The sequence below is a fragment of the Chionomys nivalis genome, chromosome 8 (genome assembly GCF_950005125.1).
Source record: "Chionomys nivalis chromosome 8, mChiNiv1.1, whole genome shotgun sequence".
NCBI lineage: Eukaryota > Metazoa > Chordata > Mammalia > Rodentia > Cricetidae > Chionomys > Chionomys nivalis.
The window spans coordinates 4,537,715-4,665,003 of NC_080093.1; the positions used below are offsets into that span (position 1 = coordinate 4,537,715).

The following is a 127,289-nucleotide window of genomic DNA, read 5'->3' on the forward strand; positions in this document are numbered from 1 at the left end:
TTTATTTATTTTTATTTAATTTGGGGCTATGCCACAGTGTGTGTTTGGAGGTCAGAGGACAAATTTTGGAAGTCAATTATCTCCTTCCATTGTGGTTCCTGGGGATAGAACTCAGGGCTTGGCAGTAAATAGCTTACTCTTCTGCATCGTCTCACCGGAGCTAGGCTTGGAATTCTTTAAAAGCTTTGAGACAGGTGTTGTTTTTAAAACTCTGATGAGGTCTAGGAATTCTCTCTTAAGAAAAGTGTACACACTCACATATGAAAATTTTGCACAAAACTCCCAGAGACTCTCAGCATCTCCTCCTGAGACCTCTATGATCTACTTGCTGGTTCATCTTTGGAATCTGCAGTAGGGAATTTATTTTGGTCTTATTCCAGCTCTGTGTAATAGTCATATGCCCACTATTGTCCACACACTGCCTTTCACTCCTAGTGTCCTGTCTTCCTGTGTCCTTTGGTTCCACTATGTCCATTTGCCTTGAGATACTATTTGTAGGACTTTTTTGAAGCCTAGGACAGAAAAGCTGGGGTTTATACCCTGCCAAAGAGCAAGAAGTTGCACTGGTGTCTCTCAGGAACCTAGGGAGTCTGCTGGTCCAGGTCCATTCTCAACTGTCACAGTGGTTGAAGACTAACTGACTATTCATACTATCCAAATGAGGAACACTGCAGTGGACTAAGAGTCGAATCAAAAGATACACGGTTTCTAATCCCCGACTCTAGGAATGCTACCTTATTTGGGGAAAGGATTATGTCTATAAAATTAAGATGAAGGATCTTAGGACGAGGTCATCTTGAATAACATGGGTGAGTCCTGGGTCCTAAATCTCATGACAAGTGCCCTGGGAAGAGCTGCAGAGGAGATACACAAAGAGAAGGAAGCAGAGGTTGGAGTGATGCAGCCCCAGGTCAAGGAATGCTGACCTCCCTCAGAAGTCCGAGGAAGCGCAGAACAGACTCTCCCTGGAGCTCCCTGAGAGGCCACAGCTCCGCTAATACCTTGGTTTCAGATTTCTGGCTTCCAGAACTGTCAATAAGATATCTGCCATTTGATTCACGCAGTTTGGATGATTGTCTTAGCAACTGTAGGAGAATAATACACTACAGCCCATATAAAGGTTTGCCTGTTATTACAGTCTCTCAAGGACTTTTTCCCCTCCTGCCCTCCTCAGCACCAACACAACAGTCTGTACGGTTCTCTAGGGCAAAACTCCAGAATCCATTTGACTCCATCTAGTCAGCCCACAGGGCCACAGACACGGACAGGTTCCGAGGTCAAAAACCAAGGAGGGTTTATTACAATGAGAATAGTGGTCAGGATGTAGGAATCTGTGTGCTCCCAGTTCCCACTGAGTGACACAAAGAGACACATGATTACGTGCTAACCGGCGCTAGTGAGCTCCATCAAAGGGAAAAAAATGTAGGGGCAGGGGTGGGGGAGAGGGTGGGTGGGTTTATCACAATGGGACTGGCTTCACAGAGGAGTGTCTTCCGGGGTGTGGCCTATTTGGGCATCCACCCATAGCCAATGCTCTGTAATAGCTTTATATAAATTAATAGCTTTATATAAATTCAGTGATGAACAGTTCTACTAGACTTCCTAGTCTTTCCATGATACCTACTCCAAACAAGGAATGCTCATAATAGAAACAGCCAAATTTATATTAAAAGTTCCCCATTCAATTGCGTCTTCATTTGGGAGTGAGAAAGACAGAGTTGGTGCATGCGTGGCACGAGTGTGGAGGTTGGGGAGCTGGCGCTTCCCTCTCCCATCATGTGGGTGTACAGCTCAGCCTCAGGTCTTCAGACTCTGGCACCTTTCCCTGCAGAGCCATCTTTGCCAGCCCAAAACTTAATTTTTGTTTCCAGTTCTGAGTGTTGAACTCAGAGCCTGATTCATGTTAGACAAGGCCTCTACTGCTGCCCTGAATCTCTTGTCCTGGCCAGTGACCATGCATTTCTGTGGTTCCTTAAGGAGATACCACCTTAGTTGGCTAGTTAATAAGCTAACACTCCCTTTGATCTGAAGGGAGACACAGTTTCCGTTTTCCAAAGTAGCCCTTTGGTGGGGGAGCTGTGATCCTCCCCAAGTTTTACTCATTACACATTCGGCCTTGAAAGTAGTCAGGGGAGGCAGTCAGAGCACCTGCTTGCAAGGGGTACAGAGTATCAGCATCCCATGAGAGCCATTTCCCGGTGAGGAGGGAGGGGGCTGGGCTTGAGAACTAGCTCTTGCTCTGCAGCTACGTTACTTATTGCTGCCCACAGTAGTCCCCTGACTGGGACAGCTCACGAATAACTTAAGATACACCGACAATAACATGTGGACGATTCTGCACCTAGGGTGGCTACGGGAGAACTTCCGAGGCGGCAATAGCCCACCATCATAACTGTGGAGAGTTTTGGTGCAATTCCTTCCGGCCACTGCCCTGCCGTGTTTTTGGAGCAGCCTTCAAAGTGCTTCCAAAAGAGGCATTTGCCAATATCTGGAGCAGTTGGGCCTTGCTGGAAACAAAGCCCACCGCTTCCCAGGATGTCGCCTTTGAAGAAGGCCTACTTATTTGTTTCTGGGCTTCAGAAGTATTGTTAGACAGGTCCACTCTGGCTTCTAACTCTGTCCTCTTTACCAAAAGCTGGGTAGCACTGAACAGTGAGGGGGAACTCAGAAACTCAGACAAGGGGCCGACTGGGAGCCTGACAGCTGTGGTGTGACATCCTCCACCGGGCAGCACGGTCCCACCTCCAGGGCCACTCTGGTCAATGCCTAACTCGAGACGAAAGCTGAAGTAGGCGAGGAGTAGAGTTTGGAAAAACCCACGCCAGCTTCTATGCTCAGCTCTTCTCTGTTGTTTTTCTATCTGAAGTGCTGGGCTGGTCCAAATTCATAGCCTGCGTGGGCCGTGAAGTACTAAGCCAACAACTCAAGGAAAAGTCTGCTTTATGTAAATTCTGTTGATTCCTTCTTATTGTCGTGTGTGTGTGTGTGTGTGTGTGTGTGTGTGTGATGGGTGGGTGTGGATGCATGACCACAGGTGTGCACAGGTGCAGACCCCCACACATAAACCTTTTTACAAGGATGGTAGGGGGTTGAATTCACGCCCTTGTGCTTATGTGGCAAGCACCTTAGTGACAGAGCCATCTCTCCACCTCCAGTTTCACTGAATCTAGTAATAAAAGACCTTAAGCATCTGCTATAAAGAGGTGAGACCAATAAGATATACTGTAGCCAACTGATTTATTCAGAGAGAATAAATTTAACCTTAAACAAAACCAAGCACCGAGATTTGAGCCTTCTTTTCCTTCCCCTTTTTTTTTTCTCATTTTATTTTTGAGAGCAAAACATGCGTTTCTCCCTACGGCAGCAGTTGAGGGAAATGCTGAGTTTGAGGCAACCGAAGGGCATGAACTTGAACTAAATCTTGAAAATATAGACTGTCCTAGATCCCAGCGCGAGATTAGGAGACATTATGATGTGGAGCTTGGCGTGGGTCTTTTCTCTTCCAAAGGAAGCAGAGAGAAGCAGTTCACATTTCCCAGAGTGGGAAAAAAAATAAGTCTCCAACTGGGCAAAACCAAGTTTTCTCAAGACTTATTTTGGTTCTTTATCTTGGGTCAGGGAGGAATTCCGACCTCGGGTTGGAAGGTGAGTGACCTGGGTAAAGGCACTTCCGGGGATGAAACCTGCAGGCTTTGCTTAGTTTTCAAGAAATGTCCACTCACCCTTGGTGGCCCTGGGTGAACATGGCTCAGTGGCACTGAGAGCTGACATTCAGCGTGAAAGCCACAGAAAGAAAGAGCATCTGCGCACATTTTAGAGCCAACAGAAGAGCGTGTGAGTTTTCACTGCCAGAACTCAGGACTTTGAATCCTCAGGATGAGCATGAGGGGGTCCATTGACCAGAGCTCAATCTCACCTTGGAGGTCAGTGTGGGCAGCTTCTAGCCCAGCAAAACCAGAGCAGGATGCATCTACAGGATGCAGTTCAATGGGACCCTTGACAAGAGTGTGTCCCATTGGGAGACCACAACCTTCAATTGGGCACAGTCCCGAGTCTAGGGGCAGACAGCAGGGGTAGCCTACTCCCAACACATGGCCTGGAGCTCATGGGCCCTCTTTCTGGGAGATGCTACCCTGTGTGGAGTGACTTGCTAATGAATGCATCCCAGTTTTCCTTGGGGTTTCCTGTGAGCTGAGATCATGGCTCTGATGTTAGACAGTCCCAGTGCAGGTCACCACACCCCTACCCAAGCAGATCTAACTGAAGAACTAATCACACTGTAATGAAGAAGATGTAACGGCCGTCTTCTGCAGATTTCCCCAGTATTCAAGACCGAGCTGGCTCCAGTGAAGGGGTTGTATTGCCAGTAAACAGTTTACAACATGGGCTGGGGCGTGGCTCGGAGGGTAAAGCGGTTGCTATGCAGGCAAGAAGACCTAAGTTTGGTTCCTGCATTCGTGTGTTGTATAACAGCTTCCTCTCAGATTGAAACACGCCATTGAGAGTCAGTGACAGCTACATAGTGAGACCCTGTCCTAGAAAAAAAAATCAAAGACAGATTGTTTGACAACTTTAATTTTGTTTTGTGTAGTGCGGGTGTCAGGATTTGGCTCGAATGGATAGCTTCAGGGTAAGCGTTGCTCAGTTCTTTTCTTTCTCTGTTAGAAGCAGCCCATACTGAGCAAACAATTAAGGAATTAAGACCTTGGCTTGGATCAGCTCACAACACGGAGCAGCGCTCTCTTGGCTACCAGAAAGGAAGAGACTTCCCTTTCCAAACACTCAGTCTCCTGAAGATCAAAGAAAGGCCATGAGGTGAGCAGTGTCCTCTGCAGACAGATGCTGAACAAGCATCAGGGAAGGGGCCATAACGGGTGTCTGGGTCCATGTGTGATGCCTCTTTCCAGAGACTGGAGTATGACAACTCTGTTGCCATCTGTATACCCCGTTACCAACTGAGGTCATAAGTAGCATCAACATCGTGTTTCAATCTAAACTTACAAAATAAATTTCATTGCAGAAAACCTCAAGAATGCACACAGCTGGCATTCTGGAACCAGAGAACACAGTCCAAAGCCATCTGTAGGTTAAGTGTAACTGGAGCTCAACTTGCCTACCCTATGCGACTGCTGTGTGCAGCTGGCCTGTCCAGGGAGACCGTGCATAGCAAGCCGAAGTGTGGAATCCTGTCCATCCATCATCATGGATGCTGAGTACATGGGATCCACTGTTCATGAATCACACACATGCTGAGTGCATGGGATCCACTGTTCATGAATTACACACATGCTGAGTGCATGGGATCCACTGTTCATGAATTACACACATGCTGAGTACATGGGATCCACTGTTCATGAATCACATACATGCTGAGTACATGGGATCCACTATTCATAAATCACTATGCATGCTGAGTACATGGGATCCACTGTTCATCAGTCACCACACATGCTGAGTACATGGGATCCACTGTTCATGAATCACCACATATGCTGAGTACATGGGATCCACTGTTCATGAATTACACACATGCTGAGTACATGGGATCCACTGTTCATCAGTCACCATGCAAGCTGAGTACATGCCTCCTCCACTGCGTGAGCAGGTGGAGAACACACGCTTTCTTCCCTAGAGGGTTCCTGGAGTTCTTTGGGAGTCATGGCTGACACAGAAGAAGTAACACACTAGCATGGGAGCAGCTGCAATAACTGAGAGACACAAGGAGGGCAACTCCAGGGCGTGCTCTACCTGCTCTCTGCTGCTGTGATAAACACCACGACCAGAAGCAAAAGGGAGGCAGGAACTCAGACAGGGCAGGAAACCCAGGTCGGCAGTGACTTGAAGCAGAATCAATGAGGAAGAACACTTACACATTTGCTCCATCTGGCTTGCTCAGCTCGCATTTTTACACAGCCCAGGCCCACCTGTCTAGGCACAGAGCTGCCCACAGTGGATTAGTCCTTCCCACACCAATCATCAGTAAAGACAGTGCCCCACAGCCATGCCCTGAGAGTGGTCTGATAGAGGCAATTCCTCAGCTGGGGTTCCCTTTCCTAGGCGACTCCAGTTTGTGTCACGCTGACAGTCAAGACCCCAGTTGCACCAGCGTAGGGGTGATTTACCTCTGGGAAGGGTGGCTATAAATGGGGACAGGGCAGTGGAACTGCCGTGAGTTTCCGGCAAGACCGCTCCACAGGATGAGTTCCAGTCCAATGAGAGCAAACAACAGTGGCCCTGTCAAAGGACAGCGAGAAGGAAGCATGAGCCTGCCAGCTCCGTGCCGAAAACAGAGCTGGACGCCGCCGCGGTAAGCGTGTGCTCACTGATTGACACTGAAGCCTTTATTTAGTTATCAAAAGTGGGAGAGCCACGGGCACGAGCCTCGCTTCCTCTCAGGTACAGTGCTCACCGGTGCACGCGGTGCTACAAAGGGCTTTACTGATGTGCGTGCGTGTGCATGCTTGTGTGTTTGTGTCTGTGTGTGTGTCTGTGAACTGACCCTAAAGAATGCTAATGAGATGACTAAAGACCCGCCAAGGAGATAGGATGTAGACACAGGATCAATGGAAGGTCAGCTAATTACGATGGGATTACTCTGCTGCCGATCTGTCAGGAGTGATGAACGTCATGCAGGATCTCGGGAGCCGCAATCCCCCGCTTTCCCACGCACTTCCTCAGCTTCAGCCCTTCAATCAGCCAGAATGCAAGTGCCGTGCTAAAAATGGCTCTGAAAATCTCTCCACAGAGCTGTCTTTGTGGGGCCAGTGCCATGCTGCTATGCCAGAGGGATTAAATGTTCTCAGGGTTTCTCTTTGCAAATCGCCTCGGCTTCGCAAACGCCCCAAGGTCATGTTTAGCGTGGTGCAATCTATTGTAATGCAACTCCAGGGTGATAATTTGAGAGAGAGCTCCAGGAGCTAATTAAGAAGGGGATCACCAGGCTACCGCCCCCCCCCCCCCAAAGAAACCAGGACCTCTCCAAGTAAGGAGAATGGAGCCAAAGTTCCGGAAGCCTGGAAGGGACTGCCTCAAAAGCCAATTTGACTTTAATCTGAAGGAGAATGTCAGGGTACAGAGCCCTGATCTAGGGTAGACACCGCAAGAGCCTTAGGCTCAGAACCAACCGGAAAAGTCTAGATAGCAAATGCAGTCCATGATCTGACTAGTAATACAGACAAAGAATTTACTGTTATTTTAGCACCTGTGACTCGGTCAAACCTGCGACCTTGTGAACTGACCCGTGAAATGACATTGATTTAATACAGACATAAGAATGTAAAAATTAACTGTGAACAGAAATTCCACCTTCGGTTTACTTGAGCAGAGTGTTTCATGACCATCTGCTCTTTGAGAAAGAATATTTAAAACATACTATTTGCTAGTTTCATACATGTATACAATGTATCTTAACCATACCTACTTCCAAGCCCCCCCACACCTTCCAACATGTCCCCTCCCCCCTCCATGTCTGCTTTTTATTTTTTATAACCCGCTGAGTCCAATAGCTCTGCCCACGTGCACCTGGGCGTGAAGCCGCCCTCTGAACCATGAACAGCTGATCAGTGGCTGTACTTCTGAGGAAAAATGACTCCCCTTTCCCTGTCAACTGCCAGTCGCTCCTCAGACAAGGGTGGGACCCCATGAGCCCTCCCCACCTGTGCTGAAAGGTTGACCAGCTTGAGCTCCTGCAGGGCTTGTGTGCAGGTAACCACAGCTGCTGGGAGATCCTGTCACCACCCTCAGGTTCAGAAAACAGCAGTTCACAGCACCCCTCCTCTGGCTCCTGTATTTTTTCCACCCCTTAATCCAGCTGTTTCCTAGGTTTTGGTGCGGGGGTGGGGGGGGTCACATAAGTTCGCCAGCATTTGTCAGTCACCTATTCTCAGCCCTTTGGCAGTTAGCAGGTTCTGTACTGACTGCTGCCCTTGCAGAGAGAAGCCTCTCTGACCGAGAGACAACAGCACTAAACACAGGTTTAAACATATTTAGAAGGCAGTTTGACTTGTCCTTTTTGCAAGACAGTAGGACCAGGTTTCTCCCCAGGACTTAGGACTGCCACAGCCTTGATTTTTGAATAGATTTAGTTTACATTACAGATATGAGTTCCCCCCTATGGATTGGCCTCAAGTCCAAGCAGCAAGTGGTTGGTTACCCTCATACATGTCCACCAACTTATAAGGAAACGTTTTTTTCTTTTGCTTGGAATAGCATGGCTTTGTGCTCATTAGCATTGCGATTTCTCCTGGGAAGACCATTTCTCAGTTACCTAGAGCAAGGTTGCTATGAGCCTAGACGGGACTGGATGACGACTTCATACCAACGTCTTTTAAAAACCCAAACCCACAAAACTACCACCAACGAAACAAAACCCAACCAAAACAAGCCATATCTGATGGCATGGGGCTCCAGTCCCAGCTTCTTGGGAGCATGAGGCAGGAAGATCAACATTGTAAAACCTGCCTGGACAACTTCATCTCAAAATAAAAGGTAAATCAGGGCAAAGTCACTTCTGATTTCTGATCTCCCATCTCTAAGACGATGTGTGTTAAGCCACACAGTTGTTTGTAATTCGACAATGAACACACTAGACAGCCAATCCTGGGCCCTAGTCCAAGCTGAGATGCCCTCAAAAGCTATGAAATCAACCTCAGAGATGCTTGGAGCTTTTTTTGCAAATGCTGTGTGAGGAAGGCTGGGACTCTTGCAAAATATGGCTGAGGGTTTCCATGTGAATGAGAATTTGCCTATCTAAGGCTCAAAGCCCTGTTTAAAATTTTATGCAATTTTTAAGATGAATGTTTTTAGCTAAATATTAAAGCCTTTCTTAATTTTATAAATGATTTAACATAAATTTTATATAATATTTATGTGTATACAATAAATGCCCTCACATCTATGTCTTTATACACTCCTTAATCTTGACATATATAATAGAATATTTAAACTTGACTTAGCATCCTCCTGACATCTGGGAAAACTCCTGACTTTGAGTATTAGCCGTTACTCATCTCTGTGGCAATACTCTTGTGTTTGACCATCAGAAAACTACCATGTTCTGCACAGTTTTGGACAAGATCCCAGTTTTAGAAACTTTGTCCTTTTTCCTTATTTTTGTCAAACTGCCTTTCCTGGTTTTGGTTTTTTTTCCCCCCAGTTCAATTACTATGGTCAATGGTTGTAAAATCGGTTTTCCCAATAAACCTTCCCAACCTACTGACTCACGGAAAACTCTAAACCATGCATTTCCTTGCATATGTTAAAAAGAAATAAAATATTTCACAGCTTCCTGTTTGTTACATTTCAATCCTGACAAAGAACTTTCTGCACAGATTTTTTTCCCAGTCAGTAAATTGAGTTCTGGGTTCCTGGCAGGAGAGATAAGAAGCCAAGACCTCAAGGAGGTGACTGGTGTCAGGCAGCTGAACCATGGTGGAGACTCCATCCTGTAGCAATTGCACTTTGACCTGGCAGACCTGTCTTCCTGCTTTCAGCTTGAGTGGTAGACCCCGAATCTCACCCAAAGGCCCTTTAAACCAAAGAAGAAACCTCTAGTGTGGTTCCCATCTCCCCACTGTAAAATGCTGGTACTCTAAATCCAGTATAAGGAGACCTAAACCAGCAAGGGCCACCAAGCCATCGATACAACCGTCTCCAAAAGGCATTTGAGGAGTTCCATGTCTTAGCAGTCTGTTTGCAGCTGCTAAGATCACCACCTGCTCAAGAAACTCTCTCTCTCTCTCTCTCTCTCTCTGTGTGTGTGTGTGTGTGTGCATGTGTGCGTGGTGGCTGGAACCAGTTCAGTTCTGCAATGAGGCTTCCCAGTTTATTAACTAACCTATATGATCCATGGCCCCAAATGTAGCTCCATGTATGGTCTGCCAATCTCTCAAGGTAAAAGGTGTCATCAATCCCGTGGGTATAGAGCTCGTCTCTTCCGAGTTCACTTAGCTTAAATACAGTAAAAAAGGGGTGAAGTGTGTGTGTGTACATATGCGCCTGCATTCATGAGTGTGTGTGCATGTATGTGTGTCCGTGTATATATGAGTGCATGACTGTGCGATCTGTGCAGGACTGGAGGAGTTGCACATGGTTGTTGGTAGTCATGTCTGTGTGTATGTGTCTCGTGTATCCACATTTCTACTGTGGGGCTCTGTGGTTCTAGGACTGTGGTCTGGAATTGGGTTACACATGTACATGTGTGTTTAATACGTGTGCTTCACATGCGCAACTGAAGGAGAAAGGGGAAGAGGGGAGAGGCAGAAGACAGACTGAAGAGGTTCTACAGCCAACGCCAGTCAATAAAGGGCAGCTGTGAGCGGCAGAGGCCAAAGACGGACAGGGCAGGAAGATGACTCGGGCCAGGAGCTGCGGCCCCGGTTCCCGTGTTCGAAAAGCAGTGGATGCAGAAGCTTGCAAGGAGAACAGTGCCATCCTTTGCCACTTCTCTGTCTCGTTGTCTGCAGAGTCTGCGACAGCCACCATGGCTCTGGAAAGCGGTGCTGTCTGTTATCTCGAGCCTCCTGCCAAACTTGGGGTTTCGCTTCTCTTAGCAGCATAGCAACAGCCAACAAAGGAAGTCGCCCTTGTCCTCTGCCTCAACAAGACAAACAGTGCCCCCCTCCAGATTGCAGACAGGTTGGGTAAGGGCCTGGCTGGGGACTCGAGACAGTGGGGTTGAAGAGAACAGGGGTCTGAGAGCAAGGGACAGTCAGCTGCTTTAGTGGTGAACAGTGACAGAGGAGAGGAGGTGACTGCAGAGGGGACATGCCTCCAGCAAGACAGCAAGCGACCACTGTGTGGGTGACAGGAAGGGCTCAGGACTGCTGAGCCTCTTACAAGGGGGGCTTTCCCTGTTAGGTCTGGGTCTTTTGTAGCAGAAGGAGCTACACTAGGCCTGTGGTTTCTAAAATGCTCTAGAGATTCTAGAGGGACCCAGAGAGTCCTTTAGCGCCTGTGGATGAGGCTGGGTGAGGCAGCCTGGAGTCACAGTCTCCGCATGCACCAGCCTGTCCTGCCTTGGTGTGGAGATCATAAGCACAGACCCCTTGAGTCTCCCCACTGGCACTTACGATCCTACAGAAAGTGGGTGTTTATTCGTGTGACCAAGGGTGCTTACTGGCTGGCCCCTAGCACCTATTGTACCCATGGAGGCTGAGCGCTGGAGATGGAGAAACCGCTATCACAGAAGAGGGGGAGGAGTTTAAGCGGCACAGCTAACAGTAACGAGCCCCAGTCTTATTCTCCTGGAATGACTGGGTTGGTCGAACTGTCACTGACTTAGTATTCAGTAAGAAAGCAGAGAAATTATACCCAATCAATGTTACCCAAAGTTATTCGAAATCAATTCTACTTTGCTGGTAACAAGTCCTGAGAAGGTCAGGGAAACCCAGCCGTGCTGCCTTGCTGAGTTAGAAGGCTTGGGTCAAGTTCTCCAGTGCAACTGGCCACGCCTGCCTTCTTGCTGACTTCATGCTGTGAGCTACAGTTGCAGATGGCCCGGTCCTGTCCTAACACACCTCACTGTAGGCCACCCACTTTGCCAACAGGCAGCTACTGTCCCTCAGCTCTTCAAACATAAGTCATTGCTAAACTCTTGAGCTGCCTCTGATGTCACAGCAGACTGACCGCTGCGTATTCCAGAAGGATCATAAATCAGGCAACCTACAACAACAAAAACCCAGCCAATAGCAGTCGAGTTTTTCTGAGACCCTCTCTTAGATGTAGGGACTGCAGGGCAGAGTGAGGGGTACCTACCTCAGTGCTGAAGAGCTTAGTGGAGGCTTTCGCCACCAGAGGCCCCACCCCCATTCCTACCAGGGTTCAAACACCAGGTGGGCAGTTCTGAAATCAATAAAACTACATCCTGTTTCAGCATACGCTGAAGCAGACACAGATGCACACAGCAGAGCTGTAACACAACCAAGAAGACACTAAACATTCAAAGGCCTGCCTGCTGCTGCTCCTACTAGTTTTGTGGTGTGGGTTTTGCAGCCAGCCAGCTTGGATACAGAGTGGTTTCTCCCTAATTCTTTAAAACGGTGCTGTGTCCGTGTTTTCATAGGTACTATCGAGTTGCCTTTTGGTAAACCATTATTTACCTTAAACCTCAGACTCCTTTTTCACACTGGAAAGTTCCTTATCAGGATCGTCTCAAAGCCAGGAGAGCTCTTCCTAATTGGATCGTAGTTTACTTCTGTTTCTAGGAGCAACCACTTCAGATTGTTAGCGTGTGGGCGGCCTGCATACATGAGTCATGCAGATGTTGCATTCTCCCAGAAGAACTAGCCAGATGCTCTCACCAGGCAGGGCTCTCATCCCAAGATGCTGGGACCTAGGAAGTCAGCCCCACAAGCGAAAGTGGCAGCCGGCGAAGAGAAGGCGCAAAGGCCAGCCCCTCTTGCCCCAAAGGATGGCATGACAACCATTTGAGAATGCTCCAGGGGCTCCAGGTTGCAGCTCAGAGTTACCTGAGACAGCTGTCTTTGCTCAGCTCCTCAGTCCTTCACGGTATTGGAGGGCTGTCTCCCTCACAACTCACGTGTCCGGGGAGCCTGACTCAGTTACTGCTCTGGCTCTGGGACTGAACCGGTGCAGAGGTCTGAGGATCAGTGGTCCCCGAGAGCTCCCATCTGAAAGGCTTTACCTGGCATCATAGAGGGCCACAGATGCCCAACCCCAGTCTCCCTCTTCTTCGCTTCCCTTCAGAGGTTTGCCTTGTTGGTAGAAGCATCATGGAGTCTCCACGCAGGCACAGAGCAGGAAGACAAAGGTCTTCAGTAGATGTACCTTGACTTCAGTAAGTGGATTTTCCACAGGGTACATCCATTAGGCGAGGATATGGCCACTAGCCTGATGACCCGTGCTTAATCCCTGGAACCCGCAGTCGGAGGAGAGAACCGACTCCTTAATGTTGTCCTCTGACTTACACATACACACCATGACATGTCTGTGCCTCTACACACATACACACACGCATGCACACACACACACACAAACCAACCGTGCACACACACGCACACAAACCAACCATGTACACTAATCATAACAAATAAAAAAATGAATAAATAAAAGACTCCATCACCTCTAAAACAGAACCAAGAGCTGGTAACAGACTTCAGATACACGAATCTGTAAGAGACATTTCATATTTCACACTTCACCCGTAAGAACCCCCATCACTGACAGGCTTCATGCGGACTTGAGGCTGCAGGTTCCGGTAGGGCAGACATAGGAAGGGCTGTGCAAATGGGCTGTCCCTTACCAGGTCATGGCCACCATCCGAAATCCACTTTTAGAGATTCAGGGGATTGAATCATAAAGTTGAAACACAATGTGCCTTGTTATGTTGTCAGCTGTTAGCATTTTCAACGTGACAATTAGTCCAGGAAGCCTTGGATGGGGACAGGGAGGAAAGTTAGGACCAGAATAGAAATGTGGAGTAGGGCAGCTGTGCCCTGGGCTGGCTTCTCCCCAAACTGGCTAGTGAGGGGGGCTCTTACAGATGTGAAATGTCTCTCACAAGCTCGTGTATTTGAACTTTTTGTTCACACTTGATGGTGGTGTTTTAGGAGGTTATCGAGTCTTCTCTTAAAGCACTATTATCCCGTGTGGGTGGTGTTGAGGTAAAGTGCACACATGCCACTCTGGTGTGCACGCCAGGTCAGGGGATGGCATTCTGAAGCCTGATCTCCTGCTCTGGTTCCCAGACTTGTGCTATACACACATCTGCATTAGCACACCTACATGCCGAGCCACCTATTGGGCCTGAGGCTCGGAGCTTTTAGGAGATGGGGTCTACTTAGAGGAAGTGAGTCTTTGACGGGGGAGACTCGAAGGACCTTATTAGCCCTCCTGGCTTCTGGCCTGAGCTCTATGCAACAAGCTCCCACTTCCACGCCTTCCCCGTGGTGGCCTGTATCCCCTGAACTGTGAGCCAAAGCGAACTCTTTCTCCCTGAAGTAGCTGCTGTCAGGTAATCGGGAACGTTGGAAAGACACGTGACTACAGAGGAACTATGGTAGTGTGGACTGCCCCATGTTGCCTCAAAGGGTCCTGCAAGCCTAGGAGTCTCTTTTCTAACAGGCCCTTTCCTGCTTCTGCTTCCTTTGCCTCTAGGCCCTTCAGTCCCTGCTACTGTAAGATCCTCCAGCCTCACTTCTCGCTCAAAAACCATGTCACCAGCTGAGCCTGGTGGTGCAGACTTGCAATCCCGGTATCAGGGAAGGGGAGGCAAGAGAATGGTGAGTTCAAAGCCTGCTTGGGCTACGGAGTGACTGCAAGGGCTAGCCTGAGCAACTGGTGAGACATTGTCTCCAAACAGAGAGGAAAAAGGCGAGGGTGTCTGTGGGTGAAGTCCTTGCCTGTGTGCTCAGGCCCTGCCTGCCATCCTTGTTCAGACTGCACACATTTTGCCGCCAGAGCTGTTAGGTCTTCAAAGGACTAAGCCATGTGTGAATCTCACCTGAGCTTCGTCGAACATCACAACCCCAAGAGAAAAGGGAGTAAGGTGGTGTTTTCATTGCAATCCACACGTCACGCCGCTTTCCACAGGTTTCCACACAGATTAATTTCAGACTAATTATCCTAGCTTCACTGTACTATGTAAACCACTTTGGAGAAACGTGACGAGCTTGTAGAGTAGGCAGCCAAGATCCTGGCAATAGCAAGGGTTTTGGAATTACTCCTCCAAACTCCTGCGTCTCTCCCGTTCAGGCAGCGAGGTCTTATCCGTCTTCATTTAGATGAACAAGACAAGCTCTTGTAATTAACATATTGTCATCAACTTGGAATATCTGCCCAGCTACAGAGCAGGATTAAAATGGGGGAAGGAGTAAATGAGCCATAAATTTAGAGAGCTGGCGCACTGTGGTCGTTGCCAGAATCCACAGGCAGCCTAAAGGTCAGCTCCCAAGGGGCCACACAGGAGGAAAATGTACTTCCTGTGCAACTCCGTGATGCTGGGTGCAGGAGAATGTAGTGGGAGCCTAGGGTGCCGCGGCAGTGCAGCTAGGGCATGTGGTCTTTTTCAGGGATGGGGCAGACACAGTGGGATCCTTGGAGCGGACAGAGACCAGTAGCTGACGGAAGCCATCAAGGTTAGTCATCTCCAACCAGACTTGCCAGGGAGCTCAGAGGGACACGTGCTGGGAGAGCCGCTGAGTTAGGGGCCGGTGTGATCACATAGTCCTCACCAGTTGCGCCACACGGCCGCCATTGACTGTAGTTCTAGTGGATCATCCAGGTCAAGGTGCACGCAGACCCTGCTAGGGGTTCCGACCATCTTCCTAGGTTGTAGACGGCCATTTCCCTACTGTCTTCACGGGGCAGAGGACAGGACACTAATCCCATCCAGGGGACTCTGCTGTCATTATAAAACAAAACACAAGTCCCACCCCCTCCAAAAGGCCATTGATGTCCCTGTGCTTTGGCCCAGAGCACATGACCACTCTTGAGGGCATGGGTGACGGACCCTCTGCAGAAAGCTGCCTTTACCAACAGCTAGCTAAGTCTACAAATGGTTAAGACTGGGCAGCTTCCTTTCCCACAGTTCCGTCTTCTGGGGACAAAGTAGGAGAAAGAAGACAGACTCAGCTGTAGCGCAGCCAAGCTGGGGCTGCAGCACACAGTGGGGTGAGTGTGTCCTGTTGCCGAGAAGGACACGAGGTGCCTCGCTGTGACTAACAGGGAAACAACGGGAAGAACAAGATATGGACCAAGTCTAAAAATAGAAAGCAAATTCAATCCATTCAGTGTCGTAGGGAGCGGTGCCATGTTCTCTGCGAGGCCAGTGGCACGCTGTCCCATCTCCCTTTTAAATTAAGAGTTAAATAGTGTCCCTCTCCTTTTAGGGGCCTGCATTCTGATGAGTCTCTTCTGGCTTTGCAGGGTTTCTTTTTTTTCTTTTTGGCTCTCCGACCCCAAATCTCCATTACAATAAGAACATCAGACCCTGTCACAGCCTGTGGACAGCTTCCACGGAACTACCTTCCTCTGTGGGTCCTTTCCTAGGGCACTTGGCAAGCCGTGGGAGCATAGGACGGGTCAGAGGTCAAGAAAGAATCAGGCCAGTGCTTAACACAGGAACTCCACACTTGAGGAAAGAATATTCTGCACAGCCCATTTCTTTCATACTCTGCATTTAAATGGCTCTGGATTAATGGTTTTCTGGAAGGGAACAGGACTAGGCAGGCGCCCTTCCCGATAACAACTCCAAACCAAAGCTGAACTGTGTGCACAATGGACCCAGCTCCTGATCTGGCTCCGAGGGCACGGGAAACAGCGCTGTGTTTATTCAGCGCTGGGGATTTTTATTTAGAGAACAAAGGCTATCTTTTCTTTCAACTCCGAGACCTGTTTGCCAAGATTGTCTTTATTTCAATGCTCTGTGTTAACCAGCAACACCTCCGTCCTCTCAAGCACGATAGTCATTTTACCCTCCAGAGTCAAAACAGACAAAATACAGCAGCCCCAAGGACATAATGTTAAGACCATCTAGGGGTCCCCACAAATCAACAGGGGCTTTGGCAAAACAAAGGGTCTATTGCACTCTGACTCTTCTAACTTGACACCTTGGCTTTCCTCCCAAAGGTCCTTAGAGCTACCTCTTCCTTCCTTCTTTCTCTCTTAAAAAAAAAAAATTAAACAGGTCTTATGGGGGGTTGGAGAGATGGCTCAGTGGTTAAAGGCACTGACTGTTCTTCCAAAGGACCTGGGTTCAATTCCCAGGACCCACATGGCAGTTCACAGCTCTCTGTCAGACAACCTTGACCTTCTGGTCCTCCTGCCTCCAGTCCCAAGTGCTAGGATTACAGGGGTGCACTGCCATTCCCTGCTTATGTGTTGCCAAGGATCAAACCCAGGAAGGCTTCCTGTGTGCTGGCGAACACTTTACCAACTCAGCTTCATCCTCATTTCATGAACCCTCAGTAAGTTCCTCAGATATAGTTTGCCCAAATCTGCCACCCCTGGAGGGCAATTGGAGAGCAGCAGAGAATCTGTGCCCCTCCGCCAACCATCAGGTAACCGTTAGCCAAAGGTTGACTAAACACCAGCAGGGCTCCCTCACCATGGATGAGGGATCACTTAGACTCAGTGGGATTGGTGGGATTACAGGCTGCACTAGCTCCTCCCCCAATCTCCTTTCCCAATCCCCCTCCCCCACCACATTGCTGCTCTGACCCCTAGTAGACCACCATGTGACTGCTTTTGAGAAGGAAGTCCTAAGGAGCCTGAATTATGAGGATCCTGAAGGTGGTGCTAATCTCACCCACAGATGTCCTCATGAGAAGAAAGGCAAACGTGGCTGCTGGATGCTCAGCCCTAAACAGGACCCCACCCCACGACTCAGGGAACGCTGCAGAAGAGAGAGCAGAAGATCGTAAAACTGGAGGATGAGGAGGTTTGCTACGAAGCAGCGTCCTCTGGCCGTGGCAGAGCTGAAGTCATGCAGTAGCTGTAGGTACCTGCACACACAAACACACATGCACACACTTACACACACACAAGCACACACACACTCATGTACACATGCCCACAAATAAAATAAAAACAGGAGGTGACTAGTTGAGAAAAGAAGGGACCCAGTAGGCGTGGGAGAGAGTTAAGAGCGTAAGTGTGGGGTTGTGACTATGAGAGCAATATATCATATATGGACATAAAATCATTAAAAACAAGCAACAAATCCAAACATGGCAGCAAGTATAAAGAGAACGCCACAGAAACTCACAGCTAGAGGGACTAAGAGGGATTCCCGGCTAAGGAGAAAGCCAGGAGAAACCAGGACTTCAAGCCTCCAGCACTGTAAGAAACAAACGTGTGTGTCTTCTGTCACGACAGACGACAGGTCCTGGGGAAGATTTCCCTTCCAGCTGGCGCCCACACCTCTGTAAGTTCACCCCAACTATTCCCTGTATTATTAAGTTATTTCCTAGCTGTGTTTCAAGTCTTCATTTGGTTTATCTGGGGCCTCCTGGGGCACTAACTACTCTGCGAAGGATCTTTTCCTAAAGAGGGCTGCCAAGCTCTCCAGCTTGGCTACAGATTCACCAAAGAACCAAAAACTGCTCTAACCCCGTAAGACCTACAAAAGCACAGGGAGTTTCCTTCAAAAGTCATTTTCCTTTTTTCTACAGGAAAGAGTCTATTTATACAGAAATAAGTAGCTCTCCAGGAGCGGTGCATGTGAGCGCAGGTGCCTGCAGCGTCTGAAGGTGGACATCATGGTCCCTGGTTCAGTTTTAAGGACTTTTCTTCCATCTTGATTTTAAAACAGTATTAGAAGGATTTTCTCATGACAAACAGCTTTAAAAAACAAAAAACACTGTTAATGTGATAACATTATTTTGCGTCTTGTCTCTGCGTCTAACCACTTACCTGCGTGGAGCCCCTGACAGCTAGGATGAACTTGCTATGTGCTAGCAGTTGGGCTCATCAGTCGGCGGTGTAAACTTTGGTTCAGTTTGCGAATTTCCTCATTAAAGAAACTATATGACCGTGGGAGATGATCTTTACAGTTTTTCTTTCTTTTTTCTTTCCTTTTTATTTCAAGACAGGGTCCTACTATGTAGATTTGGCTGTCCTGAAACTCAGGGGTTTAACCTGGCCTCAGACTCACCTGCCTCTGCCTCCCAGGTGCTGGCATTAAAGATGTGCGCCACTGTTTCTGCCACCGTCTCCGTTCTTGAGAGACACTATTGGACAACCAAGCTGGGGTGATTGCGCAGACCAGATATGACTTTCACTATAAAATAATGAAGGGAAGGCCCTTTGCAGGTTAGATCTCATAATGCCAAACTGAGAAGAACAAAGTTTCTTTGGACAGAAAACTCCTGTACAGTATTGGAAGCTTATTATCATATTTTCAACTTTTTGTTAATGTTTCTTTATATTTAAATTGACGTATTTATGTGTGCCCCAAGATGTGCAGGTGGAAGTCAGAGGGCAACTTCCAAGAATTAGTTCTGTCCTTTCAACACATCAGGCACGGTGGCAACTGCCTGTGTAGTGGCATTTCATTTGTATTTTAACAAATAAAGCTTGCCTGAGGATCAGAGAATAAAACAGCCCCACTGGCCAACGTTACAGACCAGGTAGTGGTGACAAACACCTTTAATCCCAGTAACTACAGTAGTTGCCATAGAAACCGAGTGGTACATGTCTTTAACACCAGGCATAGAGAGGATTATAAAATGGGAGGAAACAGTTCTTAGTCTGAGTCTCATTCTGAGATTCTTGGAGGCAGGATCGCCATTTCAGACTGAGGTAGAGGTAAGAGCCAGTGGCTGGCTGTTTTCCTTTTCTGAACTTCAGTTTGAACCCCAATTTCTCTCTTTGAGTATTTATTAATCGTGCTTCATATCTGTTCCTCCTGAGTCATTGTTGTTTATCAATTATGAGATAAATCAGGGAACTTGCCTTTGTAATGTAGAAAGTGGAATTACTGAAGCCCACTACAAAAGACGGAAGGACTCTTAGCGGTCACCTGCCCAGTCTTATGGATGCTAAAACTTCTGCCGAGGGAAGTGGGTTTCTCAAGGTCCTGTAATTACCAGTGAGGGTTGATGCTGGTGTTCAAATATCCAGAGTTCTACTCCAAGAAATCTCTCTCGAGTATCAAGCTACAGCAGCAGATAGGAGTATGGTACGCCATTCCCAAGTTTGTCCCTCCAAGGCTACCCCTAATGGAACTGCCAATCAGGGCTTTCCAGGCACTTTGTTGGTTAACTGTCTTAGTTAGGGTTTCTGTTGCAGCAAAACACAAAATGCCATGTTGGGGAGCAGCTTATTTGGCTTGCACTTCCAGATCATAGTCCTTCTTTGGAGAACATCAGGAGAGGAACCCAAGCAGGCCTGGAACCTGGAAGCAGGAACTGATGATGCAGAGGCCATGGAAGGGTGTTGCTTAGTAGCTTGCTTTTCCTGCCTTGCTGATTCTGTTTTCTTATAGAACCCAGGACCACCAGCCCAGGGATGGCCCTACCCTCAGTGGGCTGGTCCCTCCCAGTCAATCACTAATTGAGAAATCACCCTACAGCTGGATCTCTTGGAGGCATTTCCTCATCTGAGGCTCCTCCCTCTCTCTCTCTCTGATGACTCTAACGTGTCAAATTGACACAAACCAGCACCAGCTGGTTAACACTTAACTATACTAGGACAGGTACCTGCTGGAGGAGCTCCTGCGTCTTGACTTAAAAGAAAAATAAGAATTCAATTCCTTTTGGAGCTGCTGACTGAGAAGGGCCCTAATTTCGACTCCCTTCACATGACTTTTGAAATGAATGAGAAAAGTGTAGAGTATTGAAGTTGCTTAGCTTGGAATCTGAGGAAAATATTCTGAGGTTTGCAAGGCGGGTGGGCAAGATGAAATGTTGGCCTTCCTGGTTTGACTCTCAAGACTCAGATTCTAAGACAACCGAGATCTGGACCAGCAGCGGTAGTCAACAGAACACAAAGGGAGCTGTATACATAATTTTAAAATTTCTCTTTATCATATTAAAAATTCCAAAATAGGTTTAGTAATATATTCTACTTGAACTATTCTATCCAAAGTATGATCATTTTAACACAGAATCAATGTAAAAATGATTACTGGATCTTCTACTTGCTAAGGGAAGTCACACAAAGTCTTCAAGTCCTGGGCATATTTTGCATTTCTGGCGCATCTTAATTGGGGTTGGCCACATCTCAGGGCACAGGAGCTACATGCGGCCTCTGTTGAGTGGAAGAACTCCCATAGCAGGATTCAGGCTCAGCTAGGTCTCCAACACCGAAGTCCCTTAGAATATAGAGGATGATCTGGGTGGCTGGGGAGATGGCAAAGTCCCTGTCACATAACCCTGAGGAGCTGAGCTCTGATTCTGGCACATACATGACAGGACAGAGAGGTGACTGGCACCTGCAGCCTCGGTGTTGGGAGAGTGGAGATCGCTGAGTTCACTAGCCAGCCAGCTAGCCAAGCAGACGAGCTTCCCTCGGTGAGAGAGTGCCTAAAAATGGAGTGGACAGTGTTGGGGAGAGACACCTTATGTCAGCCTTTGGCCTCCACATGATCACACACGTGTGCATATACACCCTCATGCACATGTGTATACACCACAGACAGACAAGTGGGGTGGGGATCATCGTAGGGTTTCTATTGCTGTGAGGAGACACCCTGACCAAAGCAACTCCAAAGGAAAACATTTCATTGGGGCTGGCTTACAGTTCAGAGGTCTAATCCATTATCTTCATGGCAGGAAACATGGCGGCATGCAGACAGACGCGGTGCTGGAAGAGCTGAGAGTTCTACGTCATGGTCCGCAGGTAACAGAAGGAAACTATGACACTGGCTGTGGCTTGTGCATATGTGAGACCTCAAAGCCACCTCCACAGTGACACACTTCTTCTATAAGGCTACACCCACTCCAACAAGTGACACCTCTAATAGTGCCACTCCCTATGGGCCAAGCATTCAAAGACATGAGTCTATGGAGGCCATACCTATTCAAACCACGAGAGAGAGAGAGAGAGAGAGAGAGAGAGAGAGAGAGAGAGAGAGAGAGAGAGAGAGAGAGAGAGAGAGGAGAGAAAGAGCACTTATCTGGCCTCTCTCTGTAGACCACGCTGGCCTCGAACTCAGAGATCTGTCTGCCTCTGCCTCCCAAGTACTAGAATTAGAGGTGTGTGCTACCACAATCCAGCTTTACTTTTTTCTCTCTTTTAAATGTCTACCAGTCTATGTGTCTAAGAAATGCCCAACCTTTAATTTCTTTTTTTTTACACTTTATTTATGTTTTGTTGGGGGACTTGTGCCAACCACACACCTGTGGAGGGCAGGAGAACACGAGTGGAAGTTGGATCTCCTTTCCCACCTGCGGCTCCTGGAGATCCAACTCAAGCTGCCCTCACAGCGGAGGCCTCTTTCACCTGTTGAGCTGGGCCCAGTGCACAGCTCTCCTGGGGTGCGTGCAGCCAGCCCCACAGGCTGGGCACGGTCTGGAAGCTGTTAATAAGAATTTAGTGCCTAAACAGAGTGGGGGTGGGTGGGCAGAGACGTAAATTAGTTTCAGCTGGGCACGTTTACATGCTTGGCTGGCAGATTGAATTCTTGTCCCGTTCCAAACTGTCACCTCCTGTTGACCTTGCAGCCACTACCTGAAGGCCATCCAGCCCTAGCACACACCACTCCACCCCCGTGGCCGCTCATTAATCACGGGCCTACGAGGCCTTGCCTGGCAGAGGAGCTGCAGGTCCTGCAACAGGATGCCACCATTGGCAGCTGGCTTCTCTTATCAGGGACTCACAGTCAGAGAAGAGGCCTCCGTGGGCAGAGAGGGTGGCTTTTGTTTGCTTTTTCTTTTCTCTTTTAGCCGAAGGGAATTCCTGGGGAAAAGGGATGCCAGAGGGGAGGAAATGCTTGCCAATAAGAAAAATTCTTCCCAGCCAGACTCCTGCCCCACCCAAAGGACCATCCCAGCTTCAAAGGGTTCAGTAAGTGTTCTTCATGCTCAGGGTCAGTCCCAGTCCACGGGAGCTCACAGGCCCTTTCTTGCAGAGAGGCCTGCTCCTGGCTTCCTCTGCTGCCAGGGCTACGTTTCAATCAAGGAAGACCAGGCACCCAGTCCTTCTTGGGTTTTCTAGGGTGGAGGCTAGAAGGATCAAGGAAACTTCTAGAAACCTAGTGATCTCCCTGTCCGAGAGGAGGATGCTGAAGGCAGAGAGCTGTGCCCCAAGCCTCACAGCTAGACTGGAAGACAAGCCAGGAACTGGCTACGTATCTGCCTGGCTGCTGGCCTCGCTTACACATCGCCTGTGTGGCTTCCTGCTGAGATGCTGAACGTCTCTGGCTGTTGCAAGAGAAGGCTTAGAGAGAGGGCTAGGCATTGGGATCACACCTAAGGTCGAGCATGGGGTGGTGGGGTGGGGGAGGTACTCAGAGCCACTGACGTGGCGCTGGTCAAGGGTTTGCCTCTTTCTCATTTGAACGATTGTTCCTGCATCCCTGCCATGTGCCAGGCACCAGAGGAAGTGATGGGAAGAACAAGTCTGGAATTCCTGCCCTTGCCCCTTACCCTCCTGGAGGAGGGCAGATAGAAAGGGGTGCAGGGAAGGTTAGAGGGTGACAAGCACAGAAGGAAATAAGATGGTCAGGAGACACCTTGCTCACAATAGACACCTATGTACAATCTTCTAGATGTGTGCTTTGAAGAAACCGCCTTAACCCTCTGCTTCTCGGAAAATAACACACACTAACAGCAATAGGGGAGTTGACTTAGCTCCCCTGCACCTTTTCCAGTCTTTGTGTATCAAAGTCATTTGTTCCTCAAGTACCTTGACACAGATGTCACATGGCTATGTGGGAAAGTGCTCTATGCCCTGGGGAGGCAACACAGCTAATGCCAGGCTGATTCCAGACCCGGCTCCTGTCTCCCACATCTGGAGTGGATAGACTTGAACACAGGGCATCCAGCTCAGACGGAAAAACTCCGTATGAAGGCTGACAAGACTTGCCCAATGGAGCATTTCTGCCAACTCAGAATCTTTGTGTTTCCACTTTTTCTCCTCTGACACTGCACAGTGAACTTTTTCATTCACTAATTCATTCATTCATTTAGACAGCTAGGGTCTCTGTGCTGGATGGTTTTATGGCAACTTGACACAAGTATAACATTTGACTATTTCGGGGCACTTTTTAATTTTTAGTGATTGGTGGAGGAGGGACCATTGTGGGTGGTTCCATCCCTGGGCTAGTGGTCCTGATTTCTGTAAATAAAATAAAATAAAATAAAAAAACAAGGCAAGCAAACAACAGGGAGCAAGCCAGTAAGCGGCATCCATCCATGGCCTCTGAATCAGCTCTACTTCCAGGTTCCTGCCCTGTTTGAATTCCTGCCCTGGTTTCCTTCAGTGATGGGTTACAATGTGGATGTGTAAGCCAAATAAACCCTTTCCTTCCCAGCTGGTGTTTTGTCATGGTTTTTCATTACAGCAATAGAAACCCTAAGACAACTTCACTGTATGGTTCAGACTGGCTTCAAACTGTTGGTCCTCCTACCTCTGCCACTCTAGGGCCACTGTATCCACCTCTTGAGTGCCAGGAGTGTTGAGTTCTGTTATGTTGAGCATGATGGAAGGTACATGGAACATGGCATCTGGTATGCATCCAGCCCTAAATACCAGGTCTTTGCATCAGACACATTGGGCACGATGGAAGATTAGTGAATGTGGCATTGATATGAATTCAGTCCTGAATATCAGGTCTTTGCATCAGACAGATACATCCAGGAATAATGTAGGCAGGTTGACGTATGACCTACAATGCTACACGACCAATTTCTAAGGAGGTCAGAGCCACTTGCTAAGTCCTGTCCAGATAACACCGTGGCAGGCTGCCCCTCAGAAGAGGAACATCAAACATCAAACATGGAAATGAGAAGTCACTTACCTAATATGGGGAACCCAGCACAGAACCTCTTAAATTCCTGCTGGCCTCTGCAGGTTGTGACAGAAATGAACCCTTCTGGAAGAGGTGGTTAGGTATTGACCAGATCAAAACCTTCTTAGCTTTGGGTCCAGCGGTTGCATTAATTGAAGCCCCAGGATTAAATGCCGAGAGTCCTTACTCTAATTCTGCCACCCGGTCAGCATGCCTCAGGGGAGCAGCAGTGTTTACCACGCGGGTCCTTTCTGGGGGTGACGAAATGGAAGAAACAGGAGGGGTGTTTATGAAGCATTTACGGAACTCTAGGAAAGTACGGAGCTCTCTTCCACGTGGCCAACCTGAGTCAATAGTCCGCCTTGATGGTGTGGAGAAATTCGTCTTTTTCCAGTCAAGCACGTGAAATCTCATGAATACAGATTCCAATGTCTCTAGGTTCTGCTGGAATTTTCTGATAGCAAATATTGATTGAAGTTGCTGAGCTGCTGGCAGGGTCTTGTCAATGTTTGAGTTCTCTGGAAACTGACAGGATGTAGGGGAGAGCATTGGAGTGGGTTCTGGCCTGGTCTCTGTTACCAGCCAACAGTGTGTCCTTCCATGACCTTCATGGACTCATAGCCCACGCAGCTACCACATTTTAGAATGATGGGGTTGAACTAGATCTTTTCCAGATCTACGAATGGGTGATTTTATGACATGAAGAGGGGGACACCATGGCTATAATCTGATGTTAATTTGGACTTCAACCCCATTTTGATAAATGTTTTCAGTCTCAGGAGGTGTCCTGAAGTGCACTTTCAAAAGCCAAACTGGTCTCCTCCAAAGGCCAAGTCAATGGAAGGCTTGTGGCCTTGGAGAGCCACTTGGAGTAGCCAGCTGCCCAGATGGTACAGTGTTTGGTGCCATTGACAACAAAGTTCGGTCCACATCTGGTTGGATCCTGCAATTAAACCAGTTTAAGGTTTTTGTGCTCCCATTTCTAGCTGGATAGGCACTGTTCAACTATGACTGGAAGTTCCCAATTAGAGCGATTGCCAGAATTTCAGTGATAATCTCTCAAGAATATTAAAGCCCTATTAAGGAATGTTCTCAGCCCCAAATCCCACTGACACAGACTGACTCCCACCAATCAGATGAGTCTGAAGTTGTAGACACCAGGCAGAAACAGGGCAGCTTCTCCTTGAGGAATCACAGGAACCCTGGCTGCCGGCAGGGTCTGCCCCATGTCAAACATCCATGGCTCACCTTTCTCAAGTAAGGGGCAAAGTGAAAAAAGGTTTTCATTGATACAGGGGATATCAAAGCAGCCAATGACAATGAGCAACTTTCTTAATGGTGCAGACTGATCACACCTATTTTGGGATTACAGACACAATTTTAGCTTCTAAAGCATTCTTAAGTTTGTTTGTGTAAGTGTTCCTTGAAGAGAAAGCCATCAATACGGACCTTGAAACAGCATATTTGTGGTGCACTGAGTAGTTAGGTACCCATGGCTGCTGGCCATCCGTGGGTGACGATCTGAGGAACTAGCTTTCTCCTGCAGTCCCTATACGACACATCCCTTCCCTGCGCCTACTGTTTGTGTACACATTTGTGACATAGGGGAAAACTCTTCAGGTCTGTAAGAAAAGACGATGCAGTGCACAGAATGTCCCAGCCCTACAAGCAGCCTCTTGAGACACCGCATTAATTGGAACTCCCGCTTATTTCCAGTGGTGGTGGTGTGGAGGTCAGATGTCTCCAGAGCACAGACTGCCCATGAATGTTTAGATTAGGCATGGAGATTATTGTCGTATACTGCATCTAGAGTCACATTATGAACCACATGGTTTTACAATTTGAAGATTAACCCATTTGCTCCTCTTCAAAAGTTGTGCTAACAAGATCTGCACAAGATTAAGCCAGTCAACATCCCAGAATGGAGGTGGGAGAGGGCCCTGAGACCCCACCCGTCATGAAGGTTTTATTGACAGTGGATGGCATTGAAGGAGGGACTCTCTTTTGGTCTTCTGGCTGTTGGTAGATTGCCCATATTCCAATGGATGACCCCATGCCCATGTGCATATGTGGGCAGAGCCAACCGGATGCAAAAACTCATCAACAGCAGATGGATATGATCAAAGTATACATACGCATACCATTTTCAAGGAATAAATTTTAAAATTTATTTATTTTTCTTAATGTACCCTATGGTATTTCTTTCTTGGAACTCTTTACATTCTTTGGAGTTCATTCTCACTTTTCCTTAGTTAATGTACAATCACGCTTTTAAATAAATAAACACATTCACTCTCATCAGGTATGTACCACTGCTGTGGGGCAATGCCCTTGTACCCTGTAAAGATTTGTCACTTGTATTAGTTTAATAAAACGCTGATTGACCAGTAGCCAGGCAGGAAGTATAGGTAGGATGACCAGACTAAAAGAATTCTGGGAAGAGGAAAGGCAGAGTGACAGTCACCACCCAGATGCAGAGGAAGCAGGATGAGAATTCTGCACTGAGAAAAGATACCAAGCCACGTGGCTAAACATAGACAAGAATTATGGGTTAATTTAAGTTGTAAGAACTAGTTAATAATAAGCCTGAGCTAATAGGTCAAAGAGTTTATAATTAATGTAAGCCTCTGTGTGTTTCTTTGGAACTGAACAGCTGCAGGACCAGGCAGGACAGAAACTGAACAGAAATTTCCATCTACAAATGGTGCCCAAACATTTGGCAAGAATTTCCACATGAAGCCCAAGAAACCTTTGAAAAAAAGAATTCTAGACAGACAAGGACAGAGTCAAGTGTGGCTTCTTGGTAACCATCTTTTCTCTGGAGGGCTCTGTTTTCTGGCAGTGAGCAGAGGTGTGGTTCCTTTAGGAGAGGCTTCCTGACTCAGCGTTAGTGGCAAACCTCATAGCACACCACAGCTCCACTGACAACGCACATACCCACATACCGTGGAACAAGACTTCCCTAGGACGTTTCCATCTCGTAAGCTAGAGCCCCTCCCCACAGCAGTTCCTCACATCCCTCTGCCCAGATACAGGTTACCGTGTTCCAAGGTCTGTTTCTGTCACCATTTAAGATGTGGCACAACTTTCAGCCTTCTCCACTCAAAGTCTCAGAGTAAGTGCAGGATTAAGTTATTATTTTTATCATTTCCATTTCATCTCTGGGCAAACTGAAGCGTTAAGAGCTTAATTGTCTAGCTCCACATAGCTAATAAGAGCTAGATCTTGAACCCAGACCTCTAGACTTCTAGAATATGGAGTTGGCCTTTTGTTATGTTGTACTGGGTTGAATAGCAATACACACACATGCACACACATGCACACACACACACACACACACAGACACGCACACATGCACCCAGAACCTCAAAATACAATGCTACTTGAGACTAGGACACTTGAAAATGTAGTGAGTTAACTAGCAATGCGGATGGACATACTGTGTTAAGATGGAGCCACATCTGAAGACTAGTTCTTGTTAGCAGGGGAATTAAAGCAACATGACCACAGTGGGATGCTGAAGACCTCCTGTTCCCACCAGAGGCTGGTGAGGGTCTTGGGGGAATTCTTTCTTTGCACCTTTTGAGGGAGAATGTTCCTGCTGACACAGATTTCAGACTTCTTATGTCTAGAAAATATCAGAGTAAGTGTGCACTGCTTAAGATACCTAGTTTGTAATTAGTGTGTGTCTGTGTTAGTAGAAGGAAGTTTCTGTCGCACCTGGTCCAGCAGTCCCAAAGAAACACACCGAGCTAATATTAATTATAAACTGTTTGACCTATTAGCTCAGGACTATTATTAACTAGCTCTCACAACTTAAATTAACCCAGAATTATTATCTATGTTTAGCCACGTGGCTTGGAACCTTTTCTCAGTAAGGCATTCTCATCTTGCTTCTTCTACGTCTGGCTGATGACTGTGTCTCTGCCTTTCCTCTTCCCAGAATTCTCCTAGTCTGGTTGCCCTGACTATACTTCCTACTAGTCAACCAGCATTTTATTAAGCCAATACAAGTGACAAATCTTTGCAGTATACAAGAACATTATCCCACAGCATCTCTCTGTGTCTGTGTATGAATGTATGTGTACTCGTGTGTGCGTATGTGTGTGTATACACAGGTACACACATGTGGGGTGTGTGTTATGTGGACAACAAAGGTCAACCTTGGGCGTTGTTTCTCAGGAGTCATTACCTTGATGTTGCTTTTGTTTGGCTCACCAAGTAGGCTGTGTTTCCTGGCCAACAAGGCCCAGGCATTTCTCCCCCCGCCCACTCACAACCCTTGCAGTAGATCTACCAATTGAAGGAGGATGGCTTTGTGAACCATCTCCTAGGAGTCTAGTTTGTGAGCACTTACTCCAGCACCTCTAGAAGGCACACACAGGTGGAATCTCTCATGTGACTAACCTCTCAATGGTTGCAGAGTCCTGGAGGAACCTCTAACCTCTAATAGAAGGCCCAGATGCCCACGATCACCCACCCACCTTGCCCCAGGCTCAGTCTCTACTCCCTGCTCCTCCAGAGGCTCCATATAGAACTCAGTTCTGTCCCTGACCAACCCGCATACACTATCTTTTCTAGGTCTGAAGCCAAAGCCCCACCCAAGGCTGGGGTAAGAGAAGGGACACAGTGGATCATTGCCTGTGATCCCAAATGATAAATATTACAGGACACAGGGTTGAGAACGTGAGATTTTTTTTTTCTTCTTCCATGTGACAGGCCAAAGATGAAAATCTCCCTGCCCTTCTCCCACTCATGTTCTTGAACTTGAATGCACTTGAGCAGCTTGCTAATAGCAGTTCTGTTAGTCCATGTCTCTGTCGCCTATAACTGTGCTAGCTTATAATAAGAAGCTGAGGTCAAGGTTCAGTTGGACGAGGGGGTGGATGTGGTGGGAACGTCTGTGGGACATGCTGTTCTGTGCATTCAAGTTGGCAAGTTCACACAGAGGAGGTCAACAATGCTGGGCAGAGAAAAGGGAAGCCAAGGGGACGCTCTTCAGATTCAATACCATGGCCAGAGATGCTCACATCTGCTGAGCACACGGAAAGCACGAATTTCCTCCTGTGGGAGGGCACATCCACCAGAGCCCAGTAACTGGGAATTCATAGTTTTGGTCAGATGGAAGGGACATGAGACATGCTCCCAATACCCTCCTTCAGCAGAGCGAGAAGCCTGGGCACAGCGATTCTCTCCAGTTCCTTCCCCAAACAAGTGAACAGAGGGCTCTGCTGTTTCTTTTTACTTCTGTCCTGCTGTCCTTCCCTTCAGGTTTCCCTCCATCTTAGACAGTTTGGCCTTACATTACCTGCAGTTTAAGTTGTGGGTTCCAATAACTATCCAACTACTCACACTCCTTCCCTCCACCCCCTTTATCCATCTTTCACATCTGTGGTGATTGACTTTAACCGTCAGTTTGAGACAACACACATGGGAAGAGAGCTAAAGATTAGGTTGGTCTGTGGCAGCATCTGTGGGGAGTTGTCTTGATTACATTAACTGATACAGGAAGACCTAGCCCACTGTGGGCGGCACCACTCCCTAGGCGGGGATCTTGGCCTGTGTAAGCGTAGAGAGGGGTCTGAGCACAAGTACGCGCACATGCACTCTTTCTCTTCCTGTGGATGTGACTAGCTACTTAAGTTTTTGCCTTGACTTCCCCATAATGATGGACCATTATCTGCAACTATAAACCAAATAAATTTTTTTGCCAAATTTCTTTTAGTTATAGTGTTTTATCATAGAAACAGACATGAAACCAGAATATCACCCACTCCATCCCATACTCATTGAGCAGACAGCTATGGATACACCACTATGTGTGCTGGAATCTCTAACGGATGCAGAGATTATTAGAGCGAGATCCAGAGAAACAAACGATAGTCTAATCAGAGAGATAAACCTTGTATGCAAATAGACAGTCTCAAACTCATCCCCTTCAAAGCAGTAGCTCCCCAGTGGGCAAAACTGGAGAGTTCTTCCCCATTGAAGGACCAGAGAAGTTGGTGGTGGTGGTGGGGAGCATAGGCAGGTCTATAAGTAGGACTATCTACTGACCTATATAATTTGAAAAGTTTGTGAACTATATATTTAGCAATGGACATCCTGAGATTTTAAATAACTTAAAATATTCTATTCTCTTTTTAGCTCATGTGTCCTGGATGTTACTCAGTTTCCTGCTACAATCATGGCTTTTGAACTCAAACTTTCTCCGTGGCTTTATTTAACATCTCAGATTTGGTTTCTTGGACTTCAATCCTAGAGTCCCCTGATCCAGTGTATCCATTCAGTATAGAACATCCCTATGGAGGCTATACCTTTATCAATCACAGCACAGAATTCCACGGGATGGCACAGGAAGCTACATGAACTGGAAGAGCACTATTGTGGGTGGGAGGCAAGGAATATCGAGGGATAGGCACCAAAACTGCTCAAGACCTCCTCCCACCAGAGCCGCAAGTGCTGGGACGAGGCAGGACAAGGTCGCGAGGAGATGGGGAGGGGTCGTAGTGTTCTTCCGCTTTGTCATTATTTGCCCTGGCGTGAACTCTGCAGGCAGGGGTCTTTAAAGTTGTCACGGTTCTGTTTTATTGATAAAAGAACCCCTGCCTTCTTTCCCCAACATTTTTGAAAGAAAAATAAGTGAACTCTTCCCTTTAGTGAAAATGCTTAATTTCTGTGTTTGGACATAGACAGCCCCCATGTAACCATGGACAAACTTAAGCAGAGTCGGGGAGCTTGCCAGGGATGGTCTGAAGACACCAGGCCTTCCTCCGCCTTGCTGGCCTCCCTGTGTGGCCTCTGTGGCAGCCCTACTGCTCTCACAGATACTCTCATCTTCTCAAAGACGTTGTCTTTCTGGGCTCTTAATTAGAACTGTCAAAATCATTTAATAAGTATGTTATATGCATACTCTAGGTATAATAGACAAGTTTAGATTAAATCTGTTATGAACAGAAATTTTCCTTCAAAAAAAAAAAAGGAACTTACTCTGTTCAATAAAACACATATTGAGCACCAACTATGAACCAAACCCTTCCAGAGCTGAAAGGTCAGGAGTCCTTGGAATGAGGTGAGGAGGTGAGGAGGAACTGTACTCCTGGAACAAAGCCAGAAGGGTGCCTCCTCCCTCCTGGGGGAGGTTTCCTCTTTCAAAATAAGTCACCTGGACCTGAAGTGTTCTACAAATCAAATCATCAATAGACACAAGGTGAATGCCCTAGATTTCTTCCCGAGAAACCCCAAGGCGCTGGTCCAAACGCTTGTCTTGATTAGTATTATCTAAAATGAAGTTCCGAAGAGCCATCTGAAGACAATTGCTCAGGGCTTGCCCTTGTTACCCTGCAAAAAAAACACTCTCCAGTCTGCCAAAGATCCTTCAGTGTCAGGCGTGCACTGGGTGGTAGTGGGTACCATCGTCGGGTGGGAAAGGTTGGGAACAACGTGTTATGTGACAAGGCCCTTGCTTTCCCTGTGAAGGAGCCGAGCTCCTCCGTGGGTTATTGACCCATGGAGTCTGCGAGCCGGACAGTGCTCCATTCTCTTCTGTAATGTCACAGCACCGACTCAAGGAAGACACATTTCCTGTGTTGGTGGTGCCAGGCGATGACTGGGCCTGGGCTTGCCCACGTCTGGGAAAAAATCTGACATGATTTGTTTGCTGTCCTTCCACTCACAGATGTGACTGAGTCCTGTCATGCTCCACTCTGTAAGCAGAGGAGATCCACTTCCCCATTGCACCCATGGATGCTATGGTGCACAGCTGCCCTAATAAAGTCCGTATCTTCCAGGTCCCTGGGGCCCCTAAACCTTCACCTCCATCCCATGTCATCCCTGGACTGCACCTGTGGCCCTCTCTTTGCTTCAGTTTCTCTGGGAAGCTAAATTTGTGTGGCTTTGCTTGGCGTGTGTGTGTGTATTTAATTTTCCTTTCTTTTTTCCTGAGAAACACCCCCCTCTACAGGTGTCAGCCCACTCCCACCCCTGCCGCCTTTTCCTCGGGTGTAGAAAGCTCTCGTTAGAACATCTGGGAGTTCAGGGCCCTCTTCAGAATCAAGGCAAAGAAGAAAGCTGAAGTGTGTGTCTCTTGACAAGACTGCTTAGCTATAATCATAGATCTGTCAGAAAATATGCAGGCTTATGAGGGGTTGTCACAGTTTTCCTTGAAGTGGCAAATGTCTGAGCGGGGAGGGGGATTAGCTGAAAGGAACAAAGAGGAAAACTCAAGAAGCAAGCGACTTTGTGATTTTTACAGAGCCACCATGCTGTAGACCCTGTCTTGGCTACAGAGACTGCAGAGGATTCCAGAGAAAGAGAAAGATGAAACTGCAAGCTGGGCGCACAGGAAAGGGTCTCCATGCTGCTGTTCCTGCAGGTTTTAGTTCTCTAAGCCTTAATTCTGAGACAGTGAGGCGGGGGAAGTGTCCATCCCTCATCATTCTAGTGGAGACATTGTTCTGATGGGCAATGCCGAAGGCCACTGCTTCGTAGATACCCAAGTTTCTCTGATGCTAACCTCCAGGGAGTCTATACCATAACTCCAGAGGATTTCTGGATTCTCTGGCATAAAAAGAAAATTCCTGGGGCTGGAGAGAAAGCCTAATCCATAAAGCACTTGCTCAGCAAGCAGAAGGACCTGAGTCCAAGCCCCAGTTCCCACCTACAAGAGTCAAGTGGGGCAGCCTGAGCTTGTAGTCCCGGGGCTGCAAAGGCAAGGACAGGCAGCCTCTGGGGCTCTTTGGTAAGCCAGCCAAGGTGGGTTTGGATTGTACTGGGCTAGTGTGGTGCCGACATGAACACACACACACTTCTTTTTAAAGCCATTTGCATTTATATTTCAATACAAAGGAGGGAGGAAATGCTCTGAGTTCTGTGGATGGGGTCCCTGGAGGTGTTCCAGTGTTTCCAGGCTGGTCTCTTCACTGCTCCTTGACCATCCACCTAGCCCTCTGAACCCAGGATACCTCCCTTCCTAGGGTGTATACCCAGGCTCTTCACTGCCCTGCATTTGGAGATAGGGTTAATGTGTGTGTGTGTGTGTGTGTGTGTGTGTTTCCCTTGGGCCATCTGGTAGACCTGGAGTCCTGGGCTATGGGTCTCAGAGTCCCTAGAACACATAATCCCCAGGAACTCCACCTCTTTGAATTAAATAAGGTTCAAGCTTACACTGAGCCTTCCTTTCCCTCCTACCCATTTCCCCCCCCCCCCCCCCCCCCCCCCCCCCCCCCCCCCCGCTAAGCCCTGGATGAAAAGTCTGTCAGCAGGCACATTTGCTGAGCCCCCAGCTGCCCAAATGATACGTTTCCTTCCTACGGTTCTCCACCAAACTTCTCATGCCCCGGCCAAAGGAGAGCTCTGCTTGGCGATGTAGCCTCCTCCAATCCAGAAAGCAGCCCCGCCCTTTCAACTCCCAAAAACTGTAACAAGATTGTCGCAGATGCCAATTTTCAAATACAATGTAACCACCCTTTCAAGTACCTAATCCTAATGTAGACTAAGGTAGTGTTGTTGGATCAGGCGGATGAGGGCTCAAATTAAGTTAGATTGTACGTGCACATGTGAAAGCAAGCAAGGAACATCAAAGAAAGGATCCATTTGGATGGCAAACAGAAATAAATGCTGGCTACAGACGTTGAAGACATCTGGCTTGTTTGGGAGTCTGATGTTTGTTTCTTAGGTGAGGACAGTTAGCGACTATACGGAGAGCTGGATGAGCCTTGTCTCTAACTCTGCTGGGGATTTGTTTCTGAAGGCCTATTTTAAAAGAAGGTTGTTTTCATTTTAATTCTGCCTATGTGCCTGTGTGTGGGTATGAGCACAAAAGTGCAGCTGTCTGAGGAGGCCGAAAGGGCCGATGGGTTACAGGTGGCTATGAACTGCTCCCACGTGAATGCCCAGAGTCGAACTGGGATGCTCTGGAAGAACTTCTGCTCAGAAGGGGTGAGTCATCCTTCTGTCTGCCCATAGACCAGCGCCTTGCTCAGCCATCATCAGAGAAGCTTCCTCTCGCAGCAGATGGGAACAAACACAGAGACAGGCATTATGCAAAGAGTTAGAGACCTTGGAACACTCAGCCCTAAATAGGATGCCTCCAGCAAACCTCTCCCCTCAGGGCTCAGGGAATCCTGCAGGAGAGGAGGCAGACAGTGAGTAAGAGTTGAGGGGATGGAGGACCCAAGAAGCTCCCTTTGGAGGCTTTGAAGGAAATATACTTTCATTCCTTGCAGCCTCTAGCAATCAAGAAAGACTTTGGGAGAGGGAGGTATTTAGAGCTTGCTTACATGGAAAAAATAACATTTGTAATTAATGTGTCTTTTTATGGACCCAAATATCTTGTGTTAGCCTCTTATGTAATTTTTACTCTGTCTCTTATGATCTTTTTATAGTCGATTTCTCTCTTTGCAAAGGCAGGCTCTATTGATAATACCTCACTAAAAGGGTTTGGTCGCCTACGAGGAAGCAATGTCCACCACAGCACTGGAGGGGTGACTCTGCTCATGCCCTCCCCTTCTCTGGGGTTCGGAAAGATGCTGGCCTTGGCTTCCTGGTTGCCCCTTACCACAGGGCGGGGCTGGAGAGGGCAGAACAGGAGCTGCTACCAGGGGATTTCTGCGAAAGGGCAAAGACTGACTCACCAGCGTTAGAGTCAGAAAAGGTCTCCGCGCTCCATGCCACCTTTCCTAGGAGGAACCCAGGTGACAGGACCCCTCCTGCTGCGCCAGTTTAAACCCTGAGTAAATGACAGGCTTCCTCTCACGGGAAGCAAGGCCATTTTGTCACAGGCGCAAACACATTCTCTCACTCTTCAGACGGTAAGCGTCAGCTGAAAGGACACCGCCCCCACAGTTCTTGGGCTGTGCAGAGTCAGAAAACTGCCCGAGAGTTTCTCATCAGCCTGGGGAGCAATGGTTGAGCCCGGCAGTACCGCTGCGGGGGAAGAGCCCGGGGACTTTCCGGGTGCCTGAGTGCTGAGCTTGATTTTGCCTAGTCTGTTCTCGGTGCTGAAACACCACACCCCAGACTGGGTTGTTTAGAAATGGCAGAAATGCGTTGCTCACAATTCTGAAGACTGGATAGTCCAAGATGCCTTGTGAGGTGCCTGGCACGACCCGGGGAGATGTGGCATCCCGAGAGGTGCCTGCAATCACTCGTGGTTTGGGGGGAGAGGATGGAGGGTAGAGGTAGCGTCAGAGCCTCTTTACACAGGCTCTAATTCCATTTGCAAAGAAATCCTCATGGTTTAATCTCTTCCCAAAGCCCCTGGTTCTTAACATGATTGCTCTGGGGACTTAATTAACATGTGGGTGTAGAGCCAGGTGACTCAAACCTGTAACCCCGCTGCAGGAGGCAGAGCTGAGGGTCACTGCACGTTTAGGGCTGGGCTGGTCTACACAGTGGATTCCAGATTACCGTCAGCAACAACAACAGCAGCAACAATAATAAATTTGGGTGCTCATTTATTCAGACCATAAATATGGCTTGTGGGTATCTTTTCCCCTAAGGTGTGATGTTTCTGAGTTGAACACCATGATTTCTTGAGCTCTTGGTGCCACTGACCAGCCCTCACAGGCTGTCATTTCCCACTTTGGAGTTAATGAAGGCTTCAGATGGTAGTATTGGGGTCATCTAAAAACACCTATCTTGCAAAGAGGCTCAAGGTAAGCTAGGATTCCCCCTAAGTGGTTATGTCCTTGGAAAGGGCACCTCCCAGTTGTGCTCTGGAGTGAGCGGCCACAGGCAGGCCAGCCACCACCTCATGCATCTTTGTCATGTGTCATTCAGTGAGGCTGCCCCATCTCTCTGATTGGCGCTGTGGCTAGCAGGGAATGGGGTCCCTGCCTGACAAAACTTACTATTGACTGGAACAATGGACGGTCTCTTAGGAGAAGTTCTGGAACTTTCCATACTTAGCTCCAACCAGCAGGTCCTCGAGTCCGTACTGCAAGCACGCCAGCTGCCCTTCAATGGCAGTGCATGCCACAGTGATTCCCCATCTGTGTTTCTCCAACACCGGCAGTTGCACTTGCTCCACCTGAAGGCCATGTTCACTCTGCCTGTCAAGAGGAGCTTGCGAACTGAGTCCATCTCTGCTCCTTGTTAGACACCAAAGCTGCCGTTTGCAGTCAGAGGGTGAGCAGCCACTGAGCAGTGAGTCTGGTCTAACAGTTTATTTGTTAAGATACAGACAATGCTTTTGAGTGTAAGCAGAGCGTAAGCGTGGTTGCAAACCGGCAGACTCAGTACAAAGACTGCAGTTGCCCTGCAAGTCACTCCTCTCACCTGCCCTCTTCCTGTCTTCTCCCCAGTGCTTGCAGCATCTGCCCCAAAGCCTCCTTGCTTCCCACAAATGAGCGATCCTCTTATTCTTCTCATCTTCTTAGGCAGAAAGGGCTGAGGGTTTTTTGTTTTTATTTTGTTGTTGTTGTTTCTGATTTTTTTTTTAGAAGGCTTTATCAGTCCTTCATTTCTTTCAAGCAAAGACTAGGACGATAGCTATTAGTGCCAGCCTACAGTCCACAACCCCAGAGAAACCAGACAACACAGAGGACCCTAAGAGAGTCATACATGGATCTACATAGGAAGGAGAAAAAGACAAGATCTCCTGAGTAAACTGGGAGTGTGGGGGTCATGGGAGAAGGTAGAAGGAAGAGGGGGGAGATAGGGAGGGGAGCAGAGAAATATGTATATCTCAATAAAAACAATAAAAAATAGTGGCAAAGGGTGATTTAAATGCTGGATTTAGGCAGCATTGACAAGCCATTGGTGACTTGAGGGCCACCTCTGCCCAGGTCCAGGGCTGGGTTATCGGGCACCGGCCTGGCATTCAGACTCACGCTGCCGGTCCACTCCGGGAGGGCAGCCTGTCAGAGTAGATTGGTGCTGTGGGTTATCGCACATCTTTGCTGGCTAGGGAAGCTGAGGCTGGAGGCCTGTTCTCTTTCCTGCCCTTTGTTAATGATGTGGATCAAGGGCACATGGGATTTCCTAGGGTCATGTACAAAGAATACAGGGACTTGTGGCCAGCGGTAGATATAGAGACAGTGTATTGAGAGGCCTGAGGCTGGACATGAGCAAGAGAGAGAGGCCTCTGGGTCACAGTCAGCATCCTTTATGGATCTTCTAGATAGCATCTACCTGCCTTTTCCAATATCTGTAAACTGCTTTTGTATTTCGGGGGTGGGGAATGTTTTTTTGCACATGGTATGTCCCTTACATGTAGCCTTAGTGGAGGAAGTCTTTCTGCCAACTGGCTTCTCTCTCTCTCTCCCTCCCTCCCTCTCTCTCTCCCTCTCTCCCTCCCTCCCTCCCTCTCTCCCTCCCTCCCTCTTTTCCTTCCCTCCCTCCCTCCCTCCTTACTCTCTTGCTCACTAGGAAGTTATTGTTGTTTCAGTCTCATTACATACTCCAGGCATGCCTCAAACCTGTGATCCTCCTGCCTCAGCCTCCCCAGGGAGGCTGCTCCACCACACCCAGACCTCCCTGTCTTTTCTATACCAGAACGACCCGTCTGTATTAGTCTTCCATGCTTATCCTGAACATGGCGATTCAGAACACCATGCATTTATTCTCAGTTATGGAGGCCACAAGTTCAAATGGTCCTGAGGGAACCAACATCAAGATATCATCAGTCATGTGCCCGCCACAGGCTTCCTGGCTGTTTCCAGCTTCTTGTCCCTTGGTCTGTGGCCCCTGCCAGCCTCTGCTTCTGTGGTCACAATTCTTACGAGAAATCTTGATATCTAGGGTTATCGCCCCACCTTGAGGTATTTAATCACACCTGCAAAACACTGCCCTACATAAGACAGTGTCACAGGTTCCAGGATATCAGGCTGTAGACATCCTGGCGGGGCCACTGATCTGCTTACCACGTGATCCAGCTCCCTGAGCTCTGGATGGGGTGGGAAGAGGCCAGTAGTGATGCAGGGGAGTGCCTGGATGAACAGGGAGTCCAGAGCCTCTGCAGGACTTGGAGCATCACTTACTCTTTTTTCATGCATAACTCTAGTTCATATCGTGTGTTGGGAGTTGTGAACTCCCAGATCCTGAATTTCTTGTAAACAACTTGTTTTCCCCTGATCTGAGTGCCTACAGCTAGCTGCTCTGAGCACGAGACCCTCAGGAGTTCCTGATGGCAGGAGAGTGGTTTCTGGTGCGTTTGGCTGGGGTGTGGCTATCCCTATATAAGCTTCCCTTGAACACAATAAAGGGGGCATTCTTGGGGCATTTTGGCATCAAAGATGACCCATGTCTCTGTCTCTGTCTATGTGTCTTTGTGTGTTTCAGTCTCCAGCCCCTTGCCCGGGGCACGAACGGTATGGTGGCGCATAAAGCGCAGAGGGGCGTGGTGTGCCACAATCGTGAGTCTTATCAACTGACATTAGAGTGCCATGTGAGGGTGACTACATACAAACTCACATTTCCAAACTCCCACGTTGAAGTTAGCTCCGTTCCTCATGTGTTTAAGTTGTTGCCTGTTCCGTATGGCTGAGGTGAGCTCCTGAGCCACCGAGGAAGCTGCTGGAGCTTCCAAAGAGATAGGAAACTCCAAGAGTATAAACAAAGTAAACTGACTTTGCACCAGGCGCAGAATGGACTCAGGCTCTGCCCATGTTCACCATTGTCTGTGTGCATTCCTCGCTCACAGTAAATAAAATCAGGAATTTCCCCCGAAGTGGACTCCATTGTCGGATTTCCTTCCACAAAACAAATGGCAGTTGAAGCCACCAAAACAAGAGCTGTAGAGATGTCCCCAGCCTTGGGACAGTGAGTACCACTAAAGGAAATCGTTTTCTTTGAGGGTCTGAATGAGAGTCCCCTCCAGGCCTTTCTCCCTGCTGCTCTTCCCAATGCGAACACAGTGCTGTTAATCCATGTTTGCCCATAGACATTTAGGTTATTTAACAAAACTCAACATGCTTTCAAGATGAAAACTCTCAAGAAATCAGGTGTGGAAGGAAGTATTTGCTCTTCCCCCGGCTTGTGTGGATCAGACCATGTGCAGATGTGAGAACGGCGGAGGTCAGGGAAGCCATGCTATGACAAAGCCTAGTTTATATCAGTGTGACCTTTACAGATGACCAGTTCTCTGAGAGTTTCATGAATGGATGTCGATTGCATTCAACTCTTCGTGCCTCGATTCTCCCCCACTGCCACGGTGCCTCTCTCTCGTGTCCTCATCTTTACTGCAGCTGCCATAGGTCAGTCCCAAGGGACTATTAAATTAACCTTATTTGTGGAGAAGGCTTGACTAACATTGGAAATTTGCCAGAAAATAAGGAAAACTAAATAAATTTTGTCAGCTGTATAAACCTCTGAAAATCACCCTACCTCTCTGTTGAATGAAACTTTTGAGTTCAAATATCTTTATTATTATGTAGATTTACGGGATACATCTTAGTCTCTTTTCCTGTTGCTAAGATAGGATACAAACAAAAGCAAATTCAGGGAGACTGTGCTTGTTTCAGCTCAACGTTCCAGCTCGCTGTCTATCATTTTAGAAAGTCGTGGCGACAGACACTCGACACAACTTGTCACACCACATCCATGACCAAGAATCACAGTTAAGTAAGTTAATGTGTGCATGCTAGCGCTATCACAGATGAATAAGTTAATGTGTGCATGCTAGCGCTATCACAGATGAATAAGTTAATGTGTGCATGCTAGGCTCAGCTATCTGTATCACAGATGAATTAGTTAATGTGTTCATGCTAGGCTCAGCTATCTGTATCATAGATGAGTGAGTTAATGCGTTCATGCTAAGCTCAGCTATCTGTATCATAGATGAATTAGTTAATGCGTTCATGCTAGGCTCAGCTATCTGTATCACAGATGAATTAGTTAATGAGTTCATGCTAGGCTCAGCTATCTGTATCATAGATGAGTGAGTTAATGCGTTCATGCTAGGCTCAGCTATCTGTATCATAGATGAATAAGTTAATGCATGTATGCCAGCGCTATCTGTATCATAGATGAATGTTAATGCATGCATGTAGCACTCAGCTGTTTGTATCTAGACGAGTAAGTTAATGCGTGCATGCTAGCGTTCGGCTGTCTTCACTCCCACAGTTCAGGCTGGAGAATGGTGCCTCCCACAGTGGGACCCTCTGTCTTCACACTTCAGTTAGCACCATCAAGATGAGCCTCCCCTTACAGACTTGCCCACAGGCTAACATGGTCTAGACAATCCCCCGGGAAGACCCCGCCACTCCCAGGGTGATTCTAGACTGTGCCAAATCAATGATTAACCACCATGGCACTCTGGTCTATTAGATAAACCCCAGCATTGTGGAGAATTCATTGCATCTGAGCTAATTAACATGAGTACCTTCCTTTGTTTTGTTGGTGAGAACACTTAGAATCTATTTTCTCACCAGTTTCAAGTGGGTAGTGTAGTGACATGTGGTGTGGGAGGGCCTTCTGTCTATGTGTTGCTTTTATTGGTTAATGAATAAAGAACTGCTTTGAGCCTATGGCAAGGGCAAAACAGAACTAGGCGGGGGGGGGGGAGGAAGCAAGCTGAATGCTGGGAGAAAAAAAAAGGGTGGAGTCAGAGAGGTGCCATGAAGCCCCCACTGGAGACAGATGCTGTAACTTTAGCCAGTGAGCCACAGTCACATGGTGATACACAGATTAATAGAAATGGGTTAAATTAATATGTAAGAATTAGCCAATAAGAAACTAGAGTTAAAGCAACGATTTACTTAATACAGTTTTTGTGTGATTATTTCGGGTCTAAGCTAGCCAGGCAGCCGGGAACCAACAAGCAGCCTCCTTCCTACACATGTGTTATTCATTAGTTTCCAGAACCAACCCACTTTACATTGTTGGAATTCTGTGCCCTGGTCAGCACTTCCTCATATTTTCTCCCTCTAGAACCTGGTGTCTGCCATTCCACTCTACACATCTGGGAGGCTGACGATGACCATGACTTCTTCTTTTCTTGGTTCTAAAAGTCAGATCTAGAGCTTTGCACACCCGGGAAAGCTTGCGCTGACTATCTTAGCTGCCACCTAAATAAGATCACATAGTCTTGTTTTCCTGCATCTGGCACATCACTTTGCCAGCATTTCCTCCTTCTTGGAAGTCAAATGCTAGTCCCTTGTATGAACATACCACATTTTAAATCCATATATTTGCCATTGGAAGTTCAGGTTATATAAAAAAAAATCAACATCTTTTTGAGATTAAAAATGATTAACAAATTTGGTATCGAAGGAATGTTTCTCAGTATCATAAATGACTTATATAATAACCAGAGCTAGCAGTTTCTTCAATAATGAAAGACGAGTTTCTTTTTCTCTAAAAGCAATTCTATTCAGCACAGTATGGAGAGTCTTAGCCAGAGCAATTAGGCAAGAAAAAGAAATAAAAAGCATCTGGATTGGAATGAAGTAAAAATTTCTCTGCAGATGGCATGATCTTATATATAGAAAACACTAAGACTCTACCAGAAATGCTAGAATTAATAAGTGAATTCAGCATGCTTAATAAGGTCCCAAGCTCTCTCCAGACTGGAAATAGAATGCAAGGAAGCTCACGGCTGTGTGAAGAACATGACTGAAAACCCACTAGCAATAACAGTGGTTGATACTGAGACACCTGCCTGACTTTGGGTCTGTGCCTGTTTTCAGATGAGGTTCATTATGTACCCCAGGCTGACTTAACACGCTCTGTGTCACTCAGGCTGGCCTTGAACTGCATCTGCTGGGCAATGCCACGCCCGGCACTGAGGATTACAGTAGACTTCGGCTGGCCTTGAACTCGTGGCCACCTTCCTGCCTCTGCTGGGCAAAGCCATGCCCAGCGCTGAGGATTACAGTAGACTTTGGGGAAACATTCAAACCACAGCATTTTTTTTTCTTTTGCTTTGAGACAAGGTCTCCCTCTGCAGCTCTGGTTGGCCAGGAATTCACAAAGTAAACCAGACTGGCCCTGAACTCACAGCCTGCCTCGTGTCACGCGCATTTTTAAAAGGTCTTTAAAATTTGGTTAAAAGGTAGTCTGCTCTGTCCTTCACCCTGCAGCCCTGTGAAGCCGACTCCACTCTAGCAGATCCCTCCTTCGTCCCACAGTCCAGTAGAAGCACCCCACTCCAGCCTGCTGCTGCCAGAACCACAGGTTATCTTCCCCAACTCTCCACAGATGGGCGAGACATCAACATTTCTCACCTGGTCCCCAGCTCATCCACAAGTGTGGCAGAGAAGTGGCCACTCTCTTCTGTCCAGCCCTCACTGGTGGAAAGAATGGGTGGGTATCTGCTTCAGAAAGAGCACATTATAAAAATGGGGTTCAGTTCCCAAATGGACAGTTTCATACCAGGAAAGGTGAATGAATAGATAAACTGAGGCGCATCCAGGTAACAGGAAGAACCGTAGCCATGAGAAGATTTGGGAGAGGATGGAATGCATGGTACTATGTTCAGGAAGCCAATTGAAAAAAGGCTCTATACTGTGTAATTCTGGTTAGCATTCTGGAAAAGACAGAAAACAAAACCATGGACACAGTGTCAAGATCAGTGGTTCCAGGCATTAGTGGGGACAGAGGGCGGCTGGTGTAGCACAGAGGAATTCAGGACACTGAAATTCTGTGTAACCATAATGGAAGACAGCATGCTTACCGAACCCACTAAATGCACAGCACCAAGCGTGTACCCCAAACTGCAGACTTGATTGTGAGGGTCATGTGAGCTGATGATTATAACTCATGAAGCGTGATCCTGGGGGAAGGGGCTGTACGGTTGTACATGTGGGAATGCATTTGTTCTTGCTCCGTTTTAATCTCCAGCTGTGTGCAGGATGAGAATGCCGGGGACCTGGACCTCTTTACTTGGAACTGGAAGTGGGGAATCCCATCTTCAAGGCCACACATTGAGTGGACTGTCCAATATATCCACCCGGGTCAGTGGGTCATGGCTATAGGGTCACAGGTCACAGTCACTCTGAGATTGAAATCTAGATTCTCTTAAATCAATTCATGTTCTGTTTGCTATATTTCCTTAGAACCTTTGAACCATTTCTATAGACTTCAAATGGTTATTTAATTTCATTTTTCTTTTTTTGGTTTTTCGAGACAGGGTTTCTCTGTAACTTTGGAGCCTGTCCTGGAACTAGCTCTTGTAGACCAGGCTGGCCTCAAACTTACAGAGATCCGCCTGCCTCTGCCTCCCGAGTGCTGGGATTAAAGATGTGCATCACTACCGCCCGGCTAAAAATAACCTTCAACAGATGTTGGCCATTCACTAGAAAAAGGGACCGCAGAGCCCGTGGGCCGCATGCAGGAGGCAAGCACACCTTTACTTCCAACATCATTGATCTTCTCTACAAAAGGTTCTGCTTCACTCCTGGCTTTCCAGCTTCAGGTAGCTGTGGACAGATTGGGAAGGGCTGGGAGGAGGACCAGAAAGCGGGCACAAGGGCAGGCATGTGGGCAATCCTATCAGAGGGGCTAAAATGGCCAGTCTTAGACACGTGGCCAATGAAGGTCATAAAGACCTAGCTACATGTTCATTGAATACAGAATGTGTCTGATACAGGGTAAAGTATATGGATCAAAGCCAAGAAATAGTCTCTAGCATGCTTGTTAAACAGTTGGTTTTGCGTCCCAGAAGTTTCCAGAATAGCATTTAAAAGCACGATAGACCCTGGTCTTTGTAGGGCTAACCTCACAGTAACAGAACCTTAGCTCCTATATTCACACCCATCCTAGACGAATCTGATAGAGACATTTGCTAATTAGAATTCCTCAAATAATTTCAGAAATGTCTGCTCACATCCAACCCTAGCCTACAGCGAAAACATTCCAGAGTTAGTAATACTGAGAAGTTAGTAATACTGAGAAGCAAGAGAACCAAAGATTCTTGGCCATGTGGCTATCAGCTCTTCCTTGAGGTGAAGCAAACAGAAGCAGCTGCTTTTCTCTCCTTGACTTTCAGCAGGGCTGATGTGGCTGGCCGTGCCGCTTAAAGAGAGGAGGACGTGGCAACCAGCCGCACCAGGCCCCTGGCAATACTTGGGATTCCGAGGTCGCGCCAGCTTCCTGAACATGACTAAGCCATTGTCTTTCCATTTCCAGGATGGGAGATAAACTACACTCTAAATATTTATTTTTCTTATCTCATGGATCCTAATAAAGGGATTTGGTTGAGGTGACATTTCAGATGAAATGCTAAATATAGAACAATTTCAATTTACACACAGAGAAATCATTCAATGGGTGATTCTTTTCAAATTCAGGTCATAAACACTAGGGGAAATGGATGCTTCTCACGTGTTGGCAGGGGTTCAGAACTCAGTCTTCCTCCGGAACCCTCATCTGTGGCAGTGCAGTGACCCTTTCAATAAGGGAAGGAAGCCCCGACACACCACATAGCAATGCTATTTGCTCGCTTCTCTTAATGTTAAAATACTTTGAAAAATGTCATTGGCAAAGTTTGACTAGACAGCAGCTACTTACCAAAGGGACATCCTTTAACCGATAGGATTTGACTGCAAACACAAAGAGAAAACCAGAAATTGCAACACACATGCAAATTATGCATTCCTGCATACATACCGTTACACACATGTAGAGATAATCACACAGCATACATGTAATTCGTGTGTCCATCACAATAGAGACAGAAGCACTCTTTAAGAGTCATAGATGTTCTCAGACTGTGGTGCTGGGATTGAACCTAGGTGAGCACATCACTGCCGAGCAGCGTCTAAAGCCCGTTAAGGACTCTGACGAAAAGCAAGGTGACACTTCTTGACGTGCCCTCTCTCCCATCTTAGTTTTATTAAACTGATTTAAAATGGCCATGAAGCAACCCCTTTGTTTATTGTAAGGGTATCTTTCTTCTCTGAAAATGAGCCGGCCTTGCTTGTTCCTGGATGCTGCTGTTTCACAGAGGGAGAAGCAGATTCAGGAGGAGCCTGAAAATACAGTTGTCTGTTAGTCTGGGAGCCCGCTGGGTAAGTCTTCCCCTTAACCACTGGCCAGGTAAGTAACGGAAGAACAATGACAAAGGATTAGGCATACCCTTGTGCCTTGTTATAAAACAAACAAACAGACAAAAAAGTAATAGAGAACAGTATACTTTCTGGAAATTGTTAAGATCGAAGTCAAATAAAGGTCTTGGAGAGAGCAGGGATACAAGGAACATACCTAAATATAATTAAGGCAATATACAGCAAGCCAACAACCAATATCAAACTAAATGGAGAGAAACTCAAAGTGATCCCACTGAAATCAGGAACAAGACAAGGTTGTCCACTCTCTCCATATCTATTCAATATAATACTTGAGGTCCTAGCTAGAGCAATAAGACACCAAAAGGAGATCAAGGGGATACAAACTGGAAAAGAAGAAGTCAAATTCTCACTATTTGCTGATGATATGATAGTTTACATAAGGGGCTCCAAAAATCCCACCAAGGAACTTCTACAACTCATAAACACCTTCAGTAATGTGGCAGAATACAAGATTAACCCCCCAAAATCAGTAGTAGGCCTCCTGTACATAGATGATAAATTGGTTGAGAAAGAAATTTGATAAATATCACCCTTCACAATAGACACAAATAGCATAAAGTATCTCGGAGTAACTCTAACCAAACAAGTGGAAGACTTGTATGACAAGAACTTTAAATCTTTGAAGAAATAAATTGAAAAAGACACCAGATAGTGGAAAGATCTCCCATGCTCTTGGGTAGACAGAACATAGTAAAAATGGCAATCTTACCAAAAGCAATCTACAGATTCAACGCAATGCCCATCAAAATCCCAGAAAAATTCTTCAAAGACCTTGAAAGAATGGTATTCAACTTCATATGGAAGGGCAAAACACCCAGGATAGTAAAAAAAAAAAAAATCCTGTACAGTAAAGGAACTTCTGGAGGCATCATAATCCCTGACTTCAAGCTCTACTACAGAGCTACAGTACTGAAAACAGCCTGATATTGGCATAAAAACAGACAGGAAGACCAATGGAACCAAATTGAAGACCCAGATATTAATCCACACCTATGAACAACTGATTTTTGACATAGAAGCAAAAAATAAAAAATGGAAAAAAGAAAGCCTATCTAACAAATGGTGCTGACATAACTGGATATCAACATGTAGAAGAATGAAAATAGACCCATTACTATCGCCTTGCACAAAACTCAAGTTCAAATGGATCAAAGACCTCAACATAAAACCAACTACACTGAACCTCATAGAAGAGAAAGTGGGAAGTACACTTGAACGCATTGGCACAGGAGACCATTTCCTAAATATAACCCCAGTGGCACAGACACTGAGAGAAACAATTAATAAATGGGACCTGCTGAAACTGAGAAGCTTCTGTAAAGCAAAGGACATGGTCAAAAAGACAAAACAGCAGCCTACAGAATGGGAAAAGATCTTAACCAACTCCACGTCGGACAGAGGGCTAATCTCCAAAATATACAAAGAACTCAAGAAATTGGTCATCAAAAGAACAAATAATACAATAAAAAAATGGGTACAGACATTAACAGAGAGCTTTCAATGGAGGAATCTAAAATGGCTGAAAGACACTTAAGAAAATGCTCAATATTCTTAGACATCAGAGAAGTGTAAATCAAAACAACTCTGAGATTCCATCTTACACCTGTAAGAATGGCCAAGATCAAAAACACTGATGATAACTTATGCTGGAGAGGTTGTTGGTGGGAATGCAAGCTGGTACAGCCCTTTGGATGTCAGTATGGCAATTTCTCAGAAAATTAGGAAATAACCTACCTCAAGACCCAGTAATACCACTTTTGGGTATATATCCAAAGGATGCTCAATCGTGCCACAGGGACATATGCTCAACTATATTCATACCAGCATTGTTTGTTATAGCCAGAACCTGGAAACAACCTAAATGCCCCTCGACAGAAGGATGGATAAGGAAAATGTGGTACATTTACATAATGGAGAACTATAGAGCGGGGAAAAAATAACAATATCTTAAAATTTGCGGGCAAATGGATGGATCTAGAAAGCATTATATTGAGTGAGGTAACCCAGACCTAGAAAGGCAATTATCACATGTACTCACTCATAAGTGGCTTTTAGACATAAAGCAAAGAAAACCAGCCCACAAATCACAATCCCAGAGAACCTAGACAACAAAGAGGACCCTAAGAGAGACATACATGGATCTAATGTACATGGGAAGTAGAAAAAGACAAGATCTCCTGAGTAAATTGGGAGCATGGGGACTATAGGAGAGGTTGAAGGGGAGGGGAGAGTAAGGGAGGGGAGCAGAGAAAAGTATATAGCTCAATAAAAACAATTAAAAAATTTTTTAAAAGATTGAGGTCACAGATATTTAGATAACATTATTATATGTTGGAAATTATATACTTTCCCCCCCAACATTTCATTTCAGCAAACTTTTAAATTACCCTGCTTAAAACTTTTGGTACATAAAGATATTTCAATATTTTATGTATTATTCATAAAAAAATGAAGGGAAGAAGAGTGAATGCCTCAATCCTTGAGATGCTTCTGACTAATACATAACAAACATACACATACATTACATGTGGTAGAAACTAAATCAGCTAGCGCTGGGATTATACAAAATTACCTCTATTAATAAGACTTCACTTTGTTAACAAAATATACTTAAAATAATTCTGAGTTCTATTAAAATTCTAAGAGTTAGTTTGTAATGGATATTTCATTCTAAAAACTGGCATCTTGGGCTTGGGAGATAGCTCAGTGGGTAAATGCTTACTGTGTAAGCTTGAAGCCTGGAGTCTGATGCCCAGCACTCACATGAATGCCAGTGGGTATAGTGGACGACCTGTATTCCCAGCACCTGGGAGGCAGAGATGACTTGCTCAGAGCAAGCTGGTTAGCTGTACTGGCCAATGCCAAGTGCTACCCAGGGAAACTGCTTCCAAGGTGAGTGTGATTAAGGAAGACACACCAACCTCTGGCTTACATACATATTCCCACATGTGCACACGGAACCCCCCACTCATGTGCACACGCACCTCCCCACACGCCATGAGGACATGCACCTACACACCCACACAACCTCACACATGCACACCACACACATACAAACAATAAAAACACTGTCTTACAAAGTCTTAAGGCATAAAAAACAAATTGCTCTTTGGGAATTAAACTAAGTAGGTTTGCCATTACGTATCCAGAGCACTGTGGTCTATGGTTCAGAGCCTGAGGTTGGCTGGTTTCACTTCCCACCTGATGGGTAAATCCTGGGCCAACTACAACAGGCTGAAGATGACATTCACCGTCAGAAGATCAGTATTTTGAGCCTTCTCAGTTCCTAATCACGTTTCTTGTCTAATCATAAAATAATTCTGGGCAGCACTAGTCTGTACTAAATCCAGCCATTCGGACAGGAAGCTGGCTGCTGGCTGGCTGCTGGGGACAGAACAGCTCAGGGCTGTCCTTCAGTGAGGTGGCTGTGGTCAAGTTGAGACTCCCTTCCCATTTTCTGCACACACCCATTTAAGGCCAGTTCTCTGCACAACAACACTTCTGTAAGATGTGTCCCACAGACAGCAAACAGGAACGTCACTTCTCTCAAACTTTGCTAGTGACTGGCCACTCGGTCTATGACTCATTTTGCTTACAGATAGTGATGCATGCAGCTACACTGCCTGTTTCCTCGTGACACTGCCCCATGACAGCTAACAAAAATGGTGCGCCGGAAGAAGAAAGAGGCCAGCCCACATGAAACGCTGCAGAGGAAAGCTTTCATAACAGGTCAGAGAGTAATCACAGTCCCCGCTGACTAGAGGTTCGTTGTACTTCAGATTGCCTGGCAGCTGGGCGCTATTTAAGCAGGGTTTCACTATTTCCCCAAGGCTGGCCTCATGATCTTACAGTTCTTGTGCCCTGGTCTCCCAGCACTGAGGAATTCTGATGTCCACTGACTTCCAGCTTGAGCAATCATTTTTATAGTCTTTCATAACTGCATACAGGTCTGTTTATGAATGTGCATATGTGCATGCATGATTGGTTTACAAAGTATGCTATTTCTATGCATTCTGATTTTGTTTTGTTTTTCGAGACAGGGTTTCTCTGTTGCTTTGAAGCTTATCCTGGAGCCAGCTCTTTTTTTTTTTTTTTGTTTGTTTTTTTGAGACAGGGTTTCTCTGTGGTTTTGGAGCCTGTCCTGGAACTAGCTCTTGTAGACCAGGCTGGTCTCGAACTCACAGAGATCCGCCTGCCTCTGCCTCCCGAGTGCTGGGATTAAAGGCGTGCGCCACCACCGCCCGGCCGGAGCCAGCTCTTGTAGACCAGGCTGGCCTCGAACTCACAGAGACCCGCCTGCCTCTGCCTCCCGAGAGCTGGGATTAAAGGCGTGTGCCACCAGCGCCTGGCTTTTCTGCATTCTGAAGCGTATTGTTTGGATGATGTGAACACAGGCACACGTCCAGTTACTTTAAAGGCTGCCGTAGTCCCCCAATGGGCGAGCGGTGGCTTACTTAGTACTTCACTGCTGATGGCCATCTAGGCTGTTTCCATTTTTTTCACGCGCTAACACGTCTGTGTATGTACACAAGCATTCTACTGAATCAATTTCTACGAGAGAATTACTGTACCATTCTGGCTGACACAGAACACTGGGTTCCATAGTAGACCCTATCTCTAAAAGAAAAGCATTCAGCTTTGCTGGTGGTCACAGCAACAGAAAGAGACAACATCTTGTGATCAATTTTGACAGGACAGGGTTGGAGAGCTTGAGGACCCACTGGTCCTCACGCACGTGGCCAGTCCTGGTGTAACTAGTGGGACCTCTGGATGTGCGGCCTGACACTCCCCACAGATTTCTGTGGGAACAGATCACTCACTGTTCAAATGCGGCTGCTGAGTCTGGGCGTCCCTGTGTCTGGTTAAGGTAAAGAGCCATTTTGTTATCAACAGGCTCGCTAAGTAGCCAACAGAATCGGCACATCTTAACTGCCGAGGGAACATCATTTCATTCCTGCAAATTCCTCACAATCGCATGCTAATGTCCCCTGATAATTTCCTAAACTGGTACATTTACAATTTAATAATTCACAATATTAATTCTCTGTCTCTCCTGTTTTGAGTTTTCTTTGATGTTATGGCTTACATGAGAATGTCCCTGATAGGCTCAGACACTTGAGCACTTGGTCTCCAAGCTGTTGGCAGTTTGGGGAGGTTGTGGAACATTTGAGAGGCACAAGCTTGCTGGAGGAAGTGTGTCTTGCCTCCCTTCCTGTCTGCTTTTTCTGCCTTGTGCTTGTGAATTAGAGTGTTGGTTCTCAGCTTTCTGCCCTGGCTGCTATGCCTCCTGGCCAGGATGGACTCTTATCCCCAAAGAACCATAATCCCAAATAAACCCTTCCTTCTGCTAGTTGTCCGGGTCATGGTGTTTTACTAATGCAACAGAACAGTAACACTACACTTGACTTCTCATTTCTGCTCACTGTGTTACACAGATACTTACAATGTGTATATGGTCACATGCACCAATCTTCGCAATCATTGCTTTTGTGTCTCGGTAATTTTCGGTAATGTCATCTCCATCCTAGTCTTCATCTTCTGCCCTTTGGGTAATTTTTTTGAAGTCATTAATTCCTTACAAATTCACAGTTTAGGTAGAGCCCAAACTCCTCCCCAGCATCAAGTAGTGACTAGATAGCTCCCTCTTTTTCAGTTCAGCTGTATAAAAATCTGCCACTATAACTGTTTTATTAAATATTTGCTTATAGTGGATGGAGACATTGCTCAGTGGTTAGGAGCACCAGTTGCTTTTCTCCAGGATGTGGGTTTGGTTCATAGCAACTATATGGCAGCTCACTCTTGCCTGCAACCACAGTTCCAGGGAACCAGGAACCCTCTGCTGGTCTTTTGTAGGCATAGCATATACATCATCATATAGGCACAACACTCAAACACATAATAAAAACTCCTCAAATATTTGCTTTTAGGTTTTTTTTTTTAACTTAGTATTATCTTCTTTATAACCTAAGGGTTCAAATAAATCACATCTTACAGGCTTTTGAGTTTTTCTGCACGTGTTTGTGCAGACACCCACCTGTGCCTGTGTCTGGAGGGTAGAGAAGTGTTGGATATGGTGGTTTATTTATATAAGAATGGTCCCCAAAGACTCACGTATTTGAATGCTTAGTCATCAGGGAGCAGCACTACTTGAGAAGGGTTAGGAGGTGTGGCCTTGCTGGAGGAAGTGTGTCATAGGAGGTGGGGTTTGAGGTTTCAGATGCCCAAGTCAGGCTCAGTGCCTGTGTCTTCCTGCTGCCTGGGCTACTTCTCCAGCACCATGTCTGCTTTTATGCGGCCATGCTCTCCTCCATGACAATAACGGACTAAATCTTTCAAACTGTGAGCCAGCCCCAATGCGTTTTCCTTCATAAGACCTGGCTGTGGTCATGGTGTCTCTTCACAGCAACAGAACACCAACACATCAGGTACTTCCTGAACTGCTCCCCACTTTACTTACTGAGGCATGGTCCCTTGAAGTAACACAGCCCAATTCGGCTACTTTAGCCACTTGTCCAATGGATCCTCCATCTCTGCCTCTAGGATTATAGGCAGGGCACCATGCAGGAAACAATTCCTGGTTAAGAGAATGGACTCTTAAGCCTGGATAGAGACAACATTCCAGCTGGGCTGGTCCGACCACTCTGACTAAAGGACCACCCCCAGGAAGGCGGCTCGTTAAGCCATGCTAGAGTTGGACAGAATAATTAGGTCTTTAAGGAGATGTTGTACTTTTCCCTTCCCAGAATCCCTGCCTCTAATGCAGTAGCTCATGAGCCACAGCTACGAAAAGGTCAAAAGTCTGCCTGCTCCAAAAGCCTCTGAATTATCCAGAAATGGCTGCTGCTTTCTTTCCTTTCTAAGTGTGCCTTCCCTTTCCCCAACATTTCCTTCCCTCCATGCGGCTACTTGTCTACCACGTCTCCACCTCCCATGCAAGCTGCAGTGGCTTCTTCCTTCTCCTCTTCATCCTTCTCCTCCAGGAAGCTGCTGAGATCCAGTATCTGCCCTGGGGTTTCTCTCCCAAACTCTAACACAACTGTCCTTGGGCTTCCTTCCATCTGAGTCCATCATAAATTGATGGAAGTAAGAACTCGAGAGAAGTTCCTGATTTCCCCGCTGTCTACACCAGCTCAGCTGCTATGTGAGGGTGGAGACCCAAACTCCAAGCTTTATCCACGAAGCCATTTCTCCAGCCCAGCTTACAGGTTTCTAAGTAGTATAATTAGTGATACACTTAAAACACACAGCACATTAAGGAGAAACACAACTTTAGAGAGAAAATATTTAATTTATTTCATGAAAAAAAAAGTACAAAGCTTTGTAAAAGAGGTTTAGGTTTCCATGTACAGTAGAATACTCCCACTTCCCAGGACCCCAGGAACCGCATTTCTTTTGAGTTGATGAAGGCCACCAAGCTTTCATTCCATCTAACCACATACTTTAAAAATTCACTCAAGAGTTTGGTCTACAAATAAATGTAAAATACAGTTGCATAAAAATATATTAATCAATCTCTATTAAACACTTAAAAAATGCACAGCAGGTAAATTCTTTTAGACCAAAGCATGTCTAGAATACCAGTATCTGAACTTGCACTGTTAAGGCATGAAATCACACGGCAGACCACCTCTAGTCTCACACATGAAATTTCAAAATGGAGCCACCCAAGATGGGGAGTCTCTAATGTGACATGTCTAGGAAACATTCCTACAGGACAGATGGACAGATGGACATCTTGATCACACAGCAAGCATGAAGTACTAACAGTAACAGTGTCTGCCCTGGCTCTCCACGCACTCCTACAGAGGGACTGAAAACTGAACCATCCGCCCATGTACAATTAGGATGCTTTACTTCACAGCGAACAGGTAAACCTCAAGTCACACAGGGTCCTGGACACCGGCCTTTGAAAAATAAGACATTACTAGAGATTCTAGAAAAATAACCATCACAACATTTCCCCATTCACAGCTTTGTGGAACGCTGGCTCCTCAAAGGCTCCAGAAACTCCAGCTACTTCTGAGGGAGAAGTCAAGGACTTCAAGAGGGGTGCTGGCTTAGGTTTCTGCAGGTAAACGGCAATGATGACATCACAGGCATGCATCAACAAGACATTCCAACTCTATGCAAACAAAAACCACCTCATGTTCCTGGTGGAACTAAAAAGAAAGATAACTAATTTTCAAAAGAACGGATGATTTAGTGGCTATGTTAGGGACTTGTGTTTCCCCCCCCCTTAGGTTTTATTTATCTCAACTTATTTTCTCATGAAAGAAAACAATTCCCTTTGAACTGCCCACATATCAGAGGATCTTGACCCTCCTTTCAAGTGGAAAGCTGTAACTAAGCATCCCAAGAGTACCAACGGCTTGTCTACACTTAACAGCTTCAGATGATATAAAAGCAGTTTTGCCCAAGTCCATTTCTTAGGCAGGGCAGACAGAACCCCTGTGGCACAGGGCTGCTGGCTTAGCGTTCACTTCTAACCTAAAGCTGATGTACACACGGGGAAGTGGCTCTTGAAAATGCTGGCAGCCCTTTCCTTTGGGTGAGAAGGCTGTCAACAGCAGTGTCCACCACAGGCACACGGGAGTGACGTGCGGGGGGGGGGGGGGCACACACCAAGAATGAGTAACTACACCCAGGCACGCATTCCACAAGTGTCTAGGGTTTGAGTTTTTCACCTCTCACCTCTGACAATGATTAAACCAAAGCTGCACCAGGAGAACCTGCAGGAGAGCGCGCCCTATTCGTCTCCCAGCCCATGTGCTCGCTCTTACAGCCATCTGAGAGCTGAGCGTGGTCTCTACCACAAGTCAGCACATGCAGGAGCCGAGGTTTATTAGCCATAGAATGTCGTGTGGCTCAATTCCCAAAGCCTGTAACTTTTACGACCATTCTTTCTATCACCCTACTGCACAGAAATGGGAGCAAAGCACACTTCATTAAGGTCAGGGTGACACCAGTGACTTGGTAAGTGCCAATTCTTCATTCAGGCTATGGGACACAGGTGGAAAAAGCAACTGGTGATTGGCACTGTGGTCTACCTTAAGGTAAGTGACCAGGACGGTCAGGCATGGACACCAGGAATAACCCTCATGACACAGGCAGAGCATGCTCACTGCACACAGCCTACCTCACTACCCTGTCACTTAATTCCACCCTGGGATGCCCGTCAGGAACCAGCACTGGCTCGCAGTGCTAAGCTGACGTCAGGAACAACTTCTGAATCACCAGGACGTCCGCCCACACAGGACCATTAAGGATGGAGGAAGGCAGAGGACTTCACACTTCTACACCTCACTTCTCAGGACCGCGCCAGCCCTGTTCTTTGGGACGAGGCCACTCGGACAGTCCTGACTGCTATTTCTGTACACACACCTGCTGAGAACTGAGGATAATGGCTGGAATCAGGGGCACAGAAAATCCTCTGGGAAATAACAATTATATATACTATTCCAAGGTCCTGGCGGTTAAGAATCTATGAAAAGCTACATAATTTAAATGGCATTATTTGAATTTCAAAAACAATCACTCCTAGGGCTCCTGGAATTCTCTAGATTGATAAGTTACTACATAAAGGCACAAAATATGTGAACCATGCATGTCTAAGAGACAACACGCAGGCAGCGGGCAGACAACTGTCCAGGCTCTGCCACTTCCTCAGCGTCTGCTCTGGGGTTTACCCGTCCTCCACTGCGAGGCTGTGCTGAGGACACACAGTCAACACGAAGCACTCGGGGAAGCACCAGCAGATGGCAAGAACTCAATGACTGTGACTCCCCTGCCCCGTCTTGAAAGCCTGAGGCGGTGGGCGCAGAATTACTCCTCCGCTCCCCATCTGCGAGAGCCCCAGTCAGTCCTGCTGCTCACTAGTCACAGCCACCAAGGACACTCATCACACCCACCCACGCCCACGTACTAGGCCCTGTTCTAGGCCCTGGACCGTATCCTAGGAGCTTTCTATCCTGCGGACAGGCTACCACCATGCCAAAGCAGCACCCGTCTCTACATGGCTCACACGTATCTAGTCTGTATGTTGTACTGAAGCCCACCCCAGGAAATAAACGTGAAAGACTTTGAAGATCCGGAGAAGAGCATCCCAGGGAGAGACAGCACCCTCCCGGAACATTCCGTTACAATCTCAGGATGCTTGTACAAACTCTAAGAGTGTGGTGAGGTTTCCAGCTATGTCTGCATTCTCTATGGAATGGATTCACTGGTTAAAGTCCCAGAAGATCTTTTTAAACCCTTCACTATGGGGGTCCTTCTTTAAGAGCACAAGGTGGTGAAACAGTAACACACCCACCATTAAGTGCTCTTTTTCTTCTTGAGCCCAGATTCTACCGGGTATACTAACATGTCAGACAGGAAAGAAATATTTTGCTTTAGAAACTGGAGTTGTGAAAAAAATGTCAAGCATGTGTCTGCGGCCATAAATTATTGTCATTATTAGTAACAAAACTGATAAGTAGCAGTTCATAAATTACTCCGTGCTAAATGCCGTGTGAACATTTCACTGAATCCTGGCAGTGAGCCCAGGCAGCCCTGCTTTCCAGGGTTAGACTCTGCCACAGAGTCCACGCTCTTGCCACCACACTGTGCCACACCACAAAAACACCACGGCTACTCCTTCCTCACCAACTCACTTTAAAGGGAACTGGTAAATGAAAAACCTCTAAACTAGATCCCATCTTTGGTAATGGAAGTGGCTTTAGAAAAGCTATTACATTAGTGCCTTCTATTCAGATTTATCTTTAAAGATATTAGATCTTTCTAAAGTGCTGATCATTGAAAGATAGAGAAGCAGAATGAAAATAAACACCAAGAGTGCTCATTTATGAGCATTAATGATGCAATCTTCCTGCAAATATTTTTGTTATTGTACACTACAAAACTTCACTCTCCATGATGTTTTTCTCTGTCTGACAATTGAACCCAGGGTCTCTACACATGGCAAAGAAACATTCTCCCGCTGAGTTACAATGCTGTCCTGCCGACGGCAGCAGGTAAGCTCAAGTCTCTTCAGCTGATAGACAAGAACGAGCAGTCAGTTCTGAATCTGTGGCAAAATTGTAGTCACACATTCTTATTATGCTCCCCAAATTCCCAACCTTGCAAAAAGTAGGCCAACATCCTTATCTCAGCAGTAGGAGCCCCAGAGCAGACAGGCTGTAAGACAAACAGCTCACAGAGAAAACAGAAGGCTGCTGCAGGTCCTGAAGTTTTTAAACTTTCCAGTGTTTCCTTATGTGACATCTATGTCACCCATGAGTCTAGGAAGCTATGCACACTGTTCAGTGTGAGTTTTCTACACCTACACTAACCTACTACTGGTAACACTGTAGCGTCACCAGGAGCGTAGAGAGGCAGGGTGAGGATGTGGAGTCAAACTGTGTATTCGGAAGACCAGGGAACCACTGAGCACTAAACTAACATTCTGCCCAGACAAAAGAAAACCAGGGAAGTCTAAAGAGGATTTGGGGAATTTTTAAGGTACAGAAACTACAGAATACACACTTGTATTTTTAGAGTGAAAACTGTGTAACCCTTATTTCTACATTAGTTAAAACCGTATATACTCTGTTCTAGAGAGTGATGCTGTTTATGTCCTCAATCAGGAACGGTTGGGCCAAACTATTCTCATCCTGCCCAACTGGAAAAGAGAAACACAACAAACCCAACGAGGAGGCTGAAATACAGGAGGGTGCAGTCCTCAGCCCATGGGCTACAGACGTAGTTATAGACCCTTTGCTGTGGCCGCTCTGCTGCAAAGGTCTCCCGGGCAATCGTGTGCAGCTCTGACCAAGATCTCTGCCCTTTCCATTTGCATTTCTCTCAAAAAGCAGCTTCTGCGGATTCTAATTAAAGTCCTGATCTATATGTTCTTACTCCAGAGAACTTTTAGCTAACTCACTAATAAAACAAGCAAATTTTAGCCGTGAAAACTACTTCAAAAATCAACCTATATATGTGTAGAATGATACTTAAATAATCATATCTAGTTCTTTTGGGGAAAAAGGAGGGCATGCTATGCCAGACTGTCTACAGATACTTATTGAATTTATAGATGCTTCTAAAATCTTATAATATGAATAAATAAAATATATGCCAAGTCAGTTTTAAAAAACAAATGGGCTTTTAAACCATTATGATGCTATTCTATGATAATTACAGCAACAATGAGAACCACTCCCCGTATTCTATCTCAGTCATGTTTCCTAGGAGGCTAAAGAACTCAAATACCGAAGCAGTGTGAGCAAACCACTGCTTCAGCACTAACACTTTAAATCAAAGCATGAAAGGATAATTATACCCATCAGCTGCACTGAAATACTTTACACTGATCACATCAATTTAAAGGTTTACATGTGATTTTTTTCAAAATATCACAATTAATGATTATAATTTAAATTCTAAATATGGGAACCAAAATAGTAACAAAAATCCCAAACCCAATAATTCTGTATTTAACTCTTAAAACTGAAATGTAAATTCCCCAAACAATATAATACTTATATCAAGTTACACCATCACAATAAGCTATCATGCGAAGGAATATGGCCTGACCCACCTCAAGGGTCAGCACGTCTCTGGGGATCTAGGCATTGTCTGCTAGGCATATATTCATTAAAAAAATAGTTAAGAAGAGGTCTGCATGCTCTCAGGAATTCTTTCTTTTTTCTGTATAAAGTTATAAGGCATTAATAATGGCATGTTAAAACAAATAATTTATAATAAAAATAGATTAAAACTCTCTTTTAAAAATACCTCAGATGAGAAAACACAGAAGAAATAGTAAGTAGCCCTCTTGTACTCTCTGGGGTCTACTGAGCACAGCTTTTGTTCTGGCTTCAGACAGACCAGAGTCACTAAGTGGAGGTGACTCAATAAAGGCGCACGGCTTAGGTCTGTCCCGTGACTATGACCGCCACCGATGAAGGCAAAGAGGTTATTTAAAACACCCAGTGCTATTAGAAGTAACTGCACAACACAGTATTCTCTACTATAGCATGGACTGCAGCCTCGTGCCAACGCAGCAAAGCTAACCCTACAGTGGTTTAAATGATGCCCAATGACTTGGCTAGTCCACAGCTAAAATGAAGCCATTTGTTTAGAATTAAAATGTTAATATGGAGAGAGACTTTATTTTGGGATCGGTCGGTTGTTACAACTAAGCAATGGACTTTTAATGCTTTTTTCCCTAAACGGCAGGTGGAGGATGGATGGGGGCTGATTCCTAGAATACATGTGTGAGTTCTACAGGAGCTCCACAGCCTGGCTGGGTATCAGTTATCTGCAAAGGCTGCCTGAACAAGATCCCCTTCATCATACAAGCACTGCTGTCTGCACTGCAGTAGTAGAGAAACACGCTGATGGATATCACAGCTTCAAGTGACAAGCAATCGGTAGGAATCCGCAGGGCAATTGTGGGTTGACTGGAAATACTCTCTATGTCTCCAGACGGGGCCTGCTCCTGAAGAAGCCACTCATTGCCTAGAAAACAGGAGAGAGTATCATATAGACTACAGAAGATACAAGAGGTCAGTACAGACCTGGGCCTCACCCATGTGAGAACCAGTGGTCAGACCTCAAAAGTCACCTAAATGCTGGGTGTAGGTGACACCTACCTGCAATCCCAAAGGATAGGGGTAGGAACAAGGCATCCCTGGAACAAGCTGGCTGGCCAGTCAGACTACTCAGAACAGTGAGCTCGGGCTTAGGGGCAGGCCCTTCCTCAACACTTTAGGTGCAGAGATGTCAGAAAGACATGTGGCAGTTAACTACCTGCACACAAAAACATGTGCATGTACTCACACCCTGCTCAGAGTACATCTATCATTGAATACCAAGCACAGGGACAGTGAGACAGCTGATCATTTTCACCCAAAGGGAAAACCTCCAGGGACAGTCTAAAAACTACAGAATGTACTTCTGAGAGTACAAATCACACAACTCTGCAGTGACTTCTAAATCCAGACAAGACAGTAAAAAACTATTTTAACATTAAAATCCAGAAATTAAGACATCAACTATTTCTTTGTGTATTTTTCATATATATCACATTTGTGACTTATAAAGACGTAAGATGCATGTAGTTCTTTAAAACATTCACATAGAGCCGGGCGGTGGTGGCGCACGCCTTTAATCCCAGCACTCGGGAGGCAGAGGCAGGCGGATCTCTGTGAGTTCGAGACCAGCCTGGTCTACAGAGCTAGTTCCAGGACAGGCTCCAAAGCCACAGAAAAACCCTGTCTTGAAAAACCAAAATAAATAAATAAATAAATAAATAAACAAACATTCACATATTCTAGCCACTTTAACTATTTCTCAAGAACCAGCCCCAAGCCGGGTGGTGGTGGTGGCGGCGCACGCCTTTAATCCCAGCACTCGGGGGGGGGGGGGGGGGGGGGGGGGAGGCGGATCTCTGTGAGTTCGAGGCCAGCCTGGTCTACAAAGGGAGTTCCAGGACAGGCTCCAAAGCTACAGAGAAACCCCGCCTCAAAAAAAAAAAAAAAAAAAAAAAAAAAAAAAAAAAAAAAAAAAAACCAGCCCCAAGAGAAACTATCTTCTATCCCTATGTGAAGACATGGCTCTATAATGCTTTCGGAATCTTTGAATTACTAGGATTCTTGCCTAAAAGCTTATTTGCTCTATATAGTGAAAACAGAGACAATATTGCAGACAAGTAATAAAACATTTAAGTATTTGACCCCTCCAGTTTAATGCCATCTTCATTGTATATGACAATGATTCAGAATTCAACTATTTAAAAGTTTAAGAATGCAGCATTAAAAAGGCTAATTGTTGTCAGGTCGTGGTGGCACATGGCTTTAATCCCAGCACTGGGAGGCAGAGGCAGGCGAATCTGAGGTTGTCCTGGTCTACAGAGCGAGTTCCAGGATGGCTAGGGCTATACAGAGAAACTCCTCTTGAAAAGCCAAAACAAAACAAAAACATAAACAAACCAAACAAAAAACAAAGACAAAACAAAAAAGGTTAATTATCAATATTTTACTTTAAAAAAATACTGGTCTCTAATTACACAGAGAAATTAAATATGTGATCTGTGATTCCCCAATTGCTGGGGTGCTTTGCTATGTATAGACACAGGCAGAATAGCTATACCCTTCCTAGACTTCCTGGAGCCCAGAGAGGGGATGTGCTGTGCCCAGGGTTTGTAGTTTGCCCCCAAAGCTAGGCCACATTTACGGCCTTCTTCCTTGTGGGGATCAGAGGAGGCGGTTCCCACAGGCTCGGGGAGCCACCTTGGGGCCAGTCCAGACTGTAACCAGCAGGCCACCTGCAGATCCCCTTGGCCTGGACATCACACTGACTGCTGCAGCTTCTGCCTGAGAACGTATGGAGGTGAGCAGGCTCAAGGCCAGGATTGGGGGACACAGAAGAACTGTGTGAGAGGGTGTGGGAGAAGGAGCTCAGGAAATGGGAGAGTGAGAGAGAATGTGCCAAAGAGCGTGGGAGATGAGTGCAGAGGAAGCGCATCTGAGACGAGCCCAGGGCTTCTCTGCAGACTGCTGTCCGCTGTCAGAATGGTGCTATGTCCGACAGCACTGACAACAGCACACAGAACACCGACTCCACACGAGACAAGACACACACAGGCCGAGAAGGATCCTAAACAAGGAAGCTCCACTTCATGTCTTCTCATCAGACTTTCAATTCTTATTTATTTAACTTTGGTTTTCTGACTGGCTCTCTCTCTGTGGGCAGATGGCCTGGAAATCACTATGTGGCTCCGGCTAGCCTCAAACTGGCAGTCCTCCTACCCCAGCCTCCTGAATGCTGTTTAAGGGGATGGCAGGAAGAGGGAGACTAAGGTAGGCATGCAGGCAGGTCTAATTCCCAGAGCCCGTGTTGTTCAGAGATGAGAGGGCTCTCGTGGGCCACATCTTCTTAATGAAAAGGAAGAGGGGACAGCAAAGGCCAAGAGAAAAAAATCAAAGTGGTGTTACAGCTAGAGTCACAGTTTTCACATAATTTCCCTTAAATCTTGCCCAAACACACAGTAAAATATACGACAAAGCTATCGGCTCAGCCTCGGGGCTTTATTCTGTGTCTGCGGAGCCAGCCCTACCTTCAGCAGTCAGGAACCAGCAGCTGGGCACACCTTCTGTCAGCTTTGTTCCTGGGGGAAGGTCCAGCTTGAGCTTCAGCTGCAGAGTCTGGCCAGGACACACAGTCACAGGGGCGAGTTGGATGTTTGGGGCAGACTTGGGCACTTTGGGTACTGTCTTCTGTTTCTCTCTGGGGAAGGGGCCATCCACCACGGCACTGTCAGGCTTGAAGATGGGAAGCTAGAAGACCAGAGGATGGGTTATTGAAGCAGAAGCACTCTTAGGACCAAAGCGAGAGAGCCTGACCTCAGATGGGGCAGAAACACGACATTCTCTATCAACGACATCAGTGCCCCCCAGAGCACAGGGCAACAGTTCACCTCAGCAGTCAGATCACCCCTGAGACCGCAGAATCCGACCGCTGCCCCGTGCTTACACACGGCAGGAAACTAAAGCAACACTGTACAAATCTAAGGACCGTGAGGATGATACATGCTCCTAACCTTCACTACCAGGAGGGATCCAAAGATGATATTTTTGCTGCCATTCTGTAGCATTTATTTTAAAACAAAGTACCTCATAAAAATAAAAAGCCCCCTTCCATCCAGGTAAATAGGATACATTAATAAAGCGGTGGGAAACACTGCTTTTTTGAAGACAAATTTGAACTTGGTCACATCTGCCCCAGTCTATCTCATTTTCAGAGGCTGGGGGCTGTGACTTCTAGAGGTTCCCCCAGAAGATGACTTGGTAATGGATTCACCACAGGAAACAGACAGACAACAATAATCTAAGGATCACTGAAAAAAATAAAACAAAACAACAACAAAAAAACCAAGGCCACATGGCACACAAATACAGTGTGTCATGACTTCTATGCATTTAAAAACAGACCCATTTCTCTTCAAAATCCAGCACTTTCCTCATCCACTCACAGCAGATGGAAACTACTATTTTAAGACTAACAGGAGACCTTCAAAGCAAGTCCCTGGTCTGCTTGTCCCTGGTCCCTGAACACAACAGGGGCATCCACTTCCGGCTCCCGCGCTCCACGTGCCCAGTGCACATCAGAGATGACCACGGCAGCGCTACGCCTTAAGATAACTCACCACAGAGACTGTTTCTGCTTCCAGATCCATCACTTTGATTTGGTGATTATTAGTGTCCGCTACATATAACAGGCGACCACTCTCACCGACACACAAGCCTCCAGGCTCATTAAAAGCTGACTCTGCAAAACTGGAAGCTGCATCATTTGCATCTCCGGTCCCTGCTAGCGTTGAGCAGACTTTTGTTTTTGGATCCACAACTTTAATCTAAAGAAAAATGAACAAACACTTCCCTTGCAGTCAGCCCTGTTTACAGCAGTGCCAGGTAAGTCAGGACTCCTGGCTGTTATTAGCATTCTCGATAAATGCATCTTCAAACAGTAGATATTTCCTATTTTCCCCAACATCTGAATTACATCATCAAAAGGGAGCTATTTCATCCCTAGTAAAACCTTTATAAAATCTTAGTTATATCATAGTTTCTTATTAATTTCAGGATTTCCCCTCTGGAATTAAAAACAGCCTTTTCTGCCTCTTAGAGAGCACAGCTAACCCGATTCCCTGAGATCACTGTCTGAGGATTGCTGCTTCTGTTAAACTGAAGTCCTGCCACATAGAACTCTGCAGGAAGAGCAGAGACAACCAGATGGAAGAGGAAAAGGTGCTCAGGATGGGTTTAACTGCTCATGGTCACTGTCACCATGCTACAATTCAAAACTCTTCAGCTGCTAGTGCCCCCGTGAGCATAACTGTCAACCTGACACACCCTAGAGTCAACAGAAAAGGGAGCTTCAATCAAGGAAAGCCAGTGGGCATGTCTGTGAGGAAACTCTGTGTTTATTAATGTGGGAAGGCTCACCCCACTATGGGTAGGGCCAATCCCTGGTCAGGTGAGCCTGGGTCTGTGAGCAAGTAGCAAGCAGGCCTGCCTTCACTTCCTGCCCTGACTTCCCTCTGGGATGGCCTTAACCTGGGTGTGAGCCAGATGAATCTCCCTCTTACACTGCCTTTGGTCAGTTTTACCGTGGCAACAAAACGCAACTCCAACAGCTGTGCTCACACTTTCCCTAACGCGTCTCCTTGTTTCCTGACTTCCTTACCGAGCAGCTTTGATGGGTCACAGTTCATACATTTAAGTCACAGGCACAGGAATTAGCCAGCATTTCCTCAGTTCACACACCACAAGGCTCCGAGGGCTACAGCTGCTCTCTGCAGTAGAGTGGCCCTGGCAGGTAGCACCTGGGTCAAAAGCAAACCCTGTGTCTTCAGCTGAGACTCACCTTATGATTATAGGAGTCTGCCACATAGAGCAGATTCCTCTTCGCGTCCCATGCAACCCCGAGCGGATGCTGAAGCTTCACATTGATGCCTACTCCATCAATATCACCAAAAGCAAATAAATTCTTTTATTGTATTTTTTAAAGAGAAAGAAACAGCAGTTATTAAAAACTTTCAGTGTTTTGTTAGATAAAGTGAACCCTAAGGTTGTCGTGTTAGTAAAGCTAAAGGGGAAGCTCTGGTTTCCGTGGGAGCTGGGCGTGTTGACACAGACTGGAGAGTGCAGCGAGGGTCTGCGGGCTAATTGCTGTGGCACTCACAGAGGCCAGCGTCTGCTCAGGAAGAGGCCAAGTCTGCAGTCTAGTGCTCTGTCCAGTCCACCACTACACCCAACACAGTCTCTCTGCTGTCCAACAGCAGCTACTTTATCAGATGCTCTAAGGGAGCCTCAGCATTACGTGTAATCAGGCAGGGTCCCTTTTCGAGGCCTCACCTGAGTTTCTTTACAGTCACTGTCTCTGGGTTAACTACATTCTATCACAGATAGGCCAGGAATGAACCTCCTAGATTTTATGAATAACTCAAAATCCAGGGAACTGCACATAGTGACTTCTTTACCATGGGATCTCGTTCTCCTCCTACGAGGTGCTTCACGGCTCCATCTTTGAGTGAGATGGTTCTCACTGTACTGCTCTCACTATCCGCCACAAAGAGGCAGCTCCAGGGATCTTCTGAGGCTAGAGCGAGACCTGAAGGTTGGGCAAACCCTGCCTTGTGAGGATATGCATTGTTGCGGTTCTCTTCATTGCCGCTCCCAGCAACACGCAGGCAGGTTCCTTTCTCTAGCTCACTGAAAGACAAGCATAGGCGGGATCCACAAGTTACTAAAGGAATGTAATAGACCCACAGAAGCAGTGATGACTGCCTGTCCACTACTGTGTCTGTCCAGCCATGCTCTTGGTGAGCCACTGTGCAGTGCTCACTTCTCTTCAGTATACTAACTACTGAAGTCACCCTCTAAATCCCTGGATCAACAATAACGATCAGGTTATTATGAAATAATGAGATGATTTTATTCTCATTTTAACTTCTTAGTTTCATAGAACAGCAGTTCTAGAAGGGAATTTATTAATAAAGAGACTTTAGTTTTCTTTAAAAATGCCTGTGTCTTCTACAAGCATGACCATTTCCAGAAACGACATAACGACTGTGCTGCACTAAGCGATCACCGTACGACCTCTCCTCTCCACACTGGGGACAGCCTACTGAAAGCAGCGCAGAGCGACAGCTGCTGAGATCATGTCTCAAAAAGTTGAAAAGAAAGACTGTGATGATTCCTTTTGTAATGCAGAGAAAGTTTACACTTTGATTTCTAAATTTATGCCAAAAGGATTAAGAAGACATGGTACTGAGAAAGAGGAAGTGGACTTCAGGTGCAAAGCAAGAGACTGTGTTCTCCATCTCCAAACATGGCACGTCATACAGAAGTCCAACGTGACCAGACTCTGAACTGGTACCTGCTCAATGCTAAAGCAAGCAGAAGCAGGTGATGGAAGGCAAGAGCACAGAATGCACGAAACATGGCCAGAGAAATATGTACAAGACCTACACTGCAAGGGAGGAAGTCACAACATACAGGAAACCTATGATAATGAAGTGGATGAATAGAGACACTAAAGCGTTAGGGGTCACTACTACCTGCGAATCTGCACTAGACACAATCTGTGTAGTGCTATACTAACTTTGTAGTAATCCACCAACAAAATTAAGATGCAGGTCAATGTAACTTGAACAACCATTTTCCTATTATAGTGACACCCCTTCTTACGGGAAGACACAGGCAGCCCTGACAGCATATTCTGTTGCTGTCACTTGTGGGTGCTGGTATAGTCACACCTCATGTATCACTGGCAACCACAGTGTTCACGTCACTATTGTCTCTGGCCTGGAAGACAGCTATAGCCTCCTGAGTCACACCTTGTTCCACTCTGAATACTAGAAGGGGTCTCTCAAGAATACAGATCTAACCAAGTCATTTCCCAGACTAGAACTTTCTACATCAGCTTCTGGAATGCTCCAATCTCTTAAAGGACTCCAGGTGTGACAACCTTTGTCCTGACATCACAGCATGAGCAGTGGCTCAGAAGACCTCCACTGCGGCAGCCCTCCAGGGTACTTCAGAACCTGCTGCAGAGGTTCTAACGACAAAGGATTTCTCCAGTTTTCACTGTTCACTGATCTAATTCTTCTGAGGCTGGGCATGTCTTCATTTCAGCTTTAACAGAGAACATATCATTTCGTCTCTATTGCCTGATACGGTACCTAGCAGAAATATATTTAACAGATGTTTTAGATCAGTAGTTCTCAATAGTCTTCATGCATCTTCCCTTTAATATAGTTCCTCATGTTGTGGTAACCCCCAACCATAAAATTACTTTCAGTGTTAGTTCATAACTCTATTTTGTTATTGTTATGAATTGTGGTAAATATCTGTGTTTTCCAATGGTCTTAGACGAACCCCGTGAAAAGGTTATTGGACCCAAAGGGGTCATGACCCACAAGTAGAGAATCACTGTTCTAGATGCATGACTGTCATAAAACATTCCACAACTGTGTTCTACACCCACCCCTAGACATCTGAGATCTTGATTGCTAAACAGCTATCCCTTTCTACTAATAAAGATAATGGTGATGAGCCCAGTGGTGGAGCCTTTAATCCCAGCACTTGGGAGTCAGAGGGAGATGGATTTCTCTGAGCTTGAGACTAGCCTAGTTTACAGAGCGAGTTTCAGGACAGCCAGGACTATACACAGCCAGGACTATACAGAGAAACCCTGTCCTGATCAAACAACAACAACAATAACAAAAAACAAAAATACCCCTTGTATCTATATTAATTATGTTTTCAAGGTTAAACAGAGATATTTTAAATAGATCTTCAAATACTTCAGAGGTCTACAGAATATGTCATTTAAGATGTTTCAATAACATAGGTTCCTTCTTTTATGACAATGAGACATGTCTGCTCCTGGCAGCACGAATCTACTTCGGAGAAAATGATGGGCATGGAAGAAACTCTTCATGGAGTTTGTTTGTGGCAAAAGAAACCTACTGGGCAAGAAAGTACCCTTCCCTCTATTGCAGACACAAGCAGGACGCAAAAGGGAGTGACTACAGAACCTTGCCAAGAACAGGCAGGAGAGTCCTTCAAAACTCTGCTTCACAGAACTCTAGGCCTGCAGGCTGAAGATGGATAGATGTTCCAACACTGTAGAGGAACCTTGGGTGACTGTTTAGGTAGCCGTTTCTGTCATTTCTCACAGTTTGCAGCTCTTTTAAGAGGTCCTGCCATGAACACTTAAATAGTGTTGATGAAATGCTTTTCGGTTTTCAGCCGTTAGCAGGATAAAGGCCGTGCTGTTTTAAAACGCCAGCTTTCTGGGCCATCCTGCCAGGGCAAATTCTGACTCTTTCAGGCAGGCTGTCTGACAACGGATCAATTGAAGAGAGAGATTAAAAAAAAAACAAACCTCTAAATGGTTTACAGTGTGTTAAAAAATATATGCAGGCTTGAAAAAAAAAAGGTTAAAGTCCTTAAAATAAAAAAGAAAAAGTGTAGTTGGGTGTAGTGGTACACACCTTAAATCCCAGCACTTAGGAGGCAGAAACAGGAGGATCTCTATGAGTTCAAGGACAGCCTGGTCTACAGAGGGAATTCCAGGACAGCCAAAGATATACAGAGAACCTGTCTCAAATAGTAAAAGTAAAAATAAAAGAAATAGAGGTTAAAGTAAAGCTGCATAAAGATGGAAAACACACAGAGAATTTTGATACTGTACGTTATTATGCTCTGTTTGAATTTTTTGAATGCTGAGGAAGGAACAACAGCTGCTAAAAGATATTTGCTTATAAATGCTGCTGAATTAATCCAAGATAGGTATTTTGAAAATACCTTGACTTCAAAATTGAAGTCAAAAGGTATGTTACTTTGGAGAAGAGAGTTTGCTTTGTTTCCACAGGAAATGAAAGACTGTGGATTCATTCTGAATTAAGAAAAATCAGGTTTCAGGGGCTGGAGAGAGGGCTCAGCGGTTAAGAGCATTGCCTGTTCTTCCAAAGGTCCTGAGTTCAAATCCCAGCAACCACATGGTGGCTCACAACCATCTATAATGAGGTCTGGTGCCCTCTTCTGGCCTGCAGACATAATATTGTATACATAAAAAATAAACAAATAAATATAAAAAAAAAAAAGAAAAATCAGGTTTGATCACAGAAGACCACCTGAGAAATCTCCTGTAGGAACAGATGGCCCAGATGTCTGAGTTCTACATCCAGAACAGATTCAAGATGCTGCCTGAAATGATCAAGCCTCACAGGATATTCCAGTCAGGACTTGATCATAACTTTAAATTTTCTTTAGGTCCCCATAAGATTTATTAGCACCCCCAACCAGCCAGAAGTAGCCTGGAATACTACAGCCACATTCCCAAAAAATGAACTATGGATATTTTCCTTTGTTTAAAAAAAAAAGAGGGGGAAGTAGTGTGGAAGAATTGTCTGTATTCTGTCAATCATGTTTTAAATAAACGCTGGTTGGCCAGGCAGGAAGTATAGGCAGGTCAACCAGACAGGAAGTAGAGGCAGGGTGAAGGAGAACAGGAGAATGCTGGGAAGGAGGAAGTCCATTCCTCCCCAATCCTGTCCAGACCATGGAAGAAGCAGGATGTGATCTACCCGCTGAAAAAGGTACCGAGTCATATGGCTAACATATACTAGAATAATGGGTTAACATAAGCTACAAGAGCTAATAAGAAGCCTGAGCTAATGGGCCAATCAGTTTTATAACTTATAGAGATCTCTGTGTGATTTTCTTTGGGGCTATGAGCTGTGGGAACAAGGCAGGACAGAAACCCCAACAAGCCTGCTCCTTCATGTTACAGAGAAGGAGGAACTTCAGCTGAGCAAACTCTTCCATCAGACTGCCATGTGGTCAAACTTGTGGGTCATCTTCTTGACTGATTACTACTATGAAAGGGCCCACTGTGGGTGATGCCACTCCAGGACACATGGTACTAGGGTATATAAGAAAGAAAACTGGGCAAGGCACTAAGCAGCATTTCCTAATGGCCACTGTTATGTTCCTTCCTCAGGCTCCTCCAGGAGGGACTAACCTGTCAGCTGAAATAACCCTCTCCTCCCCAAGCTGCTTCTGGGCATGATGTTTATCCCAATAGAAACCTCGCCAGGACTTTCACCTGTTTTCTTACTCTAAAGCTCTTACTGAGCTGTTCTGTACTAGACACACAACCATAATGGGGCAAGACTGCTTTCTTTACAAGGTAGTCTAGTAAGAAGAACAAGTTAAAGGTAAGTGTGAGCCAAGAGAAGAGAGGTGAGAGAGAAGGCAGAGTGAAGCCACAGAGGAGAGTGGCCAGCTCTGCCTGAGGCTGAGGGAGAAGTAAGAGACAGTGGAGAGATACTGCCTCCCATCCTCATAGGCCCAACAGTGGCAGCAATCCCATGAGGTGACCCAAGCACATGCGGTGACAAAAAATGACAGAGAGCTAAAGGGGCTCTCCTATGCTTACACAGTAAGGTAGCAGCTGGGATTCCGTTTCAGGCCTGACTATGTCTGAGCGGTAACCATGCAGCACTCAGCCACCTGAAAGAGTGACCACAGACACTTGTTCTGTGGCAAAGAATTAAAGCTCCACCTAATCATTTCTAGTTCTCTCTCTAGGCACTTGGAAGAAAGGCCTCCCCTAGGCTCTTAGGAATTAGATGCAGCCACAAAGCTTAACCATGGCTGATGAAATACAAGTCCAAGTGATGTATGTCATTTCTGAGCAGCAGCTTCGGAAGCCAGTTAGTGACTCACTGCCTCCCCCTCTCAGCAGCTGCTTCCTCAGCCTGGAGACCAATGCTCCCCAGGGACTCTACATGAGTGAGCAAGAAACCCTTCTCCAAGCTTTCCTACAGTGTGTGGCCAGCACATGCTGACAAGTACAGCAGCAGGTGTTATGAGGATGATGACCTGGGGAAGGGCACCTGAAGGACCCCGAAGAGGCACAGTAGTCACTTACTTTCTTTTTGGCAGGGAGCCAGAGTCCAGGAGGAGTGCCCATATTTGATGAGTCCCAGCCATGGCTATCCACAGGATGTTATTTCTTTGGACCTCTGAACCTTCAAAAAAGTATGTTGCATGTATTATATATCTATCAGATTAGTATGACACTTCTCAGAAATGGAAATTCAATGGCTGATACTAATTTTTAAGTCAGCTGTTTTGGAAAACGCTCCTTAGTGAGAGATCGGTCTACAGATCCATCCTCTCACCTGCAACACTTTCACCAGAACTCAAAGTTGTAATGGTTTTTAATTAAATGCAGTACAGGGCGATAATTCAATACATGTTTACAAACTGTAATGACAAAATCAAAGCCATTAGCATTTCCATTCCCTTCAATCAAATCCACACATTCTTAATAGCAGAATGTCAACCTGCACCTCTGGAAACAATGCCTTTAAACACTGATTCATAAACAAAACTTTGTGACACAAAAAAGTAGGCTAATATTATGTAAGAAACCCCTGCAATTTCTATGCAAGAAAAGATGCTTTCCAGAGCAGGGCTTTGACACGAGTCTGCAGCCCGGAGCCCGGGGCCAGAGGGGAACAGCTCAAGCTGGAAGCCGGTTAAGACTGCACAGCGAGTCCCAGGCAAGCCTGGGCTACAAAGTGGAGACCCTGTGTTAAAACAAAATGACAACAAAAAAGTATAAGGAATGTGTCTTTTATGACCATATGAGATTTCACATTTAGACACAAAGTACAACAGTCATTTAAAAATCCATTTGTCTAGTTGGTTACAGAATTTATGGGAGTGTCTGTGGGAAAGTGCATGCGTGTGTACATACATGGAGGCTAGGGGTCAATGTTGAGTCTTCTTCAGTCCCGCTCTATCTCATTCCCTTAGTAGACAGGCACTCACTGAACCTGCAGCTTGCTATGGCTGACTACTGGGAAGCCCGAAGTATCCTCCTGTCTCAGTCTCCCAGCTGGAACTATAGGGACATGCCTCAGTGGCCGGGCTTTTATGTGGGTGCTGCAGATGAGTTCAGATTCTCACACCACATGGCAAACCCTTTAGCAACTGAGCCACCTCTCAGCCTTGGCTTATCAGACCAAGAGGACAACACATTATAGTACAGCTGCTGACTGCACCGCTTTCTCCATTCTACTAGACACTGAATGATGTAACACTTATTAGAAAGGAACAAAGTTCTACTTCTCAGATTAATTCAGTTAACCCATTAATTTAACTAGGAGGTATTCTGAAATAACAGACATTTTAACTAAAGAAGTCTGGTAACACATTATCTTATAGAAAGTTATTTGCAATCTCTTTAACTTCAAGTATTTTGTGATGAGAAGGGTATTTCTTCCTTAATTAGTAATAATTTTTTTTTTTTTTTTGGTTTTTCGAGACAGGGTTTCTCTGTGGCTTTGGAGCGTGTCCTGGAACTAGCTCTTGTAGACCAGGCTGGTCTCGAACTCACAGAGATTCACCTGCCTCTGCCTCCCAAGTGCTGGGATTAAAGGCATGTGCCACCACTGCCCGGCCCTTAATTAGTAATAATTTTTAAGCATCTTTTAGTTTAATAACAACAAAGACAACCCACAATAATGATGGTTCTTAAATAATCACAGATGTAACAATGCCAAGTGCTTCCCCAGAACTCATTACGGTTTTCTCTATTAGAAAGCCTGACTCCAGAAGAGCGACCATGCACAGAGAGGACAGCAGGTCAGGCCACCGGCTAGTAAAAGAAGGAACTGAACTCTGGGCCCAAGCCAGGCCGAGAGAAAAATCTATGCCTCAGCTCTGATGTGCTGATGTCCTCTGTTCTTAGCTGCTATGATAGAAAGTATCTCAGTTTACCTCCTTCACAGTCACACCTGCAAATGCGAGTGGACGAATGGGCACACTGCTGTCCGTGTATTATGGGGACTCAGTCTCTGCTTTATCACATTAAAACCAGATCAAAGCCCTGCACAACTAATGTTTTACACACACACTGCTCCTTCAGTTATTCTAGGTCTACTACTCTCTGGGACTACTAAAATGACTGTCATCTAAGCTAATAAAATATTCCGTTATTTCAGATATGATGACATTCAGATAAAAAGTGCCTACAGGCAACAATACTCAAATGTCAGCCATGACCATTACTTCATACACTGGCTCTTACCTTCACAGCATGCTGCATTAGGCAAGCACTATTGCGTCTACAAGGCCACACGTCCTAGAGTCCGACACAATGTCTCCCACGGGAGTTTGACTGCTGCTGTCCCACAACAGTCGACACCCGACAAAGCACTCAGTTCACAACTGCTCACTTGTGCTAAAGCCGGCACAAATCTACGACTATAAACTCATCACATCAATCAATGACAATGAGTTCATGCTCCTGATAGTGGCATTATTAACTAAGGAAATGAACAACAAAATACAATAAAAGCTTCAGTAAGAAATAAAAGGCACAAACGGATAATACTTTACATAATCTGTAATGTCCCCCACTCATGATACTCCACAGCTTGTATTTATCCAGTAACATATTAGACTAACACACAAAGAACCGTAGACAGTTACAGTCTGAAGCCCTCCTAATTCTCTTAATAGATCTAAAGTATGCACCTCGAGTTGTGACAGCCTCTGAAACAAGCATTGCTCCCATGGCTGAGGAGCCAAACAGTTCAGATTTGAATACTGGCTGAAATTTCTGCGACGCTATGACTGCCCATCTCAAAAGATGACCTGGACGATGAGCAGAGGCTCTGGAAGTTAAGTACCACCACAGGACCGGCACATGCTGGGCACCACACATCTGCTCAGCTCCTACACAGAACCGGCACATGCTGGACACCACACATCTGCTCAGCTCCTACACAGAACCGGCACATGCTGGACACCACACATCTGCTCAGCTCCTACACAGAACCGGCACATGCTGGACACCACACATCTGCTCAGCTCCTACACAGAACCGGCACATGCTGGACACCACACATCTGCTCAGCTCCTACACCAACTTTGTTCCTCTTCCCTCCTCCTAGGATTTTCACCTTTAGCCCCTAGCATAGAACTCAACTCAAGACTTCTTTCTTGCTTCCCTACCCAACACAGCTTGCTTGTGAGTGAATTCGTGGCGAGCACGCATGCATGCACGTGTGTACACACACATCTGTGCCTGTTACCCTGCATCACTGTTTCCCGTGGTGCCTGTCACCATCCTATGTGCAGTTTGTTTGCTTGCTGCTCTCCTCCATTCAGCACTTCAAAGAAGGAAGAGGCTTTGCTTCATTCAGCTTCACTGCCAACAACTAAAACAGTGGCTTCCCATAGTAGCTTCTCGGCAAACACTTACTGAGCAAGCAACCTTTCCCCTGGTCAACAGCACAAAAATGTTCTCATTTTTCCAGAAGCCCTAAAGTTATCCTAATGAAGGCTGATATTTCCTAATACTGCTAATAATTTGTCTCTAATTAAACAAGTCTGCTATCAATGCAAATCTGTGCTACTTCCTCCAAGATCAGCACACTGAAGGGAATGAAATCTCACTCTAAAGCCAGCTTTACACAAGAGACAGACATTACCTTGTATGGTAACCAAGGCCATGCCGGAGCATTCACAGAATGAATCCTTATTTTATTATAAATCACTTCTATTTCTTTTTTAAATGTTAAAGACATGTAAGTGTAGCTGAATTACACACCTGTGATTTCACTTTGCTTTTTTTTCAGATAATTTACAATGGAGCTAGGCTTAGTGTCTCACAGGGCTGAGACTTCTCACGCTATATATGAAAATACAGTCTCTCAGTACCTTTTAATAGTTCTAGTTTTAAAAACCCTGAGGAGGCCGGACGGTGGTGGCGCACGCCTTTAATCCCAGCACTTGGGAGGCAGAGGCAGGTGGATCTCTGTGAGTTCGAGACCAGCCTGGTCTACAAGAGCTAGTTCCAGGACAGGCTCCAAAACCACAGAGAAACCCTGTCTCGAAAAAAGCAAAAAAAAAAAAAAAAAAAAAACAAAAAAACCCAAAAAACCCTGAGGAAACTAAGATCCACAGATAACCTATTTAATTTGATAATACTTTCAAAATAATTGATAGCAACCATCACAGTTAATGAAGAAAACTCTATGAACACATCCTTGCCAACAGAAATGAGATAAACAAGAGTCTTATCATTATCTCTATATAACATCAGATGAAGGCCTAGCGTGCAAAACAAAAGGAAAAATGCAAATATTTTCAGTGGAACTGCAAGTCAGCAGGTGACAGGATTAGAACTCTGAGTTCAGCAAGGTTAGGGATGCGCTCAGAGAATAAACTACCTGCACACTGTCGGTGCGTGATTGTAACGGGGCCAACAACACCGCACAAGTATGCACGTGCTCTCTTCACCAACCACCATTACAGGACCACCATGAACAACTCGGCTTCCCACCTTGCTTCTTGGGTTGTGAGACCTGACGTCACCCTCCTTGATACTTTTTCTCACAGGCCACACAATTCACTAGCACATTCTGTTGGCTCTTCATTTAAAATGGATGAGGAATTGGATCAGTTTGAGCCTAAGGCACCATCAGGGCAACTCAAGAACAACATCTGAGCTGACCTGTCACTCTGCTCACACCTAACACTGGCCCTGCCTCTCTCGCTGGGTATGTGGAGCACACTTGTAATCCCAGCACTCAAGAAGCCAAGGCAGGAAAATCAAAGGGTTTGGGACACAGTCAATTCTAGGCCAGACTGTGCCACACAAGCAACACTCTGCCCCAAACAAACCAAAAGAGAAACATGGCGCCGGAGAGATGAAACGTTAGGATGGGTGAGTCAGGCAAAGTTTACTTTCAACTTCGGAGTCTTTCGACTAAAGCCTACACAGAGGCTTTGCAAAGGAGCGTTCTGCTGGAGCACACCTGCCTGAAGGATCAATGTGGTCTCCGCGCAGTCTGGGTCTCTAACTAGGGCAGGTCAGCTCAGGTGGTTCACTACACACGAAAGGTCAAAGTGCGCCTGTCAGAAAGTTTGGGAACTGGCTGTTCTTGGCCTCCACACTGGTTTCCTTTACAAGTTCCAACAGTGAGGTAGACACAAATGTACAGGCTGTGTCAGCTTATGGTCTGGTCTTTTGGAGTTTCTGAGAAACACCAATCGGTGAGGGGATAAAAATAACCACAAGAATGCATTCTGGCGCAGGCGCTGAGCTTGGGGAATCCTTCTGTCACCATCTTCCTTTATGAAGGAACTGAAACTCACAGAGGTTAAGTAATGCTTTAAAAACTTGCACAGCCAGATCCGGAGCTTGAGTTCATCAGCGATCTACCTTGTTGGTGCTGGCAGAAGCAAGTATTCTGGAGGGGAACTGTGCTCTGTCTCTTTGTTGGCATCTTCCCTCTGGCCGTGGACACTCCAGCCCTCTATCTAGGGGATTTTTTATGCACTAGATGCTCAGCTTTACTGCAGGTTTTTACTCCACGATGTGAAGCTAGCTAACTCCTTCTAATGTCTAAAACCTTTTAAAAAACATTAATTATCAACAAAGATTACTAAAACAGTTTAAAAAATAGGAATAGAGTCAATAAAAGAAATTTGAAAAAATAAATCCAAAGTCCAGTTTTGAAAAATTCTGCCTTATTTTAAGCTACTGTGGCCAGCATCCTCCTGCTGGCCTTGTAGAATCTGTAGTATAAACAGATCTGTCTCCACAGTTCTGACGCCTCCTGGTAAAAAACAAAGTGGAGGACTTCTGCCAGCCACAAGCACGGTGGAGTCATGAAGGACGAAGGAGCAGCAGCGCACACCTCTTTCCCCAGCTGGGCTGATAGTCTTCCCAAGACTGCATAGCAGCGAGGACAGCCAAGTGCACACAGCAGAAGACTGCTCTGGGGATGCAAGCGTACAGAGAGCACCACTACGTGGCTCTGTGTTGTCACCTAAACAAGGAGAAAGGAAGGGAAGGTGCACAGGCTCTGGGGCAGAAGGCCGAGGCATCGGACCTGGGCAGCTGCATGTCTACCAAGTCAGAAAGGAACACAAAGTAAAGATGTGCAGAGATAGCAGGATTCCTAGAAAAGAATCAAGGACACCAAACTACTGAAAAGGAAGGCATCACACCACAATGCATAAAATTTATCCCTTTAAACATGCCTGCATCATTGGATGTAGGCTCAAGACGCAGCTTGAGAGAAGCCCAGGTCAGCTCAGTCTTAGGTGACTCATTTGCAACACTATTTGTGCAGAAGAAATAAGGGATTAGGTTTGACGAGTCTTCTTAACATAGCATCATTGACATAAAGTGGCAAATACGAACATCACTATTTAAATACTGGCTATTAATTTTACATATAAAGCATAGACTTTTCCCTCTCTTGAGAGAAGGTACTAGCATGGCAAAGCAAGGCAGGTATTCTCAACACAAAGTCACTCAAATAAGCAAATATGATCACATGAGCCACTTAGTTTCAAATTCTAGTTCCAATGTATTCTACTTTCTCTACGTTTGATCTTAGGCATGTAGCTAACAGCCATCCCAGCACTGCTGAGGATCAATGACAAGAATCCTGGCATTTCTGCTATTGATATGCTATTACTGACATGGGTAACACAGACCACACAGACAGCATGGCTCGTTTATTATCAGCATCTGCCTAACTCATTAGGGAATATTTTATTACTCAAAAGATGCTATCCTATTTCAATATTTGGGATTTTTTATAATGAAAAAGGTAAGTTAGCTTCCTCTTTGATATCTCAGTTTCTTTTTCAACTAAAGTAAGCAAAGATATTGTTAAGTAATATGGCGCTCACAGATAATCTTTGTAGTTCCTGAAACCACAATTCCATCAATTTAAAAATATTTAGACCTACAACAGTTAAAGATGCAGATTAGATGAGAGTCTTTAGATTAGAATTTATTGTGTACTGAGCCGATCCAAGAGTGAGTCAGCTAATCGTTTTTGGTAAAGTATAATATGCTATACAGAACAGGTCATTCTTCTTTATGGGGGGTTCAATACAGGGTTTCCCTGTATCTTTGGAGCCTGTCCTAGAACTTCCTCTGTAGACCAGGTTGGCCTTGAGCTCACAGAGATCCTTCTGCCTTTGCCTCCCAAGTGCTGGGATTAAAGGTGTGCACTACCACCATGCAGAACGCGCATTCCTATGGCTGCCTCTGCTTTACACCACCAGTAAGTTCCAAATCACAATACAAATGTATAAAAGAAGCTACATGATTAACCCAAATGATCATTTCAAGAATATTTGTAATTAAAAAAGAAAATAATTTTCTTATTATGTACAGACAGGGTTTCTCTGTACAGCCCTGGCTGTCCTATAACTCTATAGACCAGGTTGGCCTTGAATTCAGAGATCCACCTGTCTCTGACTCCTTAGTGCTGGGATTAAAGGTGTGTGTCGCCCCTGCATAACAGAAAAGAATTTTGTAAATATCAGATCTTATTTTTATTAGCAGACGTTCCTGGCATCAGTGGCTAAGCTCTTGTACCTGACGTTCCGACCACGACATCCCAAGGGGAGCTGATGGGCTGCTTCTCTCCTCTCTCTCCCCCCTCTGTATCTGTCCCTTGAATGCCAATGCCAGCTACAGTGCTCACCTTCTCAGCGTCTAGGTCGATCTATAAAAAATTCAGTAAGCCTTTATTCAATACATGTTACTTTGCTTTCAATACATGAATAATTCTAATAGAACACACAAAACATTTGAAACACAATGTTTTAAAGAGTAATTACAGCAGACCTGTCATTTAAATACACACAATTATTCCTCCCATTTCCTAGTAATAGAAGGGAATGAAGTCCCAACATACTACCTCATGGATGAAATGTACAACATCAAGCAAGACTGAAGAGGAAACCATCCCTAAAAGAATTCTACTGTGTGAGAGGTCAGGAAGGGCCTATCGAGAGACAGAAAGTTGATCTCAGCGCTGGGGATGGCGATTATCTTTGTGTGACAATTCTTAATTGGGAGCTGAAAAATTCTAAAACAACTTAAAGTTATGACTACAAAACCTGTTAAACTGATTACAAACTAGTGAGTTCTAACTTACTTGGGTGGTCTTTTTGATGTTTGCACAATAAAGTCATTAAGACAATCACGAGCACAGGACACTGAGGCTTTTCAGGGTCCCATGCAGAAAAGCATATCAAAATGGCTATCTATGGTTTGCTTGTGTGAGGGAATGGCAAGGGAAGTGTGAAAAGGCAACATAATCTGTAAATTGGCCAGGCGGCGGTGCTGCACGCCTTTAACCCGAGCATTAGGAAGGCAAAGGCAAGCAGATCTCTGAGTTCCAGGCCAGCCTGGTCTACAGAGTGAGTTCCAGGCCAGCCAGGGTTCTTACACAGAGAAATCTTGTCTCAAAAAACCAAAGCAAACAAACAACAACAAAAACAACACCCAAACAACCCTATAGGTCAATCAAGAAATTGTTCTCACAAGAGCGATGTTTGTGTGAGAGAATGGAAGAGGGTGATGATCTTAGAAGACATCTGCAAACGAGGTCTTCAAATTAAAATGCAGTAACTATTACTTTTCCTGTCTTCGCAGACACTGTCCTGTGACACAGAATGTACGGACTTTAGGGAATCCACCATTTTTTGTGATTATACTACTTCAATAAACAGGCATTTGAATAGCATCTTGTGCAGTACTTGGAAATCACCAAGCTGTGAAGCAGGGGAATGGGCACAGCTAACTAAGGACAAGCACCTCTGCCGTGCTGACTCGTCCTCTCAGCACCTCCCAGAAGACCAGACAGCTATGACAGAACCACAGGATAGCTCCGCAACTATTCAGAAGAGCTCACTAATTAAAACCGCATCATTTCCCTGCAACCTTTGCACAATGATATTAACAAAGAGCTGCCTAAAAAGGGAATGTAAGAAATAATAAATATTCCCCTAACTAGATCAATAATATATTAGCATATTCAAATGTCTAGAAAGAGTTTCCTAGACTTAAAAATTCCACTTTAGTTCTTTAAGTCACAATGTATATTTATAAAAATAAATACATACAAAATGTTTCACTAAATGTATATATAATTTGTTAATAACAAATATCTACTGAACATTTTAATAGGCCAAGTCCTACTCAGTAGCAAAGAAAATGCATTGCTTTTATCAAGATATACCCTCACAGTGGATATTATTACACAGTCTGGGTAAATACTTGCTAACCAACAATGACCCTGGACACCTGATCAACATCAGAGTTTCTTGACTGGAACTATTAAAATTTTAACTTAAAATTGAAAATTACCTTTCTTATAAGGTGGTTTTCAGTATCGGCCACATAGATGGCATTATTCACGATAGCTACACCCTGTGGAGAATTAAAAGATGACTCTGAAAACATTCCGTCTTTTCTTCCAGGATTAGGTCCTAAAAGACAAGATAGTTATGAGACCATTTTTTTTTTCCACAATAAAAAGCAACTTCTAAGTAACATCCTCCAAATAAATAATTTAAAAAACTGCATTTAATGCTGGAATTTTTAAAAATAAATAACATAGCATTTCAGTATTTCTATCTAAAAATTAAGAAATGGGGCTGGAGAGATGATTCAGCAGTTAAGAGTGCTGGCTGCTCTTCCAGAGGACTGGACTCAATGACCAGCACCCACATGGAAGCTCACAGCTAGCTAACTAGTCTCCTCCCGCCTTAGAGGGCACGGCACATACAGTACACAGGCATATGTGCAGGCAAAACATCACACACATAGAAAAATGAAGATGTTTGCTACTTCCCTCTATTTCTCTGTATGCCTATTCTGGGTAGAATATAGCAGAAGAAAATAATTTTAAAAGCATTTTAAATACCTGCTACCTATTCTCTATTCTTGATTTTCCTGGTGATTTCTCTCTTTCTTGATATTTTCCTTCTAGTTCCTTCTAACTCTTTCATTCTTTTTTTTTAATATTTATTTATTTATTATGTATACAATATTCTGTCTGCAGGCCAGAAGAGGTCACTAGACCTCATTATAGATGGTTGTGAGCCACCATGTGGTTGCTGGGATTTAAACTCAGGACCTTTAGAAGAATAGGCAATACTCTTAACCATTGAGCCATCTCTCCAGCCCCTAACTCTTTCATTCTTGATGTTTTCCTTCTAGCCCATTTTAACTCTATCTTTATTCTTATCCTTACAGCTTATATACCCCAGCAAAATCTTTCAGGCAATAAAAAAATTACAGTGTGGTTACATTCTCTTTTTTAAGTGAAGGATTATAATAAATACAAAATAAACAGTAAAAAGATAGTATGTTTTCCATATCCCTTACATAATTAAACATTTTACATATTACAGGTGAAAAACAAATTATCCCAACATCCCATATACATTCATACCCAAGCAACTTGTTATAGACTAACCACGTGGCAAGTAAGCTATTCTTCTCAGTCAGGTCTTTTACTGGCTGGCTAGGTTTTGCAGTTACAAAGAAAGGGCCAATCACTTTATTACTTATCTTGAAAGGTAATCTTACAAGGAATCTTAAAAGAATCACAAACCTAAACTTTTATATATAAAAAAGAATCACTCAAGCCGGGCGGTGGTGCCGCACGCCTTTAATCCCAACACTTGAGAGGCAGAGGCAGTTGGATCTCTGTGAGTTCGAGACCAGCCTGGTCTACAAGAGCTAGTTCCAGGACAGGCTCCAAAACCACAGAGAAACCCTGTCTCGAAAAACTTAAAAAAAAAAAAAAAAAAAAAAAAATCACTCAGCTCTACTTTAAATCTTTAGGACACATACCCACTCTCAAAAGATTTTTCTATAACAGGAGACTGAAGAAATAGGTTTAAGAAATTAGTCACCACCTTTGGTCATTAACCAACCCTAGCAAGGAAAGTCTGTCAGCTGGTAACAACTGGGCTGCTTTGCATTTTTGACCTCAGCTATGTGTCCTTGTGAACTCCAGGGCTTTTCATCTCATCTCGAAGCTATTATCAAAACATCTGATCCAACCTGGAGTTATCTTAAGGTTTTGTTTCAGCTAATGGTGCACACCGAAGCCTGTGACTGCATCTCTCAGCATTAAGAGAATTAGAGCCAGTCTGGCTCCTGGGGACTCAATTGTTTTTCCTTTTTCTTTTGCTTTTTTGAGACAGGGTTTCTCTGTAGCTTTGGAGCCTGTCCTGGAACTAGCTCTGTAGACCAGGCTGGCCCCAAACTCACAGAGATCCGCCTGCCTCTGCCTCCCGAGTGCTGGGATTAAAGGTGTGCGCTACCACTGCCCAGCTTCATTGTTTTTCTTAATCATTAACTTGAGTTACAATCTATGCTGCTCCTTAGGTGAAACTCATAGGCCTTGGCTGTGTAACATTTCCTTGCATTTAGTTTTATTCATCAATACTCTGTATAAGCTAACACTATTGTCAATTAGACAGTATTATTATCAGCTAGGAAGTAATCCACAGGTAAAAATGCCCAGAACAGGATGTTTCCATGAGATAAACACACTACATTACAGACAGTTGGGGTCTCCCCACTTCCATTCACACCATGCCAGATACCAGAGAAAGACCCTGGTAGCAAACATGTAAAGGCACAGCAGCAGGGGCAAAAGACATTCTGGGGTCTGGGGTCTTGGGGCCTTGTCTATTGGAGACTGACTATCAGGGGATTCTTCCTGGTGGGCTGACACTTTGAACTTCAGTTGCCACCTGCTACTCCTGACATGACCACCGCACCCCTGACCTCTACGCCAGGACACACAGCACCCTTCTACTCTCCAACACACAATGAATCATAAATATAAGAAATATTAGGTGGGTGTGGTGGCTTATGCTTATAAATCTTAGCACACTGCAGGCAGGAGGTCTGCTATGAATTCAAGGTGAGTCTGGGACACAGTGAGTTCCAGGCCAGCCTGAGCCAGAGGCAGAGACGCTGTCTAAAACCCACCAGGTCAAAGAGTATGTCAGGACACAGCAGTATTCTTTGAGACAGAGACTCTGTCTAAAACCCACCAGGTCAAAGAGTATGTCAGGACACAGCAGTATTCTTTGAGGCACACTCGAGAACACCATTTGCTGATGTTGTCTGCTAACAAAGAACACTGTTGGGCTGGGTATGGCAGCACATGCCTTTAATCTCGATTTAAGAAGCAGAGACAGGTGGATGCATCTCTGTGAGTCCAGAACAGATTGGCTACCTAGAGAGTTTCAGGACAGTCAGGGCTGCATAGTGAGACCCTGTATCCTAAGAAAGAAGACCTACGCCATTTTGAATGTTATAACAAATTAAAATCTGGGTGAGAAGAAGGCTCAGTTGGTAATGTGCCTGCTATACAACCATGAAGATCTGCATTTGGATCGCCAGTGTACACAAAAGCCGGGCATGGTTAGACATACTCTTAATGCCAGAAGAAGGTGTATCTGTATGAGTTGAGGCCAGTCTGGTCTACAAAGAAAGTTCCTGGCCACCTAGGACTTCATAGTTAGACCCTATTTTAAAACAACAAGAGCAGCAGCAGCATCACAGTGTGGGAGGGCCAAAGCAAGGCCATCTCTAGATCAGCGGTTAGCAAGCCTGGCCAAACCAACAAGCTTCAGGTTCACTGGGGGACCCTGCTTCAAAAGATTAGGTGGAGAGCACTCGAGGGGACACACAATCTCATGTGTCAGCATACAGACTCACATGAGCATGTACACACACCACACACCAAGACCCATAGAGACTAGCAAAATTCAAGACATTTTCAAGCAACAATTCTCATAACTGCCTGTTACAAGTAAAACTAACAAGTAGCACGAACAAAAAAGCTCCACAAAACAACACGATCTCAGCTGACACAAAAGATGAGAACACTTGGCATACTGCAATGAGCAGAGGTTTAGGAGCAGCTGATCTACTCCATATGTAAAATGTTTCCTAGGCCATGAGATGGGATTGGCAGTAAGGACACGACCCCTCCCCTGACTAATTTGTTGTGTGTCAGTCAGTTCAGCCCAGATAAGCGGATTAGTCTGAATGTACTTAGGAGATTCTGACTAACAGTGCAGATGGAAACCAGAGGCATGTTCTCGTCTAAGGCAGAGAGATATGGAATGAGATGGCCTGGACTCTCATGGAAAGGGGAGGGACCCAGATGTATGCTTTAGTTCTTAAAGACGAAAGAAGAGAAAAATAAAATCATGTACAAATCCTAGCCTGTTTACTTTATAATCTAAATACCGAGTTTCTTGGTTACTGTCCTGAGTTCCTGTCTTGAAAACTATATGAATAGTATCTTGTTAGAGAAGAAAACATGAAACTTCTACTTAAAACATCATTGACCTAAAATTTTGGCATATTTCCATGAGTAAATAAATGAGACATTTTTATTTAAAAAAACAGGATGGAACACACAAATATACCTAAAGACCATATAACTTAATGATTTCCTCCTTTTGACAGGGAGCTTCTGGGTTCTGTTTGTTCTGAAAAGGAAAGGGAGGCTAACTCGGATACCACAGACTAAATAACAAAATAACTTGGTGATAAAGTCAGAAGCCAATTCAGGCTGTTTTGTATATTTATTTGAACTATTTTTAAACTGAAAAATATATTACATAGTATGTTAGAAGCAAACCTTACCTCCAATGCTATATTGAATCTGTCCGTTTTTCTGAACGACCAAGATTCGATGGTGCCCAGTGTCTGCAACCACCAGTCTACCTGTAGCATGGTCTGAGGCTACTTTGCCAGGGAACAGCAGTGGTGAAGGTGGCAGAGACTCTTTAAAGAGTTTTATCCCAACTTTTCCATCTCTGATCTGTCCCCTGTCTTTGTAATACTTTAAAGCGATAGAAGTATATGAAAATAGTTTATCTTTATGTCCCTCTCCAATCAAAGAAAACAGCATGTTTCCACGAGGTCCCAGTATGACCAGTGTTGGCCAGCAGGAGACTTCAAGCTCCTGCCAGAGGCTGGCGTCTGCGTCGTTAACCACAGGGTGGGTGATGTTGTATCGTAGGATAGCACTCTTGATATTGTCTGAGACCTTTTCATTTGGAAACTTAGCTGAGTGAACACCGACAATCAGAAGACCATCTGAAAATGGAAAGTACATTAGACACTATGAAATCTTAAAAACATCAGCCATATATTAGTTTGCTCAATAATAGAAACAATCCACAGATTCAAAAGGAATTACAATAGTGCACTTAATTTCTTTAAACATATGTATACAAAATTCACAATCGCAGACAGTCTTGATTTCTACATATAAACACATAGGATCAGACTCATGTGCGGGATTGTTTTTCAGGTAAAGTTACTAAGGGCAGTCATTGGGAGGCACAGCAGGGCAGGAGCCGGGTGTTACCAAGCCAGAAGCTCCAGTCAGCTGAAGCCATATGGGCATCTAACACTCTAACTGAACCCACTGCATTCTGGGCAGAGAACCAGGGAGGCTGGGGAGTGAGGGGGAAGCAGTGAGAATGTTCATGTCTCAGCTTACAAAACTGCACTTGCACACAGGAAAGACCAACAGAGCACATAACTGCTGAGCACTGAATTACTGCGTAGACAGGAAAGACAGCTACGGATGAGCTGAGGGGTAGAGGGGTGGCTCAGTGGTTAGGAGATTGCTCCTCTCACAGAGGACACACTGGGCCCACATCCATTTGTAACTCCAGGTTCAGAGTACTCAGCGCCTTCTTTTGGTCTTGCAAGTACTGCAGGCATGTGTAGCACATACACACACACAGGCAAAATACTCAAATGCATAAAATAAAAACAAATACCTTTTCTAAAGGATGAGAACTTATTATCAGAAGTAACTGGGCTGAATGGCTACTAAACGAAGCTAAAAACATCTATCAGGACTTCAATAGAACCCAAGTTCCAAAGTTCCACACATTATATATACGATTTCAACGTCTCAGGGACAACTCGAAACTATGGCTTTACAAAGAATGATAAACCAATTCCTGGTCATCCAGAGCCACAGTGAGAGCACGACTCAAACAAGTACCACAAAAAGGGTATGTGCTTGTCATCAAAGGACATAAAAAACAAACAAGATATTGATGCCGATATAGAATCATTTGATTTAGTAGAGACAGCAGCTTTGAAATTGTGTCCCATGAAGTAAAAGAAAAACTCAAATGAAATGAATGAAAAGACAGAAACTATAAACAGAGAGATTAGACTGCAAAGGAAAAACTAAATGAGAATGTTAGAGCCAAAAGCTGGGCAGTGGTGGCATAGACCCTTAGTCCTAGCACTTGGGAGGCAGAGGCAGGTGGATCTTCGTGAGTTCGAGGCCAGCCTGGTCTACAGAGTGAGTTCCAGGACAGTTAAGGTTACACAAAGAAACCCTGTGTCAAAAAACAAAACAAAACAAAGTAAGCATTGAAAACACCTACTTGAAACAAAGAAATTGAACATGCTCTCTGGCAAACAGGTGCAGGGAAGGCCGGGAGCCCACAGGTAGTTTATGAGAAAATGAAAACAAACACAACCTCCTCAGGCAACTTGAGAGCAGTTCAGGAAATCTAAGGAGCTGCAAGAACCCAAGAGGAAAAGAGAAGAAACTTGGGTAAAGCAGACATTTGAATAATGTCTAATCTTCAGATTTTGGCTAACAGCAGAAGCCTACGCAACTCAAGGTCAGTACACCACCAAGACCCAACTAGAAGAAAAACATGTCTTGGTAGATCATAACCAAACTGTCAAAAAACAGTGACTAGACAAACAAAAGACAACCAGACAACCGTGGAATCAGCTTTAAAAAAACTCGTGAAGAGTGGTTGCCTGGGAACTGGATAGAGGTGGGGAGAAGTGGGAAGGGTTTGAAACTTTGGCCAAATTATTTATCCTTTATCAGCTTTCTCACTTGTGAGAAGAAGAAAATATCAGGTATGACTTCCTAGGTTAAATGAATTAAGAGGTAATCTCTGTAGGGAATTGACCATAGTACTCAGTATACAGTGAAACCTCACCTAATTTAACCACTGTTTTTTAAATTTAAAAAAATTAACTTCTCTAAATCTCAAAAGAAATCAGCAAAATTGAACTGCAAAGAAAAGACATCACATTGAGAAACAGAGGATGTAACCTAACATACATATACAAACTCAAGACTAAACAGAGGATGTAACCTAACATACATACACACACTCAAGACTAAACAGAGGATGTAACCTAACATACATACACACACTCAAGACTAAACAGAGGATGTAACCTAACATACATACACACACTCAAGACTAAACAGAGGATGTAACCTAACATACATACACACACTCAAGACTAAACAGAGGATGTAACCTAACATACACACACTCACAAGACTAAACAGAGGATGTAACCTAACATCCATATACACACTCACAAGACTGAACATGCACAGATGCATGGGCTCATCTAGTTATAGGAAAAGATTGGACTGTGTCCTGTATATGAGACACAGCCTACAGAAATGAATCAAGCTAAAAATAAAAGAGACACAAAATCTTAACAGGCTAAGGGGGGGGCACCAGGAAATGGGAACTGCGGCACCCCCACCCCAGCTCTCTACCTATGTACAAAAAAGGGCACCTGTTAGTCGCTCCTTATCTAAAGCAGAACCTACGAGGGTTCCAGTTTATCCTTCTTCCTTCTGCCTTTCTGTACCCTGTTGGGGAATATTATTTTAAGGTGAGTGTTGCTTTTGTTTATGCTGCATTTGTTTAACTTTGTGAAGTTGCGTTACTGTGCCTATTTAAAACACCTGATGGTCTAATAAAGGGCTGAATGGCCAATAGCGAGGCAGGAGCAAGGATAGGTGGGGCTGGCAGCAGAGAGGAAATATGGAAACGAGGCAAGGAGAGCAAGAGAACGAGGAAGACATTGGGGCCAGCCACCCAGCTACAGAGCAAGCCATGAAGAAAGAAGTAAAGAAAGGGATACAAAATTAGAGAAAGATAAAAACCCAGAGACAAACGGTAGTTGTGATAATCTGAGTTAAGAAAAGCTGGCAAGAACGAGCCAAACTGAGATTATTTATAAGCAATAACAAGCCTCTGTGCATTTATCAAGGAGCTGGGCGATGGGCCCTTCAAAGAGCCAAGAGTGAAACTTCACACAATGGTACTCACAGCTCATCTGCACTGCAATACTAGACAGAAGCAATGGCCCCGTGTAGACTGTTCAGCCAGCTCTGCAATTATGTAGGTCAGCTCCTACAGTAAATCCTCCCGTTACCTCCCGTGGTTCTGTTTTGTCAGAACAAATGGTGACCACCACACAAACCTCTATCTACGCTGCTATTTTCATCCCAGCTCTGCATCTTCATGTATGATATCTTCATCCAACCACGGCAGTTTCCCTCCTTACCCAGAATTAGGTGAGAGCTCCCCTGTAGGACACTCCTCAGCAATGGCCGGTGTCCTTCAACTTCCAAGTTTGTTACAGCCTTGACGCTTGAAGGGCAAATGGATACAATATGCTTGCTTGTCGGCTCTGCAGTCCATTGGGACAACTCAACCAGTCTAATGCACATAGTTTGTAACTAACCTTTTATCTGGAGCTCTTAAGACTTTTCTCTTTTTATTGGGGGGTGGTCTGTAAAGTTTAACAGTTCCATTAAGCTGTCCCTAGGACTTTTCTGGGCTAATATCCTGGTACCTGACAGGCCCTCTGAAGATGAAGAGTCAACATTCTTTTTTATCCATATTCAGTTTCCTTCTGTTCTAATTTCAGGTATTAGTTTGGGGTGGTTGTTTTGACTTTGAAGTTCTCCAAGTAGTCTTACGTTGCACCTTCTTTGCTTGTCTTCTCATTCCGTCATTTTGCCCCTCCACTGTTTTATCTTGTGCTTAGCTTATTCCCACCCCAGAGCCCCCACCCCCGTGTTTCAGTTCAGCACCACCCACTCCTTTATCATCTGCATTTATCCCCTTGGACATCTTGTAATAGAATCTTGAATTTTTTGTTTCTTAAATTCAATCAATACCTATTTCTTCTTTTTCTTTTTAGTTTCTGATCCAGGTTGGTTTCCATTAGTCTCGAATGCTGTTTGAAGCTAGTACTCCAGGAGGGAACACTACAGTTGTCAAGTCTGTGGCTATTAATGACAACTGTCACACATTCTCTTTACTGTACACGGCTGTCATCACCTTTACGGTTTGTTTTTGTGGACACGGTCCCTAGCTTGAGAGCGCCCTCTTCTGACAGCTGTTTTCTGTGTAGCTGCATTTGTGGACATCATTTATGGAGGGGTTACAGTATCTAATTCTCCTTCACTTATATGGATCCTTTACATCCTCTTTGGCTTTAGGGATCCATCCGAGTGAAGCCACGCCCTGCCTGTATGCCTGTTCTAAACAGACACTTCTCCAAGCTTTCCATTCTCATCCCTCCAGAACACTGAAGAGCTGTGATCCAGGATTCACCTCTATGTTCAGTGTGTGCACCTCGTATTAGGGCATTTCTTACCAGGGACGAAGGGACTATTCTGTGTGTTTGACTCAGTCTTCTGAACTACTTTCCCTAAACAATATCTCAGCGATGAGAGATGAAATGAGGTAGAGTGATGGAGAAGATTCAGGGAGAAGCTCGAGGTCTTAAGAACAATCAGGAAGAAAGAGTCTGCCTTGAAAATCATGGTCAGAATTTAGCCCTTTATCCTAAGTGCATGGAAGTTATGTGGAAAATGAAACAGAAGTATCAGAGACACTTCAAACTGAATCATAACCTTCCCCTCCAGATCCGTACTTTCTTTGGTGTTTTCTGTTATGGAACTACATTATCAAACATGCAATTCTAAAAGCAAGAACACCATCTAGAATGTCTCCATAATAACCCATGAGCTGCCTTCATTAATCCATATTGAATTCATGACTACGCCCTACTGCTCTAACCCCCTACAGCTGGTTTCTGCCTGTTACCCCATCTCACAGAGCAGAACAGCGTTACCAGGCCTTCCATATCCATCTGTAGAGATCACAAGGACCGTGTGCTCACAGGTAAGCACTAGGGAAACCAGGATGTTACACACACACAGGACTGTCTTCTCAACAAAGGAGATGTGTACCAGTTTTCACCCAGAAGGCTGGGAGTGGGTGTGGTTAACAGCCTGGTGAGCTGGGCCAACTGCAGGGCCAGGCCACAGCTGAACCCTGGACCCTTCCTCCGAGACCTTTATTTTGAGCATCGTTTCTCAGTCATCAGAGCCCAACCTTAGGGGAGATGCCACATGTACTTTGTAGCTTGGTGACCTCCATGCTGCTGGTATGACCAAGACCTCACCAGATCCTCCCCTAGGCCCTTAAGGTACCGAAACCATCTTTATGGAAGAGGTCACGCATACTTTGCAGAGCTTTAATGTAGGCATGCTTTAAACTTAACCGTGTACATAGAATTAACTGTTACCTGAGAACTTTTCCCCAAAATTGCACTGCACTTTCATATGCCTAAAACAAACTGCCCAATGTCAGCTTCTAAAAGTCTGAGCCAACGGCAGCTAACAAAGTCATGTTGAACCAGACACTGCCATCGTCACTCTGTCAACCCTGGTGTTTGCAGAGACCCCACAGCCCTTACCCACAGCGAGTTTGCTCCCTAGAAGTCAGACTGATCTCTTTAAAGAACAGATATGGCTGTGTCACTACCTTGTAGAAAATCCTTCACTGTTCCAGAAACGTCTCCACATCTTTTGCTTTTCTCAAGGTGTTGTAACAACCTGACCTTCCTTCAGTTCCTTAGGAATATCACCACAGTATCCATCCTTCTTTCTCATCTTTCCATGGCTCTGGTGATCTAAAATTACTGAGCAGGAAATCACAGAGGTCAATAACCATGTTTTAGACTGCACACCTTCCTGAGTAGTACAATGGAGTCTCAGGCCCACTTTATCATGCCTGGTGTCTATAATCCCTTTTTCAAAGTATCCATGTTGAATCCACTACCCACGTTAGCCAGTCACTTGCTGTATTAGTTCTGAGTTTGTGTAACCAACATTGTATATGATTATGGTCCTAAAGCTCAGAAACAGTAATGCTAAAAATTCATGTTTGTCAGTGAAGAAGTCATATACTGTCCTAGTGAAAAGGTGAGAGATTTTGACTTAAGGAACGAAAATAAAATCTATGGTAAGAATGCCTATTTATTCATTATCCATGAAGATGGAAAAAGAAACGTGTGCTTGTCTTGCTATTATATCTAAAACTCAAACATTACTGAAGGCCACAATCTGACAAGCACTCAACAATGACAAATGGGGCCTCCCAGGTATTAAAGGTCGTGAGCAGCACCCACAGGGCCTTGGGCATGTGCCTCACAAATCAGGGGCACTAACATGTAAAATAGAAGGTAGTACAAATGGGATGTCTACACTGATTCAGATACATTCGGTTGTCGTGTATCTATTCTCACTTTTTAGCATTAAGAATCTTAAAATATACAGATATTTTTCTTAAACTATTTTGCTTTTCTATTACCTAGGTGATAAAAGTTAGGATGAGAAGATTCTTCCCCCTAAGACTCTTTCCAACATAAGAATCAAAACCAGAAAGAAACATGGTAGGAAAGAACAAGAGAAGAAAGCAAGGAGGAGTGAGAAGGCTAGAATAGAGAGAAGAAAGGAGAACATTTTCCAAAGTATCAGTAACAAAATAACTTCTAAACAAACCTTTTATTTTCTTTATCTGAATGAGAATGGCCCCATAGGCTCAAATATTTAAATGCACAGTCACCAGGGAATGGAACTCCTTGGGAAGGAGGAGGAATAGGTGTGGCATGCCAGGCCCAATGTCTCTATCTCTGCCTGCTGCCTGCAGATCAGGCTGTAAATCTCTTAGATACTGTTTTAGTATCATGCCTGTCTGCTCCTTGCCATGGTGACTATGGACTAAGCCTCTAACACTGTAAGCAAAACCCCCATTAAATGCTTTCTTTTATAAGAGTTGCTTTGGTTATGGTGTCTCTTCGCAGCAACAGAGGGATGACTAAGACAGAAGGATAAGCACACAGATTCAATTGTATACACTGTAACACAAAGTATAGTTTAGCAACAGTCTACACAAAAATCTAGCCAAATATGAGGACTGAAAATATTTGAAGCCTTTCGAAGACATTAAAAATGTAAAACCCGCAGCCTAAACGGCAAGCATAACTTTATTACATGAAAAGGAGAGGAAATCACCCCAGGCACAGGGGCAGTATGGGTAACAGTATTAAAAAGGAAGAGGGCCGGGAGACGGCTCAGTTGGCAGTGTTGCTGCTCAAGGGGAGATATGAATTCAGATCCCTGGTGCCCATGAAAAGGGTAGAGCAGAGGCCCTGTCATCACAGCACTGCAGACACAGAGGCAGGCCAACCCCAGGGACTGCTGGCCAGACAGCTTAGCCAGTCTGTGAGCTCCAGCTTCACAAGAGAACTCCACAAGTGAGGAGGAGGCCTGAGTCAACCTTGGCCTCTACACACAACAGTAATACAGAGGGCCTGGGGCAGGGCTAGGGAGGCTGAAATAAGGCAAGGAGGGGACCCATGGGCAGAGGACACTAGACAGTAGGTGTTAGTACCTAAAGCAGTGGAAACAGTGAAATCAAAACCACTCAAGATTAAATTGAAGCAGAGATCAGAAACAAAACACAAAAGACAAAAAAAAGTTATTAGGTTCTTGGTCAGACTAAAGCCCTGAAAATGTGCCATAAAATGACCGATAGCTCTACAGGAACTCAACTATCCAAGAACACAGAATAATAAATAGATAAGAGTTAACATAGCAGACCCAACTTCCCAAAAAGCCTAGAGGAAGAAGGACTCTTGCTCAGCACCTGTGCTGACAGGCTCCCACTTTCTCTAGCACAGGCAGAGGGCTTGCCATCTCTAAGCTGTGCAGAAACCGTGTGGTTTAGGCCAAATAAGTCTTTTCATCTAGGGAGTCTGGTATTCTGGAACAGGCCACGGAAAAGAAGCTGCTCCTGCAAGCACCTCCAGTACAAACCATGGGAGAGGAACCTAACAACTGGCAATATGTTCCCTGGCTGGCAGTGTGCTAAAGGTGTCCCAGCTCCTGGCTGGAGGAGCTGTGTGTTGTGTGTCCACGGAGAGTGGCCTGACACCTTGCGTGTGCTCTCCCCAAATCTGGTCCTTCCTAGCCCCTCTTGACCTTGCTCGAGTTCTTTCACTGCGATCACTTGGAGCCACAAAGGCAACTATCTTTGGAATCCTAGGTTCTAAGTCCTCACTGCTCCTTTATAAGAACTATCATTGAGGGTGGCTTGAAAAATAAAATGAATTGAAAGTAAAATTGTTTGGTTAAAAGCATCACCTTAGCCCCTAACATTCTTATCCAAAAAAGTCTGGAATGTTTGTTTGGAGTTACCAGGATTTTCATATAGTAGCATATTATTGCAGCAATGTTTCTTGGAAATTACAAGTCTGAGACCACTTACCAAAGCAGGTTCCAAAGCTTAGAAATGTATTCCACAAACAATATTCACAACAGCCACATGCAGAGACACAGAGGAGTCAGTCAGTCTGTGACAGTGGCTCCTAACCTTCCTAACACCGCAGCCTTTCAACACTGTTACTCATGCTGTGGACCCCAACCATAAAATAAGCTCGTTACTACTTCATAACTGTAATTTTGCTACTGTCATGAATTGTAATGTAAGTATCCGATATGAAGGATATCTGACATGTGATCCCCAAAGGGGTCGTAACCCACAAGTTGAGAACCGCTGGTCTACAGTCTACCAGCCTTGCAATAAGCCACTTGGGTAGCAAATCACATCCCCAGAAGCACTACCTGCATGCTGCCATGCCAGCCATGATGATAATGGACTAAAGCTCTGAAACTCTAAGTCACCCCAATTAAATGTTTCCATTTATAAAAGTTGCTGTGGTCACGGTGTCTCTTCACAGCAATAGAAGCCCTAAGACACTCAGCTTCCCCAAAGCAATGTGCCTTACCCTCTCTGAGAAGTGGATGATGGGGGAGGTGGGGTGGAAAGTGGAGGGGATGGGAGGAGGGAAGGGAGTGGGAACTGAGATTGGTATGCAAACTATTAAGGTAATTAAAATTTTTAAATTTACATACATTAATTTTATACAATAATGGATTTTGCCATCTTATTGCTTCTTATTCAGATTTGTTCCACATTTCCTAAAAACACTCCTGAAGCACTTTCAATAAATGTGCTGCTTGAATAAGAGACACAGGCACAAACTACCCAGGGCATGATAAAGCACAGCTCTTAAATCTATACACATCAATTTTTGATGATTTAGTCATTTGTAAATCTTTCAGCTAGTATTGTAAAAATAGAATATATTATAGCTAAAAGCATCTAAATCTTTATTTGTATTTTTAGATTTTGTCAGCGGTCTTGTTCGACTACATTCTAAGATATCCAGCATTTGTGCATACACATGGTCCAGGCAACATCTGTTCAGAGGACCAGCGGCCCCAACTTGTTCACACAGCTTACCGATACATTTAAACTTAACTACATGAAACCATTTTATCAATTTTACTCATGTTGTCAACAAAAAATCAAAACCTGATTATTTTCCAACTTGGACAGCAAACTCTAAGCACAATGCTCCCTACCTCCAGAAGCTTTAATGCTGTAAGAGGATTTCCCAGTGTGCTTTGGAAAATATTAACTGCAACAAATCATCTTTCAAAGATGCAAGGTCAAAGGAAAAGGATCTGCTGTGCTCTGCCCTCCACTGTGCTTCACGTCAGAGGTCTAACGGCATTTTCTGCGAAGTAATTTAAACCTTTGCACTGGCACACAGAGAGGAGCAACAATTTGGGGCCAGATGTTTCACTTTTCTCATAGAACAAATTTAGTTAAGCCTGGGCTAGAAAAAGACTTTTCTAAATATCTCATCATGAAAAAGTAAATTAGGCAGGAACCCTCAGACAAAACCTGAACTCTAAATTCTGGTTCTCAATTAAGCGAATTGTTATCACTAAGTTTAACCCATGCTCATGAGGAAGCCCATGGAAACCAGGCACAGCCAGGCTAGTGGCAGCTGGGAGGCAAATCAGGGGCTCTAGAAATGGAGGGCCAACCTGACAGCACAGGAAACGGCATCTTCCTGCTCACAGGTTAGGGCCACACCTAGAAGCACGCACCACAGTCCTCGGAGCAAAGGAGCTATGTACAACCGTCTGTGAGTAAGCAATCAGAAACAGATACCTGTATCAGAGAACCTGCGTTCCAGGGCGTGGAGATCAGGCAGCAGGTGGATACAGTTAATGCAGCAGTACGTGAAGAAGTCGAGGACAACCACTTTCCCACACAGGTCCTTGTGAATTGAGAGAGGCTCTTCTGTGTTCAGCCACTCTAACCCTGGGATTTACAAAACACAAAATACAACCACTGAAGAAAACAAGAAAGGACAAGGGTAACTGACCTACACTGCCAATTAAAATGTGAACTTTTTCTCCAGGATGAGTATAAGTCGTCACACCCTTTAAGAGACGACAGCACAAAGTCTGTGGTATCTGAATTATTATTCTGTTTCTACCTGGGCCTCTTTTCTATTATTAAATAAGAGAACGTCTTCATGATTGTAACCAGGCAGGTTATGTACAATTTAATGAAAAAGCTCATGTGGAGATTAAAGGCTCAGAGGGAGGAAGCAGGAGGAGGGATGGTAACAGGCTAAGAACGGAAAAGCCACTGTTATGAGGCAACTGAAAGTGTAGTGAAAAACAAAAAAAAGTACTAAATTCTCTCAGAAATAGTGGACTAGTCTAGGGGAAGTGAATAAAATCAACACAGTCAATCAAAAACACGAGGAAATAGAAATTATTTTAAAAATCTAACTGCACGCATAATTAAATATAAAAGCAATACCGAAAACAAGATCAAGTTTAAAAAGCAGATATGGAAAAGATGAGGATGCATGCAAGGGTAAACATAAAGTACTTAAAATAATCTTACAAAAGAGAAGTTACCATGTTCTAGAGTTGGACGGAACCCTAAGTATAAAATAAAACATTTTAAATGCAAAGTTAGAAGAAACATTAACACTAATGAAGATCATGTTACCGTCCCTTCAAAGAAAAATAGGAACTTAAACTGTATAGTTTTTTTAATACAGAATTTATAATTAGTTGACAATGACTCAAAATTTTAACCCTTTAGTATGAAGATTTTGTTAAATTAAAAGGTATAGCATCCTTATTTAACTCATTTACGAAAACAAGGATATTTATTGCTTATAAGTAAATAAACAAATCTATTAAAGCACGAATTATAGCTCAAAGTAGACAGGAATAGTTTAAAGAAACTAAAAGCCATAGTTGGATAGGGAACACAGACACAGGAGTCCCCTCTGGTCCTTTCCGCGGGTACTGAGCCTGGCCAGTGGCCCTCTTGCATCTTTACGTGTTGCCTTACTTAGCCACCTTCACAGTTCCAGGCACGCAGCAAAACTGTGCAGTTCCTTATCCGTGTTCACAATCTGATGGGTTAACATGCACTCTCGCTACAGATCTCAGAACCACAGCACAGGGCTGCTCTGTAGAGTCAGGAAAGTCACCTTCTCATTTACAGGAGGAATTTCATGGCTTCTTTGTGGCACAGCCAACAATCATCATTACTCCTGCATTTTGGGCCATTTTGAAGTGGAACAGATTATCTGAGCACAAGCACTGATCTGAAAACCAAGACAACGACTGAATGGCTCATGGTGAGGAGCAGCACACACGACGCTGAGATGTAGACAGGGTTGGCTAGTCATGAACAGACAGAAGATGGACATGCTGGAGAAGACACAGGAGAGCACAGTTTCACCGTGCTACTTAGAATAATGTACAACTTAAAGCTTAGGGAGAGTTCTTTTAGGGAACTTTTCATTTAATATTTTGAGGTGATTAACTAGAGGGTTCCTGAAACCAGACATAAATGGAGACTATGGCAGCCAGGAGGACGGCCAATAACGGGAACTGCAGTTATTTCATTATAACGAAATTCTAGAAAAGATTATCTCAAATCAAATTAGTATTTCCACATATACTTTAAAGGTCTCAGGGTTCAATAGACATTTAATTATTTCTCCTTATAAGTATTATATACCTAATTGATGACACAAAACTAATCAACTAATTAACACGTATTTCACATCCCACATGCAAGAAATTTAAGATTCTGTCTCTATAAATTGTTAAAAGTGACATATTGAGGACACAGAGTGTTATCACATTGAAGTTATTGTGCTAGGCGTTCACAGATATAATAATGTATTTTCAGCAGCAATGATTACAACGAATACAATGACTGACCAACTTAGTAAGTCTCCTTGTTACCCAAGAATTTGCCTGAATTCCCTCCACATAATAACCCTGTAAAGTAAATATCAGCTCCACTTTACAAGCGAAAACAAATCAAGACCTGGAGAAGTCAAGCAATGTGTTGAAAAGCAAAAGGCTAACAAAGAAGGAACAGGGTTTAGTGTTGGCCGGCCTGGCCCGCCCACCAGACTGCAGGTGGTAGCTTCTGAGGCCTGGGTACTCTCGGTTATCACTGAGCTACAACCGCTTTGTTCATTTTTAGCGTGCTGTCCTTAACAGTCGGGTCCAGCAGACTATCAAGTTATCCGGAAAACAAAGTCCGATTATTTCTCATGAGTATGCCTTGAGTCACAGTGGTCAAATACCACAGTAGTAAAGCAAACTGAAAGGCTCTCCCAGAAGTCTAGCCGATGGCTTGCTGGTTACTAACAGTGTATTTCCTCCTTGCTTTATTACAAAGCTTTCAGGCGATATGGATACACCTGTATATATGTTTTTGCTATTTTGAAGTTTCTCTGATGGGATAAACCTCTACACGGCCATGTTTATAATTCCACACTATTTTAAATCCACTATAATAATAAAGGGGATAAGGTGGCAACCCCCCCTTAAGTCAAGTGCAAAAGGGTAAGAAAGACACTGACATTCAAGATTGTTGTGGGATGGAAGAGGTACTGATACAGCCTGAGGGACGTGAACCCTGCCACAAGTGACCAATTAACTATGTATGCGGTTTCAGTGTCCCGCCAGGACCCACGCCAACAGCAGCAAGCTAAACAATGACACTCTCAAGCGAAGGTAAGGCAGCATTTTGTTTAAACTACACTGCTGGGAGTATCTATTTCCTCGTGCTCTGACAGCCCCCACAGCTAGGATTCAACCCTGGCTGCTGAACTAAAACGGACTCCAGTTTTTAAAACACAGTAGGTCCGCCACCGCTTTGAACGTGGAAGCGCGCGCGGCAGGGCTAGAAGAAGCATCAGCTCCGAGGTCTGCAGAACGTAGTGGTAGTTCGACTCTAGTGTTATCAAATGGGCAAGTGCCCTAGTCCTCCTGGGACTCAGTTTCCTCAACTGTAAGGCAAGACACACAAGAGCGCCCTGGAGGTTGTACCGAGCCTCAGGGAAACTCTCTCCCGGAATGCTTAAAACAGTCTCTGTTGCACGTAGAAGTGATCCGTAAACATCGACGGGAATAAGAGGCGGTGAAGCTGGGATAAGAGACGAAGGGACAGGGTGGTCCGGGTACCCCGGTCACTGGAGACCGAAGCCACTCAACATCCATGGGGCCCTGAGGTCACGGGCGGCAGGCCAGGCAAAGATGCGAACACTGGTCCTCGCCGTCCAGAGCACCCCGCGCCCCCGCGTGTCGCCACTCTGGAACTCCTCAGGGATGTGGGCGGATCGCAGGGACCAGCGCCCCTGCCAGCAGGCGGGAAGGGCGCCGTCCCCCACCCCGAGGAAGGGGAGGACCCGGGAGGAGCCCCGTCCCCCGTCGTCGTCCCCCCCCCCCGTCCCCGACGCCAGCCCCTCACCTTCCGGAAACTCGGGCACCGCTAGGTCCTGCTCCCAGCCGTCCACCTTCTGCAGATACTGGTAGATCAGGTCGTCCTTCTCCTGCTGGGTGACGGCGTCCAGCAGGGCGTACTCGAGCGAGGTCTGCGCGGGCAGCAGGCCCGAGAGGCTCGCACTGCGCGCTGCGGGGGCCGCCATGTTGGGCGAGCAGCCGAGGGATCCGGGATCGAGGGCGCGGCTCGGACCGATGCGCCGCCGCCCTCCCGCCTCGGAGCGGTGCCCGGCCTGCCCCGATCTGCGCCACCCACGTTTCTGTCTACCCTAAGCCTTGGTTCTGACGCCAGGGGCCAAAGGGCCGTGCTTCCCAGCGCGTAACCAAACTCCTGCGCGGCCCTCCCCGCCCCTTCCAGGTCCCGGGCCGCCGCCGCGAAGCCTGGACGTTCGGAGCGCCAGATTCGACACGGGAAAGGCCGCCCAGGTCGCGCCCTAGAGGGGCTGGGGAACCCATTCCCTTTGAAGCCCGGAAGGGTTTCCAACATAAATAAAATCCAAATTAAAAAGACCCGACTTGAGAAAAACAAAACAAAAAAAAAACTCCTCAGTTGTTCCACTGTTACTCTGCGATCAGCCGATTCGGCACGGCAGTTCCCGCCAAGAAAGAGCTGAAAGGTAAAGGGGGCGAAGGAATCCTCAAAGGAGAAGGGTCGTTATTGTAGGGAGCGAGGCCAGTGGCTTTGTGTCAATAACAACAATAACAAGAGTATCCTGTCACTCTGGCGGTGCTGAAAGTGCCGGAGCGAATGGCATGTCCCGCAGCGGGGGAGGCGGCGCGGAGAGGCAGTTGCAGATGGTCCCGAGCTACCAGCCCAGGTGCACCCACGGGGATGCCAGGGCGAGCCGCCGGGCTGCAGAGGGCACCGCGCTTTGGGAGCTGTCAGTGCCTAACCTGAGAGTCACTTCTGACCCCCTTCCTTGGCCTTCCCCCACCCCGATCCAAAGGAAAGGGCTGCGGAGGAGCCTGTAGGCGTTTTTTGTACTTGACCTCTCTGGACGTCTGGACAGGGGGCTGATGACAGGCCCTGCGGTCTGGAGTTCAGTGTGGCCTAAGTCTCACTCGTTTGAACTTTGTTCCCTGTGCAGGGTTTGGTCCTATGGTGGAGGAGAAATGGAGTCACCCAGGAAACTGAAGCCGATCGGATCTCCATGAGTCACGAATAGGGGCAGTTTTGTACCAACACACCTCTTTGATTATGGTGTGGCTTGTTTCAGTAGTGACCTGAAGCACCCGATTGACAAGGAACTGTGACCCGACTTGTGAGTGGGCGCTTGCTTGCCCACGTGAACGAGAATCAGGATAGCTTCAGTACAGTTATATGGAGCCTGTCTTAAAGTTGTTGGGCCGATACTTCTCAACCATGCTTAATTTTCAAGGCGTATTGATTTTTATTTTTATGAATCAAGTCCTGGAAAAGAAAAACAATGCTTGAATGAAATAGTGTCGCACTGTAAAGAAAACAGTACAGACATTAGCCTGTGGTAGGGTCTCTTATTTATTGTGGTATAAATGGAGCAGCGGGTGCTAAGTGTGTTGTGTGCCTGTATCAATCATCACCAAAGGTTTAGAGTCCCACCAAGTTAGTTGGCTTTTGGTTATATTTGTTCCTATTAAAAATTGTAGCAAGGAGAGGACTCTGAATTTACTAAAGGCTCACATACTCATAAAATCATTTGCCATGTTAGAAGACACATTTTGGGAGGAAGACATCTGGGAATATAAATCTAAACGAAAACCAAAACCAGCACATCCAAATAATTGTTCTCAAAATATCCCAGAATCTGTTGGAAAAGCAACAGATGGAAAAGACCAGTCAAAACGAAAAGGAAACAAAAGAAGAACCACAGACGATAAAGACAACCCAAAGGGCCCCGGCGTATGCCTTGAAGAAACAGGCTGTCCGATTTCTGTAGGTGCCAGTCAGAATTCTAGTGCTGGAGAAGAGGTTCCACAGTCTCAAAGCAAAGAGACTACTCCAAGAAAGAGCCGTAAAACGCCCAAAAAGAAACAGGTGTCCCCAAGGGTACGCCCAGTTTACGATGGATATTGCCCAAGCTGTCAGATGCCCTTTTCCTCCTTGCTAGGTCAGACACCCCAATGGCATGTTTTTGAGTGTTTGGATTCTCCACCAATCTCTGACACAGGTAAGAAGCCCCAGGGGTTCTCCTGCTGCTGTCTCCCCCCTGCTGGGAGATGAGAATGTGCAACCATGCCTGGCTTGTTTATTTAAGGGCTGGTAATATGGACCCAGGTCCTTGTGTATGCTGCAGGTACTTTATTGACTGAGCCATCATCCCCGCCTCTCAGTTACTTTCCATAAATGTTCACTGAAGTTTGCGCGAGCTATTGCCGCTCTGCTTTCTCTTACTTGACTCTTACAAGGACGGCATAAAGTAGATGGCATTAACATTTTATGGATGAGGATTCCTACAAGCTAAATAACCGGGCCAATTTGTTATCCTATTTTAGAGTTCGATAGAAATTATAAACACATTTAGTTTCTAAATATGGGTATGTTGTATGCATCATGCGTGTTAGTAACCGGAAGAGGAACTAGAAGGTCGTCTGAAATGACTCAGAGTCTCTTAAAACATGCCAGCAGCAGAAGTGGTGCCATGTTATTATATTTTAAGATAAATGTCATATTTAACATGTAGAAAATTTTCCTTGAACTATATGGAGAATGAGTTATGACTGTTTTTTTAAGTTATCTAAAATTATTTTCTTGTGAAGAGAGTATTTGAAAAGCAATCTAAAAGTATTTTGTTTAAATGTAATAAATAGTACATTGTAAAACTATGTTGGATTAACCTTTGGTATTTTAATGTTGGTCTCGTTAACAGTTGTCATGCACTTAGACATAGCTATTGCCATAGTTCTTAAAGGCTACCCACGGTGCACACCTTTTATCCCAGCACTTGGAAGGCAAAGGTAGGTGGATGTCTGTGAGTTTGCGGCCAGCCTGGTCTACAGAGTGAGTTCCAGGAAAGCCAGAGCTATACAGAGAAACTGTCTCAAAAACAAAATAAAATTGTGACCGGTGGTGCTTGTCCTTAGAGGTTACTTTGTTAGTGCTGTCAAAGTTTATGTGTAAAATGATCTTTTTTTTTCTTTTTTAACCATTTTCAGAGTGTCCCGAGGGTCTTCGGTGTACCTGCACAATTCCTTCTCATTATAAGAAATATACTCACCTCCTGCTTGCTCAGAGTAGGGCTAGCAATGAACCTCTCTGCAGCCCAACACAGGTGTTGGCGCCCCTCAGCAGCCCGTCACACACGCCGGCTGGACATTTTACTGCAGCAAAGCCAGACCCTTCCTGTAACCCCGAGGAAAAATGGCCCGTGCATCTGAACACGGAGAATTTAAGGAAAGTTTTAGCGGATTCTTCGTTGCTGGTACAATGTCTAAAAACATCCCAGCTTCCAGCCGAGACCTACAGAAAGATTCCCACTTCCACGGGCCCTCAGGTGTCCCTGGCTCCACAACGTGCAGGGTTTGTTAAGGAGGACAAGCTTGTGGGGGGTGATTTGCCTCTTTCCGCGGATGCATTAAACTGTCAAAGCAGCTCCCAGAGTAGGAGGGAAGACAACAGCAGCAGCTGTGAGATCTCTTACTCCCCGCTGCAGAGTGATGAGGAGACTTATGACTTCGATGGAGCCCCGGATGATTCACAGCCGGAGCTGTTCTCTACCCAGAGCTCTAAGGACAGCTGCCTGGAAGAAGATGGCTCTGCCATATTTGAAACATTTCTTGATCCCTTCCTGAAGGAGCGAGAGGGAGTCCGCCCCCAGGCGAAAAGCCTGCAGACTCAGGCTGAGCTCAGTGGCTTGTGTGAAGGCAGTGCTGTAAGAGGCTCATTTCAGCTTCCCTCCCGAGGTGCCCCACCACACACAGACACGGGCTTTCTCTTGTTTTCGCCTGCATTAACAGCAGGATGTGCTACTTCTGATGATCAAACCACTAAAGCCAAACCTGGTGAGCCACGCAGATTTCACTCACTTGGATCAAGCCATCAGACACAGAAAATTGAAACCTCAGCTGTTGGCAGTCAGGTCTCTCTGCCATTCCGTACAAGTGCCGTGTCAAAGCCGCTTGAAAAGGAGGGAGGAGATCACCTGCCTTTGCATCCGACCCAAAATCAAATAAGAGGGTTAGGGAGTAAGGGCTTGGGTGCTACCATTGCTAACTCAACCTGTAGCTGCAGAAAGGGAGACAAGCCTTCTAGTGCGCCTCTCGCCAAATCTTTGAGCACTTTGCCTTCCAGTCCCAAGTGCAATGCCAGTCAACCTTCCAAGAAGGCAATGAAGCAGATGGACATAGGTGTGTTTTTTGGATTACCACCCAAAAAACAAGCAGAGTCGTCCCCGAGGGCAAGTGCGGTAGGTGGGCCAAATGCCAGTCCAGGTGTGAGTCCTAAGGACAAGAGGCGCCCGCCGCGCAAGAGGAAAGCGGAAAACTCCCTAAGTGACTTAGAATTGGATTCAGGGAATTTAAATGAGAGTCAGCACTCTACAGAGCTGTCCCAAGAGAGGACACAACATCAAAGGAAGAGACATAAAAAGTCAAATTCACCTCAGAGGCCAGAAGTGGGAGCAGTCAGTTTAAACCAAAGCAAAGCCTTTGTAAACCGAACTCTTGGCAGGCCGCAGAGAGGGAGCAGGGGCATTTCAGAATCGTCTGGTGCCAGGGAAGCGAGAAGAACCTGTCCGTTTTATAAGAGAATTCCCGGTAAGTTGAAATACTGACTTCAGCTTCCCAGCGGAGACACAGCAGTGTTTAACTTCACTTACCTTGTCACTGGGTAGATATATTTGAAATAATTAGTGTTCAGCATATATTTTATTTCCTCTTTATAACACTATGAATCTTTTAGCAGAATTGAGGCTTTTGTTTTTGCTTTTGTTTTTTCTCCATTATCAACAAAATTTTATCAAGCATTTATTTTATATATGCTTCTGTAACGATTAGGTAGGTGTTATAGATTACAGGAAGGCCAGTGAGCAGTGGAGGTTCCATTTAGCCAGAAAGAAAGGACGACGTCGGTGCACTATCATAAAATCCCGTGGCTGAGCACTGCCGAGGCGGCACAGCGGCTCAGGAGAAGGGGAGGATAGCAGGCTGTGCTGCCTGAAGTGCTGGTGTCAGAGCAGTCAGAACTTGTGTGTTTATATATTCCAAATGAGTATCTGCCCAGGCCTTCACAGATGAGTTCATACAAAAATGCGCATGGAAATGAATTCTATTACTAAAGAAAACACTAACTCTTCAATGGCATACAATAAGACAGCAGTAATATCCTCAGCTTCTAAATACCGCATAAAAATGTGTCACTGATGTTTTGTTTGCAGCGATGATTGCGATTTGCTTTTGTACTCTGTGTGCTGTGTATCGGTGGCCTCAGCAGAAATGTGAAGCTGAGTCTTTACCTGCGCATCACCTGCCGGCACCCTCGGCTGTTTCTTCCATAAGCTCATATCAGAACAGTATTTCTGAACTTAATTTTTGTTATTGTTCCTCTGGGGAGACTCTTGAGGCGATCCCTTCTTCTTTCCTTACTCCCCACTACCCTGAAACGAAACAAAGGCTGTAGATAGCCCTGTCTGTCTCTTACTTACTGTGGCCCTACCAGAGAGAACTGCAACCTTTGTAATGCCGTTGGCCCCTACCATTTCTGACCCTAGAGAAGCGAATAAGTGTCACCCTATGGAGAATTCATGGTTTTGGACTTCTAAGTCATTCTCCGTCCACTGCTTTGTAGAAATGAGAGATTTCAATTGCCCCCCTAAGTATCAGCATTGTAAAAGTATTAATTGGGGCAAAGAAATGATTGGTTTGTAACTTAGTGTCTTTTAATTTTTTTTTTTTGATGAGACTATGCACAAGCACTGGAATGTTTAGTAGACATGGGAGTTAATCTCACCTTTTGGTAATTTTACGTTTTAAGTAAATCATAGTTAAATTGTGGGTTAAATGAGAGGTACCCATCAGAGGAGCACGTGACCACCTTGGCTCCTGCTCATCCCACGGGGCCATCTCTTTGCAGGAACTGGCTTTACCGTGGACGCTTTCCAGTATGGCGAGGTTGAAGGCTGCACTGCCTATTTTCTCACGCATTTCCATTCCGATCACTATGCCGGCTTGTCTAAGGACTCCACGTTCCCAGTTTACTGTAGTGAGGTAAGTTTTAGCGTTCTAAACTCTGGCTCGGTGCAATGTTGCGACTTTGAGAAGCTTGGTTAAAAAAAAAAAAAAGAAAATAGAATATTGAAAACTAGACGAGCCAGCATTATCGTGGAGAAAGTGGATAAACCAGATCCCAAACTGTCATCTCAACAGTTACAACCTGCTTTTACCAATGAATCTTATTATGTGAGAATAATAAACATCCCCACAGTATACTCAATAGTTTTACTCAGCAAACACTCTTTGGAGTGCCGAACCGATGTGAAGGCAGAACACTTAACTGTAGAGAACTTGTAGCTTCCAAGGCTAACATCCACAGATAATGCTAAGGTGGGGCTGTTCTGCATCAGTGCTGCCTCAGACCCTGCCCCCAGCCAAAGGGAGAGAGAGTTTCACCGTACAGAATACCTTGAACTACCTGTTAGTCGGTGAACATTGTAATCCCAGTTCCCAGGGACTTTCTCTGGATTTTGACTTAATCCTCACAGCAGACATGAAGTGTCCTCTCGGGTAGTTTGTGGAGAGGCACAGGCACCTCAGAAATGTGTACTTTAGGTTTCCAGAAAGTTCAGAGTCTCCACCACATACCAGGAAGAAACACGGGAAAACCCATACTAGTGGGCTGTGACCAGGCCAGGAAACATTTTGTGCCCCCAGCAGGGAACAGCGAGCTTTCCCAGGTGAGCAGGCAGAAGAGTAGCATGGCTGTCTTACAGACCTTTTCCTGGTGTGGGTGGAGCCTTCACAGGCATCAAAGTGGAGAGACTGAGATTATCGAGACAGCAGGTTCTCAGCTGCTGTGGCGCACAACTCCCAGTGTCCTGCTGCCCCAGTAACAAATTCACCATCTGCAGATAACCGGCAACTTGTTGAAGAAGAAGCTCCGTGTGCAAGAGCAGTACATCCATCAATTGCCGATGGACACTGAGTGTGTAGTGGACGGTGTCAAGGTTGTTTTGCTGGATGCCAATCAGTAAGTGTGGGATCCCTCGTCCTCCCCCTTGACACGAAGGCAGGACAGCAGTCTCATGCGGGGTGCCCGTTTTAAAGTGTTGACAAAGGAAACAGTGGCGGGCTTGGTCTAGAGCCTGGAGCTAACAAACTTGGCTCTTAACTGGAGTAAATCCTATTTCTACTTTTGAAAAAATAATTTTAGTATCAGATTAAGTATAGAGAGAATCTGTTATCTAACCCATGTTGACTTATGACACTTCATATTTTTAAAAAGTATGTTGTTACTGTTCTTCTAGATGTTTTCCATTTTCTTAAATATAATTTGCATAAAGTGAAATCTTATATTCCATTTGGATACCAGAGGATTGGTGCCTTGCTTCCCACCCTAAACTAAATGATTTTAAGATAAATAATAAATAATAATAATTCAATTTTAGACTGTAAAATTTGGAATGTTTCTTTTTCCCATGGAAATAGGGTCTTTTCCCCTCTGTCTCTGTTGTTCTCCCCTCCCTGTCTCTTTCTTTCCCCTCTCTATGACTGTCCCCCAGTGTAAGGTACCATCAGGATTCATGTCGCCCAAACACAGCTACCAGCTATGCTTCCTTCTGGGCTGTGAGCCTATCCATAGAGATCACAGGTATTTAGAGAAAGAAGAAAGGCTAAATCTAGATTTGCTGAAGTCCAGGCCAATATTATATTAGCATGTTAGATTCTTTAAAAGAAAAAAAGAAGTTGTTGTCCAGCCTTGCTAGTATTCCTTTTGTTCATGGCCAGTTTGAGTTCTGATATTTTTTGGAGTTGATGTTATTGAAATATTTACCACAGATGACATAGTTCACATAACTGCTTGTTCAAGCTAGTATCTTTTCATCAAACAGAAGCTGTCCTGAGGGCTTAGGGGCCAGCCTGTCCTGGAACCAGGACTTCTTAGGACTGTGTACCTGTAGGCCTAGGCAGCTCCCCCTCCACCCCCCACTCCGTACATCTGTGCTCAGCTCATAAAGTCCATGCTCCCACTGATGCTGAAAGAAATGCCCTTGGTCCAAGTGCTTTGTCTGTGCTCCTCTAAAACGTCTTTGTCCAGCTGTCCAGGTGCTACCATGATCCTTTTCCGTCTTCCCAATGGCACTGTCATACTGCACACGGGAGACTTCCGAGCCAACCCCAGCATGGAGCGCTCTCTTCTCGCAGGCCACAAAGTCCACACGCTCTACTTAGACACCACGTAAGACATGCTTTCTTTGGGTGTTCTCTTTTCTCACCGAGAGCTCTGCTCTACATTTTATGGGTAATTTAAGCTTTTGCTTAGATAATTAAAGTGATGGTTCACAGCCAATTATTTTTTTAAGAGTGTTTATCGAAAGGATGCCATTAAAAAATATACCTGCTAGCCTTTCGCTGCTGCGTCCGCAGCCATGAGTATGCTCAGGCTACAGAAGAGGCTTGCCTCTAGCGTCCTGCGCTGTGGTAAAAAGAAGGTCTGGTTGGACCCCAACGAGACTAATGAAATCGCCAATGCCAACTCCCGTCAGCAGATCCGGAAGCTGATCAAAGATGGGCTGATCATCCGGAAGCCTGTGACTGTCCATTCCCGGGCTCGCTGCCGGAAAAACACTTTGGCTCGACGGAAGGGCAGGCATATGGGCATAGGAAAGCGGAAGGGTACTGCCAATGCCCGAATGCCCGAGAAGGTGACCTGGATGAGAAGAATGCGGATCCTGCGCCGCCTCCTCAGGAGATACCGTGAATCCAAGAAGATTGACCGCCATATGTATCACAGCCTTTACCTGAAGGTCAAAGGGAATGTCTTCAAAAACAAGCGGATTCTCATGGAGCACATCCACAAGCTGAAGGCAGACAAGGCCCGTAAGAAGCTCCTGGCTGACCAGGCTGAGGCTCGCAGGTCTAAGACCAAGGAAGCAAGAAAGCGCCGGGAGGAGCGCCTCCAGGCCAAAAAGGAGGAGATCATCAAGACTCTGTCCAAGGAGGAAGAGACCAAGAAATAGAACTTCCCTAGAGTCTGTACATAGTGGGCTGCCTGTGACCTCAGGTGGATCAGTCATTAAAATAAAACAACCCTTAAAAAAAAAAATATACCTGCTAAAAGGCAAATTTAGAATTAAATGTCATAATTTATTGTTATTTTATTTTTGAAAATGTTTATAGGACAATTCTGTTACTAAAAACAGAAAATTTGGAAAATAGATTTTTAAGAAAATCCCCTTTAAATTAGTCTTTTTCCAAAGGTCTGTATAGTTGTTGGGTATAATTGTGAAGGGGAAACGGGCTACAATGTAGTTTTGTTTGTGACTGTTGGAATTACTTTTGTTCTTTTCTTAAAAAGGTAATTTTTAAGTGGCACCTTTGAATTCTTCAGTGGTACAAATATAATTGCATAAGAGATTATATTTGAATTATGTAATCTCAGCATTATTAAGGTGTAATTGACAAAATTATAAATATTATATACAATGCAATGTCATATATTAAAATAACCCATTGATTTGTTGGGAATTAATTCTATTAAATATTTCTAGGATGTTTTTGGATGAAATTTAAAAAGCAGACGCACAAAGGACAAGCCTTCCCACAGGGAGTGGCTCACAGTGACACTGTGTCCTCCTGTGTCCCTAAGTCCCAGCCAGTGGCTCACAGTGATGCTGTGTCCTCCTGTGTCCTTTAAGTAATAGATAAATAAAGAAGTGTTTATTCTTCGTATGGTTCTGAATGTCTTTGTGAGTTTTCATAAGAGAAAGGTATCCAGATTCTTTCCTGTTTTTGATGACTGAATAGCAAAAACAATTCTGAAAGTCACGGGAAATCATTTGTTTGGTGTTTACAGTATGTTATATTTTAGCAAAATCACTCTTTTCATCTCAAAATATATGCAGATAACAGCTTGGGGCCAGTTCTTCACTGGGTGTTTTGTATCTGGGTCCAGATAGAGCTGTTGTATTTTTTAAATGATTTGTTTCATTATTTTTAATTGTGTGTCTATGTGAGTATGTAGTTGAGTGCAGTGCCAGTGGGGGCCTATGATACTGGATCCGCTGGAGCTGACGTCACAGGCTAGGTTGGCATCTGACTGATATGGGTGCTGGGAACTGAACAGCATGTCCTCTTAACCCCTGAGCCATCTCCTCAGCCCCGTGTCTGCTGTATTCTTGTGATGTATGTGTTTATGTATCTGTGAAAGGTGATAGCCGTGTGGACATCACTGTTAATGTGAAATGCCACATTAAAATTCATGTTAAGTTTCTTATTTATTAAGTCAGAATTCTTTCCTACAAATATAATCTCTTTCAGTTTTCTTCGATAGTTACTTGGGTTTTAAAAATAGGTACTGAGTTTTATCATTCATAGTTAAAATGGGTAACTGGGTAGAAATATTCTTATTGAGAAGAAAATATTCCAACAGGAAATTTCTTTGAGGATGATAAAAGCATAATTAAAATATCTGTGAAAAACTCTTACCCTACCATAAATTGGCAGTGACTGGGAATGAGCTTTTTCATTCTAGGCAGTGTGAGGCTGTCCTTTGAATACTTGGTACACGCGGAGAATGTAACTGGCTGGTTTGTTTTCCTCTAAAGCAGCATCCAATAGAGCCAGTCTCATGTTCCCCTGTTAACGAGAACTGCGTTTCCTTGTCACAGATACTGCAGCCCAGAATTTACCTTCCCGTCCCAGCAGGAGGTTATCCAGTTTGCCATCAACACTGCCTTTGAGGCCGTAACTCTAAACCCACGCGCTCTTGTTGTCTGTGGCACATACTGTATCGGAAAGGAGAAAGTCTTCCTAGGTGGGTGCGAGTGGTGTCTAATTTGCATTAATATATTATAAAGATCAGATTCTCTTGCAAAGGGCCCTTTCAGTCTCTGCTCTTGCATTTGATATTTATTTTCTGAAATGATCCAGTATTACCTTTGAAGTTAAAGGAAAGATGGGTAGCGTTTGATAAATTTAAACCAGAAGGCTAAAGTTTATGGAAGCATTTGATAAGTGCATTACGTTGACACTTATGTACAGACTGTTTATCAGCAAAATCTGTGTATCATTGTGATTTTAATTAGCTCGGAAAGGTGCTTACTGCACAGCCATATTGCACCATTCCTGCAGTAACCACCAGCAAACTGTCGGAGAGTAATACAACTTTCACTCTTGAGTGGTTCTCCTGTCTTCCTGTAGTTTGTCTAGGTGATGTGCTGTTTTGTCTCTGTGGAGTGCTGTCCATTTCTTCTTAAATATGATGATACTATGTCAGCTTCCAAGAGATGGAATGATACGGCCAGGGTTCAACATGTCTTCCTTTCCAACTACCTCTTTCTACACCGCTTATTTTTTTATGACTAATTTTATCTTTAATCATGTGTACATGTGTATATGTTTGTACATGTGAGTACAGGTGCCCACAGAGGCCAGAAGACGGCAGGCACCCGATTGCCTTGGAGCTAGAATTACATGTGGTTGCTGAGGACAAACTTGGGGCCTCTGCAAGAGCGATATGCACCCCTAACCACTGAGCCCTTTCGGCATCTCTGCCTTCTATACCTCTTTTGTGGTTTTTATATAATAAGTACAGACCTTTAAAAAGAAATCTTTGGCTTTGGTTGTTAGTTCCATGTAGCTAAAGAGCAAAGTCATTTGGCTATTTGTGATGAAAGTGTGAATGTTTATTTTTGTGAATTTGTTTTTGTTTTTTATTTGGTAAGTTATTTTTTTTTAATTTGAGTAAGTTATAACCCTGTTTATTTAACAAACTGTGATTTTATTGTTTCTCATCTCTTGCTTGCCTACAGCCGTTGCTGATGTTTTGGGTTCAAAGGTGGGCATGTCCCAAGAAAAATATAGGACTTTACAGAGCCTCAATATACCAGAAGTCAGTTCCCTCATAACTACAGACATGTCCAGTTCTTCGGTTCACCTCCTCCCAATGATGCAAATTAATTTTAAGGTAAGCACTCGCGATGTGTGTCTTTTAGGATGAACCAGCAAAGGTATTCGTCTGTATTTGACTCTAAGGAATTCTGAAAGAATGAAGCTCCCCCCAAGGAAAGTATTTAATGCTTTTAGCTTTTGTATGTGAGTACCTCTGTAGAGTAATTCACATGCCTATTGGGACTTTAAACACTAGAGGATTAGCCCAAAGGAAGGCACACAAACAGAATCACGTGTCACCATCTGGCTATCCAGACTTTTGTACCAGGACCATGCTTCCTAGGGTGAGGGAGGGAGTTAGACAGGTGTAAGTTCATCCCCTCAAGCCTGTTCTATTCATTTCTGATATTCAGCCCTAGTCATTAGACACTGGCGTCTATTGAATGAGTTATTATTTCCTTCTTAGGTCCTGAGGGAGTTGAAGGTTAGATAGTTGTAGTTATAGTTTACCAGATGCAGAAAGCAAGTTACGATAGAAAGTCAATTAGGTACAAGACTTTGGACTCACCAAGATAGGATAGACATGGAGTGTTTTCTCTGAACTTGTCAAATGCAAATGGACTAGACACTGTTGATGTATTTATTGCCTGTATAGTATATAGTTATTGTACTTATTGTATATAGTTTTCTTATATTAGTTATAACCTTTTCTATTTTAGACAAAAAGGGAAAAATAGTGGCATATTATTTGTTTTTAATAAATAAAGCTTGCCTGAAGATCAAAGAGTAAAGATGCCATACTAGTCAGCCAAACAGGCCAGGGAGTGGTGGCACACACCTTCAGTCCCAGGACTCGGGAGACAGAAGCGGACGGGTCTCTGGGAATTCAAGGCCACTCCAGGCTACAGAAGATTGAATCTGCTAAAAGAGAAACATAAGGTGATCCCAACACTTGGGATCACACACCTTTAATCCCAGCACTAGGGAGGTAGAGACAGGAGCCATATGGCTGGGTGGAGAGAGGAATGTATAGGGGAGGAGACAGGAACTCGGTGGTGGTGTGGAGTTTGAGGATTTGTGGGGACAGAATCTTGCCCCATTTCGGTTTGAGGTAGAGGTAAGAGCCAGTGGCTGGCTGTTTTGCTTTTCTGACCTTAAGGTTGAACCCCAATATCTGACTCTGGATTTTTATTAATCATAGCTTTTCTGAAGCTTTTTAAACTAGGAAGCCTATGCCTTACAAATAACAAGCTATCAAGAAAATGAATGCTGCTTCCTGAGCAGGGATTCTCCCCGCACACCTTTGCACAGGAGGTGAAAGGACAAGTTTAGGACCTATTTTCCTGGGTCTGTCATCCACACATTTTCAGGTATCGTCAAGGCAGGGTTTTACACATTGCTGATTGAGTCATCCCTGGGCGTGTTTTAAGTTTGGGAGCTGCCTGCCTGGCGGAGCGTCTCGGGGGATGCTGGTTACTCTGAAGGATGCGTGGCACTGTCCTGCCTGGCGGAGAGTCTTGAGGGATGCTGGTTACTCCGAAGGATGCGTGGCACTGTCCTGGACGACAGGCAGCACTTTTTAATTCCCTACTTGGTTCAGATGGTCAGGGTGGCTAGTTAGTGTAATGGAGGTTGAGGGGTTAGAGCTTTTCACAAGGGTGTTCCCAGATGCTGTGTGCTGCAGAGAAGGCCAGAGGGAAGGAAAGCAGACTGCAATTAGAGCAGCCGTGCTGACCAGCACAGGGGCTGTGCAGTGCAGTCATGATGGGAGGGAGCTAAGGAAGGAGTGAGAAGACCGTCCAAAGAAGGCACACACGGATGGAGGGGGCCCAGTGCTGTAAGCTGTCAGGACATTGCAGACCCTAACCACAGTGAAATAACCCCCTGCTCACATTTGGATGGCGATAGTGAAACAGACAGACAGTAACTACTGTTGAGAGGGCCTGGGGAGACTTGAGCCCTGTGTGTGCTTTGCAGTCTCAGCCCTGGGAAGCAGAGAGGGGAGTCTCTAGACTCCCTGACCAGCTAGCTGAGGCGACTTGGCAAGCTTCAGATAGTGAGAAAGCCTGTCTTAAAAGCAGATGGAGCCCAATGAACAACACACAAGATGACCCTCTGGCCTGCACAAGCACAACACATACCTGAACACATACACGATCATGTGCACTCTCGTATCTGAAAGTTAAGGCTGAAATCCTGCAAATGATGCTTAATTCACACTCTGGCTCATGCCAAGGTCTTACAGGCGTCATGTGGTTAACTGCCACCTCAGACTTAACCCGTATTGTCTAAATGTGGTAAGAGACGATCTATGGATGCTGTGGGGAATGGTTGGCCTTCTGAAGGAAACTGGTGACATTACCAAGGCGTTTTCCTCACAAACTGGTTACTAATAAACAGAGAGAGACAGTCATAAGTCAGGGACTTTGTGTTGACCGAATAGTTTATAATAGCTTTCCTCGTGAGAAGTCCTGCAGTTGTAGCTAGCGTACAGCTAGTGGTTGCTGGCAGCCTTCTCTGCAGACTTGGCTCATGGAACCATGGGTTTCTATTTGTAGCACTGGTTTATATCACATGCTATTTTTAGAATAACCGATTTGTCTCCTAGGTTCTCATTTAATTCTTTTAGGTAGTCTTGAAGAAACAAATAGAAGTGGGTAAGTTGGTAGCGATGTTGCAAACCCAACCCCAGTTTACGGGACCATGCATATATTATACTTATTATCCCCAGTTTATGGGACCATGCGTGTATTTATACTTATTATCCCCAGTTTACGAACTATGCGTATATTATACTTAATATTCCCAGTTTACGGGACCATGCGTATATTATACTTATTATCCCCAGTTTACGGGACCATGCGTATATTATACTTATTATCCCCAGTTTACGGGGCTATGTGTATATTGTACTTATTATCCCCCAATTTATGGGATGATGCATATATTTTACTTATTATCCACAGTCTCTGTTTACTGTTGCTTCCTTTCTTCTGGAGCACAAAGTGAGGAAAAATAGTAAATAAGAAAATAACCAAAACAAAAACTTATTAATTGGCAATGCCAGGGATGTAATGGAAACTTAAATGTCTGTAGCTCCAACTCTTAAAGTTTTAGGAGTTGATTAGAAATCCAAGTTTTTCATGATAGATAGCTTTATATTTGCTTCACATTAATGAAAGGTTTTGGTTGTTACAAAGGCAGTGGAGGGGAGGCTGGGAAGAGGACTCTGCAGATAGGAGCACTTGCTGCCTAAACATGTGGCCCTGGGTTCAAATCCAGAGCCCATGTAAAAAGCCAGGTATAGGTGCAAGTGCTCACAACCCTAGTGCCGTGGGACAGAGATGGGAAGGTGACAGGGGCTGCTGGCCACCAGCCTGTTCCGGGTTCAGTGACTGACCCTGACTCAAGGGAACAAGGCAGAGCATGGCAGAGCAAGATACCCATGTCCTCCACACATGCACGGGCACACATACACGCACACGCACATATGAAAATGAGGCTATTTCATCAATGAAGTATATTTTGATTCATTCTAAGCTTTTGAAATCCTAGGTTTCAACCTGAAAATCAAAAATGTTAGCCGGGCGGTGGTGGCGCACGCCTTTAATCCCAGCACTCGGGAGGCAGAGGCAGGCGGATCTCTGGGAGTTCGAGGCCAGCCTGGTCTACAAGAGCTAGTTCCGTGATGGGCACCAAAGCTACAGAGAAACCCTGTCTCGAAAAACCAAAAAAAAAAAAAAAAAAGTTGACCTTAAAAACATCCCCTTATGTTACCATTCCCATTCTTTCTGTTACCACTTTTCAAAGATTTGACTTGGAATAGATTCTTTTGTTTGTTTTGTTTTGTTTTCCAAGACAGGGTTTCTCTGTAGCTTTAGAGCCTATCCTGGAATTCACTCTGTAGACCAGGCTGGCCTCGAACTCACAGAATTCATCTGCCTCTGCCTCCCAAGTGCTGGGTTTAAAGGTGTGCACCACCACCGCCCGGCCTTGGAATGGATTCTTAGCAGATTTTGAAATGCTGTAGTTAGTTATGACTTTAGCTGAGACACTTTATTCTACTCGGCTCTTACGAGAAGAGCATGTGTGGTGGTTTGGATAAGGGTGGCTCCTATAGGCTCATATATTTGAATACATGGTCATCAGGAAGTGACACTATTTGATAAGGACTAGAAGGTGTGGCCTTGTTGGAGGAAGTGCCTCATTGGGAGTGGGCTTCGAGGCTTCAAAAGGCCCAGTCCCTCTGTCTCTGTCTGTTGATTAGGATGTAGCTCTCAGCTACTTCTCCAACACCATGGCTGCCTTGCCTGCTGCTGCGCTCCCTGTCTTGATGTCAAAGGACTAAACCTCTGAAACTGTAAGCAAGCCCCCAATTAAAGGCTTTCTTTTATTAAAATTTCCTTGATATGGTGTAATCATAGAACAGTATCTAAGACAGAAGTTGGTACCAGAAACTGGGTGTTGATGTTTGTTAGAGAAATATGGAAGGCTTTGGGAGTTTGGACTAGAAAAGTAGTTGGGTGCTTTGAGCAAGGGTTACTGGGTCATCCCAGGAGGGCCTAGAAGACAGTGCTGAGGGCGATTGATCTGTGTGGTTCCAGCTCCCAGAGGTTCAGAGGTGAAGCTTATCAGTAAATGGCCTAGGACCATTCTTGTGATATTTTGGCAATGAACATGGCTGCTCTTTGTCCCTGTCCTAAAAAAATCTTCCTGAGGCTAAGTTAAAGAGTTTTGAATTGATGGCATTGGCAGAGGAAGTTTTACGACAGCCTAGTATTGACTGTGTTGTACTATTTTTAGTGGTCACTCATATGCATGTCTATAATGAATATGAACAAACTGCGCAAAGAAAAATACAAAATGTACAGTTTGAGGAGAGAGAGAGCACTAGGAAGTGCAATGGCACTAAGTCCAGTGCTCAAGGAGATGAAAAGTTTAAAGAAAAGCCTGACAATACTGGAAGAAAGGGAGTGCTGACCTCAGGGCAAGACTCCACCCAGCTAGCTTCCAACTTCTGAAAAGAAATAGAGCTTCCACAGTGAGGGAAACCCATCTACAACAGAAAGCTGATGAAGATGCAGTTGAATGAGGGGGCCATGTTCCAGGCCCATTAAGCAGCAGAACATGGTAGCTTCCGTCACATGGTTCTGACCTTAGAGTCAAGAATCCAAGAAAAGAACAATGTGTGGAATCCCCTCCATAGCCAGGCGTGTGTCAGGAGTGTCCCTGCATGGAGGTCCACAGAGGCCATGTGTGAAGCTGTGAAGGTGGAGCCTGGACTGCCTTGGAGACCCCAAGATGTTGGAAATGCCAGAGTTGTGGGAGACCTGCTAAGGAAAGGAGAGTGAAATCAGCTCAAGAGGAAGAAGTGTGTTGTAGTCAACAAAGCTGAAAGGAGCTAGAGATCTGAAGAGAGCTTTGACATCAGACATGAAGCTGCAGAGTTTGGAGATTGGCCTGCTGAGTTTCCAGTCTTGCTTTGGTCCGGTATTTCCTCACTATGCTCCTTTTCCTCTCTTTTGGAATGACAATATGTATTCTGTGCCATTGTATTTTAGAAGTATGTGATTTGTTGTTTTTTTTTTTAATTTTGATTTTATAGGGGATTACAGTTAGGAGATGTCATGAATCTCAGAAGAAACTTTGAAGTTTGGATTTTTGAATATTATTGAGACTGTCAGAGTATGAAAACTTTTGAAGTTAAACAAAATACACTTGCATTATGATATGGTTACAAACCAATGGGGTCTAAGAATGGAATGTGGTGGTTTAAATAGGTATGGTCCCTATAGACTCACATATTTGAATGCTTAGTTACCAGGGAGTAGCACTATTGAAAAGATTAGGTGGTGTGGTCTTGTTGGAGTAGGTGTGTCACTGGGGGGTGGGCTTTGAGGCTTCAAAAACCCAAGCTAGTATCCCTGCTTCTGTTTGAGGATGTAGAATTCTTAGCTATTTCTCCAGGGCCATGCATACCTGCATCGGCTCCCTGCCACAGCGATACTGTACTGAGCCTCGGAAACTGTAAAGATGCCCCAGTTAAGCATTTTATTCGATAGGCGTTGCCTTGGCTGTGGCATCTCTTCACAGCCATAGAACAGTAATAAGAAGCACCGTAGTCCTGATTACAGGCCTGAAGACTGAAGATGAGCCCAGTTCACATTTGAGGGTGAAAAGCAAGTGCCCAAGAGGAATGCTAGGTACATTTTTAAAGTGTGGATCTGTGCTGAGTACAGTACCACTCTTAGCTGGAGACGTCTGTGTCCTCGTCAGCTTACACACGAAGACTTATGCTGCATTTATGCTTGTTGCTATAATATTAATGTCTCTGTCTGTGGGGTTTGGGAAGAGGTGGGATTTTGTAGTTAACTCAGTCATAATTCATTTGACTCTGTTACTTAACTTGCAAACAATTAATTGTACCTTTTTCCAGGCGTCGCCTTACTTGTTAGGAAAGTCGAGAAGAGAAGCTGTGTGTGTGTTTCCCATGTCTGTCTTCCTAGAAGCCTGGCCCTGGGCTGCTGCACACGATTCTTAACAGCAGGCCTGCCCGTGGCTGCCAGTGTGCTCTCTCATCTCGCCCTTTGACCCCACACGGTCTGTCTCTGCTAACGCTGACAAGCAAACCAACTGTTCTCATTTGACAGGGCTTACAGAGTCACCTGAAGAAGTGTGGTGGGAAATATGATCAGATTTTGGCTTTTCGACCTACAGGATGGACACATTCCAATAACATAACAAGCATAGCGGATATCACTCCCCAGACGAAAGGAAATATATCAATATATGGTAAAGTTGTTCAAGTTTCTCATTTTCATCAATTTCTCCTTTTCTATTATATCTTTATTTGTGCGAGTATACCATGGAGCTCAAAGACAGCTTGCAGGGTCAGCTCTTCTTCTACCCTGTGGGTCCTGGGGATCAAACTTGGATCATAAGCCATGGCAGCAAGTGTCCTAACCCACTGAACCGTCATTCTGGTCCAGAATTTCTCACTGTAATGTTTGTTACTGTTCATTCCTTAAAAGCATTATGAAATTAAGAACCAAGAAAAACAGACAGCAAAGAATTTAGCAGCTCTAGAGTTTCGAGGCTCTCTACAACCCTGAATTCCTATCCAGTCCTGTAAGCCAGCCAACAAGAGTTGGTGATATTCGGATGGTGGCTAAGGCAGATCACTACATGCTGTAGTCAGGGTAGTAGAGGAAATGATAGAAGTACTCGAAAGGGCAATGCTGTGGTTTTACACCCAAGTTTAGCTGGCAGGAAGCGGTGAGGTCGTGACAGGAAGAGGTGGGTTAGATGTGGGGATTTAGGGGTGACAGCTGGTGCAGGCTGCCTTTGTTAGTCCCTTGGGAGACATGCGCTGTGTCTCCAGACCACTGAGGACTTTTCATTCAGAGACTCCCATGACCCTCCTCCGTGGGACTTTAACTGTAAAAGACACAAAGGGATTTTTAGAATCCTCTTTTTTTGCTTCTTTCTTTTTATGTGTGTAAAGCTTGGCCCTGGCGTTGGCTTTTGCTAGAAACCAAAAGTCTCCTGCTTGCCGTTCTTTTCATTTTCTCACATCTCCTCTGATTTCCCTGACGTTCACAGTGAGTGAAGTGTTTGGAGCCGTGGTTCCAACCTTCCTAACGCTGCGACCCTTTAATACCGTTCCTCTTGTTGTGTTGACCCCAACCAGAAAATTATTTTCTTTGCTGCTTCATAACTGTAATTTTGCTACTGTTATGAATCCTAATAAATATCTGTGTTTTCTGGAGGTCTTAGGTGACCCCTGTGAAAAGGTTGTTCAACCCTCAGAGGGGTCACAGCCCACAGGTTGAGAACCACTGGTTTAGAGGACAAACATTCCAATTAAATATAATTCTAGAATACTTTTTAGGTATGTGCATTTAAAAGTTTTGTTTTGGGGTTTTGTATGTGTATCTGCATGTGTGCCCTGAGTTTTCTGTTACTGTTTTAAACTTTATTAATCATAAAAACATCAAGTTTTATTATCATAACTAAAGCACCGATTTTTTTTTTTTTTGAGACAGGGTTTCTCTGTGGCTTTGGAGCCTATCCTGGAACTAGCTCTTGTAGACCAGGCTGGCCTCAAACTCACAGAGATCCGCCTGCTTCTGCCTCCCGAGTGTTGGGATTAAAGGCGTGTGCCACCATTTCCCAGCTAGCACCAGAATTTTTTAACAGCAATATTCTATACTGCTTTTCTATTTTCTTTTACTTTTATTATTTTAGTTTTTAGTAAATAATCTCTTCCTTTTGGCCTTACAGGAATTCCCTATAGTGAACACAGTAGTTACCTAGAAATGAAACGTTTTGTCCAGTGGCTGAAACCACAGAAAATCATTCCCACCGTAAATGTCGGCAGCTTTAAGTCCCGGAACGCGATGGAGAAGTGCTTTAAAGAGTGGAAACTGGAGGCTGGATACTGATGCTGTTGCAGAAGAGTCAGCAGGCGTTGGTGGTTAAGTCTAAGCCAACAGGAAATGCATCTTATGAAAGCGGTCTCATGACTGTGTTTCTCACTCATCTTTGAATACTGTATCCATGCTACTGAATCCTCTCAGATTCCTCAGGGACAGCTGAGAGGGCGTCTTCCCCATGCCTTTAATTCTTCATTCTTTCTCCATGGAGGAAATAGTAATCTTCAGCAACCTAATGGGAGGAAACCAAAAAGATTCATGATAATGGATACTAGACCAAAAATAATATGAAATAAAACTTTTATATGATATGCATTCTTAAATAAAAATTAATATAGATGTTATTAAACCATCTCTTGATGGGTTTTGTCATTTCATTTTCTTTTTAGTAGACTTAATTTTTTAAAACAATTTTATACTTTGCTGTAGAAAAAGGTTTCTGTCCTACCCATTCCCAAATAAACACACAGAGGCCTATATTAATTATAAACTGTTTGGTCTATTAGCTCAGAGTTATTATTAACTAGCCCTTACAACTTAAATTCACCCATAATTGTTATCTATATTTAGCCACATGGCTTAGTATTTTTTTTCTCAGTAAGGCATTTTTATCTCGCTTCCTCTGTGTCTGACTGATGACTATCTCTGTTTCTCCTCTTCTCAGAATTCTCTTAGTCTGGTTGCCCTGCCTACACTTCCTGCCTGGCTGCTGGACAATCATTGGTTTTATTAAACCAATATGAGTGACAAATCTTTACAGTGTATTAGAGCATTGTCCAACAACATTTCTCCCTTTTTTTTCTTTTCAAAACAAGAACTCAAATCTAATTTCCTTTATTTAGCTTTTTTTCTGACCATTATCCATAACAATTTGTAGCCAACTGTTGCAGGGAGGGTCACTTGTTTGTTTCCTGGCTGCCCAGCAGCTCAGACCTGAAATATTTACACAGAAACTATATTATTTAAAACACTGCTTGGCCCATTAGCTTTAGCTTCTTATTTGCTAACACTTACATCTTAATTTAACCCATTTCTTGTAATCTGTGTATCGCCACACGGCTGCGGCTTATTGGGTAAAGTTCCCAGCATCTGTCTCCCGCGACTACATGGTTTCTCTCTGACTCTGCCTCCTTTCTCCCAGCGTTCAGTTTAGTTTTCCCTGCCTAGCTAAGTTCTGCCCTGCTATAGGTTCAAAGCAGTTTCTTTATTCATTAATGGTAATCACAGTATACAGAGGGGAATCCCATATCAGCCAACAATCTAAACAAAGACAAACATCCATAATCCATTTTTTAAGAATGTGGGTGTAGTTTTCTAGGCTACTTCCTACTATTTAGGGGCACTGATAATCTTATGGGGACCCAAAGAAAATTTAGGATTATGGTCAAGTCCTGATTGGAGTATTCTGTAAGGCTGGATCATCTCAGCCAGCAATCTTGAGGCAATTCTGGATGTAGAACTCAGGAAACTGTAACAAATGTGCTCTGAAATGTTGGACCATCTGGGCCACCCATTCCCATTGGAGATTTTTCAGGAGGTCTTCCTTAATCAAACCTTATTTTCTTAACCCAGAATGAACCCACAGCCTCTCATTTCCTGTGGAAACAAAAGCAAATCCTCTTCTCCAAAATAACATACCTTTTGACTTAAATTTTGAAGTTAAGGCATTTTCAAAAAATGTAAGTTGAATTAATCCAGCAGCATTTATAATCAAATGTCTTTTAGCAGTTGTTGCTCCTTCCTCAGCTTTCAAACAATTCAAAGTCAACACAAAAACATACAACATCCAGATTCTCTCTTATTTTCTGTCTATACGTGGCTTTTTCTTCTATATTTTTATTTTTTAGTTATTGTTTTTTTGAGACAGGGTTTCTCTGTGTATTTTTGGCCATCCTGGAACTCACCCAATAGACCAGGCTGACTTTGAACGCAGAGATCAACCTGCCTCTGCCACCTGAGTGCTGGAATTAAAGGTGCGCGCTTCCACACCCAACTACTCTATTTCATATTTAAAGGACTTTATCCTTTTTCTTTTCTCTCCCGAGACTACATATATTACTAAACACACTGTAAATCATTTAGAGGTTATTTTTTCCATTTGATCTGCCTTTACTGTATATATCTATCTTTTTCTGAGAACATGAGGTTTTAATCTGCTAAGAAGCATGGCTAGGATTAAAGCTGCTGTTTTGGTGGCTGGGTCCACCCATTCCTTGGCTTCCTGGGAGTCTAGCTTTATGGTGGATGTACTGGCAAGAGCCATGTTTATTGCCACAACTCTGTGAAGTTTCTAGGTCTCTGCCACCACCGAGAAGCATGCTGCTGACTGTTCATAAACACCATTTAAGTGTTTGGTGGCAGGGCTCTTAAAAGAGCTGCCAGGTTTTTGCTGCTAGCACTGATTCAAGAAGACTTTCTTAAATGATTCTGCTTCTGCTCACCACCAGCAAACAGAACCTACTAGAGTAAGGATGGTTACCAAGAAGCTGCACTTTGTTTTTGTCTGTTTTGTTTGTCTCGGGTTTTATGTGGAATTTCTTGCTCCCACATTGGGCGCCATCTGTAGATGGAAGTTTCAGTCCTATCTAGTCCCTCAACCATTAGTTCCAAATGAATACACAGAGGCTTATATTATAAATTGTTTGGCCTATTAGCTCAGGCTTATTATTAACTAGTTCTTACAACTTTAATTAACCCATAATTTTTGTCTATGTTTAGCCATGTGGCTTGGTGCCTTTTCTCAGTAAGGTCAGTTAGTTAACAATGATTTTAATCATGAGAAAGATACTTATCATGAGCCTCATTTGTGTGAGCCTGGATTTCACTTTGTTGGGGAGGTAAAAGGTCCAGGTTAGACAGAGTGGAAAGGGTTGTGGTGGCATGATTTAACTGTTCTCAGTTAACCAAGCTTAAAATATTTTCAATTGTTTTGATGTTTTAAACCTCTTAAAGTTTTTAGTTAAGGGTATAATTAGAAGAATGTCATATCCTCTATAGGCATTTTTAACATGGGGACATGGTTAAGTCATTAGAGTCATTTTATTGTCTTTTCCTAGAATTGTTTTCCCTCTTCCTCTTCCTTTTTCCCCCAATGATGCATATTGTACCTGAACCTGTCATCTCCAGCCCATCGTTTTTATTGGTATTTCTCCATAATTTGTAACATTTCTCTTTTAAAATCAGTGTGTCCTTTCCTGAGCAGTCCCAGCCTGTAGCCCTCTGCAGTAATGTCTTTTGTGCAGACGTCACTCGGGCAGCTTGGCATGATTATGCTATCGCTGCAAACATAAATCCACTCTGGGGTCATAGCATACCATTTTATGAATAGATCATGGCCTCCACCAAATGTTCCAGCTCTGTCAAGCATATGAAGCCCAGTGGTTTTGTTTGTGGTTTGGTTTTGTTTTGTACTACTGTGGATTCAGCCTAGGATTCAGTGTGTTTTAGGCAAGTGATCTGCTATACAGCTACAATCCCAAGCCTGTTTTATTTTTATTCTGAGAAAGGGTGTAGTGAGTTGCCCAGGCTGGCCTTGAACTCACTGCACAGCCCAGCCTCATGCCTGAGAGCCTTCTACCACTGCTCTTACATGGCCCAGGCACAGGATGGGTCGCCTGTGTGTCTTGCAAGGTCTTCTCTAATCTCCAACTATTTAGTGAAATGAAATGAAAGAAAAACCACATTCAAAAAGAGATAAGCCACAGTTCAGACCGTTCTGGAAAGGGGCTGAGAGGGAGAAGGGGTTGAGCTGATCTAGAGGGAAGTGCTTTTCTTTATGCATGTGGGACTCCTCAGACAGCTCCTTTATAGTGTTTGCTGGCCTTGGACCCTCCATGGTCCCTGAAAGAATCTGCTAGTTCTGAAGACTTTGATATGATATAGATAAAACCTTTCTCCCTTTCGGTCAGTGCCTTTGAAGTACGTTACCCTTCCTCTATACTCACCGCGTGCCTCTACAGGAAACTGCCCTCTAGGACATTTGTTTTGAATTGTGCTCCTTCTTTTGTTGAGTTATAACCCTGTGGACCAAGCACAGCCTGAACTTCCATCCGTCACTCTGAGGAGCCATCAATAACTCCTAAGACACTGAGAAGAGAATCATATCTGGTATTGATTCCCAAAGTGATCTGTCTTAAAATAATTAATTGGCCAGTATGCAACTTATCTGATCTCATTTAATTTCACTTGATATTGATTTTAGAAAGATGCTAATAAAATAATTTGAATGGCAGCAAAATCAGCAGTTATCACTGAACAATGGGAAGGTGAGTAGTGGAAGTTCATCTGGTCTGAGTAAGAGGACCTGTTGACCTGGCAGCCATTAAAAGCTGTGATTATCTTTCATCTTCTCACTTCCGTTAGTATCAACCCTGCCCCCCCAAAGGACATAGTCTCTTTGTATAGTAACATGCTCTCCCCCATGATTTTACAGCTAAATTTTTTATAAACCAGAAATAATTCATAAAACATTTGTCATGAAGTGTCTAAAATGTATGCAAGCCAGGATAGCAGAGAACTGATCCCCCCCCCCCTTTCTTAAACGTCCACTGCTGGGCCAGTAGGGTAGAGAAATGCTCTGGGCCCAGAGTTCAAAGAGCTACTCCTTCCCAAAGCTGACTGCGCACTGCCGGCCTCTGAGCACAAGCGTCCCCTTTTGGAACTGTTCCCTTAGAATCCTCTCTAGCCTCAGCACAGTCCCCATTCACAGTATCTAATTATGCTGTTTTGTTCCCTGAGGACTAAAAATGGATTTGCGAGGGATTCTTTTCAATAGTTCTGTTCTTAGTATATATGAGAACATCGGTGCTATAATCTGAAGCTAGGATTTCACTGAACTTCTAGAAAGAATGATGAGCATTAATTGGTAGCAGGTTTTCCTGAAGCACCAAAGCCCTGGTCCCTCTAAGATCTGTCCCATGGTGCATTGCAAATACCTATGGCCGGGGATCATGTTTTATTCATCTGAGGATACAGACCCTTGCAGTGTCTGGCCCAGACAGTTCTCATAAATGATAAATGCTCAAATGTACCTCAAATAAACCATGACAAAAATCCATCCACATTTTCAGAATGGGTTTTCAAAATTCTTTTATATGTATCCTTCCTGTGAAAATAGGCTTATTCCGGAATACCCACTGGAAATAAAAATGTATTGAAACTAAATATATGGTGAATTGTTTCAGTATATTCAAGTAGGTATTCTCCAAATTGAATGAGGTTGAGGAACAATTCGGAGAATAAGCATTTTTAAAGAGATAAGTCAGCTTAATCAGCCTTAAAATCTCAGCTACTCTATTTTTTTTTTGTTTTTTTTTTGTTTTTTTGTTTTTCGAGACAAGGTTTCTCCGTGGTTTTGGAGCCTGTCCTGGAACTAGCTCTTGTAGACCAGGCTGGTCTTGAACTCACAGAGATCCGCTTGCCTCTGCCTCCCAAGTGCTGGGATTAAAGGCGTGTGCCACCACCGCCCAGCTTCTCTCAGCTACTCTAGAGGCGAGAGGATCGCAAATTCAGTCTTTCTCAAAAGCCAAGACTAGAGTGAAGGTGTTCACTTCTCAGTGACTTAGCACATGTGAGAGGGAAAGTTGGGTCCGGTGATTTTCTGTCCCCCGGGAAGTGACACTGGGGTCCCTGAGGTTGATGATGATCCAGTTGGTGGAAGAAAATATATATGAAAATAATTTGGGAGCAGTAATATGCAAATAGTCCGTGGGTGACAGCTTGCTTGATTGAAATCAAACTTGGACTTATGTAAATACTACTTGTATGGTTTGGAGTGAATTTTGTGGTTTTAGCTTCTGATAGACCCATAGTAGTTTACATAAGGATTTAAGGCACCTGAGAATGCTATGTGCTTTGTCCCAACTGTGACTGACTTTTTTCAAAGAAAAACTTTTAGTAAGGTCAACTTGTTTTATCAGTCTGAGCCCTTGTGATATTTCAACGTGAAAAGTGAAAGCTTAAGGTCACAGGATGGCATCAGAGTGTGACTCTAGTTTGCTGTTAGATGATATTAAACTGCTCATAAGCTCTTGTGCAAGAACTGTTGCAGACTTCCTGCGGAGGCCGGAGCTCTGATTGCACAACGCGTGGGACAAGCAGATAAACATGTAAACGAGCTAAATCAGTCACAGTATCAACCTGCAAAGGACTAAAGGTCAAAGGTCCCAGTCAGTTGATGATGATGATGAAGATGACATCTTTCATCTATGGAAGGAGAGCCATGTCCTGTTTTTATGGGGTTTTTTGTTGTTGTTTTTTTGTTTGTTTGTTTGTTTTGTTTTGTTTTTTGATTTTCAAGACAGGGTTTCTCTGTAGCTTTTTGGTTCCTGTCCTGGAATTAGCTCTTGTAGACCAGGCTGGCCCCAAACTCACAGAGATCCGCCTGCCTCTGCCTCCCGAGTGCTGGGATTAAAGGCGTGCGCCACCACCACCTGGCTTTGTTTTTGTTTTTTGAGACAGGGTTTTTCTGTGTGCCCTGGCTGTCCTAGAACTCTCTCTGTACACCAGGTTGGCCTCAAACTCTCAGAGATCCTCCTGCTTCTGCCTCCCAAGTGCTGGGATTAAAGATGTATGCCACCACACCTTGAACTCACAGAGGTCCGTCTACCTCTGCTTCCCAAGTGTTGGGACTAAAGGCGTGTGCCACCACACCCAACTACAATCTCTCTCTCTCTCTCTCTCTCTCTCTCTCTCTCTCTCTCTCTCTCTCTTTCTCTCTCTCTTAAATTTTTAACCTTTTTCTTTTCTCTCCCAAGCCTGCATATATTTTTAATACACTGTAAAACATTTAGAGGTTTTCATTGTCTTTGAATCTCTCTTTACTGTATCTCTCTCATTTTCTGACCATATGAGTCTTTAATTTACTAAGCAATACGGATAGGATTAAAGCTGTGACTTTGACAGCTGGATCCAGCCCATTTCTTAGCTTTCTGAGATTCCAGCCTCATGGCAGAGTTACCGGCTGTAACCACGTTTATTGCCACAACTCTATGGCATTTCAAGGTCCCTACCAGCAAGCAAGCTGCAGCAGTCTGCTCACAAACCACACTCAAAAGCTCTGTAGCTGGACCTCCTGCCTGAAAGAGTCAGCATTGGCACTGGCTGGATGGCCCAGAAAGCCAGCCTTTTAATATGGCACAGCTTTTTTCCTGCTATGGCTGAAAACCAAAAAGCAAGCAGTCAGCTTTTATTTAACACCATTTAAGTGTTTCGTGGCAGGACCTCTTAAAAAAGCTGCAAGGTTTTATAACCAAAGCTGAGTCAGGAAGCCCCTCTTAAATGAGAGCACTTGCCTCTAGCAAGCAGAGCCCACTCAAGAAAGTCCTGCTATCCCAATAAGCCATGCTTAAATCTATTCTTTTCATCTAGAATTGCTTCCCAAGCTCTCTTTGGGCTTTATGTAGATGCAGTTTCCATGTGGGCACCATTTGTTGTCAGGGTTTTCTGTCCTGCCTGTTTTATTTTTTTTTCTTTAGTCTTAATTTGTTAGATCATGATGTTTAACAATGAAAAGTCTACAATTTTGGCCCAATAAGAACAAGTTAAATTAATAATAGGATAAATTTTATTTTAAAAATATTTTTGTGTGTATAAGTATTTGCCTGAATATATATGTCTATCTACACACAGACACGCGCACGCACACACACACACACATACACATATACACACACATCACTCCAGCTGACTATCTGCAGAGGTCAGAAGAGACCGTCAGATCCTCTGGAACTATAATTACAGACAACTGTAAGCTGCCATGTGGGTGATGGGAACTAAACGTAGGTCCTCTACAAGAGCAGCAAATGCTCTTGACTGCTGAGCCATTGCTCCAGCCCCAATAGAATAGTATAATGCACAATGGAGTTCTGAGGGGCCATGAAGTAGCTGTCTGCAATAAAGGTAAAATGGTTGTAGACACAATACACAATCAATTCCACAATTACTACTTGGAATGGTACTAGGAATCAGTGGGTTTGAAAATTCACAATGGTATGACCAGTAGCTTTAAAAATGGCCTATGATGTTGATGCAAATATATATAAAAAAAATCCAGTTTTTATACTTACCAGCTGCAGCATGCTATCAAAGACAGTATCTGGAAGCTACATAATTCAATATTTCATAACTAAACAGATAGCAGATTTAGTTCCTCTTTAGCTCTAAATCATATTATTCCTGGCTAAGATCGGGTTTTTCAAACAAAGATACTAAAACCTCAGAGTTTTAAACAATCCAGCTATTCTCATGTGCTGAGACTAATCAGCCAAGAAACATGTTCTTGCTCTAAGAGACTCTGAAACTGTTTACATAGGCGCTCTATACTGGTTCCAGGTTGTGTCTTTGAAATTTATTAATATGCAATAAAATCCCTAACAAGTTTTGACGAAGAACAGGTAAGAAAAGGCAGGAGTTGTCAGAAGTTCAGCACAGTTCTTTGGTGAGCATTTGAAATCCCTAGACGAAAGGAAACAGATGGATTTGGCTACATTATCCTTGCTGAGCCGAGTAAACAGCTGGGAAGCATTAAACGTCCTTCAGCTATAGATCTGCTCCTAGGCTGGGAAGGCAGTGAGTAGTGCCTTTTCAACTGTTCGGCAGAAGCTTGAAAAAATTACTAGATAGCATAAGAATAGTTAATTGGCATGCTCACGAAGTGGCTTAGTGTGTTCATCTGGGAAAGGTTTACAGAGTGCTGGTTCTGTTCAGACACACTGCTGACAGAGGCAGGTTCCTGAGGGAGAGCTTCAGGAGCGAGGTGACATCCCAGATGGGTTGTAAATGTGAGTACAGTCAGGGCACTCACAAGGGAGAGGAAAGGGAAGAGTGGCAGATATCTCCGAAAAAGACCACAGGTGTCTGCCAACAAAACCGTTCTCTCAGGAGAAGGTCGACATACACAGCCTGGAAATATTTAAATGTCTGCTAAGGTCGTTCAAGCGGTGAGAGGTGGGAGACAGATACCAGCCTTTAAAGGGCCAGCGGAACAGGCAGAGTAAACAGAAAATCCTAACCCACTGCAGGGGAGAGCTCTGTGGGGGAGAGGTGAGGGCAAAGCCAAGAGTAGGTGATGGAGAAGAGTGGGGTCTTGTTAGATCGGAGCCACCTCGTGGTCC

General features: G+C 44.8%; 3 protein-coding genes across 4 annotated transcripts; 2 read left to right on the forward strand and 1 right to left on the reverse strand.

The window, feature by feature from the left end:
- Positions 1-52,702: 52,702 nt before the first annotated feature.
- Nhlrc2 (NHL repeat containing 2) lies at positions 52,703-97,866 on the reverse strand. 2 transcript variants are annotated; one of them, XM_057779798.1, is made up of 11 exons: positions 97,689-97,866; positions 94,053-94,205; positions 83,503-83,958; positions 79,183-79,304; positions 77,404-77,533; positions 69,910-70,003; positions 64,445-64,676; positions 63,829-63,951; positions 62,609-62,815; positions 61,520-61,739; positions 52,703-58,920 (listed from the first exon to the last, which is right to left on the reverse strand). In XM_057779798.1, exons 1-11 carry the CDS (start codon positions 97,864-97,866, stop codon positions 58,664-58,666), a joined length of 2,172 nt encoding a protein of 723 aa, XP_057635781.1. In that variant the 3' UTR covers positions 52,703-58,663. The 2 variants fall into 2 exon arrangements, with proteins under 2 accessions (XP_057635781.1, XP_057635780.1); XM_057779797.1 differs by having other exon boundaries at positions 69,910-70,009.
- Positions 97,867-98,081: 215 nt separating this feature from the next.
- Dclre1a (DNA cross-link repair 1A) lies at positions 98,082-118,494 on the forward strand. Its single transcript, XM_057779796.1, has 10 exons — positions 98,082-98,337; positions 98,809-99,867; positions 100,853-102,451; positions 103,767-103,900; positions 104,761-104,879; positions 105,948-106,088; positions 108,520-108,665; positions 109,663-109,817; positions 116,392-116,533; positions 118,025-118,494. The coding sequence occupies exons 2-10, from the start codon at positions 99,402-99,404 to the stop codon at positions 118,183-118,185; spliced, it is 3,063 nt and encodes a 1,020-aa protein (XP_057635779.1). The 5' UTR covers positions 98,082-98,337; positions 98,809-99,401; the 3' UTR covers positions 118,186-118,494.
- Positions 106,263-106,943, forward strand: LOC130880658 (60S ribosomal protein L19). The gene has a single exon (XM_057779799.1). The coding sequence runs from the start codon at positions 106,279-106,281 to the stop codon at positions 106,867-106,869; it is 591 nt and encodes a 196-aa protein (XP_057635782.1). The 5' UTR covers positions 106,263-106,278; the 3' UTR covers positions 106,870-106,943.
- Positions 118,495-127,289: the final 8,795 nt, after the last annotated feature.

Bases quoted from the DNA above. Each gene is read 5' to 3' on its own strand.
- Nhlrc2 (XM_057779797.1), bottom strand. From the start codon at position 97,866: ATGGCGGCCCCCGCAGCGCGCAGTGCGAGCCTCTCGGGCCTGCTGCCC. The intron at 63,952-64,444 runs GTAAAGAAGTCA...ATACAATAAAAG, and splicing joins GAGGAGAACGAGATCCCATG to AATTTATTTGCTTTTGGTGA. The intron at 58,921-61,519 runs GTAGGGCTGGCT...CCTGTTTTCTAG, and splicing joins CTGGTTCCTGACTGCTGAAG to GCAATGAGTGGCTTCTTCAG.
- Dclre1a (XM_057779796.1), top strand. From the start codon at position 99,402: ATGTTAGAAGACACATTTTGGGAGGAAGACATCTGGGAATATAAATCT. The intron at 104,880-105,947 runs GTAAGTGTGGGA...GTCTTTGTCCAG, and splicing joins GTTTTGCTGGATGCCAATCA to CTGTCCAGGTGCTACCATGA. The intron at 109,818-116,391 runs GTAAGCACTCGC...CTCATTTGACAG, and splicing joins TGATGCAAATTAATTTTAAG to GGCTTACAGAGTCACCTGAA.
- LOC130880658 (XM_057779799.1), top strand. From the start codon at position 106,279: ATGAGTATGCTCAGGCTACAGAAGAGGCTTGCCTCTAGCGTCCTGCGC.